At 36.7% G+C, this 144,179-nt stretch overlaps 1 protein-coding gene across 1 annotated transcript; it reads left to right on the top strand.

Annotated features, from left to right (window-relative positions):
- The first annotated feature begins 48,804 nt into the window (after window positions 1-48,804).
- On the top strand, window positions 48,805-138,562 carry LOC122435621 (sodium/hydrogen exchanger 2-like). Its single transcript, XM_043459790.1, has 11 exons — window positions 48,805-49,060; window positions 52,189-52,652; window positions 53,179-53,429; window positions 73,180-73,397; window positions 78,016-78,212; window positions 88,927-89,016; window positions 95,646-95,716; window positions 107,792-107,903; window positions 116,334-116,468; window positions 136,903-136,976; window positions 138,256-138,562. The coding sequence occupies exons 1-11, from the start codon at window positions 48,805-48,807 to the stop codon at window positions 138,560-138,562; spliced, it is 2,175 nt and encodes a 724-aa protein (XP_043315725.1).
- Window positions 138,563-144,179: the final 5,617 nt, after the last annotated feature.

Below are 144,179 nucleotides of genomic sequence, written 5' to 3'. Positions count from 1 at the left end.
TGAGAGGATCCCATGTAGTAATATTAAGAGTAGACTGAACTTTCTTTCTTCTAAAATAAATTTCCTAAGAGGTTTCCAATCAGAATCTTGGAGGGGAGAAATCCATCAAGCAAACCCCAAAGTACCAGACACAGATAATTGGCTGCAAACCCAACAATTGGGTTGATTTTTAAAATAGGAATAGAATCATACCCATGATAGGAAACACTTGATTCATATACAAAGTTCCAAGATATCAAGAAAGCATTATAAATTATCATATGAGTTAGGTCCAGGATCTTGGGCTAGCTGTCTACTTCTGATTGTCTTCTCATTCAGGTGTAAATGAAGAGTCTTCTATTTGAACATTGTTTCAAGGTGAGTTTGAGGTCAGCAGTCCTCTCTATAGACCAGTCTGGTTCAGGGGCTCTTTTTAATTGAGAAATATGAATATTAGGTCAGTTACCTTTAGTTTTGCTGCATATTAGCTAGTTAAGAGTAACTTCTGAGAGCCTTCCCATCTGAGTTGTCCTTTAAATGATGTCTTTTCCAATATGTATAATCCCCTGGTGGCAGGTAGTAATCTTCATCCAAAAATTACTGAGATAAGATTCAGAAACAAACTTAGAGTGTCCTTTTAATAATTCAATTAAAGTTTACATTCATATAGTGTAACAGCAAAGAACTATCCAGGAAGTGAGTCTTAGTCAATACAGAACTCCATGAAAAAAACTTGGATTTAACATTCATTAAAACATCTTTTTTCTCTCTCTAAAATGACCCTTATTTCTACCATATATATCAAAATTGACAATAATCGGTTTGCAAAATAAGTAAAAAAAGTTGGCCTGATAATTTATATAACTCTAATTGAACATATATTCTTCTTGCTTTGGTGAAACATTTATAAGGAGTCTCAGACTGAACCTCTGAGGGTTAGTAAGATCAAGTCAAGGGTTTATCCAGATTTTTCTCAATAGATCTAGGTGAATTCCTCCCTTTTCAAGGCCCCCAAAAATACCTTGCAATTTCTATATCTGTTAGTAAGGTAGCCCTCCTAATTTATGTGATAAAACTGCTGAGAACCTAAGAGTTTACAACCTCTGAAGGGAGCAGATAGAGAAAAAAGATAAGTGTTTCATTTCTACTTATAAAGGTATAATAAACTGAATTACTATGAGTCATAATTAGTTTGAGGGAAAGATTTCCTTATACCTTGAAAATACAGATTTAAATCAGTAATTTCTCAGATAGAAACCATAAAATTTATAATCATATTTACCAGTTTACTCAGTCTTAGGCAATGAATCCTTTTGTTAACAGTTTTATGGAACCATCAGGTTTCCCAGTAGAATTATTTAATTCCTTTCCCAGTTCAGCATTACAGTCTGAAGATCAGAAACTGGTATTTATTCAAAGGTACTTTCCATAAATCTTCTTGACAAAGAAGCAGAGTCATCGGAATAAAACCATAACTGTCTAGAGCTACAAAAGACCTAAGAAGACATGTTTAAAACCTGATTATAATGCAATTGACAAAGAAAGTTGGTTACTGCTGTTACATACAACACTTTAAGATAATGACTAGTATTATGACTGATAATGTCATACCAGGACATACCAGATTTTAAGGAATTTGATATAATTTCTAGGATATCTATGCTAATACTATTTATTATACAATATAACTTAAGAAAATTTATTAATTTCACAATGACAATGCTTTCTGTGTAATTTAATATAGCAATGAGACTAACTAAGTTAGTATCTCTCTTTTAGATGTTTCAAGGCCTCTTTGAAGCATCCCAAAGTTAGCTAGCAGTCAAAGGACTTCATTAAATTTTGATTTTGTAAGTTTTGTAAATAAATATCAAAAGAATTTAGAACACTTAGTCAGATAGGATCATAGATCACTGTGAAACAATAGTTAATCACTTAGTTAAAGTAACAATAAAAGATTTCAAAAGCAAATACAGAACACTTAAAAGGTAACAAACTTAAAATCTGTTATCAAAGGTAGCTCAACATCTTAAGAAAATGTGTCCTCTTAGAGAGAAAAGCCATATTCAAGTTTTGTACCAGTTTACTTTTAAAATTAATTTACTCAATTAAATTTATTTTAAACTTAGTCAAACTTTACTGAGCACAAAACTCTCTTCTTGAGAAGTGGTCCCAAGATGGTGGAGGAATAGGATAGGGAGACCATTTTTTCCCCCACAAATTCATCAAAAGATCATTTGAATGTTGAGCAACTTCCACAGAACAACTTCTGAACACTGGCAGAGGACACCAGGCACACAGAAAGCAGTCCAATCTCTTCAAAAGGAAGTAGGACAAAATATAAAAGATGGAAACAGAGAAAAAGATTAAGGGATGGAGACCCATCCTGGGAAGGGAGTCCTGAAGGAGGAAAAGTTTCCATACAATAGGAAGACCTCTCACAGGTGTGTCTGTGGGGAGTTTAGGAATCTCAGAGGGCAGCATAAGCAGGGGAAAAAAACAATAACAACAACAAACCACAGAATATATGCCTAACTACAACTGCCAGTGGAGAAGTGGCCCAGACCTTTGCGTCCATCATCAGTGAATGGGAGCTGGGCGGGGAGGCATGGGCTGGATCATCAGTCCTTAGGGTAAGGACCAGGCCTGAATGCCCTGAGGACAATCTGAGGGCACTACTTTGAGATAGCAACCCAAACAGTGGGATCACCAGAGAGACAAAAAAAAAAAAAAAAAAAAAAAGACCTTTCCCATGAAATGCTCTAACTCTGCATGGTGACCCCTTGTGCACTCACAGATCAAAGGATTGAGGGAATGTCAAAGGAGAGCAAGACGGCTGCTATACACGGCCCTCCCTCCCTGGAGGCAGAGAGACAGGCCTGCAACAGCCAGAGCTAGAAGGCAAGGGACTGCTGCAGCCTTGGCCCCAGAGACCACATCTTCCACCAAACTGTGAGCAGGCTCCCAGTTGCTAACCACGTCTTCCTGGAACCCTGGATAGTTGACATCTGCCAGGAGTGTTACATTCTGAGATCAGCTCCCCAGAGGAGACACACAGCATACCTGGGACTATGCTATAGTGTCACACCAGGGAAACTGAGCAGCTGAGATTGAGGAGGTAAGGAAGACACATAGCGCACCTGGGGCAGTGCGTTTGCCAAGCACCCAGTTGCCTGAGATGTTCTGGACCTGGGAAGGGCACAGAAAACACAGCCCATCTGGGTCTGTGCCCCTGCGGAGCACCTGAGAACCTGAATGGCTTAGTCCCAGGAATTTCACAAAATGCAGGGCCCGCCTGGGACAGTGCCCCTGCAGAGCACCCTGAAGCCTGAGCAGTGTGGACCAGGGAAGTACATGCTGCCTTGGGTTGTGGCAAACCCAGTGTGGTCCACCCATTGCGAGCAATCCCCACACACGCCAGTGGTATTTGTTTGCATTGTCACTCCCTCCCCAGAATGCAACTGAACAGGTGAGCATAAATAAGTGGACATCTTTGCTCCCTTGTATCAGGGTGGAAATTAGGCACTGAAGAGACTTGCAGACAGAGAAAGCAAAAATAAACAAAGAAGGGGGATCCCCAATGGAAGTGACAGGTGCAACAGATTAAAACCCATTTAATACTGGGTTTTAATACTAAGCATTTAATACTGAGACTGTGCATTTGAAGGACACCTATAGAACTTGAGAAAAAGTACAAGCTGGAGCAAGGGACTATCTGACACTGAACTGACCCCACATTGCTCACAACAGCTCCAGAGAAATTCCCAGATGTACTTTTACTATTATAATTTTTTAATTATAAAAAATCAGTTCTTTATTATTCTCTTAACTTTCATTTTTATAGTCTTTCAAAAGAAATCCTATTTTCTAAAAAATTCCATGTATATTTAAAAAAATTTTGTGATTGATTTTGTTTGTATTTTTTACACTGTATTTTGAGAGTCTAGCCTCTATTCTAAGTTATTAATCTTTGCTTTTTGATATTTGCTACCAATTTTGTACCTTTAAGGATATAATCTTGAGTATCCATTTTCACTTGGGGATTTGATTACTGGTTTCATTGCTCTCTCCCCTTTTGATTCTCTCCTTTCTCCTCCAAGTCACCTCTATCTAAGTTGTGGCACATATACACAATGGAGTATTACTCAGCTATAAAATGGAACACATTTGAGTCAGTTCTAATGAGGTAGATGAAACTGGAGCCTATTATAGAGAGTGAAATAAGTCAGAAAGAAAAACACCAATACAGTATATTAATGCATATATATGGAATGTAGAAAGATGGTAATGACGACTCTATGTGCAAGACAGCAAAAGAGACACAGATGTCAAGAACAAATATTTGGACTATGTCAGAGAAGGAGAGGATAGGACAATTTGACAGGATAGCATTGAAACATGTATATTACCATATGTAAAAGAGACGACCAGTGCAAGTTCCATGAATGAAGCAGGACGCTCAAAGCTGGTGCTCTGTGACAAACCAGAGGGATGGGGTGGGGAGGGAGGTGGGATGAGAGTGGGGTTCAAGATGAGGGGGACACATGTACACCCATGGCTGATTCATGTTGATGTATGACAAAACCCACTACACTACTGTAAAGAAATTAGCCTTCTATCAATGTCAATAAATTAAATTAAAAAAAAAAAAAGCAACCTTCTTCTTGGGGTCCAGTTTCCAGAAAACTTTCACCACTTTCTATAGCATCATTTTATTTTTTCTATTCAGAAACAGCCAGTTGTGAGTCAAAACTATTTCTTTTTCCTTGATAAAATGCAATTCCATTTCTCATACCTTCTTTACTGATAACATACATACTCCTTTCCTTAAGTAACCATGAACTACCCTTTAAATCAACAATATGTAGATTGGTGAACATAAATCTTAACAATAATTTCTTTAAGAAGGTGCTTTTTTATAGAAAATATTTCAGTGTGTCACCAATCGTATCCATTAATAGTCCAATATGTCTTTGGTTTTTCTGCAAGAGGAAGCCAGTGTTCAGTAATTCGTGTTTAAATTTATTTGGGAATGACCAATAAACTTCCATCATTTAATTCAACATAACTCAAGAATTTCAGGTTACCAAAACCTTGAGACACTACTTTAGATAAACATTGCTAAAGCATAAATATTCTTTTAAAAAAATGATTTGTTTATTTTAATTGGAGGCAAAATACTTTACAATATTGTAGTGTTTTTTTTTCCATACATTGACATGAATCAGCCATGAGTGTACATGTGTCCACCATCTTGAACCCCTCTCCCACCTCCCTCCCCATCCCACCCTTCAGGGTCATCCCAGTGCACCAGTCCTGAGCACCCTGTCTCATGCATCAAATCTAGACTGGTGATCTATTTCACATATGGTAATATACATGTTTCAATGCTATTCTCTCAAATCATCCCACGCTCAGCTTCTCCCATAGAGTCCAAAAGTCTGTTCTTTATATCTCTATCTCTTTTGATATCTCACATATAAGGTCATTGCTACCATCTTTCTAAATTCCATGTATATGCGTTAATATACTGTATTTTTTTTTCTGATTTACTTCACTCTGTATAATAGGTTCCAGTTTCATTCACCTCATTAGAACCGATGCAAATGCATTCTTTTAATATTTGAGTAATACTGCATTGTATGTACCAAAACTTTCTTATCCATTTGCCTGCTGATGGACATCTAGGTTGCTTCCATGTCCTAGCTATTGTAAACAGTACTATGATGAACATTGGGGCACATGTGTATCTTTTAATTCTGGTTTCCTCAGGGTGTATGCCCAGCAGTGGGATTGCTGGGTCGTATGGCAGTTCTATTTCCAGTTTTTTTTTTTTTTTTTAAGGAATCTCCACACTGTTCTCCCTAATAGTTGTACTAGTTTGCATTCTCACCAACAGTGTAAGAGAATTCCTTTTTCTCCACAACCTCTCCAGCATTTATTGTTTGTAGACTTTGATAGCAGCAATTCTGACCAGTTGAGCTATTTCAAATCCTGAAAGATGATGCTGTGAAAGTGCTTCAGTCAAAATACCAGCAAATTTGGAAAATTCAGCAGTGGCCACAGGACTGGAAAAAGTCAGTTTTCATTCCAATCCCAAAGAAAGGCAATGCCAAAGAATGCTCAAAGTACTGCACAGTTGCACTCATCTCACACGCTAGTAAAGTAATGCTTAAAATTCTCCAAGCCAAGCTTCAGCAATACATGAATCATGAACTTCCAGATAGATATACAAGCTGGTTTTAGAAAAGGCAGAGGAACCAGAGATCAAATTGCCAACATCCGCTGGATCATTGAAAAAGCAAGAGAGTTCCAGAAAAACATCTATTTCTGCTTTACTGACTATGCCAAAGCCTTTGACTGTGTGGATCACAATAAACTGTGGAAAATTCTGGAAGAGATGGGAATATCAGACTACCTGACCTGCCTCTTGAGAAACCTATATGCAGGTCAGGAAGCAACAGTTAGAACTGGACATGGAACAACAGACTGGTTCCAAATAGGAAAAGGAGTACATCAAGACTGTCTATTGTCACCCTGCTTATTTAACTTATATGCAGAGTACACCATGAAAAACGCTGGGCTGGAGGAAACACAGGCTGGAATCAAGATTGCCAGGAAAAACATCAATAACCTCAGATATGCAGATGACACCACCCTTATGTCAGAAAGTGAAGAGGAACTAAAGATCCTCTTGATGAAAGTGAAAGAGGAGAGTGAAAATGTTGACTTAAAGCTCAACATTCAGAAAACTAAGATCATGGCATCTGGTCCCATCACTTCATGGCAAATAGATAGGGAAACAGTGGCTGACTTTATTTGTCTGGACTCCAATATCACTGCAGATGGTGATTGCAGCCATGAAATTAAAAGACGGTTACTCCTTGGAAGGAAAGTTATGACCAACTTAGACAGAATATTAAAAAGCAGAGACATTACTTTGGCATAAAAGGTCCGTCTAGTCAAGGCTATGGTTTTCTCAGTGGTCATGTATGGATGTGAGAGTTGAACTATAAATAAAGCTGAGCCCTGAAGAATTGATGCTTTTGAGCTGTGGTGTTGGAGGTGACTCTTGAGAGTCCCTTGGACTGCAAGGAGATCCAACCATTCCATCCTAAAGCAGATTAGTCCTGGGTGTTCTTTGGAAGGACTGATGTTGAAGCTGGAACTCCAATACTTTGGCCACCTGATGAAAAGAACTGATTTATTTGAAAAGACCCTGATGCTGGAAAAGATTGAGGGCAGGAGGAGAAGGGGACGACAGAGGTTGGATGGCATCACCGATTCAATGGACATAGGTTTGGGTGGACTCCGCAAGTTGGTGATGGACAGGGAGGCCTGGCATGCTGTGGTTCATGGAGTCACAAAGAGTCAGACACGACTGAGCGACTGAACTGAACTGATTCTGACCAGTGTGAGATGGTACCTAATTGTGGCTTTGATTTGAATTTCTCTGACAATGAGTGATGTTGAGCATCTTTTCATGTGTTTGCTAGACATCTGTATATCTTCTTTGCAGAAATTTCTGTTTAGTTCTTTGTCCCATTTTTGATTGGGTCGTTTATTTTTCTGGAATTGAGCTTCATGAGCTGCTTGTATATTTTTGAGATTAATTCTTTGCCAGCTGCTTCATTCGCTATTATTTTCTCCCATTCTGAAGGCTGTCTTTTCAACTTGTTTACAGTTTCTTTCATTGTGGAAAAGATTTTATGTTTTATTAGCTCCCATTTGTTTAGTTTTGCTTTTATTTCCATTACTCTGGGAGATGGGTCATAGAGGTTCCTGCTGTGATTTATGTCGGAGAGTGTTTTGCCTATGTTTTCCTCTAGGAGTTTTATAGTTTCTGGTCTTACATTTAGATCTTTAGTCCACTTTGAGTTTGTGTGTATGGTGTTAGAAAGTGTTCTAGTGTTATTCTTTCACAAGTGGTTGACCAGTTTTCCCAGCACAAGTTGTTAAAGATGTTATATTTTCTTCATTGTATATTTTTGCCTCCTTTGTTAAAGATAAATTGTCCATAGGTGTTGATTTATCTCTGGGCTTTGTATTTTGTTCCATTGGTCTATATTTCTGTCTTTTTGCAAGTATCATACTGTCTTGATGACTGTAGCTTTGTAATATTGTCTGAAGTCAGGCACTTTGATTCCTCCAGTTCCATTCTTCTTTCTCAAAAATGCTTTGATTATTCAAGGTTTTTTGTTGTTGTTGTTTGTATTTCCATAAAATTGTGAAATTGTTAGTTCTATTTCTCTGAAAAATACCTTTGGTAGCTTGATAGGGATTACATTGAATCTACAGATTTCTTTGGGTAGTATACTCATTTCACTATATTGAGTGTTCTGCTCCATGAATATGGTATATTTCTCCATCTATTTGTGTCATCTTTGATTTCTTTCATCAGTGTTTTATAGTTTTCTATATATACGTCTTTTGTTTCTTTAGGTAGATTTATTGCTAACTATTTTATTATTTTCAGTGCAATGGTGAATGGAATTGTTCCTTAGTGACTCTATTTGTTTACTCACTGTTAGTATATAGGAATGCAAGGGATTTATGTGTGATAATTTTATATCCTGCAACTTTAGTATATTCATTGTTTAGCTCTAGTAATTTTCCGGTGGTGTGTTTAGCGTTTTCTGTGTAGAGGATCATGGCATCTGCAAACAGTGAGAGTTTTACTTCTTCTTTTCCAATCTGGATTCTTTTTATTTCTTTTTCTTCTCTGATTGCTGTGCCTAAAACTTCCAAAACTATGTTGAAAAGTAGTGATGAGAGTGGGCACCCTTTGCTTGATCCCGACTTTGGAGGAAATGCTTTCAGTTTTTCACCTTTGAGGATAATGTTTGCTGTGGGCTTACCATATATGGCTTTTATTATGTTGAGGTATGTTCCTTCTATGGCTGCTTTCTAGAAGCTTTTTATCATAAATGGATGTTGACATTTGTCAAAGGCTTTCTCTACATCTATTGAGAAAATGATGTGGTTTTTATGTTTCAATTTGTTAATATGTTGTATCCCGTTGATTGATATGCAATTATTGAAGAATCTGGGTTAAGGCCCACTACGTCATGGTGTATGATCTTTTTAATATGTTTTCAGATTCTCTTTGTTAGTATTTTGTTCAGGATCTTTACATCTATGGTCAGCAGTGATATTGGTCTGTAGTTTTCTTTCTTTGTGGCATTTTTGTCTGGTTTTGGTATTAAAGTGATGGTGGCCTCATAGAATGAGTTTGAAAGTTAAACGTCCTCTGCCTTTTTCTGGAAGAGTTTGAGTAGGATAGGTGTCATTTCTTCCCTAATTTTTGGTAGACTTCACCTGTGTAGGCAAATGACCCTGGGCTTTTGTTCGTTGGACGATTTTTAATTACAGTTTTAAGTTCTATGCTTCTGATGGGTATATTTCCTCCTGGTTCAGTTTTGAAAGGTTATACTTTTCTAAGAATTCATTCATTTCTTCCAAGTGGTCCATTTTATTGTCATATAGTTGCTGATTGTAGTCTCTTATAATCCTTTGTATTTCTGTGTTTTCTGTTGTGATGTCTCCATTTTCATTTCTAATACTGTTTATTTGATTCTTCTCCCTTTTTTCTTGATGAGTTTGGCTAATGGTTTGTCTATTTTATTGATCTTCTAATAGAACCAGCTTTTAGTTTTGTTGATTTTTGTTGTAGTCTCTTTTGTTTCTTTTTCATTTATTTCTGCCCTAATTTTTATGATTTCTTTCCTTCTACTAAACCTGGGGCTCTTCATTTTTTCTTTTTCTAGTGCTTTAGGTGTGAAGTTAGATGATTTATTTGATTTTTCTCTTGTTCCTTGAGGTAAGCTTGTACTGCTATGAAATATCCCCTTAGCACTGCTTTTGCTGAATCCCATAGATTTTGGCTTGTCGTGTTTTTATTTTCATTTGTTTCTACACATATTTGGAATTCCTTTTTGATTTATTCTGTGATTTGTTGGTTATTCAGAAGCATGTTGTGTAACCTTCATATGTTTGTAATTTTAGTAGTTTTTTTTTCCTGTAGTTGACATCTCATCTTACCACATTGTGATTAGAAATGATGCTTGAGATGATTTTTTTTTTTTTAATTTACCAAGCCTAGATTCATGGTCCAGAATGTGATCTATCCTGGAGAATGTTCCGTGTGCATTTGAGAAAAAGGTGAAATTCGACATTTTGGGGTGAAATGTTCTATAGATATCTATTCGGCCTAACTGGTCCACTGCATCATTTAAAGTTTTTGTTTCCTAGATAATTTTCTGTTCAGTTGATCTATCCATAGGCGTGAGTGTGGTATTAAAGTCTCCCACTAATACTGTGTTACTGTTAATTTCCCTTTTCATACTTGCTAGCATTTGCCATACATATTGTGGTGCTCCTATGTTGGGTTCATATATATTTAAAATTGTTACATCTTCTTCTTGAATTAATCATTTAATCATTATGTAGTGTCCTTCTTTTTCTCTTTTCATGGTTTTTATTTCAAAGTTTATTTTATCTGATATGGATATTGCTACTCCTTCTTTGCTTTTTTCTCCACTTGCATGAAATATCTTTTTCCAGCCCTTCACTTTCAGTCTGTATGTGTCCCTTGATTTGAGGTGGGTCTCTTGTATACAGAATATATAGAGGTTTTGTTTTCATATCCATTCAGACAGTCTTTATCTTTTGGTTGGGGCATTCAACCCATTTACATTTAAGGTAATTATTGATAAGTATAATCTTATTGCCATTTACTTTGTTGTTTTGGGTTCAAGTTTATAAAACTTTTCTGTTTCCTGTCTAGACAAGATCCTTTAGCATTTGTTGAAGAGATAGTTTGGTGGGACTGAATTCTCAGCTTTTTCTTGTCTGTAAAGCTTTTGATTTGTCCTTCATATTTGAATGAGATTCTTTCTGGGTATAGTAATCTGGATTATAGGTTTTTCTCTTTCATCACTTTAGGTATGTCCTGCCATTCCCTTCTGGCCTGAAGAGTTTCTATTGAAAGATCAGCTATTATTCTTATGAGAATCCCCTTGTGTGTTATTTGTTGCTTTTCCCTTGCTGCTTTTAATATTTGCTTTTTGTGTTTGATCCTCATTAATTTAATATGTGTCTTGTGGTGTTTCACCCTAGGTTTATCTTATTTGGGACTCTGGGTTTCTTGGCCTTGGGTGGCTATTTCCTTCTCCCTTTTAGGGAAGTTTTGAACTATTATCTCCTCAAATATGTTCCCATGCCCTTCCATTTTGTCTTATTCTTCTGGGACTCCTATGATTTGTATGTTGGAGCATTTCACATTTTCCCAGATGTCTCTGAGATTGTCCTCATTTCTTTTAATTCTTTTTTCTTTTTTCCTCTCTGCTCATTTATTTCCATCAGCCTATCTTTCACCTCACTTATCCTATCTTCTGCCTCAGTTATTCTACTTTTTGTTACCTCCAGAGTGCTTTTGATTTCAATTACTGCATTATTCATTATTAACTGACTCTTTTTTTACTTTTTCTAGGACCTTGTTAAAGATTTCTTGCATCTTCTCAATTCTTGTCTCTAGTCTATTTATCTTTTAGTCCTTTTTGTTTTCAAGATTTTAGATCATCTTTACTATCATTATTGTGAATTATTTTTCAGGTAGACTCCCTATCTCCTCCTCTTTTGTTTGGTTTAGTGGGCATTTATCATGTTCCTTTACTTGCTGAATATTTCTCTGCCTTTTCATTGCTGTGTTTGGGGTGGTCTTCCTTTATTCTTGCAGTTTGTGGTTCCTCTTTACTGTGGAGGTTTCTCCCTGTGGGTGGGGTTTGGACTAATGGCTGTCAAGATTTCCTAGTTAGGGAAGCTTGTGTCTGTGTTCTGGTGGGTGGAGCTGGATCTCTTCTCTCTGGAGTGCAATTAAGTGTCCAGTAGTGAGTTTTGGGGTGTCTATGGGTTTGCTGTGACTTAAAGAAGCCTATATTTTAATGCTCAGGGTTATGTTCCTGCGATGCTGGAGAGTTAGCATGGTATGTCTTGTTACGGAACTTGTTGGCTCTCTTGTGGAGCTTGGTTTCAGTGTAGGTTTGGGTGCTTTTGGATGACCTCTTGTCGATTAATGTTCCCTGGAATCAGGAGTTTTCTGGTGTTCTGAAGTTTTGGATTTAAGCCTCCTGCCTCTGGCTTTTGGTCTTATTCTTACAGTAGCCTCAAGATTTCTCCATCCACACAGTACTGATGATAAAACATCTAGGTTAATGGTGAAAAGATTCTCCACAGTGAGGGATACCTAGAGAGGTTCCCAGAGTTGCATGGTGTAGAGAAGAGGAAGGAGGGTGATAGAGGTGAACAGGAGGAGAAGAGGGGGTGTCAAAAGGGGAAAGACCAATCTAGCCAGTGATCAGTTCCCTGAGTGTTCTCCACAGCCCAGAACACCCAGAGAAATTCACAAAGTTAAGTAGAGAAGAGAAGGGTTATGGAGGAAATAGAGGTGACCTGGTGGAGAAAAGGAAGAGTCAAAAGGTGAGAAGAACTGGAACCAGTAATCAGGCCCCTAAGTAAAAACAGGTACTGAAGATTAGATTCTTAAAGGTGAAAAACTGATAACAAATACCAAAAAGCAAAGAGTAGATGTTAGACTGTCAAAAATATAATATTAAAAATACAAAACAAAATAAATCACAAAAAGCATAATATATATATATATATATATATATATATATATATATATATATATATATATATACACATATGAAATTTGCTTTAAAAATAGGATCTCTCTTTTTTTTTTTGCAAGGTAATCGTGGGTTATAAAAATGAAAATTAAAGGAGTAATAAAGAACTCAAAATAAATAACAATTAAGAAATATTTTAAAATGTTAATAGTAACAATATATCTAGTAATTTCTCTGGAGCTGTTGAGGGCAGTGTGGGGTCAGTTCAGTTTCAGATAGTTACTTGTTCCAGCTTATATTTCTTCCCCAGGTCTATAAGCCCCTTCCAATCCTTAGTCAATGCAAACTACAGGGTTTCAATCTGTTTCACCTATCAATTCCAGAGCAGTTCCCACTTCTTTGTTCATTTTGGCTTCCTCTGTTTGAAAGTCTCTTCAGGGTCTAATTTCCCCCCTGACACAAGGGGACGAAGGTGGTCATTTATTTAGGCTCACTTGTTCAGTTGTGCCATGGAGAAGGAGGAACACTGCAATCAAATATCACTGGCATGTGTGGGGATTGCTTGCAATGTATGGACCACACTGGGTTTGACTCAGCTCAAGGTGGCGTGTGATTTCCCAGCTACACTGCTCAGGCTCCAGGGTGTTCTGCAGTGCACTGTCCAAAGTGGACCCTGCCTTTTGTGCACTTCTAGGGTCTAAGCTGCTCAGGTTCAGGTTCTTGTGTACTCCACAAAGGCACAGACTCGGTCAGGCGTGCATTTTGTGCCCTTCCCAAGTCTGAGCAGCTCAGGTGACCAGGCGCTTATTGAGCGCACTGTCCCAGGTAAGCCATGCATATTAATCACCTCCCCACTCCTGACTGCTTGGTTTCCTGGGTGTGCCACAAGAGCACCCTCTCAGGTGTGCCAGATGTCTCCTCTGGGGAGCTGATATTAGGCTGTGATCCTCCTGTCAGATGTCAACTGTCCAGGTTCCCAGGAAGACGTGGTAATCAAAAGGGAGCCTGCTCACAGTTTGGTGGAGGATGCCATCTCTGGGGCTGAGATTGCCCCTTGCCTTCCGGCCTTTGCTGTCGCACACCTGCCTCTCTCCCTCCGGTGGGTGGAGGGGCTGACCTACAGCTGGCTAGCTCTCCTTTGGTTTTCTCTCAATCCTTTGTTCTATGAGCAGGCCAGGCTGTGCCTTAGGTTAGAGCTTTTCAGGGGAAAGTTCTCTCTCTCTCTCTCTCTTGCTATCCCACAGTTTGGGTTGCTACCTCATGTTAGCTCACTCATATTGTCCTCATGGCATTGAGGCCAGGTCCTTATCCTAAGCAGGCAACCTGTGCCTCCCTGTGCAGTTCCCATTCACTGGTGGCAGATGTGAGCATCTGGGCTACTTCTCCACTGGGAGTTGTGGTTAGGTGCATATTCTTTGTGTGTGTGTGTGTGTGTGTGTGTGTGTGTTTTCCTCTCGGTTATGCTGCCCTCTGAGATTCTAAAACTCCCCACAAACCCACCAGTAAGAGGATTTCCTGCTATTTGGAAACTTCTACTCCTTCACTACTCCCTCCCTAACTCTTTTGTCTCACTTTTTTGTCTTTAATATTTTGTTCTACCTCCTTTCGAAGAGAATGGACTGCCTTTCTGGATGCCTGCTATCCTCTCCCAGTGTTCAAAAGTTGTTCTCTGAAAGTTGCTCAGCACTCAGATGATCTTTTGATGAATTTGTAGGGGATAAAGTGATCTCCCCATCCTATTCCTCTGCCATGTTAGGACCACCCCCCCATAACTATTCTTAATAAATTTTATTTATAAGTTATATTTACATTTTCTCTCCTTAAATGTTTCTTCACATCAAGTTACTTTCCTTGCTGACAAATTTGCTGTACATATAACAAGATTTAGCTTATATTAAATCTAGGTGTAATAAAAATATTATACTTACTGTTGATGACTCTTAAGATGTCTATATTAATTAGATCAACAATCTCAAACATTAATGTCACATATTAATTTTTGAATATTTCCCAGTTCACATGAACCTGAAATTAATTCTAGCCAGTTATCTTCTATATTTTTTGATAGTTAATATAAGTTCTTAATTTCCTTTAATCTGATTAAGTAGATTTCATTTGCAAATTAATTTCTGATAGTATCATTCAAAGGTAAAATAGAGATTATGCATACATAAACACATAGACACAATGAGAGATCTTATAGTTTCATTTTCTAAATTTAGTAATGAATCAGATATCACAATCTAAAACCCGTTTGTTTTAAATGACTGTTGGAATAAGAAAAACTGTTAAAAGCCTTTATCCACTATTTTTTTCTTAGTTTCAGAAATTAGAGATGGTCTAGATAAGATAATTGATCTTGGGCACTCGGGTCTGAAGGCACAGTGAGAGAAAATCAGGTTCTCTTGAAAGTGAAAGTCTCTTGGTCCTGTCTGACTCTTTGTGATTCCATGGACTATACAGTCCATGGAATTCTCCAGGCCAAAATAATGGAATGGGTAGTCTTTCCCATCTCCAGGGACTCTTCCCAACCCAGATATCAAACACATTCTCCTGTATTGCAGGTAGATCCTTTACCAGCTGAGCCACAAGGGAAGCCCAAGAATACTCGAGTTGGTAGCCTATCCCTTCTCCAGCAGATCTTCCTAACCCAGGAAATGCACCGGCTCTCCTGTATTACAGGCAGATTCTTTGTTAATTTAGGATTTATTCCCTCAGTGTCAGAATTCTGAAGAGACATACATATTATTTTTTCAAGCTAGCTTTCTTTAATGTTTAGGAATTAAACAGGGGTCAGTTAACCTTCAAATTGCCAACATACATTGGATCATAGAAAAAGCAAGAGAATTTCAGAAAAACAACTACTTCTGCTTCACTGACTACACTAAAGCCTTTAACTGTGTGGATCACAACAAATTGTGGAAATTTCTTCAAGGTATGGGGATTCTAGACTACCTTACCTACCTCCTGAGAAACCAGTATGCAGGTCAAGAAGTAATTGTTAGGAATGGACATGGAACAACAGACTGGTTCCAGTGTGGGAGACCTGGGTTCAGTTCTTGGGTTGGGAAGATCCCTAGGAGAAGGGAATGGCTACCCATGGCAGTATTCTGGCCTGGAGAATTTCAAAGGGTCACAAAGAGTCAGACACTACTAATCAACTTTCACTTTCACTTTCTAAATTGGGAAAGGAGTAAGTCAAGGCTGTATAGAGTCACCCTGCTTATTTAACTTATATGCAGAGTACATCATGTGAAATGCCAAGCTGGATGAACCACAAGCAGGAATTAAGTTCTCCAGGAGAAATATCAATAACCTCAGATGGACAGATGACACCACCCTTATGGCAGAAAGCTAAGAGGAACTAAAAAACCTCTTGATGAAGGTGAAAGGAGAGAGTGAAAAAGCTTACTTAAAACTCCACAGTAAAAAAAAAAAAAAAAAAAAACAAAGATCATGGCATCCGGTCCCAACACTTCATGGCAAATAGATGGGGAAATAATGGAAAACGTGACAGACTTAATTTTCCTGGGCTCCAAAATCACTGCAGATGATGACCACAGCCATGAAATTATAAGATTCTTGCTCCTTGGAAGAAAAGCTATGACAAAACTAGGCTGTGTATTAAAAAGCAGATATATTACTTTGCCAACAAAGGTCTGTATAGTCAAGCTATGGTTTTTCCAGTAGTCATGTATGGGTGTGAGAGTTGGACCATAAAGAAGACTGAGCACTGAAGAATTGATGCATTTGAACTGTGGTGTTGGAGAAGACTCTTGAGAGTCATCTGGATAGCAGGAGATCAAACCACTCAATTCTAAAGGGAAACAATCTCGACTATTCATTAGAAGGACGGATGCTGAAGCTGCAGTTACAATACTTTGACCATCTGATAGGAAGAGCTGACTCATTAGAAAAGACCCTGATGCTGGGAAAGATTGAAGGCAGGAGAAGGGGACGACAGAGGATGAGATGCTTGGATGGCATCATTGTCTCAATGGACATGAGTTTGACCAACCTCTGGGAGATGGTGAAGGACAAGGAAGACTGACGTGGGTCTTCAAAGAGTAGGACATAGCTGAGCCACTGAACAACAGTTAGACTTCAGCTTGCATTGTGCACTTAATTGGCACAATTGAAAGTTCATTATTGTCATATATATCCCCTTTTTCTTCCTTTTTATTTAATTAGTTAATTTCAACTGGAGGCTAATTACTTTACAATATTTTGGTGGGTTTTGCCATACATTGACATGAATCAGCCACGGGTGTACATGTGTCTCCCATCCCAAATGCCCATCCCACCTCCCTCCCTATCCCATCCCTCTGGATTGTCCTAGTGAACTGGATTTGAGTGCCCTTTTCCATGTATCGAACTTGGACTGGTCATCTATTTCACATGTGGTAATATACATGTTTCAATGCTGTTCTCTCAAATCATACCACCCTTGCCTTCTCCCAGAGAGTTCAAAAGTCTGCTTTTATCTCTGTGTCTCTTTTGATGTCTCACATATAGGGTCATTGTTACCATATTTCTAAATTCTGTATATATGCATTACTACACTATATTGGTGTTTTTCTGACTTACTTCACTCTGTATCATAGGCTCCATTTCATACGCCTCATTAGAACTGATTCAAACCCATTCATTTCATAGCTGAGTAATATTCCATTCTACATATGTACCACAACTTTCTTATCCACTCATCTGCTGATGGACATCTAGGTTGCTTCCATGTCCTAGCTGTTGTAAACAGTGCTGTGATGAACACTGGGGTACACGTGTCTCTTTCAATTCTTGTTTCCTAGGCGTCAATGCCCAGAAGTGGGATTGGTGGGTCAAATGGCAGCTCTATTTCCAGTTTTTTTAAGAAGTCCCCACACTGTTCTCCATGGTGGGTGTACTAGTTTGCATTGCCAGCAACAGTTGTAAGAGGGTCCCCCTTTCTCCACATGTTCTCAAGCATTTATTGTTTGTAAGCTTTTTGATATCAGTCATTCTGACCAGGGTGAGATGGTACCTCACTGTGGTTTTGATTTGCACTTCTCTGATAATGAGTTATTTTGAGCATCTTCTCGTGTGTTTGTTAGTCATCTGTATGTCTTCCTTGGACAAATGTCTGTTTAGTTCTTTGGTCCATTTTTTGATTGGATCGTTTATTTTTCTGGTATTGAGCTGCATGAGCTGCTTGTATATTTTTGAGATTAATTCTTTGACAGCTGATTCATTTGCTATTATTTTCTCCAGTTTTGAAGGTTGTCTTTTCACCTTGCTTATAGTTTCTTTCTCTGTGAAAAAGTTTTTAAGCTTAAGTATGTCCTATTTGAGTAATTTTGCTTTTATTTCCATTATTCTTGGAGGTGGGTCATAGAAGATCTTGCTGTGATTTATGTCATAAAATTTTTTGCCTATGCTTTCCCTTAGGAGTTTTAAAGTTTCTGTTCTTAAATTTAGATCTTTAATCCATTTTGAGTTTATTTTTGTGCATGGTGTTAGAAAGAGATCTAGTTTCATTATTTTACATGTGATTGACCAGTTTTCCCAGCACCACTTGTTAAAGAGATTGTCTTTCCTTCATTGTACTTTTTTTCCTCCTTTGTCAAAGATAAGGTGTGTGGATTTGTCTCTGGACTTTCTATTTTGTTCCATTGATCTATATTTCTATTTTTGTGCAAGTACTATAATGTCTCGATAACTGGAGCTTTGTAGTATAGTCTGAAGTCAGGCAGGTTGATTTCTCCAGTCCCATTCTTCGTAAAGATTGATTTGGCTCTTTGAGGCCTTTTGTATTTCCATACAAACTGTGAAATTATTTGTTCTACTTCTGTGAAATATACCGTTGGTAGCTTGATAAGGATTGCATTGAACCTGTAGATTTCTTTGGGTAGTATACACATTTTCACTATATTGATTCTTCTGCTCCGTGAACATGGTATATTTTCCCATCTATTTGTATCATCTTTGATTTGTTTCATCAGTGTTTTATAGTTTTCTATATGCAGGTGTTTTGTTTCTTTAGGTATATTTATTCCAAACTATTTTATTCTTTTCATTGCAATGATGAATAGGATTATTTCCTTAATTTCTCTTTCTGTCTTCCCATTGTTATTGTATAGGAATGCAAGGGACTATGTGTATTAATTTTCTAACCTACAACATTAGTATAATCATTGATTAGCTCTAGTAATTTTCTGGTGGTGTCTTAAGGGTTTTCTATGTTGAGGATTATGTCATCTGCAAACAGTGAGAGCTTTACTTCTTTTCCATTTTGGATTCCTTTTATTTCTTTTCCAATCTTTATTCTTTTTATTTCTTTTTCTGCTCTGATTGTTGTGGCTAAAACTTTCAAAACTATGTTGAATATATTTGTGAGAGAGGACACCCTTGTTAGTGAGTTTAGGGGAAAAGTTTTCAGTTTTTCACTATTGAGGATAAAGTTTTCTGTGGGTTTTTCGTATATGACTTTTATTATTTTGAGGTATGTTCCTTCTATGACTGCTTTCTGGAGAGTTTTTATTATAAATCCTTGTTGAATTTTGTCAAGGGCTTTCTCTGCATCTATTGAGATAATCATATGGTTTTTATCTTTCAATTTGTTAATTTAGTGTATCCCATTGATTGATTTGTGCATATGGAATCATCCTTGCATCCCTGGGATAAAGACCACTTGCTCATGATGTATGATACTTTAAATATGTTGTCGGATTCTATTTGCTAGGATTTTGTTGAGGATTTTTGCATCTGTGTTCATCAGTGATATTGGCCTGTAGTTTTCTTTTTTTGTGTCATCTTTGTCTGGTTTTGGTATTAGGGTGATGGTGGCCTCATAGAATGAATTTGTCATTTTACCTTCCTCTGCAATTTTCTGGAAGAGTTTGAGTAGGATAGGTGTTAGCTCTTCTCTAAATTCTTGGTAGAATTCCCCTGTGAAGCTTTCTGGTCCTGGGCTTTTGTTTGTTGGATGATTTTTTATTACAGTTTCGATTTCCATGCTTCTGATGGGTCTGTTAAGATTTTCTTTTTCTTCCTGGTTCAGTTTTAGAAGGTTGTACTTTCCTAAGAATTCATTCATTTCTTCCAAATTGTCCATTTTATTGTCATATAGTTGCTGATAGTAGTCTCCTATGATCCTTTGCATTTATGTGTTGTCTGTTGTGATTTATCCATTTTCATTTCTAATTTTGTTGAATTGATTCTTCTCCTTTTTTTTTTTTTTCTTGATGGGTCTGACTAATGGTTTGTCTATTTATCATCTAATAGAACCAGCATTTAGTTTTGTTGATTTTTGTTGTAGTCTCTGTTGTTTCTTTTTCATTTATTTCTGCCCTAATATTTATAATTTGTTTCCTTCTACTCACCCTGGGGTTCTTCATTTCTTCTTTTTCTAAATGTTTCAGGTGTAAAGTTAGGTTATTTATTTGATTTTTCTCTTGTTTCTAGAGGTAATCTTGTACTGCTATGAACTTTCCCCTTAGCATTGCTTTTACTGAATCCCATTGGTTTTGGCTTGTCATGTTTTTATTTTCATTTGTTTATATGCATATTTTGATTTCCATTTTGATTTCTTCTGTGATTTGTTGGTTATTCAGTAGCATGTTGTTTAGACTCCATATGTTTGTATTATTAATAGTTGTTTTTTCTTCCTGTAGTTGACATTTAATCTTACCACATTTGATATGGAAAGATGCTTGAAATGATTTCAATATTTTTTTAATTTACCAAGGCCAGGTTTATGGCCCAGGGTGTCATCAATCCTGGAGAACGTTTCATGTGCACTTGAGAAAAAGTTGAAATTCATCATTTTGGGATGAAATGTCCTATAGGTATCAATTAAGTGTAACTATATAGAGCTTCTCATATATGCCTGCAAAGAATATAATCAATCTGATTTCAGTGTTGACCATCTGGTGATATGCATGTGTAGAGTCTTCTCTTGTGTTGTTGGAAGAGGGTGATTTCTATGACCAGTGCCTTCTCTTGGCAAAATGCTATTAGCCTTTGCCCTGCTTCATTCTGTAACGGGAGGCCATATTTGCCTGTTACTCCAGGTGTTTCTTGACTTCCTACTTTTGCATTCCAGTCCCCTATAATGAAAAGTACATCCTTTTTGGGTGTTAGTTCTAAAAGGTCTCATAGGTCTTCATAGAACCATTCAACTTCAGCCTCTTCAGCATTACTGGTTGGGGCATAGGCTTGGATTACCGTGATATTGAATGGTTTGCCTTGGAAACGAACAGAGATCATTCTGTCATTTTTGACATTGCATCCAAGTACTGCATTTTGGACTCTTGTTGACCATGATGGCTACTCCATTTCTTCTAAGGGATTCCTGCCCACAGTAGTAGTTACAATGGTCATCTGAGTTAAATTCACCCATTCCAGTCCATTTTAGCTAGCTTATTCCTAGAATGTCAACATTCATTCTCTTGCCATCTCCTGTTTGACCACTTCCAATGTGCCTTGATTCATGGACTTAACATTCCAGGTTCCCATGCAATATTGCTCTTTACAGCATCGGACCTTGCTTCTATCACCAGTCACATCCATAACTGGGTATTGCTTTTGCTTTGGCTCCATCCCTTCATTCTTTCTGGAGTTATTTCTCCACTGATCTCCAGTAGCATATTGGGCACCTATCGACCTGGTGAGTTCCTCTTTCAGTATCCTATAATTTTGCCTTCTCATACTGTTCATGGGGTTCTCAAGGCAAGAATACTGAAGTGGCTTGCCGTTCCCTTCTCCAGTGGACCACATTCTGTCAGATCTCTCCACCATGACCCATCCGTCTTGGGTGGCCCCACAGGGCATGGCTTAGTTTCAGTGAGTTAGACAAGGCTGTGGTCCATGTGATCAGATTGGCTAGTTTTCTGTGATTAAGGTTTCAGTGTGTCTGCCCTCTGATGCCCTCTTGCATCAGATTTCTACCCTCTTACTTGGATTTCTCTTACCTTGGATGCGGGGTATCTCTTCACAGCTGCTCCAGCAAAGAGCAGCCACTGCCCCTTACCTTGGACGAGGGGTATGTCCTCACAGCCACTCCTTCTGATGTTGAGTATGGAGTAGCTCCTTTCGGCACTCCTGCAACCACGCATCCGCTGCTCTTTGGATGGTGCAGTTGCTCCTCTTGGCCACCACCCCAGACCTCAAGAAATGTACAAAGAAATATCTTCATGACTCAGATAATCATGATGGTATGATCACTCACCTAGAGCCAGACATCCTGGAATGTGAAGTCAAGTGGGCCTTAGAAAGCATCACTACGAACAAAGCTAGTGGAGGTGATGGAATTCCAGTTGAGCTAATTCAAATCCTGAAAGATGATGCTGTGAAAGTGCTGCACTCAATATGTTAGCAAATTTGGAAAACTCAGCAGTGTCCACAGGACTGGAAAAGGTCAGTTTTCATTTCAAGCCCTAAGAAAGGCAATCCCAAAGAATGCTCAAACTACTGCACAATTGAACTCATCTCACACACTTGTAAAGTAATGCTCAAAATTCTCCAAGCCAGGCTTCAGCAATATGTAAACCGTGAACTTCCAGGTGTTCAAGCTGGTTTTAGAAAAGGCAGAGGAACCAGAGATCATATTGCCAACATCTGTTGGATCATCAAAAAAGCAAGAGAGTTTCAGAAACAAACAAACAAACAAATACACATCTATTTCTGCTTTATTGATGATGCCAAAGCCTTTGACTGTGTGGATTACAATAAACTGTGGAAAATTCTGAAAGAGATGGGAATACCAGACCACCTGATCTGCCTCTTGAGAAACCTATATGCAGTTCAGGAAGCAACAGTTAGAATGAGACATGGAACAACAGACTGGTTCCAAATTGGAAAAAGAGTACATCAAGACTGTATATTGTCACCCTGCTTACTTAAATTATATGTAGAGCACATCATGAGAAATGCTGGGCTGGAGGAAGCACAAGCTGGAATCAGGATTGCCAGGAGAAATATCAGTAACCTCAGATATGCAGATGACACCACCCTTATGGCATAAAGTGAAGACGAATTAAAAAGCCTCTTGATGAAAGTAAAAGAGGGGAGTGAAAAAGTTGGCTTAAAGCTCAACATTCAGAAAACTAAGATCATGGCATCTGGTCCCATCACTTAATGCGGAATAGATGGGGAAACAGTGGAAACAGTGTCAGACTTTATTTTGGGGGGCTCCAAAATCACTGCAGATGGTGATTGCAGCCATGAAATTAAAAGACGGTTACTCTTTGGAAGGAAAGTTATGACCAGCCTAGGTAGCATATTAAAAGGCAGAGACATTGCTTTGCCAACAAAGGTCCATCTAGTCAAGGCTATGGTTTTTCCAGTGGTCATGTATGGATGTGAGAGTTGGACTGTGAAGAAAGCTGAGCGCTGAAAAATTGATGCTTTTGAACTGTGGTGTTGGAGAAGACTCTTGAGAGTCCCTTGGACTGCAAGGAGATCCAACCAGTCCATCCTAAAGGAGATCAGTCCTGGGTGTTCATTGGAAGGACTGATGCTGAAACTCTAGTACTTTGGCCACTTCATGCGAAGAGTTGACTCATTGGAAAAGACCCTGATGCTGGGAGGGATTGGTGGCAGGAGGAGAAGGGGACGGCAGAAGATGAGATGGCTGGATGGCATTACCGACTCAATGGGCATTAGTTTGAGTAAATTCTGGGAGTTGGTAATGGACAGGGAGGCCTGGCGTGCTGCAATTCACGGGGTCGCAAAGAGTCGGACACGACTGAGCAATTGAACTGAATTGAATTGTGACCGGGATGAGGTGATACCTCATTGTAGTTTTGTTTTGTGTCTCTCTGATAATTAGAGATGTATTATTGAAAAGAGGTTGAGTATGTTTTCATGTTCCTCTTGGCCATCTGTATGCCTTATTTGGAGAAATATCTATTTAGGTATTCCTCTCATTTTTTGATTGGGTTGTTTCTTTTATTGATATTGAGCTGAATAAACTGTAGATTTTGCAGATTAATCACTTTTTGATCACATCATTTGCAAATATTTTCTCCCATTCTGAGGGTTGTCTTTTTATATTGTTTATGGTTTCCTTTGCTGTTTAAAAGCTTTTACTTACAGGTCCCATTTGCTTATGTTTGCTTTTATTTTCATCTCTCTAGGAAGTGGTTCAAAAAAGATATTGCTGCAGTTTATGTCAAAGAGTGTTTTGCCTATGTTTTCTTCTATGAGTTTTATAGAGTCTGGCCTTATATTTATATTTATAATCCATTTTGAGTTCATTTTTGTCTATGATGTTCTAGAGTGCTAATTTTTTTTTTTCTTTTACAAGCAGCTATCCAGTTCTCCAAGCACCACCTATTGAAGAGAAATTTTGCTCTTCATTGTATAGTATTGCCTCTTTCATCATAGTTTAAATGATCATTGGTGTGCATATTTGTCTCTGGACTTTCTGTCCTGTTCCACTGATCTATTTTTTCTGTATTTGTACCAGTACCATACTGTCTTAATTACTTTAGCTTTGCAGCATGGTCAGAAGTCTGGGAGTCTGATTCATCCAGTTCCATTTTTCTTTTTCAAGATTGCTTTGGCTATTCAGGGTCTTTTGTGTTTTCATACAAGTTGTAAAATATTTTGTTCTAATTTTGTGACAAATTATATTGGTAATTTGATAGGGGTTGCATTGTATCTGTAGATTCAGCTCAGTTCAGTTGCTCAGTCGTGTCCGACTCTTTGTGACCCCATGGACTGCAGTATGCCAGGTTTCCCTGTCCATCACCAACTCCCAGAGCCTACTCAAACTCATGTCCATCACATCGGTGATGCCATCCAGCCATCTTGCCCTCTGTCGTCCCCTTCTCCTCCTGCCTTCAATCTTTCCCAGCATCAGGGTCTTTCCCAATGAGTCAGTTCTTTGCATGAGGTGGCCAAAGTATTAGAGTTTCAGCTTCAGCATCAGTCTTTCTTATGAATATTAGTATAGTAATATACTACAGTATAATCATTTTCACATGACTATGTAGTATAGTCATTTTTCACAATATTGTTTCTTCCAATAAAAGAACCTTGTATGTTTTTCCATCTGTTTGTATCATCATTGATTTCTTTCATCAGTATCTTATAGTTTTCTGAGTACAAGTCCTTTATCTCCTTGAAAGTGAAAGTGAGTGTAGGTCTTTTGTATCCTTTGGTAAGTTTATTCCCAGCTATTTTATTATTATTATTATTTTTTTAAATTTTATTATTATTGTTGCAATAGTAAATGGGATTGTTTTCTTAATTACTTTTTCTGATTTTTCATTGTTAGTGTATAGGAATACAAGAGATTTCTGTGTACTAATCATGTATCCTAAAACTTTACCAAATTCATTGATCACCTTTAGTAGTTTTCTGGTGAATTCTACAATTTTCTATGTATACCGTGTCATCTGTGAACAGTGAGAGTTTTGCTTATTCTTTTCCAGTTTGAGTTCCTTTCATTTCTTTTTCTTCTTAGTCGTACCTAGGATTTCCAAATCCATGCTGAATAATAGTAGCGAGAGTGCACATCTTTATTTTGATCCTTATTTTAAGGGAACTGTTTTCAGTTTTGCACCACTGAGAATGATATTTGCTGTACATTTGTTGTATATGGCCTTTATTATGTTAAGGTAGGTTCCTTCTACGCCCACTTTTTGGAGCTTTTGTCGTAAATGTGTGCTGAATTTTGTCAAAAGATTTCTGTATCTATTAAGATGATCATATGATTTTTATTCTTCAATTTGTCAATGTGGTGTACCACATAGTTTGATTTGTATATATTGAAGAACCCTTGCATCCTTGGGATAAATCCCACTTGATCATGGTGTATAATGGTTTTAATGTGCTGTTAGATTCTGTTTGCCAGTATTTTGTTGAGAATTTTTGCATCTATGTTCATCAGTGATATTGTCCTGTACTTTTCTTTTTTTATGATGTCATTATCTGGTTTTGGTAACAGGGAGATGACGATAGCATGCATTAAGTTTTCCTTCATCTGAAATTTTTGCAGTAGCTTCAGGGTAATACGTGTTAGTTCTCTCTAAATATTTTGCAGAATTCACCTGTTGTTCTTCTTTAAGTGCTTTAGTTGTAAGGTTAGGTTGTGTATTTGAGGTTTTTCTTCCTTGTTGAAGTAAGATTGTATTGCTATAAACTTTCCTCTTAAAACTGCTTTTGCCACATCTTGTGCATTTTGCATCATCTTGTTTTTGTTGTAATTTGTTACTAGGTATTTTTTGCTTCCTCTTTGATTTCTTCAGTGATCCATTGGTTATTTAGTAGGATATTGTTTAACCTCCATGTGTTTGTGCTTTTTACAAATTTTTTTTCCCCTGTGACTGATTTCTAACCTCATAGTGTTGTGTTTGGAAAAGATGCTTAATATAATTTCAATTTTCTAAATTTATTGAGGCTTAATTTATGACTCAGATGTTATCTGTCCTGGAGAATGTTCCATGTGCACTTGAAAAAACATGTATTCAGCTGCTTTCAAATGGAATGTCTTATAAATATATCAATTTCCTATCTGATTTAATGTGTCATTTAAAGCTTGTGTTTCCTTATTAATTTTCTGTCTGGATGATGCATCCATTGGTGAAAGTGAGGTGTTAAAGTCCCCCATTGTCATTGCATTACTATTGATCTCTATGTTTATGGTTGTTAATATTTGCTTTACATATTGATGTGCTCGTATTTTTTAAATTTTTATTATTTATTTTTATTAGTTATTTTTATTGTGTAAAAATGATTTTGTACTTGTAAAAGTATGAATAAAAATAGAAAAAAATGTATTTGTAAAAATGGCTGTGTATTTTTATTAACAATTGTTACTATATCTTGGATTGATACTTCAATAATTATGTAGTGTCTTTCCTAGTCTCTCACGAAAGTGTTTAATGTTTATTTTGTTTAATATGAATATTGCTACTCCAACTTTCTTTTTATTTCAATTTGCATGGTATGTTTTTCTTCTCCTCTCTTTTTGTCTGTATGTATCCCTAGGTCTGAAGTGGTTCTCTTGTAGACAGCATATATATGGGTTTGCTTTTGTATCCATTCAAGCAGTCTGTGTTTTTCCATTGGAGCATTTAGTCCATTTAAGGAGCATTTATTACCATTTAAGGTAATAATTGATATGTACATTCCTATTGTCATTTTCTTAATTTGTTTTTACAGATGTTTTTTCTTCCCTTCCTCTTGTTTTCTCCTCTACTATTTATCACCTGGAAAAGTTCCTCTAGCAATTGTCCCATGTGAGTTTGAGATGAATGTTTATTCTGCTGTTGTTGGGTGTAACAGTCTATAGATGCTACTTATATTCTGTTGATTTATGGTGCTGTGGAATTCAACTATGTCCCTACTGATTTTCAGCTTTCTGGATCAGCTCATTTCTGTTAGAGGAGCGTTGAAGTCTTTAACTACAACAGTGAATTTTTCTACTTCTCCTTGAAGTTTTATCAGCTTTTTTTCTTGCATATTTTGATGCTCTGTTTTTAGCTGCATATATTTGGGTCTTCTTTGTAGCCCACTCTCTCAGTCTATCATTTAATTAGTGTGTTAGACCCTTAACATTAAAATGATTATTGATATGTCTTTATCAATATTTACCATGTTTAATATTGTTTTCTATTTTTTCCCTTTTTTCTTTATTTTTATTTTTCACACTTTCTCTGCCTTTTGTGAGTTTTAATTGAAAATTTTGTATAATTCCATTTACTTTCTTTTCTTAACATATCAGTTCTACTTTTTTTCACTTAAAAAATATTCCTATTTCTGCCTTCCCATTTTCTGCATCATTGTTATTATTCATTTATTTATGCATAAACATATATAAGTATATAAATATACATAAACATAGAAAGCTGAATATTTTGTCATTATTATTATTTTGCACAAGGTATTATCCATTAGACCAATTAAGAATAAGAAAAAAGGTTTTCTTCTATTCCTTCTCCAATTCCCTTTCTTTCTTTATATAAATCTGAGTTTCTGACATATATCATTTTATTCTCTCTGAAGTAGTTAGCCTCCAATTAAAATACATAAATTTATATTATAAAAAAAGATAAAAAAAGATTTCTTGCAAAACATGTGTACTGGCAATAGATTCTCTCAATTTTTATTTGTGAAAGAAATTATTTCTTCTTCACTTTTCAAGAATAATGTTGCAAAATACAGAATTTTAGTTTCGTGTGTATGTTTCCTCTCAACACTTTAGGTATTTTGCTCTACTCTCTTTTTTTTTTTTTTTTAATTTGCTCCTATATAGGTAAGATACTTTTTTCCTATGACTTCTTTCTAAATCTTTCTTTATCTTTGACTTTCTACAGTTTGAATAGGCTATGCCTGGTTGTAGGATTTTTAGCATGTATCCTCCTTGGTATTCTCTGGGCTCCATGGATTTTTGAATTAATGTATGACATTAATACTCATTCACTATTCTTATTTATTCATTCTTCATTATTGTTTTTAAAAATCTGTTATTTTCTATATTATCCTTCTTTTATTCCTGTTATATATGTGATACATTTTATTGTGTCTGTCTTACATTTCCTGGACACTCTGTTCCATTTTATTCAGTCTTTGTGCTTTTGCTTTTTAGTTTTGGAAGTTTCTGCTGCAAAAATGTCTGCCAAATTCAGAGACTTTTTTTCCTCAACTGTGCCCTTTATTAATTAGCCCACTAAAGGCATATTTCATTTCTATTTTTTGCCTCTATAATTTTGACTGTTTCTTTGAATTTTGATCCTTCTGCTTATATTGTCTATCTATATTTTCATGTTGTCTACTGTTTTTCTTTAGCCTCCTTATCAAAATAGTAGTAGTAGTTTTCAGGTCTCAGTCTGATAATTCCAACATCCTTGCCACATCTGAGCTTGGTTCTGATGCTTGTTCTCTCTTTTCAAACTGCATTTGTGGCCTTTTAGTATGTCTTTTAATTTTTTGAAAGCCAGATATGATATACTAGGGTTAAGACATGGTGGCAAATGTGTTTTTGGTGGTAGAGTGGTAAGGTATAGGACGGGAGAAGCAGTCTTTAACTCTATGATTAGGTCTTTCAGTGAACGTGTGTCTCTGGTCTATGCATCTCAAAAATATTTATCAGTTTCTTCACCTTCTTAGGTGGGGCAGGATAACTAGCATGGACAGAAATTGAAGGCTTTGCGTGTGTTTGTGTGTGTAAGGCTAGAGAGGACTTGAGCTTCCCCCCAGGTCAGTTGGGCTCCTAATAGCTTAGGCTTTGGTAAAATAGTTTATCCTGAGGGCAGATTTTGTTTAAAAGAACAAAATGCTGTGGTGTATTTCAAAATGACTATTTTTCCCTTCCCCACTTTAAGAAACACAATAGGAATTTCTCTCTTCTTCTATATTCACTGTGAGAACATGGTAGACCTTCTAGAATTAAAGCATGGGAACCCTTTGTAACTGCCCTTCCAGAGTTTTAAAATTTTAGACATGCCCACACTGATCCTCTAGGAATTTGTCAATTGAAGTTTAAGATTTTGTACCCTGGTACTTGCCTCAGGAAAGTTTTCTGCTTGTGAGTTTTTGCTCCAGAAGCTTGTGATACTCTATATTCCAAGTCTACAAAAAGAGAAAGTAGTTAATGAAGAGTAGAATATAGTGCATATTGAAGGTGATGGTAGAGTGTATGTCTGGAGTAGGGAGTCATTTAACTATTTAGTTCAATAAATATTGATAAAAATTGCTATTTTCCAGCCACAATGCTAAGAACAAAGGATCTATAAAATAAGAAGGTATTCCCCTGAAGGGGCTCATAGTATAGTATGGAAAATAGTAAAGACTAAAAATTATTTCAATATAGCAAATAAATACAGTGATAGATGCATGGTGTAATATGGGACATTGAGGAGGGCTATTTAGTACAATTTAATTTCCTGGAGAAAATGACATCTGAATTGCAACTTGAACGATGAATAAAAGTTATCTAGGTTGCTTCCATGTCCTGGCTATTATAAACAGTGCTGCGATGGACATTGGGGTACACGTGTCTCTTTCAGTTCTGTTTTCCTTGGTGTGTATGCCCAGGAGTGCACTGGGATGACCCAGAGGGATGGGATGGGGAGGGAGGTGGGTGGGGGGTTCAGGATGGGAAACACATGTAAATCTATAGTTGATTCATGTCAAAGTATGGCAAAAACCACTACAATATTGTAAAGTAATTAGCCTCCAACTAATAAAAATAAATGAAAAAAAAAAAGGCATCAAGCAAAAAAAAAAATTGTCTAGAGCAGAAATGTAGGTATGGCTTTCTGGAAACAACTAGAGCTATGATCATAGCATAGAGGTGAGGAATATCATGTTTTATGAGAGCAATCATAAATATTTTTGTGTTATTAAAGTATGATATTAGAGGAAGAAAGTGGAAAAGAGAGTGGATAGGTACATATGATTGAAATAATGATCAGCATTTTTCATGTTTGAATTTTATTCTCTTTGTAGTTGAGAGCCAATGTGTTTTATACATGGATTGACCTTATCTAGTTGATAATTCAGAAAGATAACATTGGCAAGCATTATGTTGAATGGTTTGGATGATGATGAGAACAGATATAGGAAGAACTGTTAGGAGGTGATTACACAGGTTCCAGGGAGAGATGCTGAGGCCACAAACTGATACAGTGTAAACAGAGAAGAGAAACATATGAGAAAAGGATAGGAAATGAAATTATTTGGATTTGGTAATATGTTTGATATATAATGTAAGGGAGAAATGTCAGGAATAACTCCCAGGTTTCTAGCATGTGTGAAATGGTGGTACTGTTAGAAAATCAGGATTAGAGTAGAAAATAAGAGTAATATATACAATTCTGAACAAGTTGAGTAGGAGAATGGAGTTTATAAACATTGTATATGTTTTAAGAAATGAATATATTTTTAATGATATAGCTCTCTGACTATAAATGCTTCCATTTTAGTCTTGATACTTTTTAAGGGGAACATTTGAGTGCATTTAGACCCTTGTGGCTCAGAGGTAAAGAATCCACCTGCAATGCAGGACACCTGGGTTCGACCCTTGGGTTGGGAAGACCCCTGGGGGGGTGGCAACCCACGCCAGTATTCTTGCCTGGAGAATCTCCATGGATAGAGGAGCCTGACAGGCTATAGTCCATAGGGTTGCAAAGAGTTGGACACAGTTGAGCGACTAAGCATAACACAATATAGGCTTCTTTTTGGTCCAGATGGCAGATTGGGATAGTGTGTGTGTGTGTGTGTGTGTGTGTGTGTGTGTGTGTGTGTGTGTGTGTACAGAAGCATGTTCACATGCTTGCAGAACCAGCATATGTTAAAAAAAGGCCTAAGCCCTGCATTGATCTAGGAGAGGTATATAGTGGTGTGAAATTGCAAATACAGTCTTGGACATGCCATAAATATCATATTACTTACTTTAAAACATCAAATTAAAGTTAATTTTGAGGTCCCATAGTAATCAACTGGTATTTCAATCTCAGTCACTGTATTTTGCATGAATACATCTGTGTGTGTGTGTGTGTATGTGTGTGTATTTCCTTTCTTTAGAATCTCACAGAAATCTGGAGGTTATACATGATTTCTAGAGATCTTGTCTTTTCTGCAACATCAATGTTATTGACTTGTTCATTGTCTGAATCTACATGATACCTTAAAGGCCCATTTTACTTGTGTCAAGGTTTGGCATGATATTTGTCAAGTTTGGAAGCTGTCCTGTCTATGGTCCAGCTTCCCTGGATTGCTATATCACAACTCCACTCTCAGAAGGTCGTGGCATCTTTCTAAGGCATCCAATTTAGAGCATAGGTTGTCTGTTGTTTGTGGAACTCCAAGCCATAATCCTTTTCCTGGTCTTGGGGAATTTTATTCTATTTCATTGCTTATGCTTCTCTCTCCTCAAATTTATATATTTTATTATTTGTTTCCAAACCTATTGACCTCAGGTTACTTAGGATCCTGGAAAACAAAAAGTAGGAATATTATATTTTCTGAAAACAACTTCAGCATTTAACACTAAGGGCAGTTTCAACCCTCCCCTAAGATGAGAAACACAAAGGAAGGGAAAAATACAGCAAGAGTGAAATATATATGTCTTCTCCTGGATTATCTTCAAAGCTGAGACTGATTCAAAAGCTTTTTCATGCATATAGTTTATTTGGGAATTGATCTTAGACAATGGGGATGAGGAACCAGAGAGAGTCAAACAGGGAAGGAGAAAAATCAAATTATGTGTAATTAAGTTGGCTACTGCTGTAGATAGTTGATATCACTCTAGATAGACCATTCTGAGGAGATATATAGGTTGCACCTCAGAATGACCACTGATTTAACAGGTGTTGTCTTTCCATTGACTCCTGGCCATAATTTAGTTGAGGATTATTTTATTGAGATGAGGTACTGTCAGCATGAACTGGGATTAAAGCTTGCAGACCACTTTTTGTCATTATATGGCTGAAATCAAACCTGAGGGTGAGATGCTGTAAGATGTGTCCTATAAAGTCCACCCTTTGCATTTACTGTTTCTCATTCTCTCCATTAAGTATTTTTCCATTAAGCTGAGATCAACTGCTTTCTCTAAAACTGACAATACACGGGGGAGATTAATGGGACATGCTACTATTGTTCCTACCATTTCAACTGGTCTCAAGTTTGTGTTTAAAATCCCTTATGATTATACAGTGGAAGTGACAAATAGATTCAAGGGATTAGAACTGATAGAGTGCCTGAAGAACTATGAGTGGAGGTTCATGACATTGCACAGGAGGCAGTAGATCAAGAAAAATAAATGCAAAAAGGCAAAAGTCTGAGGAGGCCCTACAAAGAGCTGAGAAAAGAAAAGACACAAAGGGCAAAGGAGAGAAGGAATTATATACTCATTTGAATGCAGAGTTCCAAAGAATGGCAAGGAGGGATGAGAAAGCCTCCCTCAGTGATCAATGCAAAGAAATAGAGAAAAAGGATAGAATGGGAAAGACTACAGATCTTTTGAAGAAAAATAGAGATACCAAGGAAATATTTCAAGCAAAGATGGGCACAATAAAGGACAGAAATGGTATGGATCTAACAGAAACAGAATATATTAAGAAGAGGTGACAAGAATACGCAGAAGAAGTATACAAAAAAAGATCTTCATGACCCAGATAATCACGATGGTATGATCACTAACCTAGAGCCAGACATACCAGAATGGGAAGGCAAGTGGCCTTTAGGAAGCACCACTATGAACAAAGCTAGTGGAGGTGATGGAATTCCAGTTGAGTTATTTCAAATCCTGAAAGATGATGCTGTGAAAGTGTTGTACTCAGTATGCCAACAAATTTGGAAAACTCAGCAGTGGCCACAGGACTGGAAAATGTCAGTTTTCATTCCAATCCCCAAAAAAAGGCAATGCCAAAGAACGCTCAAACTACCACACAATTGCACTCGTCTCACATGCTAGCAAAGTAATGCTCAAAATTCTCCAAGCCAGGCTTCAACAGTATGTGAACTGTGAGCTTCCAGATGTTCAAGCTGGTTTTAGAAAAGGCAGAGGAACCAAAGATCAAATTGCCATCATCCTCTGGATCATTGACAAAGCAAGAGAGCTACAGACAAAATATCTATTTCTGTTTTATTGATTATGCCAAAGCTTTTGACTCTGTGGATCACAACAAACTGTCGAAAATTCTTAAAGTGATGGGAATAGCAGACCACCTTACCTCCCTCCTGAGAAATCTGTATGCAGATCAAGAAGCAACAATTAGAACTGGACATGGAATAACAGACTGGCTTCAAATCAGGAAAGCAATACATCAAAGCTATATATTGTCACTCTGCTTATTTAACTTACATGCAGAGTACATCATGAGAAATGCTGGGCTGGATGAAGCACAAGCTGGAATCAAGATTGCCCGGAGAAATATCAATAACCTCAGATATGCAGATGACACCACCCTTATGTCAAAAAGCGATGAACAAAGTCTCTTGAAGAAAGTGAAAGAGGAGAGTTGGCTTAAAGCTCAACATTTAGAAAACTAAGATCATGGCATCCAGTCCCATCACGTCATGGCAAATAGATGGGGAAACAATGGAAACAGTGATAGACTTTATCTTTTGGGGCACCAATATCACTACAGATGGTGACTGCAGCTATGAATGTAAAAGATGTTTGCTTCCTTGAAGAAAAGTTACGACCAACCTATATAGCATATTAAAAAGCAGAGACATTACTTTGCCAACAAAGATCCATCTAGTCAAAGCTATGGTTTTTCCATTAGTCATGTATGAATATGGGAGTTGGACTGTAAAGAAGGCTGAGTGCTGAAGAATTGATGTTTTTGAACTGTGGTGTTGGAGAAGACTCTTGAGAGTCCATTAGATTGCAAAGAGATCAAACCAGGTGATCGTAAAGGAAATCAGCCCTGAATATTCATTGGAAGGGCTGATGCTGAAGCTAAAACTCCAATACTTTGGCCATCTGATGCAAAGAACTGACTTATTTGAAAAGACCCTGATGTTGGTTAAGATTGAAGGTGGGAGAAGAAAGGGACAACAGAGGATGAGATGGTTGGATGGCATCGCCAACTCTATGGACATGAATTTGAGTATCCGGGAGTAGGTGATGGACAGTGAAGCCTGGCATGATGCAGTCCATGGAGTTGCAAAGAGTCGGACATGACTGAGCAACTGAACTGAACTGATCAGCTATATGTGCAATGATTGTGCTTTATAATAGAAAGATTGTGCCTCAACCCTGTAGGGGGTAGTCACAAATGGAACATTCACTCAACATCTGCTAGGTGATTCCATTTGACTGATCTCAGATGATGTGATATATAGTAGAACTAGTGGATCTCAGATAGAAGAGGAATTATGTCATTTACCAGCCACAAAAGCTGGCTGTTTTGTTTGAAGGATCATATTATATTGAGCCCTCAATACCAGTCTCTGATGCTGGTAGATTGGGCATTCAGCCGTAAAGTAATTATTTCAGCCTAGGTTAGAGAAAGCCTTTGTCTAGCTCTCAGTGCTGTCATTGTAGCCACTTTATTCATAGTTCCATTAAAAAAGCACTGGGATATCCTAGGAAAGAGGTTGACTGAATCTATAAAGTGAATTACCCTATTCACTTAAATGTTGAGAACTTCCTCAACATTAATATGTGTTACAAATTTTGTCATGTTTTCCCCATTCCTATGTGTCATTCACATGCCTTTACCGTAGACTTCTTTGTCTCCAGTATTTTAATATTTTTATTTACAGGCCTCTTATCAGCCAGCCAAGCCATTTATCATTACCCAAAAGTCTATGGATATACATACTTCCAGCCATTTCTCCTACATTTTATCAGTTAGCTATTGCTGCATAATAAATCACTCCAAAATTAAGCTGTTTAAAACAGTAAATACATATTTTCACTCATGAGATTTTGGTCAGCTGGATGACTCTGTTTTTCTAGACCATGCTTGGTTGATCTCAGTTGGTCTTATTCATGCATCTGTGGCCAACTAGTGCATCAGCTGAGAGACAGATTGGTCTAGGGGGACTTTTCTCACATGTATGGTATTGCCTAGCATAAGTTGGGGCAAGGGTACATGCATCTCATCACCCAGCAAACTATCCTGAACTTATTCATATGATCATCTCAGAGTTCTGAGAGAGAGAGGAAAAACATAGAAAACCTCTTGAGTACTAGGCCATGAACTGATACTTAATGCTATATCCAATGGACCAAACAAATCATGAGGCCAGCCCAGGGATTAAAGGGGTAGAGAAATAGACTCTATCTCTTAATGGGAGGATTTGAGAAATTAGAAAGAACAGGTTGAGGAATTGTGGTCATTTTTCTAATTAATTTATTATATACAACAAATTGATAACCAGGTGTACTATGTAAAACTTTGCCAAGTGGTAAGATTTTCACTTATTTCTGTCCTTTAGGGACATCTATATATATGGCTGGTAGAAGCATTTACAACAGCATATTGAACCTACTATATGTGAACAAGGACCTCTCTCTCTTTTTACAGTTGATCATATGGTACACTAGGAGAGGGAGAGGCATCAATGCAACAGAGGTAAATGACATGAGATCTAGGCTTTCTGTTTGTGTAACTTACTTGAGACTTTAGGACCAGTCTATTGTATGATGGATTGCTATTGACATGGTGCATCTGATAATAACCAGCTTATGATGGTCAACTCTATTAGTAGTCACTGATGTCCCTTAGTCATGTGTTTAGTCTCTACTAGGGTCTAGTGTTAGTTGCTCAGTCATGTACAACTCTGCAACACCAGGCACTGTAGCCCACCAGGTTCCCCTGCCCATGGGATTCTCAAGTCAAAAATATTGGAGTGGGTAGCCATTCCCTTCTCCAGGGTATCTTACTGACCCAAGGATTGAACCCAGGTCTCCCACATCACCGGCAGATTCTTTACCATTTGAGCCACTGGGGAATCCCTTACTAGGGTCTAGTAGTGCATTTAGGTCTTCTTTTCAAACATCAAGTAGTTATCTGCTGCAGAAAGCATGGACTTGTCCCACTACCCTTTGAGTCTGTGTTATAACTCTAATTGGGGTCATAGAATCCATACAACATCCCCATCCACTATACCTTTAATACCATCAAATCTGCCTGATCATATGACCTAAAAACAGGCAGTTTTCACCTTCATCTTTTCCAGAGCTTCTGTGATAGGTCTAAAATTAAGGTCAAATATTATATGTTCTCTTGATATCTGAAACCAGAAATGCCCCAAGTGGCTTAAAGCAAAGTTCCCCTTTGTGGATAATGTCTCCTAGTCAGACCACCCTCCCTATCAAGGGTGCCAGGCACAGTTCCTGCTTATCCCTGGATAGTGGGTTTCAGTTCTCTGCCAGCCATAATTTTTATTTATTTATTTTTAATATAAATTTATTTATTTTAATTGGAGGCTAATTTCTTTACAATATTGCAGTGGTTTTGCCATACATTGACATGAATCCACCATAGGTGTATATGTGTTCCTCATCCTGAACATCCCTCCCACCTCCCTCCCCATCCCATCCCTCTGGGTCATCCCAGTGCACCAGCACCAAGCACCCTGTCTCATGCATCGAACCTGGACTGTCTGCCAGCCATAATTATCCAAACAAACCAATTTCATGTTCTGACAAAAACTAGGCAACACCCTACTCTCTTGACACTATAAAGCCTGCCTTCTGCAGCCCTTTCTTGTTAACTCAAGTTGCAACACACAGGTAGTATTATGTGACATATGATGTCCTCCTTCTTTGGACTGTGAGTATATATGACTCTTAAACTGCTGTTAATTTCCTCTGTCCAGTTGTTGTGTGTTTGACCAATGCCAGAATTCTAGGGTGTTTCTCACCAATGGGGATGAATGGGAAGCAATTAAAACAACCTTTCTTGCTGCTCCTAGCCTTACTCAAAACTGTGCCTTTTAAATGTCTTGATAAATGGGTAAGAACAGTATTTCCAAGTGCAATATACTACTACATCGAAAGTTCAGTGATGACTGCCAATCACTGGGTTGCTTTTATATTGGAAGGGGATCCAATATAATATTTCTGCCAGATATTGAATATACTCCAAACCAGTTATTACCCATGGACTGCAGAAATAACAATGACATGGGTCCATAGAATCTCTGGCTCCACTGTCAGATTGATTTAGGTCAGAATTCCATGTATCATCCCAGCCTCCTTAAGCTCCCATCTTATCGAATATGTCAGGTCCTTTAAAATCAGTGTCATCTCCAAATTTACATCAAAGAGGTTTTTCCTTGAATCTCTTTTGCCAGATATTAATATTGTTATATTCCTTTTCATTTTTAAAATTTTTATTTTATTCTTTGCATTTTCAGAACTTGTTTTCATATCTGTGGACACAGTGGTCTTGGTCAACGACTCACCCATATTTTCTGCATCTACATGAAGTACTTTTGCTAAAGTTCTTAATAATGCCTTTGTGGCCCTATGGCACATAGAATGGTGATGATTTGCATTTCTCTGATAATAAGTGATGTTGAATATCTTTTCATGTGTTTGTTAGCCATCTGTATGTCTTCTTTGGAGAAATGTCTGTTTAGTTCTTTGGCCCATTTTTTGATTGGGTCATTTATTTTTCTGGAATTGAGCTGCAGGAGTTGCTTGTATACTTTTGAGATTAATCCTTTGTCTGTTGCTTCGTTCACTATTATTTATAAAACACTGATGAAAGAAATCAAAGAGGACACAAACAGATGGAGAAATATACCGTGTTCATGGATTGGAAGAATCGATATTGTCAAAATGGCTATACTACCCAAAGCAATCTCTAGATTCAATGCAATCCCTATCAAGCTACCAATGGTATTTTTCACAGAACTAGAACAAATAATTTCACAATTTGTATGGAAATACAAAAAACCTCGAATAGCCAAAGTGATCTTGAGAAAGAAAAATGGAACTGGAGGTATCAACCTGCCTGACTTCAGACTATACTACAAAGCCATAGTCATCAAGACAGTATGGTACTGGCACAAAGACAGAAATATAGATCAGTGGAACAGAATAGAAAGCCCAGAGATAAATCCACGAACCTATGGACACCTTATCTTCAACAAAGGAGGCAAGGGTATACAATGGAAAAAAGACAACCTCTTTAACAAGTGGTGCTGGGGAAACTGGTCAACCTTTTGTAAAAGAATGAAGCTAGAACACTTTTGGACACCATACACAACAATAAACTCAAAATGGATTAAAGATCTAGATGTGCTGTTTTTTGAAACATCCCACCCTCACCTTCTCCCACAGAGTTCAAAAGTCTGTTCTGTATTTCTGTGTCTCTTTTTCTGTTTTGCATATAGGGTCATCGTTACCATCTTTCTAGATTCCATATATATGTGTTAGTATGCTGTAATGTTCTTTATCTTTCTGGCTTACTTGACTCTGTATAATGGGCATGTATACTATCTATGGTGAAACAGATCACCAGCCCAGGTGGGATGCATGAGACAAGTGCTCGGGCCTGGTGCACTGGGAAGACCCAGAGGGATCGGGTGGAGAGGGAGGTGGGAGGGGGGATCGGGATGGGGAATACGTGTAAATCTATGGCTGGATTCATATCAATGTATGACAAAACCCACTGAAATGTTGTGAAGTAATTAGCCTCCAACTAATTAAAAAAAAAAGTGTAAAAAAAAAAAAAAAAAAAAAAAGATCTAGATGTAAGACTAGAAACTATAAAACTCCTAGAGGAGAACATAGGCAAAACACTCTCCAACATAAATCACAGCATGATCATCTATGACCCACCTCCCAGAATATTGGAAATATAAGCAAAAATAAAGAAATGGGTCCTAATGAAACTTAAAAGCTTTTGCACAACAAAGGAAACTATAAGCAAGGTGAAAAGACTGCCCTCATATATTTGTATTTTGAATAGTTTTTTTTTTTTTTTTCCTGTAATTGACATCTAATCTTACCATACTGTGATCAGAAAAGATGCTTGGAATGATTTCATTTTTTTGGAATTTAACAATTTTAGATTTATAACCCAGGATATGATCTACCCTGGAGAATGTTCTCTGTGCACTTTAGGAGAAGGTGAAATTCATTTTTGGGGGGTGAAATGTCCTATAGATATCAATTAGGCCTGACTGGCCCATTGTATCTTTTAAAGTTTGTGTTTCCTTGCTAATTTTCTGTTTGGTTGACCTATCCATAGGTGTGGTGAAGTGTGAGTCTCCCACTATTGTTGTGTTACTGATAATTTCCCCTTTCATAGCTGTTAGCATTTGCCTTACATATTGTGGTGCTTCTATGTTTGGTGCAAATATATTTATAATTATTATATCTTCCTCTTGGATTGATCCTTTGATCATTATGTAGTGTCCTTCTTTGTCTCTTTTCATAGCCTTTATTTCAAAGTTTATTTTCTCTGATATGAGTATTTGCTTCTCCTGCTTTCTTTTGGTTTCCTTTTTCATGAAATACCTTTTCCAGCCTTTCACTTTCAGTCTGTATGTGTCCCTGTTTTGAGGTGGGTCTCTTGTAGATAGCACACATAGGAATCTTGTTTTTGTATCCATTCAGTCAGGCTTTGTCTTTTGGTTGGGGCATTCAAACCATTTACATTTAAGGTAATTATTGATAAATATGATCTTGCTGTCATTTACTTTGTTGTTTTGGGTTCAAATTTATAAACCTTTTCTGTGTTTCCTGTCTAGAGAAGATTCTTTAAGATTTGTTGAAGAGCTGGTTTGGTGGTGCTGAATTCTCTAAGCTTTTGCTTGTCTGTAAAGGTTTTCATTTCTCCTTCATATTTGAATGAGATCCTTGCTGGGTATAGTAATCTGGGTTGCAGGTTTTTTGCTTTTTTTTTTTCTCTCATCACTTTGCATATGGCCAGCCACTCCCTTTTAGTCTGAAGAACTTCTATTGGAAGATCAGCTGTTATTCTTAAGGGAATCCCCTCGTGTGTTATTTGTTGCTTTTCTCTTCGTGCTTTTAATATTTGCTCTTTGTGTTTGATCTTAGTGAATTTGATTAATATGTGTCTTGGGGTGTTTTGCCTTGGGTTTATCCTGTTTGGGACTCTGCGTTTCTTGAACTTGGGTGGGTATTTCCTTCCCCATTTTAGGGAATTTTCCAACTATTGTCTCCTCAAATATTTTCCCATGCCCTTTCTTTTTTCTTCTTATTCTGGGACTCTCCTATGATTCAAATGTTGGGATGTTTAGCATTGTCCCAGAAGTCTCTGAGGTTGTCCTAATTTCTTTTAATTATTTTCCCTTTTTTTCCTCTCTGCTTCATTTGTTTCCACAATTCATCTTCCTCCAAACGTATTCTATCTACTGCCTCAGTTATTCTACCCTTGGTTACCTGCAGAATGCTTTTGACCTCAGTTATTACATTATTAATTACTGCTTGACTCTTTTTTATTTCTTCTAGGCCCTTGTTAAACATTTCTTTCATCTTCTCAATCCTTGTTTCTAGTCTCTTTATCTGTCACTCCATTTTGTTTTCAAGATTTTTGATCATCTTTACTATCGTTATTCTGAATTGTTTTCCAGATAGACTCCCTATTTTCTCATTTTTGTTTGGGTTGGAGGGCATTTATCATATTCCTTCCAGTTCAGTTCAGTTCAGTTCAGCTGCTCATTCAAGTCCAACTCTTTGTGACCCCATGTCCCACAGCACGCCAGGCCTCCATGTCCAACTCCAACTTCCAGAGTTTACCCATTAAGCCAGTGATGCCATTTAACCATCTCATCCTCTTTAGTCCCCTTCTCTGCTGCCTTCAATCTTTTCCAGCATCAGGGTCTTTTCAAATGAGTCAGCTCTTCACATCAGGTGGCCAAAATATTGGAGTTTCAGCTTCAACATCAGTCCTTCCAATGAACACTCAGGACTGATCTCCTTTAGGATCTACTGGCTGTTTCCCCTTGCAGTCCAAGGCACTCTCAAGAGTCTTCTCCAACACCACAGTTCAAAAGCATCAATTCTTTGGCACTAAGCTTTCCTTATAGTACAACTCTTATATCCATACATAATTATGGGAAAAAAAAACATCGCCTTGACTAGATGGACCTTTGTTGCCAAAGTAATGTCTCTGTTTTTTAATACGCTGTCAAGGTTGGTCATAACTTTCATTCCAAGGGGTGAGTGTCTTTTGATTTCATGGCTGCAGTTACCGTCTGCAGTGATTTTGGAACCCCGCAAAATGAAGTCAGCCACTGTTTCCAGTGTTTCCCCATCTACTTGCTATGAAGTGATGGGACTGGATGCCATGATCATAGTTTTCTGAATGTTGAATTAAGCCAACTTTTTCACTCTCCTCTTTCACTTTCATCAAGAGGCTCTTTAGTTCGTCTTCACTTTCTGCCATAAGGGTGGTGTTATCTGCATATCTGAGATTATTGATATTTCTCCTGGCAATCTTGATTATAGCTTCTGCTTCAACCAGTCCAGCATTTCTCATGATATACTCTGCATATAAGTTAAATAAGCAGGGTGACAATATACAGTCTTGATGTACTCCTTTTCCTATTTGGAACCAGTCTATTGTTCCATTTCCGTGTTCTAACTGTTGCTTCCTGACCTGCATACAGATTTCTCAATGGGTAGGTTAGGTGGTCTGGTATTCCTATGTCTTAAAGAATTTTACACAATTTATTGTAATCCACACAAAGGCTTTGGCATCGTCAATAAAGCAGATATAGATGTTGTTCTGGAACTCTCTTGCTTTTTGATGATCCAGCAGATGTTGGCAATTTGATCTCTGGTTTCTCTGCCTTTTCTAAAATCAGCTTGAACATCTGGAAGTTCATGGTTCACGTATTGCTGAAGCCTGGCTTGGAGAATTTTGAGCATTATTTTACTAGCGTTTGAAATGAGTGCAATTGTGCGGTGGTTTGAGCATTCTTTAGCATTGCCTTACTTTGGGATTGGAATGAAAACTGAACTTTTCCAGTTCTGTGGCCAAGGCTGTGTTTTCCAAATTTGATGGCATATTGAGTTCAGCACTTTCACAGCATCATCTTTTAGGATTTGAAATAGTTCAACTGGATTTCCATCACCTCCACTAGCTTTGCTCGTAGTAATGCTTCCTAAGGCCCACTTCACATTCCAGGCTATTTCTCTTTAGGTGAGTGATCTCACCATCGTGATAATCTGGATTATGAAATTCTTTTTTGTGCAATTCTTCTGTGTATTCTTGCCACCTCTTCTTAATATCTTTTGCTTCTGTTAGGTCCATACCATTTCTGTCCTTTATTGAGCCCATCTTTGCATGAAATGTAAAAAAGCTGAGTTCTCCAACTCTCTGAGTGTGGTACTTGGTTTCTCGAGTACTGGTTTCTGCAACAAGTGAACATGACTGCTAATGTTTTAGCTTCTGCCAGATCATTCTGGCCACACTGATAAGTTTCCATCTTCTCTCTTCAGCCTAGGGGTAGTAGTAGCTTCTTGTTGTTGTTAATCTTTCTAATCTGTCAACTTTATGTTTTCCTTGTCATGTCTATTTCAAGTTGTTGCCATTTCTCAATAGGTCTCAATGTCTTTATTCATGTGGTGTGCTAAGTCGCTTCAGTCATGTCCGACTCTAAGAGAACCCATGGCACACCAGGCTCTTCTGTACATGGAATTTTCCAGGCAAGAATACTCAAGTGGGTTGCCATGCCCTTCTGCAGTCTTTATTCATACTGTCGACTAAAAAATTATAGTCACAACCTGAAAGTAAAGAGTTATTTTATTTGATGGGAATGCTTAGGACTCTGAGCCTGAAGACAGCATCTCAGTAGCTCTGAGAAAACTGCTCCAAGGAGGTAGGAGGGGAAGTCAGACTATAAACAAGTTTCCAACAAAGGGAGTAGGTAGCCTGAGCATCAAGATCAGGTATCAAGTTAAGGAATTTAGCATGCTATGTATGGGGAAATGTAAGCCTCTGGGCTCATCAAAATTCATTCCTTTCATATGCACTTCAGCTACCTGGGGCCAGTCCTGTTTCCTTGTTCACCTCTTGCATTGCCCCAGCTCCTGAGCAATCATTGTCAGGGGGTGGCATCATCCCCTGGATAGCAGTTTGGGGAGCCTCATTCACATTTGGAGGCTGGAAATTGCTGATGGCTGTGACATTTCTTATTTATTAATAGGGCAGGAGATATTTTCATTCCACAGTACCTCTTACTTAAGATGCATTCACCTTTTTTTTTTTTTCCATTCCCAGAATTTGCCATGATCTTTCTCTGGTTGCTTATGTCTCTATTTTGTTTTGGCAGTGAATCTTATCCTTTTTCTTTTTCTTTTTTTTTAGCTATCTCCAACTTTTCCTCCTTTGAGTCTCAGTTAAGATTTTTTTCCCAGGACATTTTTTCAGCCTTTCTTTCTTTAGTCTGGATTAAGAACCTTGACCCTGTGCTCTCATGTGTTTTGTACTCCCCCAGGATCTAATTGTATTGCATTAGGATTGGATTTTTAATTTGTGTCTCTCATTAGTCTGTACCACAAAGGCCAAACCTATATTGAAAGTATTTAGCATCATGTGCCCAGTACCTAGCAGCAAATGCATAATGAACACTCGATAGACAGCTATTGGTTGTATATGTATTGTTGAATGAACCTCACTTATTATATTCTAATGACCTTAGCTGTTTATGTGCCTATTTTCCTCTCTAAATCATAAGTTTCTTGATTGCAGGGTATTAGTATTATCCCTCATGTCTACAGCATGGAGTTCTATACCCACATAGTATAAAAAGTACATACAAGACACAAATGATTTTGAACTCTAAACATTATTTTTGAAAAGGAGTAAATAGAAGTTCACAAAGGTTAAGTAAACTGACTAAGGGCATCAAACTAGGACCTAATGGTGAGACGAGACTCCAGTCTCCTAATTCATAGTTTGTTGATCTTTTATATTTACCAAATCCTCTGAGTTCAATAATTTATCCAATACCATGAATTTAAGTTAACAATTACCTTCTTTACAGATTTACACTGCTGCTGCTACTGCTAAGTCACTTCAGTCGTGTCCGACTCTGTGCGACCCCATAGACGGCAGCCCACCAGGATCCCCCATCCCTGGGATTCTCCAGGTAAAATTACTGGAGTGGGTTGCCATTTCCTTCTCCAAAGCATGAAAGTGAAAAATGAAAGTGAAGTCGCTCAGTCGTGTCCGACTCAGGGAACCCATGGAGTGCAGCCTACCAGGCTCCTCCATCCATGGGATTTTCCAGGCAAGAGTACTGGAGTGGGGTGCCATTGCCTTCTCCGACAGATTTACACTATATAAGTCTTAATAACAATGGGCTACAGAATTAAATATTTGTCTTGTATTTTTAAAAGGAAGGAAATATCTATCAATTACATGCATAGACAATTATCCCCTCAAAATGAAAAAAAAGAAAAAAAGACATGCATCAACCAAAACTTGTTCACCAATATTCATAGCAACCTTTTCCACAATAACCAAAACTAGTAACAACCCAAATGTCCATCAACATAAGAATAGATAAATTGTGATATATTTTACAGTGAAACACCACTTGGCATTAAAAAGTACTAAACTAGTGATGTGCATAACAACGTGACTAATTACCATGCTGATTGAAAGAAGCCAGACACAAGACAGTACATACTGTTTGATTTAATTCATATACAGTTCAAGAATAGACAAAAACTAATCTATATTGAGAAAAGAATGGTGCTTGTTTGTGTGTTAAGGTGAGGATAAGCTGAGAAGTAGCATGAGACAAAGGTTCAATATCTTCTTTGGGTGGTAGTTATAAAGGTATATGTAAATTGCCAAAGCATGAAGCTGAACATTTAAAAACTGTGCATTTTATTAAATATAAATTTTGTCAAAACATCAAGTTGAACATTTAAAAACTGTACATTTTATTAAATATAAATTATACTTCAATAAAAAGAGAAAAGAATGGAGAGGTGCTTTTCTGGGAATAAACTTCCATAGATCTTAAAACCACATTATGTGTCTCTTCTATAAAAGGCTAGACTTGATAATTTCGACAGCAATATTGAGTTGTTATTGTTGTTCAGTAGCTCAGTCATGTCCAACTCTTTACGACCCCGTGGACTGCAGCACACCAGGCTTCTCTGTCCTTCACCATCTCCTGGGGCTTGCTCAAACTCATGTCCATAAGATTACTCCAGAACTTGGTCTAGTGGAAACCTGGAAAATAATTACTAAGAATAGTGTGTGAATGTGTGCTCAGTCATATCTGATTATTTGTGATCCCACGGACTATAGTCTGCCAGACTCCTCTGTCCACGGAATTCTCCAGGAAAGAATACTGCAGCAGGTTGTCATTTCTTACTTCAGGAGATCTTCCTGACCCAGGGATCAAACCCATGTTTCCTGCTTCTCATGCATTGACAAGTAGATTCTTTACCACTGAGACACCTATAATGGTTAGTGTCAAATTTGCAATCTTTGATCTGAAAATAAAGTAAATAGCTAAATGCTGTGTATAGGATGATGATAAATAAAATTGCAGTTGGAGAAATTTACAGGGAAATTAAATTTTCAAGATTTTTAATTTATGCCCCACTTAAAAAAATAGATTTATTTTCAAGAATACTGCTCGTTGACATATTAAAATCATATATATTGGTGAGTTTGTGTCTTCAAATTATTCCTTTTTTGTTGAAAAATGGGTCATTGATTTATCATTAGTTGTTAGCTTAAATGGTGTTAGGCAACTAAGGAAAAATGGGTCATTGATTTATCTAATAGCCTCGGGCTCCCATACTTTAATTACCTGTGTTCTCCATGAATAGTTAACTATGGTAGTAGCCCCACATCCTGTCCTGTGAAATATTTACTTATCTCAGCCTTCATTTCTTCTTTCCTCCTTCCCTTCCTTCCTTCCTCTTTTTCTATGTGTGCCTATGTATATGTAATTTTTGCTTTCTATCAGAAAGGCAAGTGTGACTATTATTAAAACAAGAATTTACCAGGAAATCATTTACCCACTTTTACTGTATTATTTTGCTGTATTCTGAGCACACAAAAAACAAAAAAAATACTTTTCTTTGGTATCATAAATATCTATATTTTCCATAATGCTCAAAGTGTACATCACTCTAAAATAGGCTCATTAACATCCTCCATGATTTTTTAAATTGCATACTTATTGCAAACATTGCTATGTAAACATATGTCTTTCTATTAGCAATATGTACAAAGCAATGTTTTTACCCTGAGAAAATAGTGATCTATTCGGGTCTATTTAATTTCAGAGGGCGAAAATACAAAATATTTATAGGAAAGAGATAATACTTATAAATGATTTTATGATATTATGGGACAAATACAAAGATGTAGTTCAAAAATACGATAGTAATCAGAGAAAATTCATCATTTTTGTCAACATGCCACAGGATTCATATGTATATTATTCATAGTAACTGTTAACTATATGGACACTGTGCTGTGGATGCTTAGCACTGAAAACTCAGGGAAAGAACTCAAACAGGTATCGCATAAACCCTTTCCTTCCGTTGTTCATGTGTGCATGCTCAGTTGCTTCAGTAGTGTCTGACTCTTTGTGACTCTATGGACTGTAGCCCACCAGGCTCCTCTGTTTGTAGGATTCTCCAGGCAAGAATGCTGGAGTGGGTTGCCACGCCCCCCTCTAGGGGGTCTTTCCCACCCAGGGATGGAACCCGCATCTTCTGTGGCTCCTGAATTGCAGGCAGATTCTTTACCACTGAGCCACTGGTGAAGCCCTTTCCTTTTTTTAGACTGGCTCTATTCTTTCTCTGAAACTAATAACACAATACATTTGTTGATGAAAATAATCAACAAGCAATCCATAACAGAAATAGAAAATAATTTTAGTTGAGCCAAACTGAGAACTCTAGCTCAGAAGATAGCCTCTCAGATAACTCTGGGGAAATGCTCTGGAGAAGCATGGTTTTCAGTACAATCTTATATATCTTCAGAACAAAGAACGTTAAACATGCCAGGAATGCATTCCTTTAAGGTTTCAAAAAACACAGATTAATACATACACAGTGAGTCACTATGGCTTTGGCACCTGGGAAGGGAATCTTATCATCAAAGAAATACCAGCATTGATGTCCAGGAACAGGAGGCATTTAATCTTTACTTTTAACATGGCCATTATTTACTTCTGGTCAATCTGCATGTTTCTTTATTATTTATTTATTTATTTTAGTTTTCGCATCTTGTTAAAAAACTTTCAAGAAACAATACAAACCATGGATAGCAAAATACACAGCCTCATTATAGGAATAAATTCTGTTAGAAGAACAAACGAACAAATGTAGGATGGGTGGGGTGAGCAACAGGATGATTGAAGAGATGTCAAGCCCAGGTTAGAGTAGTAACCTCTTCCACCCTTAGTGCCTCAGAAGAGGGGAGAAGAAGCCCTGCTTGCTAACACAGCATTGGAAGGGATCTCCCAATCCAGAACCCTCATTTCTATCTACTAGGAGGTGGGGGAGTAGCTAGAATGAATACTTGGGGGTCAGAATTCAACAGTCAGGAAGATCCAGTTCCTGAGTAAAGGGGAAATCAGGAAGGGTTCTGAATGTTAGGAAGAAGGCTGTCCTCTGTAGAAGATACCCTCTGTATTCAATGGCCATGTGTTCAATAGTCCACAAATGAGCTGTTCAGTTAGCATAAAAATCATGTTTACTTATGTAAGACAGAAAATGACTTTCTCATACTTTAATAAGGGAAAACTTGCATCACTTTCCACTTTTAATTGCATATTTTCTCAGTTGCCACAGGCAAACATGTAGTCAGCATTAAACTTGTGATGCCATTTCATTTGGTAATCTATATACCACATCTATGTAAAGAGTTTGACAAAGGAAAACAACAGAAAGGAAGACATCAGGTTTAAAATCATGCTAAATTGGAGGATAATAAAAATGAAAAGGGCACAATGATACAAAGAGAAATGTAACTATTTGGTAAGTCAGTCTCTCTGGTGAAATCTCACTGATGTTATAAGGAACCAGTACATGTTTTTCATGGTGAAACCTGAGAAAATTGATTAAAAAGTAAAATAGGCATAATTTACATGGAGTAGAAGTGGGAGCAGAAAGTTCTTGTCCTTCTTCTAGAAGTTATATTGAAAGATATCCCATTGAAGATAGGAATTATGGTTAAAAAAATAGTACTTGTATCCTGCTCTTAAGTACTAGGGCTCTTACTCACACTAAAGAAAAGTTTTTCTCCTGGAATTTTTAGGAGCAGATGATTTAAGTTTGTCAACCCCTTCACCTCTCTCTGTGGAAACAAGGAGCTCTAAGTTTAGAATTTTGCCCAAGAGGCAGCTTGAATTTGGCATCCTAGTTAAGGTTCTCTTATGCACAGTCCTTGATAGTCTTTGGAGATTTAGGAATTCTTCTTGAACAGTTTTCCATATCCTTTATGAATTGGAGTTATCTTATAGTAAGAAAATAGATTCCTAAGTGGCCAGAATCCAGTTCCAGTAGTTTTCTTCCCCTGGAAGTTAGGACTTTTCTATGTCAATCAATGAATTTGTTCCAGTTTCCTCCCTTTGCTGGCTCAGACTCTAATTTCATTCCAGGGCATCACAGCCCAGCATTTCTCTTCTGGGACTCCAGGGAGCTGCTGAAATTTTCACTGATCATTAAATACTAGCCAGGGAGACTAAGGGTCAAGGACAGCAAACCACATTTGTGAGCAGCTGCAGTTGGAGAGGAGATCAAATACTTAAGCAAGCACAGCTGGAAGAGCTGGTGATGGCTCACAGGCTGGGGCTCCTGTTGCCTCTGCTGCTGGGTCAGCTCTGTTCCCAGCTTCTGGGAACCTCTGGGAATAGCATGCTGCATTATTGGAACCTGAGGGCAGAAAATGGCAGCTGGGGATCCAAAAGAATTCAGGATAATGCTTCAGTGGTGTCTGCTCACACACTCCTCTTCTCTCTGGATTACCAGCATGTGCAGACTCCTTTTGAGATCACACTCTGGATTATGTTAGCCTCTCTGGCAAAGATAGGTAAGTGAGGAATTTCCTGAGGCTTTCCCAGGGAGTTGCCTAATAGGGACAGTGGGGCAGGGAGTGGGCGGGGGGATCTCAGGGCTTTTCCAGATGTTAAGAAAGGGACCCTTTTCCTAATAGACCAGAGAAAGGCAAACTGGAATATCTGCCTCCTGTGTTCTGCCAAAGTGATCTTTATCTTCATATCTCAAACCTTCTTGCAGTGATCATGTTCAAATGTTGGTGGTCTCCCAGTGGGAGGAGGCAGGAATAGGCCCAGCAAAGGGACTTAGACTGAAAAGGGTCCCAGTTGTTCAAGGGTTGAGCAGACAAAGCATAATTTTAAAAGGGTGAACAGAGTATAGAATGATTCTAACTGATCTGAGTCTTTAGACAGCCTTTTTTCCTCACAGGATGCTTGCTATCATTGTCAGGTAGTAACAAAGTGGGACAAGTCCGTTTTCTATTTTTTAAAAGATAAGCCTTTATGTCATTACTCAGAATTTAAGAGAAAACACAAACTAAGACCAAATCCAGCAAGAAAAGAACTGTTGTTTTAACTACTTCAACTTTATGAACACCCTGAATTTCTAGCGTTATGATTCTCTTAAAGGGGTTTATTTCATTTTTCCTTTTATGTTCTTTAATAATTTATCAGACCTTTGCCTTGATGGTGTTAAAAGTATTTATGATCAAGTTATCATTTTCATAGGTTCAGAACATAAGCAATGTGGGCAAAACATCAAAGTATATAGAATTTTATTTTAAAATGAATTTCTTCTAAAATAAATCATGTTCAGCATTTCAAAGTTTTATTTAAGTGACTTTATATGCTAAAGCTTTACCACTCATGAAATATATTATTTAATGATGACACACAAAATCCATGATTCATAGCATGATAGGTTGTCAGAGCTGGAAAAAACCTTAGAAATCATTCTTATCCAACTCCTTTATTTTGTAGATAGGAAATCTGAGGCCCAGGAAGAGAAGATGCTTTGTGAAGTTCAACAAACCGAAACTAGAATGCTCATTTCATGCCTCCTTGATTAGAAGTACATACTGTCTTGGATGATAATAAAGAGCAATTGTGTATTCTTTTAAATTATTAAGGTTAATAATTAAAGTTAGTAGGGTGCAGATTCTTTTAAATTATTTTTATATTATTAGATATGTTGATTGTATTAATAGTCTAATTAAATGCTAATTTCAAGATTGTAGGGCAAAGGAACTTCCCAGTAGTCTTCCATTCCCATTTGTTAAAGTAGGAACTTATTGAACTATCACTGACAGATAATTTTTTTCTGTGACCTTGTAAGAGAATGTAAATTTAAAAAGCTAACCAAAAATAAAAAAAAATATATAAAATAAAATAAAAATTTAAAAAGTCTTACTTGTTAGCAATCATTCAACACATTTTTTTAACACATTTTATGTGTGAAGAATTATACTGGGGCCAGGGGCTACAGTGATGAATAAGGCCCCATCCTTCCCAATGAGAAGTTTTCAAATTATTTCAATAACTAGAGAAAATAAGTGATTCTGTAGAGGATAAAGAAGGACACATCATGGTTTAGTGGAAAGATAAGATTACTATGAACTATTTAATATTTGCTCAAATTAGGAGCCAGTGCCTGGCACATAGACAATCAATATATATGTGTTAGATAAGTAAAGTACTTCTTTGTTTCATATTTATCATTTCTAATATGAAAATAACAGCATTTACATTGCTATGCTGGTATGATGGGCTTCCCTGGTGGCTCAGATGATAAAGAGTCTGCCTGCAATGCAGGAGATCTGGGTTAGATCCCTGGGTCAGAAAGATCCCCTGGAGAAGGGAATGGCAATCCACTCCAATATCCTTGCCTGGAGAATTCCATGGAGAGAGGAGCCTGATGGGCTACAGTCCATGAGGTCTAAAAGAGTTGGACACGACTGAGTGACTAACACTTTGCTGTTGCTTTGATGAGAGAATCAAATAGAAGCATTTATGTGAAAACACTTTTGAAAAAGACTTTGAAAAGTCTGGCATAGGAACCAACTGGCTTTCTTTTCTAAAATGTGTTTATTATTTATTTGATAAGTATCTGTTGAGCTATTTCTATGTGCTAGCAATGTGCTAGGGGATTATTGTAAAAACTACCCTCAATCCTTGAGAAAATTGTAGTCAAATTAACTAACAAATATATTAGAAAGGGATCTCAGCAGTGTATTGGTGAGGACTGGATTAGACAGGAAGGAATGGATTAGCTCAGATGATCATTAAGATCCTTTCTATAATAGAGAGGATTGATGATAGAGTCATTTTCTGTAGGCTTCATGTAAGCTAGAGCATGATGATGTGGAATATAATGTGGGCAGAGGAAAAAGAATACAGGATAAAACAGAGAACTGCTGCCATGTAGGTGGCTAGAGATGGCTGTATTTCCCTCATGGGAAGAAAGAGTCCTATCATTCTATGAAGAACAAACTTTATAATTGGGGTTGTATTTTGATAATTCAGTAGTATGCATTAATGTAAGCCCATATCTGTCAATCATACTAAGTGAAAGTTTGGGATAATTAAATGAACATTGAGCTAAAAGTCAAGATACCTGTCTGGGTTGTCATCCCAGCTCCACCACATACTTACTGTTCAGCCATGAAAAGTAGCTTCACTTCTTTGGCCTCAGTTTCCTTATAAATAATTATGATTCCTTATCAATGAATAATCAGTTATGATTACTAAAGCCCTTTTCAACTCTTATTATTCAAAGCAGGCATTTGAATTATGGTTGTCTTTTCTATATTTTTAAGTTTCTGATGTCTTTTACTATGATCATGAGAAGAGCAGAAGAACATTGCAAGCTGATAAATGTGTTGTTTCTATTTTAAAATACATACTCATATTTGAAAATGATTCAGTGGGCATATGAATAAACTTGCTGTTAATTGTGAATATTTTAATTCTATTAGTAAATATTTTCCATTGTAAAGGAAAGTGTCTCCACTAGTGCCTCTGCATCTTTATTAAGTCATTATTGAAATGTAAAATGACTGAGAAACTATCTTCCTGACATCATGAGACTTGACAAGAAGGCTGACATAAAGAGATGATTGATAATAAAGACATTTATTAGTCTATCTTTTTTTCTTTTTTCTAGGATTTCACCTCTATAATAAGATACCCTCAGTTGTACCTGAAAGCTGCCTTTTGATATTTGTAGGTCTCATCATGGGAGGACTAATTTACAGTTTAAATGACAAATCCCCACCAGTCATGAACAGTGATATATTTTTCTTGTATTTACTTCCACCAATAGTCCTTGATGCAGGATATTTTATGCCCAGTCGGCCATTTTTTGAAAACATAGGAACCATTCTGTTGTATGCTGTAGTTGGAACGATTTGGAATGCATTTGGAATAGGCCTTTCCCTCTATGGCATATGTCAGGTGAAGCTCTTCAACCTTGAAGATGTGTCATTGCTCCATAACCTTTGGTTTGGTAGTTTGATTGCTGCTGTAGATCCTGTGGCTGTACTCTCTGTATTTGAAGAAATTCATGTGAATGAAAAGCTTCACATTTTGGTGTTTGGAGAATCCCTCCTTAATGATGCTGTTACTGTTGTAAGTATCCCAGGAATGACTTTTCATGGTAATTAACTGGGTTCCCTTATGCTCACCCTTGAAATTTAAATAGTAATTTAATTCTGGCTTAGACCATGATTGAACAATTTAGTCCAAGGAATAAGGTTATGAATTTAGAGAATATGATTTACTCACCATTTAATATATTTTCAAAAATAAAAATGCTAACCTTTATCAGTTTGTTAAGAGAAAATTAGGGTATGCCTTCTAGAGGTCACAGTCTTCCTAGTCATGTTACAAGAATATTTTAGCCATGACGGATATATTCACAGCCCATCAGACAATTTTCAAACAGAATCATGCATAATTTAATACTGACCTGCAGAAATATCTTTTGATATAAGGAAGCTTTCTAGGAACTCATATTGGGAAGGAAATGGGGAGTTGAAGAACTTCAAAGTTGAGAAACTTCAATTTAGAAGGATATATAGGGCATAAGTTTAGACTTTCCTGATTGGTAAATTCACTCTAATCTTTTTTTTTTTTTTTCCTTTTTTTAATACAGGTGCTCTATAAGCTGTTCAAATCTTTCTCTGAAATGCCATCTATCAAACCATTGGACATTTTGGCTGGGATAGGAAAGTTTTTTTTGGTTGGAATAGGAGGCATTTTCATTGGGCTCTTGTTTGGCATGATTGCTGCCTTTACCACACGCTTTACCAAGACCATCCGGGTCATCGAACCTCTCTTTGTCTTCTTATACAGTTATCTCTCCTACCTGACAGCTGAAATGTTCCATCTCTCAGGTATTGTGGCGTAAGTATCTGGACACATCTTTGATCTATTGAATTTCTCTTAGGAATTGATTCTTATTTTCCACTAGAAATCTAGGAAGTTGCATTTCCTAAATATGGAAGGTGATCCTCCATGTATGTTCTTAAAGGTTTTCCTGTTACCTCTAATAGTCACTTAGTCATAGGACTGCAAGTGTTATCGTTGTCAAGCTCATGGACTCCCTGTAGAGATTAAATGGCTACATCTCAACTACCTTGTTTGTGTTGGGATTGGGGGTCAGTATGACTCTCATTGCATAACAAAAATTGCTGAGAATTTGGCATGAGGCTGCCTAGAGCACTCCTCTTTTTACAGGGGAGAATCATTCTCCTAATGGATTAATGTATCTGGACCCAGTAACATTCCAGTGGTAAGTAATTAGATAGCACACTATATAAATAAGCTTGGCATTAGCTCTTATATAGATGGATTTTCTGCCATAACAAACAACTTTATGGCTTGTTTGTAAACCATATGGCATATGCTATATTTTTCTCTCTATCACTGACATTTAACCAACGATGACAGTACTTCATATCTAGCTTATAAGGCTAAATGCCCAAATGGTAAGTATTAACACCTAAATGCTTTTGTGCTAGGGTTTAGATAGACCACTCCATTCTATGTTTTTACAATAAATAGAATGAATTAATTTTTTCAAATGACACATGTTTTCTGAAAGCTCAAAGAGAAAAAAAAAGAAAAGATTTATTTTTAAACACAGATTATTTATTTATTTTAATTGGAGGCTAATTACTTTACAATATTGTGATGGTTTTTAAAATTAAGTTCTTTAGAACTAATGCCATTTGACTTTAGGTTACTCTTGGTTCTCAAAGGACTTACTGTACATAAGAAATGTCATAAAATGGTGATTGAAGTTAGTCTGTTTTAAATAAAATGTTCTAGGTTGAAAGCAAGGATTCTATCTAGCATCTGTCTGGGTGATTGCATTTTAATTTGTTGAGAGATGTAGTTTGTTTTAAATTGTCTTTGCTTTTTTTGTAGTTTGTGTTTTAAATTGTCTTTGTTTGTATTACTATTAATGAAAGACATGTAGAAAAAAGTCAAAAAAGGAATTGGATGGGGCAATTTAGCAATTTAAATTCTTTTAATCTAAGGCATTTTACAAAGTTTTAATATAGTATCATTTAAGTGACTTCCTTCTTTTGAGCACCCTGCACTTTTAAAGAACTTGACAATGTGGTGAGTATTGCCATAACTGTGTTGAGTACTGAAAGAAAGAAACAGGGAAAACAGTGTTGTCAGTATTACTTGTTTCCTCTGAAACTCTCCTGATTCTTAACTTTCTTATAACACTAATATAGTTTATTTTGGATTAAGAATATGAGAATCAAAAAAAAAAAAAAAGAATATGAGAATCTTTCAGGGTTATATCTGAAAATCTTGTTTCTTTTGACTGCTAAGGGTATTGGATAAAAGACCTTCCTTTATTTTTACAGAGGTAGTTTAACAAAATAATTAAATGATTAATTCAGACCATCTTAGGCTAACACTTTATATGCATTTTTGTTATTTTAAAAGGTACTTGTGTAAATATCCTTTAAATATATATATCTTTATAAACTTTGTGTTATATGCAAAACCTTGTCTTACTTAAAGTGAAATTGTTTTGAATGTAGTTGGAAAAGAAGAGCACAAGTATGATTTAAAGTATTTGAGAAAATGTTTTCCTAAGATATTGTATTAATTGGAAAATTAATTAGGCTGAAAACACTGGATTAAGAAATAGAACTCCAAAATTTAGGTCACATAAGTGACCAAATAATGATGATATTTGAACTTGCAATAAAATGAACAAACTGATAATTCAACTGTCAAATCATAGATTTTAAATATTAAATACATTTGAAAAATTATTTTTGTGATGGAAGTAGAAAACCTCCTCCAAAACCTTCTGAGTTTCAGTTTCTTTATCTGTTAAAAGTAGATGATAATATCTACATTACAGAATGATTGTAATAAAATGAAATAGCATATTAACTGAATGACTATTTAAATATATAAAAAACAAATTTTAGACATTATGTAGTTATTTATTGATTGAATCACTGTGTTAAGCATGAAACAAAAGTATAATCATAGTCACAATGTCACTTTGGGAAGATTTTCCCTTCCTTTTATTTTGTGGCATTATCCAATATGAAAATGTAGCACAAAACACTTAACACTCAGTCAATCATTAGTCATTTTACTTTCATAAATGAGCTGTGTTCTGTCTGAAGGATTACTGATTCTTAGAATGGTCAATATCATCGATTTTTTTTTTGTTGTTGAAATGGAAATGAGGAAGCAATTTTACTGTGAGAAAAGTAATTAAAATCTATTAGAATTGTGAGGTTGAAGACTATTCTTAGCCTTAAAGCATAAAGCATCCAGTCTTAATGATGGGTGCTTTTAACAGTGGTATATTGCATCCATTATAGGACTCATTTTTGTTCCTTTTCAATAATTCATTGTTTTTGAAGTCAATAAGTACACATTTACTGGTATCTTAAAATAGGTTTTGTTATATTATGTGGCCTCTTACTTTAGAATTTTTTCATAAAAGAAAATCTGCTCAACAGAAGTACCAATTGCTATATAAATTTATTTTCTAAATTACCAAATTTATTTATTTATTTATAAAAGTGCCAATTTATTTATAAAATATTAAACTTTATTATATCTGTATATATAAATTTATAGAAAATTAAATATAATTTAATTTTATTAAATATAGAAAATTAAATATATGTATATATATTTGTATTATAAGTTAATAGTTGTTAGTGATTCTTTGAGATGAATATTCAAGTCTAGATTTGTATTAGACACTTGATAATATGATTTTTTATCACCATTGTATTTTGTTACATTTTTTAAAAACTTGACAAATGTGAGTTTGCTTCTCTGAGCTTCAAATTGTTCTGTATTTCATTCAAAAATTGTTTGCTATTGTTGCCTATCAGCATAGGTGGAGAACAGTGTTTTTTAATTAACTTTGGTTGAGTCAGAGAGCTATGACTGCCTAATATTGTTTTTGAGAATCTCAGAAAATAGTAGGCATTGTTAGTTTTAAATTAATCTCCAAACTATATTGGCATTGTTTTAGATGTCAGATTGACATCACTGTTTGGCAGAGGAGACAAATAATTTCTATATACAATTAACAAAGTGCACCATTTGTTGGCCCTGTATATAGTATTGCTTTCCTGGTGGTTCAGATGGCAAAGAATCCACCTGCAATGTGGGAGACCTAGGTTCAATCCCTAGGTTAGGAAGATCCCCTGGAGAAGAGAATGGCTACCCACTCCAATGTTCTGGCCTGGATAATTCTATGGATTTTATAGTCCATAGGGTCACAAATAGTAGACAGTATTATAACAAGGTTATAGTGTAGAAAACAGCAGACCGATTAATTTCTCATCTTTCACCCTTATATTGTATAGCTTCCCTGGTGGCCCAGATGGTAAAGCATATTCAAATATAGATTTATGTTCTCTACACAAAATTATTTGTGCAATTAGCTTGTTTGTGATTTCTATTCAGTAGCTTCTACAAAGTTATTTTACATTCTAATAAAAATTAATAGTTGTAGCTAAAATACTCAAAGGGCGTTCTTTTTTTTGGGGGGGGGGTGTTCTTTTTATATACTGTTTTCTTCACCCTGTCATGAAAAAAACAACTTTCTAAATTTTGTAGAAAGAGACACTATAGAACATGAAGATTTAGAAATAAGTTTTTACATAATGACAAATACTATTTTTATGATAATAAAAATACATTAAAGTTATTTTCATGCATTTGATATGAACTATAAAGCTAAGGTGATAGAACTTAGGAATGTTCTAGCTTAAGGCTCCAGTTCTATAGAGTTTGAGCTGTGCCAGTTGGTAATTCCATAACTTATTGTTTTCACAATATAATAATGCTCTATCAAACAAAGTGTAATCAATTCCACACAAAAATGCCCTATATAATGAAGCTTATATATTGTATTATAACTTCCCTTCACTTTCAAAACTGTTGGAATCTAATAGAAATTTCTTTTTGTTTGCTCAAATGCTAAAACTCTATGCCTGTGGAGCATAGTTCTCTTTCACTTTTGGAAAGAGTTTTTTTTTTTTTTTTTTTTTTCCCTAACTAACTGACACAACTGATGGATTTTTTCAACTGTGGTCTTCATTATCTATAGATTCCAGATAAGTACCTTCTAATTACTTTCTAGCCTAGTTGGACACTTTAAATACTAAACCTAGATTTAAAGTGAAGTCCTAGCTCAAAATATGTACATAAATAAAATAAAATATTATAGCTACAGTCCATGTTATATTTTTGTGGTTGATACTATTAGTCTGAGAATATTCTTTAAAGATATAAAATATTAATAGAACCATAGAATTTCTTTAAAATGTCATTTTCTTTCTATTTCTTTTGAAATGTATCAAGCCTATACACCTTTGTCACTTGGAGTAACAGAGAGGATACTTGTACATTTAACCACTGATATTAGAGCAAACAATTGAATTGGGAATCATGAAAATGTTTCTGCTTACCAGTTCCACTGTTTTAATTCAAAATTTCCAAGACTGAAATGGAATAGGTTCTGTTAGCTGTCTTTAGTAAAACTTCTCTGGCCTATCCAGCTTACTCAGTTTTGAAATTTCAATGCCAACAATGTTCTCAGGAAAGAACCAGTGCTTTTGTGCTGAGAATGATATAAGAAGCAAGATCTGTAGAGAGACTTGCACACAGTAGGGACTCAATTGTTTATTTTTGAATGAATACACACATGAATGCATAAATGACTAGGGAAATTTTAGATGAGACATCATGAGACCACTTCTGTAAAAGAAAGTACTTGTATTGATCATGTTTTTATGACTCATAAACAACCTCGCCTATAGAGAAATGGATCAAGGAAGTGAGAAAATGGCTTTGAGTATCTCATACTTGAGGAAGAAGGTAAAATTAATTCCCTAAAGATCTGTAATGAGTCTATGACAGACATGACCTTTTATTCTAGAATTTACCTACTAAGAAACTCTTTTATTCATAAGGCAATCAATAGTCAAACCTTTAAAATTCAGAGTTTAGTCTTAAAGACTGAGAAATTTTATTGAGTTCATCAACAAGGCTAATTCTATTAAGAGAGAAAAGACTTGGAAATAATCTATGATTTTTATTTTTACATCTTATTTAGGTTTTAGATTTTTGCCTGTGTATGACTGCAAGAGTTTATGCATTGAGGTGTTAGATTTTTGCCTGTGTATGACTGCAAGAGTTTATGCATTGTTGTGACTTCTGCACAAAGGGGCTAAAATAGCCTAAAAGAATGTGTTTTGACATTGTGAAATGCTTCACAGTGATATGAAGTGAAGAGAGAGTGTTAGTCACTTATTCATGTTCGATTTTTGTGACCACCCAGAGACTGGAGGAAGTAACCATTCCTTTCTTCCCTTGAATGGAAGTAGCATTCAACCCAGGGGGATTTTTAGGGACCTTCCCAAGCCAGGGGTTGAAACTACGTCTCTTATGTCTCCTGCTTTGGTAGGAAGATTCTTTACCTTCTGAGCAACCAATATAGGCCTAAAATATTCAAAGTGTGGTTCATGAATTCTTGTGTGCTGTGCTGTGTTAAGTTGTTTTAGTTGTTCCCAACTCTGTGACTCTGGGCTTCCCTGATAGCTCAGTTGGTAAAGAATCCACCTGCAATGCAGAAGACCCTGGTTCAATTCCTGGGTTGGAAGATCCCCTGGAAAAGTGATAGGCTACCCACTCCAGTTTTCTTGGCCTTCACTTGTTGCTCAGCTGGTAAAGAACCTGCCTGCAATGCAGGAGACCTGAGTTCGATCCCTGGGTTGGGAAGATCCCCTGATGAAAGGAAAGGCTACCCACTCCAGTATTCTGGCCTGGAGAATTCCACAGACTGTATAGCCCATGGGGTCACAAAGAGTCAGACATGACTGAGCGACTTTCACTTTCCCTTTTCTTTGTGACCCTATGGACTGTATGTGACCTTATGGACTGTAACCTGCCAGATTCCTCTGTCCATGGGCTTCTCCTGACAAAGTCAGCAAAGAACTATATCTCCTCTAGATGTATCACTTTTTCTCTTTAAATCAAACAAATCTAAGTTGAATTGAGAAAAGTAAGATGTCAATTAAATGTTTTCCCTTTGATTACATTTTAATAATGATTCTTTAGCCTTAAAGATACACGTGATTAGTCTAATAGATTTGCTTTTAAAGAATTATAACCCTGCATAGCAATCCAGACAGTCAAAGCAATTAAAAATAATTATTTTGAAAAATCAAATTTATTATTCTCTGTGACATTTCAGCAATAAATCTCTAAAAAACTAAAGCGCCAACCACGTAAGTCAAGATAAATGAAAGTTACAAAACTGCAAACTCTTTTTGAGTGACACTTTTTATGGAAAATATTTTTTCAGAAAATAAGTACTCATAAACTAATGAGTTCCTCTAGGGAAAAATAACCAAAAAAATGTTTTGTACAATCAAGTAAATGTTCCTACTCAATGTATCCCCCTCCAACAAATCTCAAGTTGCTCAAATTATACTAATTCCTCAAAGACCTGAATCACTTCTTCATGAAGACTGTATCACTCATAGAAATTTATTTGCAACTTTGTCTTAACTCTAGTCACATCTGCCTTGTGTCATGGCTACTCATTTATTAGATGTTTCTCCCTCACAAATATTAGCTAATATTCATTGAGCACATCCAGTATATCAGACATTATACTGACTGCTTTACATACATACATTATGCTTATTGCTTTTCTTGTTTAATTCTCATGGCAATTGGATCAGTTAGGCATTTATTTTGCCCATTTTGCAGATCAGAAAACTCAAGTTTAGAAGGATTAAATAATTTGCCTAGGGTTATGCCCCCTGGCAACTATAAGAGCAGGGATTCACTTACACATCTGTCTTACCGCAGACCCCAATGTCTTAAAAAGTGAAAGTGTTAGTTGCTCAGTCATGTCCGACTCTGCGACCTCATGGACTGTAGCCTCAAAATGGATTAAAGATCTAAATGTAAGACCAGAAACTATAAAACTCCCAGAGGAAAACATAGGCAAAACACTCTCTGACATAAATCACAGTAGGATCCTCTATGACCCACCTCCCAGAGTAATGGAAATAAAAGCAAAAATAAAGAAATGGACATAATTAAACTTAAAAGCTTTTGCACAGTAAAGGAAACTGTAAACATGGTGAAAAGACAGCATTCAGAATGGGAGAAAATAATAGCAAATGAAGCTACTGGCAAGGAATTAATCTCAAAAATATACAAGCAGCTCATGCAGTTCAATACCAGAAAAATAAACAACCCAATAAAAAAATGGGCCAAAGAACTAAATAGGCATTTCTCCAAAGAAGACATACAAATGGCTAACAAACATGAAATGATGTTTAACATCACTCATTATCAGAGAAATGAAAATCAAAACCACAATGAGGTACCATCTCATGCTGGTTAGAATGGCTGCTATCAAAAAGTCTACAAGCAATAAACGCTGGAGAGGGTGTGGAGAAAAGGGAACATTTTTACACTGTTAGTGGGAATGCAAACTAGTACAGCCACTATGGAGAACAGTGTGGAGATACCTTAAAAAACTTGGAACAGAACTGACATATGACCCAACAATCCCACTGCTGGGCATACACACTGAGGAAACCAGGATTGAAAGAGACAAATGTATCCCAATGTTCATCACAGCACTGTTTACGATAGCTAGGACATGGAAGCAACCTAGATGTTCATTGGCAGGTGAATGGATAAGAAAGTTGTGGCACATACACACAATGGAATATTACTCAGCTATTAAAAAAACAGATTTGAATCAGTTCTAATGACGTGGATGACACTGGGGCCTATTATACAGAGTAAGGTATGTCAGAAAGAAAAAACATCAATACAATATATTAATACATATATATGGGATTTAGAAAGATGGTAATGGTGACCCTAAATGTGAGACAGCAAAAGAGACACATATAAAGAACAGACTTTGGAACTCTGTGGGAGAAGGCAAGAGTGGGATGATTTGAGAGAATAGCATTGAAACGTGTATATTACCATATGTGGAACAGATGACCAGTCCAAGTTTGATGCATGAAACAGGGCACTCAAATCCAGTGCAATGGGACAACCCATAGGAATGTGATGCGGAGGGAGGTGGGAGGGGTTTCAGGATGGGGGACACATGTATACCCATGGCTGATACATGTCGTTGTATGGCAAAAGCCACTAAAATATTGTAAAATAATTAGCCTCCAATTAAAACAAATAAATTAATAATTTAAAAAATTGTTCTATCCAATAAAACCAAAGGAAAAACTTATACCCCCAGCACTACAGGACCTCCAGTTCACAGGATGTGTAAGTCAGTTTGCTACCACTTATTATTAATAGCTATGTTCTGGATTAAATAGATTTTATGTGATGGTCTGTGAATACAACTGTAATTCATAACATTGATGCTTTCAAATTCTAAATATAGACTTTTGAAATGCATTTCATTCATAAATGAATGTTTGTAGACAGTTTGTATCCTGCTCATATCTAATTCCTTGGAAATGCAAAGTACAACAGAGACCTGTGCATGGTTTTGTGTGACAGATAATCATTATTTACTATTTGTGTTTCTATTCTTTTAGTTAGTGTTTTATTTGTTTTTTTTGCTTTTTTTTTTATTCTTGAGATCAAGTCCCAGAAACAGCAACTATTATTTGATACATAAATTCTGGAGATTTTGGAATGAAGGGATTCCAGAATATATTCAATACATGAAATAGTTATTGTAGAACTAACACATTCATGTTTTTGTGTTTGAAAATATAGCTCACTATTCATTATAATTAAATTACTTTTAGTATGATGAGGGTCATTTGTTTTTTAAACTGAGGTAAATTTGGAGGACAGTACGTAGCATAGGATAGTGATTAAGACCATAGGGTTTGAAATTAAACAGATCTGGGTGAAGTCTCAGCTCTACTATTAATACTTAATAGCTTCGTGAGTGTGTTTTATTAAAAACTAGATGTAAAGGGCTTAACACAGTACCTGGCCTATGACAAGAACTCAGTAAATGGTATATTATATGGTTGTATTCTATTTTCTCTTCATCCTTGAGAATATGTGAGCCTTATACTGTATTAACTGTAATAAGAAGAAATCTTACTCATTTCTGCCTACCGGATTTTCTCTTTATGCCGGGCACACATGGAACTGGTAACTTATAGTGCTGCTGCTAGCTGTGTATGAGTCACACTATGTAACTTTGGAAAGTGGTTTCATTTTTTCTTATAAATTATTCATATTCATTGCAAAATATTCACAAAATTGGCAGAATTAAAAAAAAATCTAACCAAATATGTAAAGATAACCATAAGCAATATTCTGGTGGACATTTTCCAGTTTTTTTTTTTTCTTCTATGTATTATGGCATTTAAAAAGCATAGTAAGAAATCCACTATAAAGAAGGGAAAGGGTTAGTTTTAATTATGGAACAGGCTGGTTCTATTTCTTTCAGGGCAATGGGGCCACGACTGTATTCAGGTTGAGTACAATATAATGGTGGTCTTTCACCAGTATAGAGTGGCTTCTCTCTGCAAAGACATATAAAGGTCATTTCTTTCTAAGCCATGGCAGCTTTCTTTTCTCCATATACTGAAAAACACTGGACTTATTATAACTTGTTATACTAGGCAAATTTTATACTTCACTAGTACTTTTTTTTATTTTACTTAAATTGAATTATTTATGAATTATCTAAGAATTACAAGCCAATGCAACTGCTGACATTTGCAGGGGGCATGGTGAAGCAATGGGCTTAAACCCATTGTTATAATATTTTTTTCTCTTCTCAAGTTAAGACGTAACAGCAACCTGATTAAAATTAGATTTGAACAGGACAAAATAATATACATTTTACATTGATCCAAAGTCTAAATCCATTCAAAGATTAAAACTTCACTCGTATAAAAGCACAAAAATTCTCATTTCCTCACTCTTCTCAAACTTAATGAAATTATTTACATGTAAATCATTAATTGCTACATTTATTGCTTTAATGTATCAGTATAGCAACAATACATTCAGAGATTTATCTGATTTTAGTTATCCACTGATAATACTTGATGCTTGTTTTGTCTACTTTTCAGAGTGAAATGCACTTCTTATTTATTCTTCTTCAAAATTAAAAAAAAGAAGTATAACATTAAAACAAACTTTACAGCTAGAAGGAAACTTAAAGATAATTTTATATAACCCCCTCCTTTTTCAGCTGAGGAAACTGATGTCCAGAAAGACACGAGATGTGCGTATGATTACATATTTGAATTTTTCACACAGGAGTATAACTAAGTTATCACAACAAATCAGAATCTCGTCTACTTTTAAAGAGTTCCTAGAGAAAATGATTCTACACAAAGTTCGGCCAATTTAAAAAAGTTAATTGTGGCAAAAATTACATAATATAAAATTTACCATCTTAACTATTTTAAGTGTACAGTTCAGCAATATTAAATATATTCACATTCAGCCAGTTTTTCTTTTCTCTTTCTTTCTTTCTTTCTTTTTTTTTTTTTTGCTTAAACTTATTTTGTAATCACCTCGAGACCAAAAGCCATACTATTCTATTAAAAGGTTCAGTTGTCATTTTTGTACTCTTGGAGTGACAACTCTAAGATGTGAAACAATAAATAGTGGATGAAGGCTGGTAATTTTGTAACTGTTACCTAAATATCAAACCATATCAAATACCATATGAAATTAGTTAAAAGGCAAAAGAGAGATTGTTGTAGGAATAATAGCCAGATCGTTAAAAATCATTATTTCTTTTGCTTTTTATATACTGGGATGAGACTAAAGAGAAACATAATTTTCACAAGCCATTTGAATTATTTTGTTTTGTGATAAAGTACAATTTTTGCATTTCATCCTTTCAAAGGAAGATTTAACTTCTAGATATTTTATAAATTTTAACATTATTATGAAACCATCATGAAGATATTCCCCCAAACGTTTTATTATAGAAGCTTATGGAAACAAAGAATTCTTGGTTTTGATTGGTTCTTGATACATGGAGATGCTTTTAGATATAGTTGAATCAATTAGTATCTCAAACACTTTTCATAAAGGCATACTATAATTTTCTCACTTAGCTTCATTACTGACTACTGCATTGGGACTGGAGTGGAAACAGTCACATCGAGTGAGGGCTCTCTCAGGTTAAAATGAATTCCAGTCAAACTTTTTTCATTGTCCCTGAGATACACTTAAAAAAAAAAAAAAAAAAAGACTAGTACTTATGAGCTCCTATATTCTCAGTGCTGGAGGGTAGAAAAGGTAGAAGAGGAGGTTGGCTTCATTACTTTATCAGCACTGAAGACCTAGAGCCTGTAGCATTCCCTGCCAGCTTCCTTGTTTTGTTTCCCATAATAATTTCTTTTAATCTTTAATGCCATTAGATATTGCAGTTTCTTTTTTTTAACCTTTGTATTGTGGTATAACCAATTAGCAATGTTGTGATAGTTTTAGGTGAACAGTGAAGGGACCTAGCCATGCATCCACATGTATATATTCTCCCCCAAACTCCCCTCCCATCCAAGCTGCCACATAACACTGAGCAGAGTTCCATGTAGATATTGCATAGTTTCTGATTCATATTAACTACTTAAATAGTGAAGACAAATTTTAACCAGCTACTCATTAAATCTTTTGTTACCAAACTGAGGTTCAGCTGCTTGCATCTTGAAAGCCAGTACTGGGGACAAAAGTGTTGGTTGGAAAAGGAAAGTTCACCCTATTCAGGAGGCTGACAACCTGGGGAGAAGGCAGACTTTTGTCCCAGAACCAATTCCAAAGATTCTGCTCTAGTCATGAAAGTTTTTAAAGGGGAAGCTAATCACAGTTAATCATTTCAGGATGGGATGAGAACCTTCATCATCTTTCACTGTGTGCAGACTTGCTGACTCTGTGTGATCTTTCTTTAGATGCTATCTCATTCATACAGTAACTGGGGAAAAGATCTACTAATCAGTCAATTATTCTTCATTTTATTTTTCCAGTCTAAGAAAAGAATCAACAAATAAGTCAAGGCATTATGTGATCAAAAGATTTGAGAGATATGCTTGGGCCAGAGATTAATGAAGTAGGGGGGCACCTGGTATAAAAGCTAAGTTAAAATATAGCTGCTAAAGTGGTGAAACAAAGGAACTCTTAAAAGGAGCTACTCCCTGCAAAAACCTGTTTTTTGCAAAGAGCAGCTTACAATTTGACAGTTAAATTAAGTGCATAATAACCCAAGTTACAGTGCTAGGTGCTACATACAAAATTTGTGTACAGAGATAAAACTCCCTTTTAATTATTAGAGCTTGCCGATACTTCAATACTGTATATTGTAAGGGTGAAAGCAGATAAGTGATTGAAATTAATAGTTTAATAAGTGATCTAAAAATAAAACTGTTCTTTCTTTAAAATCCTTGTCATAGTATTTTCTTGAAGAAAAAACTATTGTTAGAAATTTATAAATAAGTGGCTGTACTTCAAAAAATGCTATTCCTCTCTCTTTTTAAAATATTTTGCTGAAAGAAAATTTTGAAGTTTTAAAATGAAAATAGAAAGAAGTGAAGAGTAAAAAGGGCTGACCAAAAGTCTGTTGGGTGACAGCTGATAGTGAAGGGAAAATAAATCAAAGAAATAGGGATAGGGAACCTTATAAAGTAGATGCAAATTATTGCCAAATTAGCTTTTGAGGAGTACCAAACTACAAGAACACAAATGTAGTTTATGTAGGCAGGCTTCATTTGTTTTGCGTGGAGAACTATAGGAACCATATCTGATTATTACCGGTAAAGATTTGACATGGTTCTTTTCTTTTCTTTTTATTTTTTCCCAATTATTTTTATTAGTTGGAGGCTAATTACTTTACAATAATGTAGTGGTTTTTGCCATACATTGACATGAATCAGCCATGGATTTGCATGGTTCTTTTCAGATACAAGTTTTAGATTGTAGATTCTAGTCCTAGCCATTACATAGAGAGGTGAATAGTTATAACAATCTTATAGCAATTTACTATTGCCCCATATAGAGTTGGTTATGTAAAGGGAAATCATAAGGTATGCAGAGTGTAGGAAGTAAAACATACCTGAAATTGTTTGAGTCTAGTGAAGGCATATCTCATTTTATTGTGCTTCACTGTATTGCAGTTTGCAGTTATTGCATATTTTACAAATTGAAGGTTTGTGACAATCCTGCATTGGGCAAGTCTATCGGCACCATTGATCTAATAGCATTTGCTCACTTCATGTCTCTGTGTCACATTTTGGTAATTCTTGCAATATTTTGAACTTTCCACTAACAGAAAGATTACAACTCATTGAAGGCTCAGTTGATGGCTAGTATTTTTAGCAATAACAACTTTTAAAATTAAGACATGTACAACTGATTTTCAGAAATAATACTGTTGCATATGTAATATATTATAGTACAAAGTAAACATAACTTTTTTTGTGCACTGGCAAACTACAGTCTGTTGGGTTGCAAAGAGTCGGACATGACTGAGCAACTAACACTTGACTATATGGACCTTTGTAGGCAAAGTGATGTCTCTTTTTTAATACACTGTCTAGGTGTGCATAGCTTTCTTCCCAAGCAATAAGTGACTTTTAATTTCATGGCTTCAACCACTATCCACAGTGATTTTGGAGCCCAAGAAAATAAAGTATGCCACTGTTTCCATTGTTTCCTCGTCTATTTGTTATGAAGTGATGGGACTGGATGCCAGGATCTTTGGTTTTTGAATGTTGAATTTTAAGCCAACTTTTTCACTCTTTACTATTCTTCAACAGGCTTTTTAATTCCTCTCCATTTTCTGCCATTAGGAAGGTGTCATCTGCATATCTGAGGTTATTTATATTTCTCCTGTAAATCTTGATTCCAGCTTGTGTTTCATCCACCTTGGTATTTCTCATGATGTACTCTGCGTGTAAGTTAAACAAGCAGGGTGATAATATACGGTCTTGATGTACTCTTTTCACAATTTGGAACCAGTCTGACATTTGATATCTTATTCTCACTTTTGCTTCTTGACCTGCATACAGGTTTTGAAGGAGGCAGGTAAGGTGGTCTTGTATTCCCATCTCTTTAAGAATTTCCCACAGTTTGTTGTGATCCACAGAGTCAAAGGCTTTAGTGTACTCAATGAAGCAGAAGTAGATGTTTTTTCTGGAATTCTCTTGCTTTTTCTATGATCCAATGAATGTTGGCAATTTGATCTCTGGTTCCTCTGTCTTTTCTAAATCCAGCTTGTATATCTGTACATTCTTGGTCCATGTGCTATTGAAGCTTAGCTTGAAGTATTTTGAGCATGGCCTTGCTAGCATATGAAATGAGAGAAATTGTGCAGTAATTTGAATATTCTTTGGCATTGGTCTTCTTTGGGATTGACTATTCCCAATCCTGTGGCTTCTGCTGAGTTTTCCAAATTTTCTGGCATATTGAGTGAAAGACTTTCACAGCATCATCTTTTAGGATTTGAAATAGCCCAGCTGAAATTCCATCACTTTCACGTTTTGCTTGTAGTGATGCTTCCTAAGGCCCACCTGACTTTATACTCCAAGATGTCTGGCACTAGGTGAGTGATCACACCATTGTGGGTTTTTTGAGTCATTAAGATATTTTTTGAGAAATTTTCCGTGTATTCTTGCCCACTCTTCTTAATATCTTCTGCTTCTGTTATGTCCTTACTGTTTCTGTCCTTTATGGTGCCCATTTTTGCATGAAATGTTCCCTTGGTACCTCCAATTTTCTTGAAGAGATCTCTATTTTTTCCTCCTCTATTTATTTGCATTGTTCAGTTAAAAAGGCTTTCTTGTCTCTCTTTGCTTTCCTTTGGAAATCTGCATTCAGATGAGTATGTCTTTCCTTTTCTCCTTTGCCTTTCACTTCTCTTCTTTACTCAGCTCTTTGTAAGGCCTCCTCAGACAACCATTTTGCCTTTTTGCATTTATTTTTTTGGGGTATGGTCTTGATCACCACATCCTGTACAATGTCATGGACCTCTGTCCATAGTTCTTCAGGCACTCTGTCTATCAGATCTAATCCCTTGAATCTGTTTGTCACTTCCACTGTACAACCAGAAGGAGTTTGATTTAGTTCATACCTAAATGGCCTAGTCATTTTCCGTACTTTCTTCAATTTTCGTCTGAATTTTGCAATAAGGAGTTCATGCTTTGAGCCGTAGTGAGCTCCCTGTCTTTTTTGGCTGACAGTGTAGAGCTTCTCCATTTTCGGCTGCAAAGAATATAAACAGTCTGATTTCAGTATTGACTTTCTGCTGATGTCCATGTGTAGAGTCTTCTCTTGTGTTGTTGGAAGAGAGTGTTTGCTATGACCAGTTCACTCTCTTGTCAAAACTCTGTTAGCCTTTGCCCTGCTTTACTTTGTACTCCAAGGCCAAACTTGCCTGCTACTCCAGGTACCTCTTGACATCCTACTGCTACCTTCCAGTCCCCTCTGAAGAAAAGGACATCTCTTTGTTGTTGTTAGTTCTAGAAAGTCTCCTAGATTTTCATAGAACCATTCAACTTCAGCTTCTTTGGCATTAGTGGTTGGGACATAGACTTGGATTACTGTGATACTGAATGGTTTGCCTTTGAAGCAAACAGATATCATTCTGTCATTTTTGAGATTGGACCCAAGTACTGCATTTCTGACTCTTTTGTTGACTATGAGGGATACTCCATTTCTTCTAAGGGATTCCTGCCCACAGTTATAGATATAATGTCATCAGACAAATTCACCCATTCTGGTTCATTTTAATTCACTGAATCCTAAAACGTTGATGTTCACTTTTGCCATCTCCTGTTTGACCACTTCCAATTTACTGTACTTCAGGCACCTAAGATCCCAGGTTCCTACGCAATATTGTTCTTTATAGAATTGGACTTTATTTCTATCATCAGTCACATCCACAACTGGGCGTGGTTTTTGCTTTGCCTCCATCCCTTCATTCTTTCTGGAGTCATTTTTCCACTCTGCTCCGGTAGCATATTGGGCACCTACTGACCTAGGGAGTTCATCTCTCAGTGTCATATCTTTTTGCCTTTTCATCCTGTTCACGGGGTCCTCAAGGCAAGAATACTGAAGTTGTTTGCCATTCCCTTCTCCAGGCCATGTTTTGTAAGAACTCTCCACCATGACCTGCCTATCTTGGGTGGGCCTACATGGCATTGCTCATAGTTTCATTGAGTTAGACAAAGCTATAATCAAAGCAATAAGTTTAGTTAGTTTTCTTTGATTATTTCCATTTTGTCTGCTTCTGATGGATAAGGATAAAAGGCTTGTGGAAGCTTCCTGATGGCAGGGACTAGCTGTGGGGGAATCTGTGTCTGGCTCTGATGGGCAGGGCTGTGATTAGTAAATCTTTAATCCAATTTTCTGTTGATGGGTGGGGCTGTGTTCCCTTCCTGTAGTTTGGTCTGAGGCCAAACTATGGTAGGGACAATGGCAGTAATGGTGACATCATTCAAAAGGTATTATGACAGGACTGTTGTATTCAGTGCCCCTGACCCCACGGCAGGCCTCTGTCGACCCATGCCACTGCTAGAGATTCCTGGACACTCATAGACAAGCCAAGCTCAGTCTCTTGTGGGGTCACTGCTCCTTTCTCCTGGGTACTGGTGTGTACATGGTTTTGTTTGTGCCTTCAAAGGGTCTGTTTCCCCAGTCCTCTGGAAGTTTTATAATCAAATCCCACTGGCCTTCAAAGTCAAATTCCCTGGAGCTTCTCAGTCCCTTTGCCAGATACCCAGGTTGTGAAATCTGTTGTGGGCCCTAGAAATTTCACAACAGAACTTAACTGGTATGATTGTTTTCCAGTTTGTGGGTTGTCTGCTTGGGGGCTCTATGGTGGGGCTCACATACCATGCCTTTCAGGTCTGCTGCAGCCAGTGCCCCTGTCCCTGTGGCAGGCTACTCCTGACCCATGCCTCTGCAAGAGACACTTAAACACTCAAGGGCATGTCTGGATCAGTCTCTTGTGGGGTCCCTGCATCCTGGTATCCATAAGGTTTTATTTGAGCCTTCTGATCATCTCTGGTGGGTATGGAGTTTGATTATAAATGCTATGTCACCCCTCTTACCATCTTGTTGGTGCTTCTCCTTTGCCCTTGGACGTGGAGTATCTTTTTTCTTTTTTTTGGTGGGACCCAACATTTTGTAAATGGTTGTTCAGCAGTGAGTTGCAATTTTGGAGTCCTCAATGGAGAAGATTAGCACAAATCCTTCTACTCTGCTATTTTGTTTAGCATATTAGAAAGCAAAGGCATTGCTTTGCTGACAAAGGTCCATATAGTCAAACTTATGACTTGTCCAGTAGTCAAGTACGAATGTGAGAGTTGGACCATAAAGAAGGTTGAGCACCAAAGAATTGATGCTTTTGAACTGTGGCATTGGAGAAGACTCTTGAGAGTCCCTTGGACAGCAAGGGGATCAAACCAATCAATCCTAAAGAAAATAAACCCTAACTATTTATTGGAGGTATTGATGCTGAATCTGAAGCTCCATGACTTTAGCCACCTGATGCAAATAACTGACTCATTGGAAAATACCCTGATGCTGGGAAAGATTAAAGGAAGGAGGATAGGGGATGACAGAGGCCGAGATGGTTGGATGGCATCACTAACTCAATGGGCATGAGCTTGAGCAAACTCCAGGAGATGATGAAGGACAGGGAAGGCTGTTGTGCTGTGGCCCATGGGGTCGCAAAGTCGGACACGAGAGTGACTGAACAACAACATGGTAGAAAACAGACTAGAAAGAAAAATACAATTTATCTTTGAAAATAGTTTATATGCAAATTGTATTTCTAACTTAATATATGTACTGTCAGAGTGACATTTTGTTTCTTAAGATCATAAAGTGATTTAGACTAAGGACTTGTCTGAGGGGGGAAATCGCACAGTTCACCATACCTTTCAGTAAATATTAAGCATTTTGAAAAAAAAATATTAAGCATTTTATCAACTGTGAATTGCTTTAGATATGGTCATAGTGCATGCAAGTTGGCAATAATATATTCTGGGTAATATTTTAATTAGTTACCAACCCTAAGATACTCAAAGATGCAAATGAAGAACTCTCTTGTACTGAAAGACACCAGACAGCATGTAGTATTTCAGAAATTTCAGCTCATCCTCTATGTAAATCTTACTCTTTGAGGTTTTCATTATTTCATTTCTCTCAAAGAATCACAAATTGACCCACAAGAATGGACATTTGTGGCTACTGAGCTGTTTTCTTTTCTTTTCTTTTTTCTTTTTTAACAGAATAGGATATGAGAATAAAACTTGCATGTAACAAGTTGGAAAACAAGAAATTTATGATACTTATAAAGTAACCAAATGCTATTTTTAGAAAAAAAATTATTAAACATAGTGAAAGTATTAAGGGAATACATTCTCTTGAGATTAATTAGCACTTGACAGTTCACTTAAAGCTTTTGATTCCCAATTATTTTAGATATTTCAAATATTATCCAGGAATTGTTTTAAAATATAAAAAAATAATTTTTCACTAACCAAATAAAACTGGTCACTCATGAGACACCTACACTTATACAGGAACTCAGTTTTTGCCTTCAAAATTTGCACAAAGAAATATAACTGAAAGCAAAATTCTACAAAAGATTGACAGCATATAGTTGTCTATTACATTTTAAAAGGCTGGTAATTTACTAGTTAACCAAGCCTATCTACCTAAAGTAGTTGAGAGTAGAATGAAAATAGAGCAATTAAAAACATATACAATGTTTTTCCCCCTTCCCTGCTCCCCAGTTGTTAAGAAAATATCTAAATATCTGACCCTTAAATGAATAAGAGTGAGAAGGCAGTCTTGCAGGCAATAAATCATTTTGGAGGATTGAAAGGTGCAATGAAATACTCTAGAGTAAGGCTTGGAAAAGATTATTCAACAGGAATATAACAACATAATCTTGAAAGCATAGTGAATAGAATAAAACAGTAAAACACTCCCTGACTATCAAAAATTGCTTTATTTATAACAGTAAAGCTTTAGAGGCTACAAGTATGTATTATTTCTCATATTAGCCCTTGCCTCTTAGCGTATTTACTGCCAACTAATTATTAGAACCTGTCAGTGCAACCCTATTTAAAGAGGACTGATTAGGCAATGGGCTTCCCTGGTGGCTCAGACTGTTAAGAATTTGCCTGCAATGAGGGAAGCCTGGGTCTGAGCCCTGGGTCAGGAAGATCCCCTGGAGAAGGGAATGGTTACCCACTCCAGTATTCCTGCCTGGAGAATCCCACGGACAGAGGAGCCTTGCAGGCTAGGGTCCATGGCGTTGCAAAGAGTCAGACAAAACTGAGTGACTAAACACTGAATGACTGACTGATTAGACAATGTTAAAGATGATAAAGCAGACACATTATTCTCAGCACACAAAAGGACACAGAAGCTGTCATTTATTTTGAAAATTAAGCATTTGATTGTCTTATAAATGTTATTGTATAAATTCTGGGGAAATGGCATGTTTTTTATGTTCTGGAATGAAGTAAGGCATCTAGAGTAACAGAGATCCTAATTTAGTCTTCAACAACATTTGTGTGATCACTTTCCCTTAAAGTTAAATGCAAATATTTACTCTTACACATCTTTTCCTCTTCTTTAGAGTTATTGCCTGTGCTATGAGCATGAAACGTTATGTGGAAACTAACATTTCTCAGAAATCCCATACAACTATCAAGTACTTCATGAAGATGTGGAGCAGTGTTAGTGATACTCTTATTTTCATCTTCCTTGGTGTTTCTACCATTGGAAATAACCACGAATGGAATTGGCCTTACATTTGTTTCACTGTCATTTTCTGTCTTATTTGGAGAGCATTAGGTATGGTGAATATTGATTTTTTATGTAAAATGTGTCAGCTTGTTTTGAGATTGCATTAGAAACAAGAAATTTAAAATTCCAATGTGCTTTATTTGCTTTAATTCTCATAAGTAGACTGTTTTCTATTCCTCACTTATGCAGGGGTTCCATAATAGCAAGGTTAATAAATTGGCTCTAAAATCAGATTGAGTTCAAATTCTAGCTTCACTACATAGCCTTTTGACTTTGAAAAAAATCATATAACCATGCTAGGAGTAAGAGTCCTTAACTGTAAAATGAGAATGGTTAACACTATAAACTTTTGCCAACTATTGTGAGAATTAAATGATATAATGTAATCAAAGAGTTTATCATACAGCCTGGTACATCATAAATTCTCAGTAAACATTAGCCTTTAGTACTACTATTATTGGGCTTCCCAGGTGGCACCAGTGGTAAAGGATCTGCGTCCAATGCAGGAGATGCAAAAGACCTGGGTTTGATCCTTAGGTAGGGAAGATTCCTGGAGTAGGAAATGGCAACCCACTCCAGTGTTCCTGTCTGGAAAATTCCATGGATGGAGGAGCCTGGCTGCCTGTAGTCCATGGGGTCACAAGGAGTTGGAAGTGACTGAGTACCCACACAGGCATAAAAACCCTCTTCTAATCCAGTGTTTACATTTAAAAATATATATACTCCACTGGTACTGAAGTGAAATACACATGTAAGCATATTTTTCATCCTGAAAACATCACAGCTTCATTGTTACTTAAACTAAGCTGTCTCTTTAATCTTACACGTTGTAGTGTACATAAGAACAGTTTACAGTTTATCATATTTTTTGACATTTCTATCTCTATTTTCCACCTCCTCAACATATGAACAGAATCATTGTAGACTTTTCTTTGGAGACTATGAAAATTACCCTAGCAATACTTAGGGACACATTAGGGAATTTGTTTATAATTTTAAGAATGAATAATGAGACTGACCAGGGTATGCTTTATTATCTGCTGAAATATATTTAGGTTGCATGAACAGTGAAACTATAAGCTAAATGTCATGCAAGTTCACAGAAGGCAATTTCTAATTTATTCTGATCCCACTGGAAAATCTCACTAGAGTTATAAAATATTTTTTAAGCTAAGTGTCTTTTTAAATAAAATTGAACAAAACATCTACTTTGTGCTCATGTGCTATAAAAAACAGCTGATGGAAACAAAAATTCCAAGAATAACTGAAAATATTTTCCTATAAACTGTTAAGACCTACAGTCTCCCAAAGCAATAGAAATAAAAGCAGAAATAAATGAATGGGACTGAATCAAATTTAGAGGCTTTTGCACAGCAAAAGAAACCATGAACAAAAAGACAATCTATGGAATGGGAGAAAATGTTTGCATACAGTGTGACTGACAAGGGATTAATTTCCAAAATATGCAAATGACTTATATAACTCAATGACAAAAAACAACTCAATCAAAAATGGACAGAAAACCTAAATAGACATTTCTCCAAAGAAGATATACAGATGGACAATAGGCACATGAAAAGATGCTCAACATTGCTAATTATTGTTGTTCAGTCGCTGAGTTGTGTCCAACTCTTTGCCACCACATGGACTGCAGCACACCAGGTTCCTCTGTTCTCCACTATCTCCCCGAGTTTGCTCAAATTCATGTCTATTGAGTCAGTGGATGCTAATTATTAGAGAAATACAAATTAAAACTACAATGAGATAGCATTTCACGTTGGTCAAAATGACCATCATTAAAAATCTACAGATAACAAATACTGGAAAGGGGATTGAGAAAAGGGAGCTCTCAATCACTGTTGGTGAGAATGTAAGTTGGTACAGCTACAATGGAGAATTATATGGAGTTTCCTCAGAAATCTAAAAACAGAGCTATCATATGATCCAGCAATCCCACTCCTAGGCATGTATCTGGAGAAAACCATAATTCAAAAAGGTACATGCACCCCAATGTTCATTACAGAACTATTTATAATAGCCAAGACATAGAAGCAACATAAATGTCTATTGACAGATGGATGGATAAAGAAGATTTGGTACATGTGTACAATGGAACACTGCTCAGCCATTAAGAAAAAAATGAATACTATTTGCAGCAACATGGATGGACTTAGAGGTTATATACTGTTTAGTATGTTTATATAGTACTAAATTTATATCATATGATATCACTTATATGTAGAATTTAAAATGTGATACAAATGAACTTATTTATGAAACGGACTCACAGACATAAAAAAAAGATCTATGGTTATCAAAGGGGAAAAGGGAGGGAAGAAGAATAAATCATGAGTTTGGGATTAACAGATACAAATTACTAAATATAAAATAGATAAACAACAGCATCCTACTGTATAGTACAGATAATTATATTCATTATCTTATAATAAGCCATAATGGAAAAGGATATGAAAAAGAATATATATAAGTGAATCACTTTACTGTGCACTAGAAAATAACACAACACTATAAATCAACTATATTTAAACTGAAAAAAAGAGTAGTAAAATTTTAAGGCCTAATAAGAGCAAACATTAAAGATGAATACCAGGATTTCTATAGATTTGTATATGTAGCTTTTTTAATTAATTTTTTATTGAAGGATAATTGCTGTAAAGAATTTTGCTGTTTTCTGTCATACCTCAACATGAATCAACAATAGGTATACATATATCCCCTCCCTTTTGAAACTTCATGTGAAAATTCATGAGATGAAACAAATCCTCTGTCCAATAACACTTTATTTATAAATTATAATGTGTAGATAATCACTACATCTGGTATGAGAAGAGAAAAGGAAAAGATCTTTATCATAAATCAATGAAGTATCTGCACTTTTTTAAGCCTGACACCACGCTTTAGGTTAATTTTGTGCCTAAATAGACAGAGGAAAGATGTGCTGAATTCAGGCCATAGGAGGCCATGTTTTTTTTCCCCTTTTGGATTTTAGCTATATTAAATGATGTGTATTTTTCGTAATTCTGTTAAATTAGAAGGTTTCATTAGAATATTCTCATTCCTTTGGTTTGGGAATACACATAGGATAAATAAAATTATATATAAAAAATAAAAATATATTATTACATAGAATAATAAAATTATAAAGTTAGCATTTTGACAATGTCAATATGACTGAAGCAATTCACTTCAGTTGTCCAAAATGCAATTTGACTCAAAATATGCTGGATGAATTTCTATTCAATCAAAATGATAACTTGGCCTCAAATATAATGTCACTAGCCTTGAGTTCTGGTAATTATACAGAGTAAGAGTAATTAGAAATTTTATTGCATATATTTAGGCAGCATTGGAACATCTTAAATGTTCAAGTGTAGATAAAGCAGTTATTATTAGAAAAATAATAATATAAGCAGTCATGTGTGGCTTTGGAAGATTTTATCCAAAGTGTTAGGAATTCTTTTCTCTGGATGGGTGGGAATATAGGTGCTATATGCTTCCTTTGCATATTTGTATTTTTCTCTAAAAGCTACCTTTGCTTTTGTAGTAATATGAAAGAAAATTAAGAGCTAAAGAGACAGTTTTTAAAAGATAATTAAAAGATCTTAAACTTTCAGTGGATTTAGTTCTCATTTATTTTAATTTAATTATGACTGATCTAATAGTTTTACTATGCTTTCATTTTCTGGCACTGTTTAAAATATATGAATTGAATTAAAATGTTTTTAAAAACAGAAAAATGAACCAAGATTCTTAGTCATATGAAGAGGCTGCAAGACTACTCCTATGGCTCTAAAATTGTCAATACCATACTACAGTGAAGAGGATATGATATTTTTTCCAAACAAATTAATTTTGGCTAAATTGTCTGCTGGCCAACTTATTTCAGCTCAAATTTTAGTAAGAATCTCCACTTTCAGCCCTCTTGGCAAGGATTTTTGCCTTTCTGGTCTTGAAGTAAATTATCTGCTAAACCCATTCACAATAAGATACTCAAAACATAATCACTGGGAGTAAGATCTGTGGGATAAAGTTTTAACTGATGCTCTTCAAAATAGTACTGGTACATGAGAAAATATTTCTTTTGTGGTTAAGGCTATTTTTGAGATTACCAACAAATGTGAGAAGTAAAAATCTTTGGTTGAGACTTGAGTCTCAGAACTCTACATTCTGGGTGACAGGGGAAAAAAAAAACAAACTTGTTTTTGAAGCCTTGAGGAATATGGAATCCTGGCTCATTGAAGATTAAAACCAACACAGGTCACATTACTTACCATTTAGTTCACTAGTTGGGTCTGCTCACTAGCATTTATAAGACTGAAGATAAATATTATATTCTGTTTGTAGAGACTACTTTTGCAGAATGCCCCGGATTAGTCCACATAGACCTAAAGAAGAGAAATGCACTGCTTTCATTCTAAAAAACTGAGAAGAATCAAAGGAAAAACCAAAACACAAACAAAATAAAATGCATCTGTTTAAAGAAAGCTCTCTGAGGAAGTAAACCTTTTAATAGTTTGGTTCGTTTAGGCTTTTAAATTATTCATTACAAATCCTTAGAATTTTAATCTAGTTTAACACTACTATATTTGTAGCATTTCCTTCTGTTGATTAATTACTCAAGCATTCTTCTTATTGAAAAATTTAGGAGTTCTTGTGCTGACTTTCTTCGTGAACAAATGTCATGTGAATACAGTCACCAGAAAGGACCAATTTATTATAGCCTATGGAGGACTGAGGGGAGCAATCTGTTTCTCCCTTGTTTTTCTGCTCCCAGAGTTTTCCAGAAAGAAGCTCTTCATTGCAACAACCACAGTTGTTATCCTCTTTACTGTTATTGTTCAGGTAAACAAAACAAAATAGTACAATTTGAAATCTTCCACTTATATGGATATGAATGGGCCAACATTCTCTTTCTAGGTCTTGAACTGAGTTATATTTAGGAGAGACAATTATAGCGTGTGAAATAGTCTTTACCATAACTTAAACAGAACATTTGCCAAAGCTGAGATATTTCTTTTTAAAGCAATAGGAGAATGGATGAAGGTGCCATTTATTTAAGTATCTGACACCAATAGTTTTACAACAAGTACTGCATTTTAGCTACTTAAAAAGATAAGGTTGGGGTTGAGTGCAAAGGAGAAAATAAATGAAATACTTTAAGAATTTAATTCTAAAGAAGCTTTTCTCTTGAATTTTCTCTTTATCTTGTCCATATCATTATTTTTCTTTAATCCCCAATTTACTGCAGTTTGATTTTATACAGCTGGCCAAAAGAATATTGGAAAAAAGTATCTAAAAACCTATTCAGCAACTTAATGAGATAGGATTTCAAATTTTGGCTAAAATGTTTTAACTAGAGTAATGATGGTGTGTGTGTGTGTGTGTGTGTAGTGGGAGAAGACAAGTCAGAAGATGTGAATTTGGCAGGCTTCTCTTTAAAATAATTATTTCTCTAGAATGGGTGAGATAATTCCTTAGGCTTTGAATGTTTTATTTTGTTTGTAAACGACTGACTAAGACTGAACACTTAAATTTTATTTAAAACTTAATGAATTTTATTAAACCTGTCCCAAATCAAATTATACTTTTATCTGATTAACTGATTTTCACTTTAATATGTGTCAGGTAGCACAATGTTACTTCAAAATACAAAGTCATTTTAAAGAATAAACTTACAATTCCTATATGTTTTAGAATTCTTACCTAATATCTCTGATAATTTATCAATAGTAGTCATGAAATGAAATGAAATGTTAGTTATTTTGTCATGTTTGGCTCTTTGCAACATGGCCTGGGGCTCACTGGGCTCCTCTGTCTGCGGAATTCTCCAGGCAAGAATACTGGAGTGGATTTCCATTCCCTTCTCCAGGAGATCTTCCCGACCCAGGGTTTGAACCCGGGTCTCCTGCATTGCAGGCAGACTCTTGACTGTCTGAGTCACCAGGGAAGCTCTCTAATATTCTCCTTTGATTTTACATTTCCTCCAAGTATTCAAATGCATCTTACTCCTAGAGACTTCATCATTTGACATTTACATTTTCCCATCGATTAGTACTATAATCTATTTAAGACCCTAATTGGGGAGTTCAGGTGTTTTGGAGGGATGTTGTTGGATGATTGCAGTTGTAGACAAATTGTACAATGGAGAACTTCTCATGTTATTCTAGTACCATCTAGTGGTGAAAATATTTGCAGAGATTTAATTTTTGTTTGAGAATGAAGACCCATTGGGGAGAAAAGAGCAAAACCACAATATATTTTGCTTCTTAGACATTGATAAAATTGCCATGTTATGCTTCAGGTAAATGTGTGCCTGGCCCACCATCAGTATAACATGTCTTTGTATTTTTTCTTCTGTGATATACTGGAGATATTCTGATTTGGCCATTTTTACCCCATTATTCTTGAGGGGAAAGAAGTACTAAAGTCGAAATCAGAAGACCTGATTGCTAATCACAACTTCATTCCAGATGAGCTTTCTAATCTCAGACATTTGAATGATTACTCAGTGTTTTTTTTTTTTTTGTTTGTTTTTTTTTTTGTAGAAAGAGGATACAGGACTTATCTTTTAGGGTTGTTTTGTTATAAAGATTAAATAATAATATAAGTTTAAAAGACTTTGTATTTATAAGATTATATTGTTATTATCACTATGACTGAACACAGAAGTTATCTTCACATATTGTGTCAGTTTTTCAGTTCCACTTAACTACAATTTGGATTCTGCCCTCACTGTTCCACCAAAATTATTCTTGCCAAAAGGTCTCTGCTGGCTTCCGAAAGGGCTTCCCTGGTAATTCAGATAGTGAAGAATCTGCCTGCAATGCAGGAGACCTCCAAAATCCCAAGTTAGGACAATTCTTTTGTCCTAACATTATAAAACTTGTCAGCAGAGTTTCAAACAGTTTACTACTTCTTTCTTGAAATGCTTTCTTTTTTGCTTTTCTTAGCATCATACCCTCCTAGTGTTTCTGTCTTTCTGGGAATTTGCTGGATGATCCTTTTCTGTTGGGTCTCTAAATATGAGAGTTCTCCAGTATTAGGTCATGGACATTCAATTCTCACAATACTTTTTCATTAGATGTTTATATCCATTTTCATGGCTTCAAGTACAATATAAACTCTGATGACTTCTAAATGTTTGCCTCCAGCTCAGCTATCTACTCTGAGGTCTAGATATTTATATTCAACTATTACATCATACTTCCACTTGGATGTCTCACAAGAAGATCACAGTTGTGAACTGTGGGAAAAAAAAAGCCTAAAAATTGTGAGTTATGTTTTATTCAGAGAGCTCACTGAGGACTATAGCCTGGGAAACAGCCTCTCAGTTACCTATGAGAAAGTGTTAAAAAATGGTAAGAGAGGAGCCAGGATATATAGGAGTTTTTGTAGGGGAAGAAAAAAAAAGCATGTTGTCAAACATCAAAACATTGCTAATTACAAAAACCAAACATCTCAAGTTAATGATTTCAGTGTTTTTCTACATATGGGAAGATGCAAGAGAATGAGTGCATTGAAATTATTCCTTAGATATGCATCTTAACTTTCCAGGGGCAGTGTCCTGTTTTTCTCCATTCTGAATTCCCCTAAGGGTATAACTTTGAGGATGGCTGCAATGGGTGATGGCAGGAAACATTCACTTTTTATGGGAATGGCAGATAGTATTTATTTTTTGTTCACACAGCCAATATGTCTACAGAGGATAGATCTGATCCTTATCTTTTTTTCTTCTATCTTAGTAAATGACACTGACATCTGCCCATTTACAAAGACACTCTACAGAAATGTAGAATACATATTTGATTATTTCCTTTTACTTATCCCTCACATCAAGCCCTGTGGTTTCCAATTCCAAAATATATCTTTAATATATGTACTTGATTTTAAAATGTCTAGATATAGAAAGTTGTATTAATAATATATTTTGATTCATGACACCGACACCAATTTGAATCATTGACCCAATGAAAGAAAGAGAAAGTGTTAGTTGCTCAGTCATATCTGACTCTTTGTGACCCCGTGGACTGTAGCCTGCCAGACTCCTATGTCCATGGAATTCTTCAGGCAAGAATACTGGAGTGGGTTGCCATTTCCTTCTTCAGGGGAACTTCCCAACCCACGGATTGAATCAGGGTCTCCTGCATTGCAGGTGGATTCTTTATGGTCTGAGCCACCTGGGAAGCCTATTGAAAGAAAGTGAAAGTGTTAGTCACTCAGTTGTGTCCAACTCTTAGCATTCATTTATTCATTCATTCAATCACTCAATACTTCTAACAGCTGTGAGCCCAACACTAAACCTGATAAAGTTAATAATAATCCATGCAATGCACTATCCTATTTTCTTTCATCTCTCTCTCTCTCTTTACAGGTGGCTGATATCCTGAATAAATAATTTATTATTCTCCTGTTTTTTAAAAAAATGCTTTTTGAAATCACATATTATACACATAGGCACACACACAAATAATATAGTTATCAGTTTAAATTATTTTTTAACTTTATAAAAAGTCTCTATATGGGGGTGTGTATATGTATGTTTTGCATGTTCAGTTCAGTTCAGCTCAGTCATGTCTGACTCTTTGAAACCCCACGGACTGTGGCATGCCAGGCTTCCCTGTCCATCACCAGCTCCCGGAGCCTATTCAAGCTCATGCCCATCATGTTGGTGATGCCATCCAATCATCTCATATTCTCTCCATCTCATCCAACCATGTTATGCATATAGCCTTCTAGAATTTTTTTGTCTATTAACATTTTATTACTAATATTTATTTATATAGTTGTAAGTAGCTGTAGCTCATTAATTTTCAGTGCTCTACAATACTACATTTTATGAATATATACAAATTTATTTATTAATTTTCCTTTCAGTTGATAAAGGTTTTCTTTTTTAATTTTAAAAATGGTATTTTCATGAGTATTCTCATATCTATCTTCTTGTGGAATCTCTGTGCTATTCTCTATTACCATTGCCATCATCTTAGTCCAAGTTGCCATCACGTTTCCAGAACTGCCTTAAAATTTTCCATTTTCCTTTCCTCTTTCAATCTATTATCCCCACAGAATCAAAAGCAATATTTTTAAAACACAAATTATATTACATACCTTCCAAAATTCTTTTATTGGTTCTTTTTTAACTTTTAATAAATTCCAAAACACTTAGCATGACTATAAGTTCTCTCTAACAAATATGGCTCATATCTACCTTTGAAGTCCCATGTTTTGTGGCCATTCTCCATCTTGTTCCCTGTGATTTAAGCCTCCTGAACTGCATCAAACTTGACAAACTTTTTCTCAAGTTGAGCTTTTTCCAACACGTCATTCACTCTCCCTAAAACACTATCTCCTAAGTTCCTTGCATGTCCATCTTCCTTTTATCCTTTAATCTTCAACTATGTACAGCCTCCTCAGAGAAGAATTCCCAGGCCACTCTATGTAAGTGTGTTTGATTTCATTTCTGGGAGAGAAGAAACTAATTAAATTAAGCCTTGGTTTGATGGTGTGGGGCTTAGTATAAATGTCTCCATTTTGGGCTTATAGTTTTGAATACTTTCATAGGATTTCCAAGGTAAGAGAAACCCAAGTAAGATGGTAGGTGTTGTGAGAGGGCATCAAAGGGCAGACACACTAAAACCATAATCCCAGAAAACTAGCCAATCTGATCACACGGACCACAGTCTTGTCTAACTCAGTGAAACTAAGCCATGCCCTGTGGGGCCACCCAAGACGTCATGGTGAAGAGGTCTGAAAGAATGTGGTCATGGTGAAGAGGTCTGAAAGAATGTGGTCCACTGGAGAAGGGAATGGCAAAGCACTTCAGTATTGTTGCCTTGAGAACCCCATGAATAGTAGGAAAAGGCAAAATGATAGGATACTGAAAGAGGAACTCCCCAGGTCAGTAGGTGACAAATATGCTACTGGAGATCAGTGGAGAAATAACTCCAGAAAGAATGAAGGGATGGAGCCAAAGCAAAAGAGTACTCAGTTGTGGATGTGACTGGTGATAGAAGCAAGGTCCAATGCTGTAAAGAGAATATTGCATAGGAACCTAGAATGTCAGGTCCATGAATCAAGGCAAATTGGAAATGGTCAAACAGGAGATGGCAAGAGTGAATGTCAATATTCCAGGAATCAGCGAACTAAAATGGACTGGAATGGGTGAATTTAACTCAGATGACCATTATATCTACTATCGTGGGCAGGAATTCCTTAGAAGAAGTGGAGTAGCCATCTTGGTCAACAAAAGAGTCCGAAATGCAGTACTTGGTTGCAATCTCAAATATGACAGAATGATCTCTGTTCATTTCCAAGGCAAACCATTCAATATCACGGTAACCCAAGCCTATGCCCCAACCAGTAATGCTGAAGAAGCTGAAGTTGAATGGTTCTATGAAGACCTCCAAGACCTTTTAGAACTAACACCCCAAAAAGATGTCCTTTTCATTACAGGGGACTGGAATGCAAAAATAGGAAGTCAAAACACCTGAAGTAACAGGCACATTTGGCCTTGGAGTATGGAATGAAGCAGGGCAAAGGTTAATAGAGTTTTGCCAAGAGAATGAACTGGTCATAGCAAACACCCTCTTACAACAACACAAGAGAAGACTCTACACATGGACATCACCAAATGGTTAACACCGAAATCAGATTGATTATATTCTTTGCAGCCAAAGATGGAGAAGCTCTATAGAGTCAGCAAAAACAAGACTGTGGCTCTAATCATGAACTCCTTATTGCCAAATTCAGACTGAAATTGAAGAAAGTAGGGAAAACTACTAGACCATTTAGGTATGACTTAAATCAAATCCCTTATAACTACACATGGAAGTGAGAAATATATTTAAGGGACTAGATTTGACAGAGTGTCTGATGAACTATGGATGGAGGTTCGTGACATTGTACAGGAGACAGGGATCAAGACCATCCCCATGGAAAATAAATGCAAAAAGGCAAAATGGTTGTCTGAGGAGGCCTTACAAATAGCTGTGAAAAGAAGAGAAATGAAAAGAAAAGGAGAAAGGGAAAGATATTCTCATTTGAATGCAGAGTTCCAAAGAATAGCCAGGAGAGATAAGAAAGCCTTCCTCAGTGATCAATGCAAAGAAATAGCGGAAAACAAGAGAATGGAAAGACTAGAGATCTCTTCAAGAAAATTAGAGATACCAAGGGAACATTTCATGTAAATATGGGTTCAATAAAGGACAAAAAAGTTATGGACCTAACAGAAGCAGAAGATTTTAAGAAGAGGTGGCAAGATAACACAGATGAACTATACAAAAAATATCTTCATGACCCAGATAATCACAATAGTGTGATCACTCACCTAGAGCCAGACATCCTGGAATGTGAAATCAAGTGGGCTTTAGGAAGCATCACTACAAACAAAGCTAGTGGATATGATGGAATTCCAGTTGAGCTATTTCAAATCCTGAAAGATGATGCTGTGAAAGTGCTGTACTCAATATGCCAGCAAATTTGGAAAACTCAGCAGTGGCCACAGGACTGGAAAAGGTCAGTTTTCATTCCGACCCCAAAGAAAGACAATGCCAACTAATGCTCAAACAACCGCACAATTGCACTCATCTCACACACCAGTAAAGTAATGCTCAAAATTCCCCATGCCAGGCTTCAGCAATACGTGAACTTTGAACATCCAGATGTTGAAACTGGTTTTAGAAAAGGCGGAGGAACCAGAGATCAAATTGCCAACATCCACTGGATCATCGAAAAAGCAAGAGAGTTCCAGAAATACATCTATTTCTGCTTTATTGACTATGCCAAAGCCTTTGACTGTGTGGATCACAATAAACTGTGGAAAATTCTTAAAGAGATGGGCATACCAGACCACCTGACCTGCCTATTGAGAAACCTATATGCAGGTAAAGAAGGAAGAGTTAAAACTGGACATGGAACAAAACACTGGTTCCAAATAGGAAAAGGAGTACGTCAAGGCTGTATATTGTCACCCTGATTGTTTAACTTATATGCAGAGTACATCATGAGAAACACTGGGATGTAAGAAGCATAAGCTGGAATCAAGATTCCCGGGAGAAATATCAATAACCTCATATATGCAGATGACATCATGCTTATGGCAGAAAGTGAAGAGGAACTAAAAAGCCTCTTGATGATAGTGAAGGAGGAGAGTGAAAAAGTTGGCTTAAAGCTCAACATTCAGAAAACTAAGCTCATTGAATCTGGTCCCATCACTTCATGGGAAATAGATGAGGAAACAGTGAAAACAGTGTCAGACTTCATTTTTTTTGGGCTCCAAAATCACTGCAGATGGTGATTGTAGCCATGAAATTAAAAGACGGTTACTCCTTGGGAGGAAAGTTATGACTAACTTAGATAGCATATTAAAAAAGCAGAGACATTACTTTGCTAACAAAGATCCATCTAGTCAAGGGTATGGTTTTTCCAGTGGTCATGTATAGATGTGAGAGTTGGACTGTGAAGAAAGCTGAGTGCTTAGAAATTGATTCTTTTGAACTGTGGTGTTGGAGAAGACTCTTGAGAGTCCCTTGGACTGCAATTGATCCTTTTGAACTGTGGTGTTAGAGAAGACTCTTGAGAGTCCCTTGGACTGCAAGGAGATCCAACCAGTCCATCATGAAGGAGATCAGTCCTGGGTGTTCATTGGAAGGACTGATGTTGAAGCTGAAACTCCAATACTTTGGCCACCTCCTGAGAAGAGTTGACTCATTGGAAAAGACCCTGATGCTGGGAGGGATTGGGGGCAGGAGGAGAAGGGTATGACAGACGATGAGATGACTAGATGGCATCACTGACTCGATGGACATGAGTTTGAGTAAACTCCAGGAGTTTGTGATGGACAGGGAGGCCTGGCGTGCTGCGATTCATGGGGTCACAAAGAGTTGGACACAACTGAGCGACTGAGCTGAACTGAACTGATAATACATATCAGTATTTCTATCTTCTATTTTTATTTTTTTTTTTGTCACTAAGTTGTGTTCAACTCTTTCCACTCCATGGACTGTAGCTTGCCAGGCTCCTCTGTCAATGGAATTTCCCAGGCAAGAATACTGGAGTGGATTGCCATTTCCTTCTCCAACGGGCTCAGTGGTAAAGAATCCATCTGCCAATGAAGGAGATGTGAGTTTGATTTCTGGGTTGGGAAGATCCTCTGGGGAAGGAAATGGCAAGCCATTCAGCAGTCTTGCCTGCGAAATCCAATGGGCAGAGGAATTTGGTTGGATACTGTCTATGGGGTCGCAAAAGAGTTGGACACAACTTAGCAACCAAAATACAACAATGATAATCTATCTTTTATTCATTCTCTTCTCCACTTGGGTGATGTCTGTCTCCTTGCTAAAGTGAATTCCATGAATGCAGGAAATAAATATGAATTATTCACCCCTATATACTCAGTCTACTAGTGTGGCTCCAATGAAATGAGCAATAAATATCTGAAGTGAGGAAATAAATGAATAAATAGTAAATAAAAGTTAATTTGACATATGAATATACATTATGAACATTTGTAGCAGAGGTTTGAAATCAAGACCATTTTTTAAACCATGATTTTTATTGAGTTACTCAAGCTTCATTTAACCATATATTATTTACTACAGAGATTTAAACATAAAGAACAAAATTTTGTCTCTCAACTATTCTACATCTTTAAAAGACCAGAGTATAATAGTACAAAATACGTAAAATGGCTTATAAGAGGAGATGTCACTGAGTCAGGTTGGTTTGACACGTTTATTTTAAAAGCATTAATATTGACCTATCCATGGTAGACTGAATAGAATGAAATAAGTTAAATGAAGATAGAGAGTCATGTAAAAGGGTTTAAAAATGCAAACATGGAGTCAACCTTTCAAAGACAGGTCGTGAGACAGATCATGGTAGGAGGCTTTTTGTCTGTGATAAATAGTGTTAACGGATGTAGTTATATCCCATGAAAGCACTGTATGGTGATTTTTTAAATGTCAGAATGAATTTAGTGGAATTGCATAACTGAAATATCATCTAAAAAGCAGGAATTACATACAATTATTTATGAAAACCATGTGAATAAGATGATCACCTGACTTTGGGCAATTCAGATGCATTTACAAAAAATTGCATAGCTCCAAATTGGAGAGGAAGCTTTTGGGGTGGCATGTTCATTTGGTGTGTTAAAGCAGTCAGGGCCACGGTAAGGCATTTTTGTCATTCAGAAGTGCTGACGAGTTGATGAAAAACTAGGACACCCCTGAGATTCTTTTAAGTTTCAACCTTAACAGTAATGAAAATTATTACCTGCTTCTTTCCACATTTTTGAAATAAAGTAAAAATAGAAACCTCATGGGAATGCTTTTACAAAGTATTTTGAAAATGACTAGGTAGTGTGGAAGTTCATTTGAAAGCAGTAGATTTTGTTGTTTATTTCAAGCCGGGTTTTTCCATATTCCACTTCATATTTCTTACTTCAGTTCATAACTCTTTCTTAAAGTCCTTGTTTCCAAATGTAGATGCCAGGGCAAATCTCATCTTCTTCTCTTACTTTGCATTCAACCATACTTGGTTTAAAAAGACAAAGCAAAACTAAGTAAAGAGAACTCTGAACAGAGCAACTTGGCTTATAGTAGTCATCCACAGAAGCGCCCTTAACTTCCCAACATAACTGTATCTGTTCCTAACCTCTTCTTTCTTTTTCTTATAACAGAGCTGGGGGTCTCCTATCTCAAGCTATCCCCTGTAATCTATTCCTTTTTTGCCTTGTGTTTTCAATCATTTATTTTCTCTGATGTATATTTACACTGTTCTCAACTAGATTCTTCCCATCAACTTTAAACAGGCTCAAGCAATTCCTATTTAAAACACACTACAGCTACACTAAAGTAATGTTCTCTCTTGACCACATAAAACTTTGTTTCTCCCATCTTTTTTATTAAGGTTACTAATAGTCATTTGTCATTCTCATTTCACTTGAGCTTCCCCAGGGAATCCACGAGTCAAACTCCCACATTCTTGAAATATTCTTTTTTGTGTTTTGTGACAACTGACTTTCTGATTCTCCTCTTACTTCTCTGGTTTCTCTTTCTCTGTCTCTTTTGCAAGCTTATTCTCATTGTGTGTTTATTTACTCAGTTATGTCTGACTTTTTGTGACTCCATGACCCACTGAGCTCCTTTGCCATTCTCTTATCCAGGGATGATGAATAATAAAGACAGAAGTATATATCTGAGGTATTTGTCAATAATTGAAATGAAAATCTCTTGCAGCATTTTGGCTCTGTGATTTAAGTACTTTCTGATTTTGAAATATAGTGGTAGATTTTTTTTTTTTAATGACCCACATTTTTGTCCACAATATATATTCCTGATTGATCTTTATGAGGGAAAATCACAGCACTTCCCTCTAGTGTTAGACCAATGATCCATCTGAATTTTAAGAAAATGTTCTAAATTTTTATCATGGGCAGATTAAGACACATGTGCATATGCACCCACACATAGACACACACAGAGACACACCAGGGAAACATTCAAGCACTAATTTCATATGAAAGAAATTCAGTTTTTTGTTTTTCATTTTGTAGGGAATGACTATTCGTCCTCTTGTTGACTTATTAGATGTGACAAAAAGAGGAGAGACCTCTCCAACTGTGAGTGAACAAATTCTCATTCGGGTAAGATGTCTATATATCATGTATGCCATCTTGTTGATTGGAACTAACCCTTGCATATTAGATCTTTACGTGTTAGATCTTCTTATACTTGAATTTCTCTAATAGAAGGAGTTGTGATTTTCTGAATAGGTATTTGTTATATTGGGCTTCCTAGGTGGCTCAATGGGTAAAGAATCTGCCTGCAATGCAGGAGATGCAGAAGATGTGTGTTCAATCCCTGGGTTGGGAAATTCCCCTGGAGGAGGGCATGACAACCTACTCCAGTATTCTTGCCTGGAGAATTCCATGGACTGAGAAGCCTGGTGGGCTGCAGTCCATAGGGTTGCAAGGAGTCAGACACGACTGAGGCGACTGAGCACACATGCATGTACTCATTTGCTATATTGTAACAATCTGTAATTTGAAAATCAATCAATCAGTTCTTTTAGTAAGTGATAAGATCAATTAAAGTCTGAATGTTAGCATTTGCTCTTGAGAGGGTAACAGGTAGGAAAGCTAGAGATCCCCAAGTAGCAGGAGGAAATAAACTGCAAGTGAAAGTGAAAGTCGCTCAGTCATGTCCAACTCTTTGTGACCCCATAACCTATACAGTTCATGGAATTCTCCAGCCCAGAACACTGGAGTGGGTAGCCTGTTCCCTTCTCCAGGAGATCCTCCCAACCAAGGTTTCCCGCATTGCAGGCGGGATTCTTTACCAGCTGAGCCACCAGGGAAGCCCAGTGGCAGACATTTTTTTTTTCCTTCTATACACAAAATTAAAAGATGCTTCTTTTAATTCTGTGTTGAAGACACCCGGTTCTGCCTTGAGCTAACCAATGTATTTTTCTTATGGAAATGTTTTTCTTAAGCTATGTTAATGAAACTAAGCATCAGCTTTGGAATCTGCCTTTCTTCAAAATGGTTCCGCCTAAGACCTTTTCTTTTCTCAAACCTTGGGCTGATAATGGCTCAACAAACCAGTATTCATGTCACTTGTTTTATGGCCACGGGATGACATGGTACCATCCTATCTCAAAAATGCATATTGTGGGAAAGGGACCTGGTGAAACTCCCTCAGCCTTGAGGCATCTCTCTTATCTGATTAATAGCTTTCTAACAGCCATAAAACACCTTGCTAAAAACTAGCAATGGGGCACTCTTTCTGTTCCTTTCTGATCTCTATGTCAAAATCTTTCCCTATCTCTGTTATGCTTTAATAAAACTTTGCTGCACGAATAGCTCCAAGTAGTCAAGCCTCATCTCTGACCCCCAATAGAAATCCTCTCCTCTGGAGATCATGAATCCTGATGTAACACAAGGCTTGCAGCAGCAACCTTTCACTCTGTTACTATCTGGCTTCCCACATTATCTTAGGAAAGTCTTTTAACATTTTTGTGCACTTGGTTTCCTAATCAGTAAATTTGAATGGCTGTTTACATGATCTCTGAAGGCCCATCCAGGTTGAATAACCTATGAATTAAGATTTTTTTACTGTAAATTATGATTATAAGTGTTTTGGGTTTAACATATTAATTCTTAATACTAGACTAAATTATCCAGTAGCTGAATTGATTTTTTGTTTGGTATTGTAAAGCAATTGCTTACAAACTGACCTTGTAATCTTTATGTAGTTGGGAAATTTTTCTTGGGATATTTTAGCCTTTGGTGGAGTTTTTAATATACAACCAAGGATTGAGAAAGTTAAAAATTTCCATATGCAAATTGCAAAATATACTCTTTGACACAGAGTTTCAAAATTACCCAGAGTTTAGACAAAAATGCCTTATTTCTACATTAGAAGTAAGGAGAAGATCAGAGAAATTTAAAGATGTGAACTCTGTCACTTGGTTTTGTCTTCCTATAGAAATAGAATTGTTATTTGCTTATCTTTGGTGGGCTTTTATAGAATGTAGCAATAGGAATATAGAAATATAGAGAATGTTAAGAATGCTATCAAGATATTCTTATTTTTATTAATGTGGAAACATTTTGGGAATTTTAGTCAAAGGGAAGGGCTGGTTTGTCCACCTTACCTCTAACTTCAATATGGAACAGACCATAATTTTCTGGGATACATTTTCTGCACATATAATGACTTTCATATGTAAAATACTTATTTTATTAATAATTATGTGCCTAAGAGGGCTTCCCAGTGGCCCTAGTGGTAAAGAACCCACTTGCCAGTGCAGAAGACATAAGAGACATGGGTTCAATCCCTGGGGTGGGAAGATTCCCTGGAGAAGGGAATGACAAGCCACTACAGTATTCTTGCTGGGAGAATCCAATGGACAGAGGAGCCTGATGGGCTATGGTCTATAGGGTTGCAAAGAGTTGGACAAGACTAAAGCGACTTAGCAAGCGTGCATGTGCCTAAGAATGTGTACAGATAAACATGATTAGCTCAACTGATTACATTCTTCTTTCAAATTTTATTAGCTAATTGCCCAAGTTGTAAAATAAGCATATGTTGATAATTTTATTATAGGGAAAATCATATTTTTCCTGTGTTATTCCTACCATATGGATGAGTTTTAATGATTGCATAATATATATTATATTGATAAAACATAATATAGCCAATTTATAGGACCAAGTCAAATTCTATTTCCTTTTCCAACTTTTTATTTTAAAGATGTCAAGTGTACAGATTTCAAACATAATTCAATGAATACATATATACCCTTTACCTTGACTCTCTGTTACATTTGCCACATTAGTTTTACCACTCTATATTGGTATATATTATTACTGTTATTTGCTGAATGATTTGAAACTAGGTTGCAGACATCCTGACTATTCACTTCTTAATGCTTCAGCATGCATTATATTTTTAAGTAAAAGGACATTCTAGTACAAAATCACAACTGTTAATCAAATTCAGAAAGGTTAACAATAGTGTTATCTAATTTAATTATGTATTCAAATTTTTTCCAAATGTCCCAATATTTTGGGACAATAGTATTTTTCTCCTCATCTAGGATCACAAGTTGCATTTATTTAATTATTATTATTTTTTCATTTATTTTTATTAGTTGGAGGATAATTGTTTTACAATATTGTAGTGGGTTTTGTCATACATTGACATGAATCAGCCATGGAGTTACATGTATTCCCCATCCTGATCCCCCCTCCCACCTCCCTCTCCACCCGATCCCTCTGGGTCTTCCCAGTGCACCAGGCCCGAGCACTTGTCTCATGCATCCAACCTGGGCTGGAGATCTGTTTCACCATAGATAATATACATGTTTCAATGCTGTTCTCTCGAAACATCCCACCCTTGCTTTCTCCCACAGAGTCCAAAAGTCTGTTCTGCACATCTGTGTCTCTCTTTCTGTTTTGCATATAGGGTTATCATTACCATTTTTCTAAATTCCATATGTATGTGTTAGTATGCTGTAATGTTCTTTATCTTTCTGGCTTACTTCACTCTGTATAATAGGCTCCAGTTTCATCCATCTCATTAGAACTGATTCAAATGAATTCTTTTTAATGGCTGAGTAATATTCCATGGTGTATATGTACCACCACTTCCTTATCCATTCGTCTGCTAATGGGCATCTAGGTGGCTTCCATGTCCTGGCTATTATAAACAGTGCTGCGATGAACATTGGGGTGCACGTGTCTCTTTCAGATCTGGTTTCCTCAGTGTTAATGCCCAGAAGTGGGATTGCTGGGTCATATGGCAGTTCTATTTCCAGTTTTGTAAGAAATCTCCACACTGTTCTCCATAGCGGCTGTACTAGTTTGCATTCCCACCAACAGTGTAAGAGGGTTCCCTTTTCTCCACACCCTCTCCAGCATTTATTGCTTGTAGACTTTTGGATAGTAGCCATCCTGTCTGTCGTGTAATGGTACCTCATTGTGGTTTTGATTTGCATTTCTCTGATAATGAGTGATGTTGAGCATCTTTTCATGTGTTTGTTAGCCATCTGTATGTCTTCTTTGGAGAAATGTCTGTTTAGTTCTTTGGCCCATTTTTTGATTGGGTCATTTATTTTTCTGAAATTGAGCTTCAGGAGTTGCTTGTATATTTTTGAGATTAATCCTTTGTCTGTTTCTTCATTTGCTATTATTTTCTCCCAATCTGAGGGCTGTCTTTTCACCTTGCTTATAGTTTCCATTGTTGTGCAAAAGAACTTAAGTTTCATTAGGTCCCATTTGTTTATTTTTGCTTTTATTTCCAATATTCTGGGAGGTGGTTCATAGAGGATCTTGCTGTGGTTTATGTCGGAGAGTGTTTTGCCTATGTTCTCCTCTAGGAGTTTTATACTTTCTGGTCTTACATTTAGATCTTTAATCCATTTTGAGTTTATTGTTGTGTATGGTGTCCAAAAGTGTTCTAGTTCCATTATTTTACAAGTGGTTGACCAGTTTTCCCAGCACCACTTGTTAAAGAGGTTGTCTTTTTTCTACTGTATATCCTTGCCTCCTTTGTTGAAGATAAGGTGTCCATTGGTTCATGGATTTATCTCTGGGCTTTCTATTCTGTTCCATTGATCTATATTTCTGTCTTTGTGCCAGGACCATACTGTCTTGATGACTGTGGCTTTGTAGTATAGCCTGAAGTCAGGCAGGTTGATTCCTCCATTTCCATTCTTCTTTCTCAAGATTATTTTGGCTATTCGAGGTTTTTTGTATTTCCATACAAATTGTGAAATTATTTGTTCTAGTTCTGTGAAGAATACCGTTGGTAGCTTGATAGGGATTGCATTGAATCTATAGATTCACATTTTCACAGTATTGATTCTTCCAATCCATGAACACGGCATATTTCTCCATCTATTTGTGTCCTCTTTGATTTCTCTCATCAGTGTTTTATAGTTTTCTATGTATAGGTCTTTTGTTTCTTTAGGTAGATATACTCCTAAGTATTTTATTCTTTTTGTTGCAATGGTGAATGGTATTGTTTCCTTAATTTCTCTCTGTTTTCTCCTTGTTTTCTCCTTGTTAGTGTATAGGAATGCAAGGGATTTCTGTGTGTTAATTTTATATCCTGCAACTTTACTATATTCATTGATTAGTTCTAGTAATTTTCTGGTAGAGTCTTTAGGTTTTTCTATGTAGAGGATCATGTCATCTGCAAACAGTGAGAGTTTCACTTCTTCTTTTCCTATCTGGATTCCTTTTACTTCTTTTTCTGCTCTGATTGCTGTGGCCAACACTTCCAACACTATGTTGAATAGTAGTGGTGAGAGTGGGCACCCTTGTCTTGTTCCTGATTTCAGGGAAATTGCTTTCAATTTTTCACCATTGAGGGTAATGCTTGCTGTGGGTTTGTCATATATAGCTTTTATTATGTTGAGGTATGTTCCTTCTATTCCTGCTTTTTTGGAGAGTTTTAATCATAAATGAGTGTTGAATTTTGTCAAAGGCTTTCTCTGCATCTATTGAGATAATCATATGGTTTTTATCTTTCATTTGTTAATGTGGTGTATTACATTGATTGATTTGCGGATATTAAAGAATCCTTGCATTCCTGGGATAAAGCCCACTTGGTCATGGTGTATGATTGTTTTAATATGTTGTTGGATTCTGTTTGCTAGAATTTTGTTAAGGATTTTTGCATCTATGTTCATCAGTGATATTGGCCTGTAGTTTTCTTTTTTTGTGGCATCTTTGTCTGGTTTTGGAATTAGGGTGATGGTGGCCTCATAGAATGAGTTTGGAAGTTTACCATCTTCTGCAATTTTCTGGAAGAGTTTGAGTAAGATATGTGTTAGCTCTTCTCTAAATTTTTGGTCACACATTGCATTTAGTTGTCATATCCTTTCAGTTACCTTTAATCTAACACTGTTTTTCAACATTTTGTTACTTTTCATGGCACTGCCATTTTTGAAAAGTTCATGAATATATTTTGTATCAATATAATATTACTCAAATTGGGTTTATTATTTCTTTATAAATATATTCAGTTTATTTTTTGTGATGTCATGTCAAATTAAACTTTTAATCTTAGCACTTAAAATCCTTTGTTAACTGCTTTCTTTCCCCACCCTTGATGTGCATCTATCCAACGTTCTTTTTTCATAAATCTCTTATAAAGTTCCTTATTTTCTCCCATGTATGTTACTCATGATGTTCCCATTACAAGAATGATTTATTTTTTCCGTATATAACCCCATTTCTTCTAGGGCAAGCTCACACTGCACAGTTTCATATAAGCCTTCTCTAAATTCACCTTTTTCTATTTCTTTCCTAAATATTCCTTTTCTTGCTGCATTTATACATATACACATGCCAGGTTTAAATTGAATTATCATGTATGTGCTTTGATCTTGCCTCTCCAGTTCGGTTCTACATCTTTCAGAAGCAAGAATTATGCCTTTTACATCTTTTATTTCTTTCACTTTACCAGGCCTAGACTTTGGTAATTGAATGAATTTATCATATGATACTGATTAATATGTGCATTTTCATTTTTAAATGGAGACTGTCTAATGCTTATGCTAGAATTATTGCAAACATTCACATTTATAAATATAGATGTTCTTTTTTATGCTTACCCTGAAAAGAGTTTAGGATTAAAAAAAAACAAGCAACTCAGATGAAATCAACAACTTTGAAGATGGTTTTAGGAGATCCTTAAGCATTAACTAACCAAGTTCCTCATGTATACTATATACTTAGACATATGTTTTGTTTTATTTCAGTTCTTTGATCATTTGCTGGCTGGCATAGAAGATATATCAGGACACTGGGGACAATATTACTGGAAAGACAAGTGAGGATTTGCCAAAAATATGCTTGTGTACATGCATAGAAAAATGGAAATGAGCCTGTGTATCTTTCTGTATGTTTCTGTTAGGAATAGTTGAGATTTACTCATTCACATGTTTAAAAAATGATAACAGCTAAAGAAACAAAGATCTTTCTTTTTCTTATCATGAAGGATATGACCAACCCTAAGTCCGGACCTTAAAACTAAATAGTGTGTCATAAAATTCTCAGACCTTCCTGGGGTGGGGGTGGGGGGTATTATGCACAGTTCCAGGGAAAGTGATTTTACTTCAAATCATGTTACTATCCTAAATGAAGTCTCTAATATTTTGTCACTTAAAACGTATCCAAACTTTTTTATACGTCAGTTTACAATTCTAACTACTGTTAGCTTCCTTCCACATCTCTTTCTGTTCTCTCTGCCATATACCATACTGTAGTCATGTCTTTACTAACACAGTAAGTTCAGCACATTGTTACCTTAAAGCCTTTGTGTAATGTTCCTGTTGCCTGAAATTCTCTTTTACTTGATTTTTGCATGCCTAGTACCTTCATGTCATTTAAGCCTTGGCTAAAATTTCATTTCCTCAAAGAGTTATTCCCTTAATATTCATTCTGTATTATATCAATGTACTGTAATTATCTGATATTTTAATGTTTTTTATTTATTAAATGATATTTTATTTTAATTTAAAAAATATAATTCATATAAAATATATCATTCTTATAAGTTTCTCTCCAACTAAAATATAAGTGGCAAAAGGACAGAGACCTTGTTTGCATTGTTAAGTTATGTAACTGTAGCACTTAGAAAAGTTCCTTCTACATAATAGGTGTGCATGTGTGCATGCTAAGTCACTTCATTCCTATCCAACTCTTTGCGACCCTATAGACTGTAGCCCGCCAGGCTCCTCTGTCCATGAGATTCTTCAGGAAAGAATACTGGAGTGGGCTGCTGTGCCCTCCTCCAGGGTATCTTACTGACCCACAGGTCGAGCCCATGTCTCTTATGTCTCCTTCATTAGCAGGCAGGTTTTTTACTTCTAGCGCCACCTGGGAAACCCTACATAATAGGTACCTGATAAATATTTTTAAATAAAGAAGTGAATGACTGAGTGAATTATAAAAGGAATACTTTTAATGCTGATATTAAATGTAGTCTGAGATTTTAAATCCAAATATTTAAACTATTCTAAATTAAGACCTATTCATAAGTACCCTGGTAGCAACACATATTAAAATTTGCTGCTTCAGCCTAGATTCCTTGCAGGAGCTGTGTAAAAAAACAAATACGGCTTTAGCAGCAAACACTTGGCACAAGCAGTAGGGTCGATACTTTGTCAATATCCTTTTATGCCACATTACAGGAGAGATGGCTTCCATGGTGAAGTTAAGATCAGAGAACCAAGAGAAATTTTACTAGTGTTCATCCTCAAAGAAAGTTAAATTTAAACTCTGATAAGGAAATATTCATTTACCCGTCTTGTAAATGCAAAGGATCTAACAAAAATCATTTTTTTTTCCATGTTTGATTTGGATGCATGCTTTTGATCATAGAGAAGGGATGTAGACCATGATAAACCATGATTGGGACATGTTTGTGTGTGTTAGTCCCTCAGTCATGTCTGACTCCTTGTGACCCAATAGACTGTAGCCCACCAAGCTCCTCTGTTCATGGGAATTCTCCAGGCAAGAATACTGGAGTGGATTGCCATTCCCTTTTCCAGGGTATCTTCCTGACCCAGGGATCAAATATGGATCTCCTGCACTGGAAGTAGATTCTTTACCATATGAGCCACTAGGGAAGCCCCTACACTTACTGTCTTGCCCTTTCTAATAATGCAAACAGCCTAGCACTTTTTTTTTTTTTTTACAATAAACAATTTGAGCTAATTACCTGGATCTCTGCTTAAGTATGTTCCATGTGGTTTTATGCAGTGACTTTTGTTGGTAGAAGAGCTACACACACACTTCGAAGACTTTATACTTACACAGATTTGGGTCATCTCCTTTCCTTCTCCCTTTGCTCTCACCTGTTGTATACAAATATCCTCTTCCTCTAAAGTAGAATCTCTACCATGCCCCATAAATTTCTGGGTCCAATTTTTTCATTGGCAAAAATTGCTATTTAACTTTGTAAAGTTTTGTTTTTCTGATATTGACTCTCTTCCTGAGCAAATTTCATGTTGACGGCTTGAGCCTAGAGTCAAGGTGGCTTTAAACTCCTGGAGCATCAGAAAGTGACTTTAAAGTATGTAAACATTTAAAAAAGAAATAGACCTCAGGGAACTATTCAAGATTGTGGTGAATTTTTTTTTAATGTGAACTTATTGCCTATAAATCTATATTTAGCTGGTATTTTCACTCAAGTGTTGTGAAACTGTAGTTTCACATGGTTTATTTTTCATTTTGTGAGTTTACTGTGTGAGTTTAAAATCAGGTTCCTTAAGCAAATAGTTAACACTGGTGTTCCAGTCCTTTTCTCATTCATTGAAATAAACTATATTTCAGTGGCCTTCTCTGAAATATAGACCCTATATAGCCAGTACTTCTGTCTTTGGTGTAAATATTTTTTCTTCGTAAGTCTGTATTTCCCTTGGCTTGATTGATGATAGTGGGATAATCCTAAAGCTGCAATTTCCTAATAAAGACATTTGAAATTAAAATTTCTTATGTTTTTTTTTCTTCTCTTTACACCTTAGAGTAAATTTTCCATTTAAACAAGTTACATATGAAATAGGCAGTGGGTGAACCAGTTCTGGGACCTTCTAACTATAGCATAAAAATTCCTGAAATAAATGGCACTAATTTCCTGGAATTTTTATTTTATTTACTTCTTGAACAGATTGGAGTATTTGAACAGCAAGTATCTGCAGAAGATTTTGCTCAGAGAATATGATCAGTCCAGATCAAGCATTGTGCTTCTTTATGAAAAGCTTGAAAGAAAACATGCTATTGAGCTAGCAGAAGCAGGCCAGTTAGTGCACACACCATCTAGTACATCTTTGCTGTAAGTGCGTGCATGTGTGTGTTTATGCATGTGTGCAGTGCATGCATGTATTTATGCATGTGTGTGTCTATGTTTTCATTGGTTTAGTGAAATATCACACAAAAATTGCAGAATTATTTAAAGTTCTATCCCTTAAAAGTGCAATCATCTTTCCTTGAATCACTTCCTGGGAAAATATGAAGAACTCAGTAAATTGAGGATGTTTGAGTAGCACAGGCTGCATTGTTTAGCAAACAGTGGTGAACAAATCTTAATGGAATACATTGTCTATGAAACTTCAGCTTCTAAGAGTTTAGAAATGTTGTCTCTTTTAAGAAATATATGTTTGCATTTTTATTTCATTTAAAGACTCATGTTGGATTTGCATATAGGGTTATCATTACCATCTTTCTAAATTCCATATATATGTGTTAGTATACTGTAATGGTCTTTATCTTTCTGGCTTACTTCACTCTGTATAATGGGCTCCAGTTTCATCCATCTCATTCACCAGCCCAGGTTGGGTGCATGAGACAAGTGCTCAGGTCTGGTGCACTGGGAAGACCCAGAGGGATCAGGTAGAGAGGGAGATGGGAGGGGGGATTGGGATGGGGAATACATGTAAATCCATGGCTGATTCATGTCAATGTATTACAAAAACCACTACAATATTGTTAAGTAATTAACCTCCAACTAATAAAAATAAATGAAAAAAAAATAAAGACTCATGTTGGGTAAAATAATTTACCATTAGCTTTTGTTGACTAAGAACTGAACTGAGTGTTAAAAGGTATTTAGTTTTTCTTTTTTATTTTGCTGAAGAGAACAAATGGAGAGAAATATAATTTAGAGATTTCTTTGCTGTAGGTCTTTAGGTAATTGTTTGGAGAGAATAGATAGATCTTGAAAAGGGAAAATAAAACAAAGGGAAAGAAATAAGGAAAGAAAATTATGTTACTATGAATAATTATTAACTGTATTTGGTGCTGAGTAGGAATTGATGCTTTCCTGCATCACAAAATTTTGAGGAGGGGGGAGGTTCTTTTATTAATTCTTTATAGATTGTTAAGATCCTTCAAGAATAATTTGTTTTAACAGGTATGAGGCAACTGTAGTTGCATATTTAGTCTAGGACAAAATAATTAACTACCTTACCCTAAGGCCCATCATTCTTAATCAGCAAGTGCAGATTTGACAGGAATGCATTTCACCAGTGGATAGGTCATTTCTCTATTTTACATTCAGAAGTTGAGGCCTCGCTGTTTAGCCATTGTTTAATAGTAATTGGCTAGAACATTATTATAGCCCTTAGATATAAATGGTGTGTACTGACATGGAACTATATCCAGGACATAATATTGATTAGAATCAGAATACTGAAAAATGAAAGTGTAGCATGATCACTTTTATAGAAAATATAATTTATTTACCTGTATCTGTATGTGTGCATAAAAATTCTGAAAATGTGTACACCAAGAGTTAACTGTCATTTTTCTCTAGGTAATGAGATTGCTTGATTTTTGTGTTATTCTTTATATTGTTGTATATTTTTGGTTATGTATACATTAATTTTAGGGAAAAACCTTAAATCCATTGAGGAAAGGAAATCGTCAAAATCCAAAGCAAAACAGAACTTAAGGAAAAAAAAAAAGATCCCAAACTCCACAGTGTAAGAATGGGAGTCCTCTGGGTTCCAAACAGTTGACCAAAGTTAAGTGATGTTTTTCTCAACAATAAGTTAGGAAATAAACACTAGAATACTATATTTTGATATAGTACAAAATAATTTTTGTTTTCAGAGATTATTATTTAGAATACAACATTTTTTTTCATTGTTGAGTTTATGACTTGCCTTTTTAAAGTGAACTGCACCAGATGACCTACTGAAGTATTTTCTGCTATAACGTATTGCCGCTATTGTCTCAGTTGAATCTTCTGTATTAAGTAGAGGTGGCTGGCTATGGGGAGGGGAAGTTAGATGGGTAACAATTTTTACGCCATAGACTCTTGAATAGATCAGGCTTTGGACATATTTAGGAATATTAATATTTTTCTTTTAAGCCAGGTACAAATAACCAAAACACAGTTAAGAGCTAAATAAATTTGATGTATTTGAATAGTATACATAGCAATTCTGATTTATTCAGGACTCTAAGTGTAAATTCTATTTTATGTAAATCACACAAATAGGCTCACATCATTGTCTGAAATGACCTCAGAAATATTGACATTTCCCTTTGAAATAGTAATATAAATCTGGCATTAATATTAGGATAAGAAGTATGCAAACCTTTTAGTAATTTATAAGCCTTTACTAAAGATAATATATTTCTGAATTTGAATGGAGACAAAAGCTTCAATTGCACAATTGTTATAAAAATATTGTAAGTTTGTTTATATAGGAGAAGGCAATTCTCGTTAGATGGTTCAGTTCAGTCGCTCAGTCATGTCCGACTCTTTGCGACCTCATGAATCACAGCACGTCAAGCCTCCCTGTCAATCACCAACTCCCGGAGTTTACTCAAACTCAAGTTCATCGAGTCGGTGATGCCATCCAGACATCTCATCCTCTGTCGTCCCTTTCTCCTCCTGCCTCCAATCCCTCCCAGCATCAGGGTCTTTTCCAATGAGTCAACTCTTCGCAGGAGGTGGCCAAAGTATTGGCGTTTCAGTTTCAGCATCAGTCCTTCCAATGAACACCCAGGACTGATCTCCTTTAGGATGGACTGGTTGGATCTCCTTGCAGTCCAAGGGACTCTCAAGAGTCTTCTCCAACACCACAGTTCAAAAGCATCAATTTTTCAGCACTCAGCTTTCTTCACAGTCCAACTCTCACATCCATACATGACCACTGGAAAAACCATAGCCTTGACTAGATGGACCTTTGTTGGCAAAGCAATGTCTCTGCTTTTTAATATACTATCTAGGTTGGTCATAACTTTCCTTCCAAGGAGTAAGCATCTTTTAATTTCATGGTTGCAATCACCATCTGCAGTGATTTTGGAGCCCAAAAAAATAAAGTTTGGTAGCATACTTTAAAATCTCAAGACACTTCATACCCATTAGAATGGCTGTTAAAAAAAAAAAAAAACAAAATAGAAAATACCAAGTATTGGACAGAAAATAACATGTGTTGGCCAGACTGTGTTGGGATTGGCACCCTGTTGGGGATGTAAACAGGTGCAGCCTCTGTGGAAGATGATACAGTGATTCTTCAAGAAATTTAAACATAAAATTACCATATGATCTAGCAATTCCACTTCTGGGTATTTACCCAAAAGTAGTGAAAGCAGAGACTTGAACAGATATTTGTATGTCTTTGTTCGTAGCAGCATTACTTACAATAGGCAGAATGTGGAGGTGACCTAAGTGGCCGTTGATGAATGAATACACAAATTGTGGTAAATACATTATATATATACACATCTTTTAGAATTTGAACTAGCTCAACTATAATTCCATCACCTTCACTAGCTTTATTCACAGTGATGCGTCCTAAGGGCCATTTGACTTTGCACTCCGGGATGTCTGACTCTAGGTGAGTGATCACACCATCATGATTATCTGTGTCATTAAGATCTTTTTTGTATAGTTCTTCTGTGTATTGTCACCATCTCTTCTTAATATCTTCTGCTTCTGTTAGGTCCATATCGTTTCTGTCCTTTATTGTGCACATCTTTGCATGAAATATTCCCTTGGTATCTCTAATTTTCTTAAGAAGAACTTTGTTTTTCCCATTCTATTGTTTTCCTCTATTGCTTTACATTGATCAATTAAGGAAGGCTTTCTTATCTCTCCTTGCTATTCTTTGGAACTCTACATTCAGATGGGTATATCTTTCCTTTTCTCCTTTGCCTTTAGCTTCTCTTCTTTTCTCAGCTATTTGTAAGGCCTCCTCAGACAACCATTTTTCCTTTTCACATTTCTTTTTCTTGGGGAAGGTTTTGATCACTGCCTCCTGTACATTGTCATTAACCTCTGTCCATAGTTCTTCAGGCACTCTGTCTATCAGATCTAATCCCTTGAATCTATTTGTCACTTCCACTGTGTAATTGTAAGGGATTTGATTTAGGTCCTACCTGAATGATCTAGTGTTTTTTCCTACTTCTTTAAATGTAACTCTGAATTTAGCAATAGGGAGTTCATGATCTGAGCCACAGTAAGCTCCCAGTCTTGTTTTGTTGATATGAAGAGCTTCTCCATTTTCAGCTCAGTTCAGTTGAGTTCAGTCACTCATTTGTGTCCTACTCTGTGACCCCATGGACTGCAGCATGCCAGGCTTCCCTGTCCATCATCAATTCCCAGAGCTTACTCAAACTCATGTGCATTGAGTCAGTGATGACATCCAACCATCTCATCCTCTGTCAACCCCTTCTCCTCCTGCCCTCAGTCTTTCCCTGCTTCCGAGTCTTTTCCAATGAGTCAGTTCTTCCCATCAGGTGGCCAAAGTATTGGAGCTTTAGCTTCAGCATGAGTCCTTCCAATGAATATTCAGGACTGATTTCCTTTAAGATTGGCAGGTTTGATCTCCTTGCAGTCCAAGGGACTCTCAAGAGACTTCTCCAACACCACAGTTCAAAAGCATCAATTCTTCAGTGCTCAGCTTTCTATATGGTCCAACTCTCACATCCATACATGACTACTGGAAAAACAACAGCTTTGACTAGACAAACCTCTGTCAGCAAAGTAACATCTCTGACATTTAATACACTAAGTTTGTCATAGATTTTCTTCCAAGGAACAATCTTCTTTTAATTTCATGACTGCAGTCACAATGTGCAGTAATTATGGAGCCCAAGAAAATAAAGTCTGTCACTGTTTCCATTGTTTGCCCATCTATTTGCCAGGAAGTGATGGGACTAATTGCCATGATTTTAGTTTTTTGAATGTTGAGTTTTACACCAGCATTTTAACTCTCCTCTTTCACCTTCATCAAGAGTCTCTTAAGTTCCTCTTCACTTTCTGGCTTAAGAATGGTGTCATCTGCATATCTGAGGCTATTTATATTACTCCCAGTGATCTTGATTCCAGCTTGTGCTTCATCCAAGCCTGGCATTTCACATGATATATTCTTCATGTAAGTTAAATAAGCAAGGTGGCAATAGACACCTTGGTGTACTCCTTTACCAATTTGGAACCAGTCTGGTGTCCCATGTCCGGTTCTAACCATTGATCCTTGACCTCCATATAGATTTCCCATGAGGAAAGTGGTCTACTATTCCCATCTCTTTAAGAATTTCCCACAGTTTGTGTCAATCCATACAATGAAAGGATTTGGTATAGTCAATAAAGCAGAAATATATGTTTTTCTGGATTTCTCTTGCTTTTTCTATGATTCATTGGATGTTGGCACTTTGATCTCTGATTCCTCTGCCTTTCCTAAATCCAGCTTGAACATCTGGAAGTTTTTGATTCATGTACTGTTGAAGACTAGCTTGGAGAATTTTGAGTATTGTTTTGCTAACTTGTGAGATGAGCACAATTGTGTGGTACCTTGAACAATCTTTGCCATTGCCTTTCTTTGGGATTGGAATGAAAACTGACATTTCCAGTCCTGTGGCCACTGCTGTGTTTTCCAAATGTGCTGGCATATTGAGTGCAGCAGTTTAACGGCATCATCTTTTAGTATTTGAAATAGCTCAACTGGAATTCCATCACCTCCACTAGTTTTGTTCATAGTGATGCTTCCTGAGGCCCACTTGACTTCACACTCCAGGATGCCTGGCTCTAGGTGAGTGATTGCACCATTGTGGTTATCTATGTCTTTAAGAACTTTTTTGTATCATTTTTTTCTGTGTATTCTTGCCATCTGTTCTTAATATCTCTTCATTTCTGCCATAAGGTTGGTGTCATCTGCATATCTGAGGTTAGAATATAATCAATAAGAATTCGGTATTAGCCATCTGGTGATGTCTAGGTCTTCTCGTGTGTTGTTGGAAGAGAGTATTTGCTATGACCAGTGTGTTCTCTTGGCAAAACCCTGTTAGCCTTTGACCTGCTTCACTTTGTATTCCAGGCCAAACTTTCCTGTTACTCCAGGTATCTCTTGACATCCTACTTTTGCATTCCAGTCCACTATGATGAAAAGGACACTTTTTTTTTTTTTGATGTTAATTCTAGAAGGTCTTGTAGGTCATCATAGGACTGTTCAGTTTTATTGGCATTAGTGGTTGGGGCATAGTCTTGAGTTATGGTGATATTGAATGGTTTGCCTGGAAATTAACAGAGATCATTCTGTCCTTCTTCTTCTTCTTCTTTTTTTTTTTAAACTTTACAACATGGTATTGGTTTTGCCATACTTTGACTTGAGATTGCACCCAAGTACTGCATCTCAGAATCCTTTGTTGACTATGAAGGCTACTCCATTTACTCTAAGGGATTCTTGCCCACAGTAGTAGGTATAATGGTCATCTGAATTAAATTTGCCCATTCTGGATCATTTTAGTTCATTGATTCCTAAAATATCAATGTTCACTCTTGCCATCTCTTGTTTGACCACTTCCAATTTATCTTTATTCATGAGCTAACATTCCAGGTTCCTATGCAATATTGTTCTTTAAACATAGAACTTTACTTCCATCACCAGTCACCTCCACAACTGGGATGGCTTTTGTTTTGGCTCCATCTTTTCATTCTTTCTGGAGTTATTTCTCCACTCTTCAGTTCAGTTCAGTCACTCAGTCGTGTCTGACTCTTTGCAACCCCAAGGACGGCAACATGCCAGGCTTTCTTGTCGATTACCAACTCCCAGAGCTTGCTCAAACTCATGTCCATTGAGTCGGTGATACCATCCAACCATTTCATCCTCTGTTGTCCCCTTCACCCCACCTTCAATCTTTCCCAGCATCAGGGTCTTTTCCAATGAGTCAGTTCTTCACATCAGGTGGCCAAAGTACTGAAGTTTCAGCTTCAGCATCAGTCCTTCCAATGAGTATTCAGGATTGATTTCTTTTAAGATTGATTGGTTTGATCTCCTTGTAGTCCAAGGGACTCTCAAGAGTCTTCTCCAACACCACAGTTCAAAAGCATCAATTTTTCATTGTTTAGCTTTCTTTATAGTCCTGCTCTCATTTCCATACATGCCTACTTGAAAAACCGTAGCTTTCCAGTAGTAAATCGGCCACCTACCCACTAGTGCCATATCTTTTTGGCTTTTCATACTGTTCATGGGGTTCCCAAGGCAAGAATATTGAAGTGGTTTGCCATTACCTTCTCCAGTGGACCACATTTTGTCAGAATTATCCACCATGACCTGTCCGTCTTGGGTGGCTCTACACGACATGGCTCATATTTCATTGAGTTAGACAAGGCTGTGATCCATATGATCAGTTTGGTTATTTTTCTGTGATTGTGATTTTCATTCTATCTGCCCTCTGATGGATAAAGATAAGAGGCTTGTAGAAGCTTTCTGATGGGATGGACTGATGTGGGGAAATCTGGGTCTTGTTCTGATGGGTGAGGCCATGCTCAGTAAATCTTTAATCCAATTTTCTGTTGATGGACAGGTCTGTGTTCCCTCTTATTCTTTGGCCTGAGGCCAAACTATGGTAGGGGTAATAGTGACCTCCTTCAAAGAACTTATGCCAGCACTGTTGTATTCAGTGCCCCTGACCCCACAGCAGGCCTCTGTTGACCCATGCCACTGCTGGAGACTCCTGCACACTCACAGGCAAGCCATGCTCAGTCTCTGAGGTCACTGCTCCTTTCTCCTGGGCCCTGGTGTAAGCAAGGTTTTGTTTGTGTCCTCCAAGAGTCTGTTTTCCCAGTCCTGTAGAAGTTCTGTAATCAAATTCTACTGGCCTCCAAAGACAAATTCCCTGGGGCTTCTCGCCCCTTTGTCAGATCCCCAGGTTGGGAAATCTGTCATGGGTCCTGGTACTTTTATAACAGTGAGAGAATTTCTTTGGTATAATTGTTTCAAGTTTGTGGACCATCTGCTCAATGGCTGTATGGTGAGGCTAATGGCGACCTCGTCCAGAGGACTTATGCTATATGCCATGCCTCCCAGGCCTGATGCAGCCAGAGACCCTGTCCCTGTGACAGGCCACTGCTGACCCGTGCCCCTGCAGGAGACACTGAAACACTCAAAGGCAGGTCTGGCTCAGTCTCTGTGGGCTCTCTAGTTCCTGGTGTGCACAAGGTTTTGTTTGTGCCCTCCAAGTGTTTCTGGCAAATATGGGGTTCTATTCTAAATGCAATTCTGCCCCTTCTACAGTCTTGTTAGGGCTTCTCCTTTGCTCTTGGACATGAGGTACCTTTTTTTGGTGTGGTCCAACAATCTCCTGTCCATAATTGTTCAGCAGCGATTCTGGAGTTCTCACAGGAGAAGATGAGTGCATGTCCCTCTACACCATCATGGGTACCTGAAATAGGCAAATTCATAAACAGAAAGTATAATGGTGGGTTCCAGAGCTAGAGAAAGGTGAGAATCAGGAGTTATTGTTTAGTGGGTACAGACTGTCAGCTGGGAAAGATGAAAAAGTTCTACTGATAAATGGTGGTGATTGTTGTAAGAGCTGTAAATATATATATTGCTACTGAACTACTTAAAATGGAAATAAAAGAAAAACCTCAAAAGCCATTTGAAATGCTACTATGAAACAGCATAATTCTGATAGCTAGCCTCAGTTATCACAATTAAATAGATCTGCAGTTTTCCTTGAATAATGAGTGAATAAGTACTTTAACTTAAAGTTCAGCAGATATTCAATCTATATCTTTATTAAAGCCATTTTGAAGAAACATTGTCAATGATTTATACAAACTTGTTTGGTTGTGTATAGAGTGAACACGGGTACAGATTATAAAAAATTTAGTACTCACAAACAGAACTGTCCTTTGAAATATTTTTAGCCTGATATTAAGATAAACTGACTTAGAAGTATAAAGTCCCTGAATGTCTGAATTAGCTACCCTTAAGGTTCATTTTTCTTTTTTTCATTGAGTCTCCCTCTCCATCTCAGCCTCATTAGTCTTTCAAACAATCTTTGTAATACATATATTGATATTTTAGCTTTGATGAATGCATTTATGAAAATAGTATATTTATGTGGTGAATGCCTATAATGAATCCAGGTACCTTTTTTTCAGCCGCCATCATGGAACAGCCAAGTCCGTCCCATTCCCAGCACATCAGGATCAAGACACTATGGATAATATTCAAGACCTACTGGCTACAAACCTTTATAGGATCAGGAGAGTGGTAAGATTATTATTCAGTACATACTACTTTATTCATCAAACAAATGGAATAAATCTATATACACTTATTTTTATAATTCCAAATGAACTTTCTCCCCATATATGTCACAGAAATATTAGTAGGGTAAATAAAATGACAAATCAGTGTTTAAGTCACTCAAACTTGTTACTCATAGGAAAGTCCTATAACATTTTCTATTTAATTGTCAGTTTTTTTTTAAGGAAACTCCATACTGCTTCCATAGTGGCTGGATCAACTTACAGTCCCATCAGCAGTGCAAGAGGGTTCCTTTTCTCCACACCGACTCCAGCACTTGTTGTTTGTGGATTTTTTTGAGGATGGCCATTCAGACCAGTGTGAAGTGATACTTCATTGTAATTTTGATTTGTACTTCTCTAATAATGAGTGATACTGAGCATCTCTTCATGTGTTTGTTAGCCATCTGTATGTCTTCTTTAGAGAAATCTGTTTAGGACTTTTGCCCACTTTTTAATTGAGTTGTTTGTTTTTCTGGTATTCAGTTGTATGAGCTGCTCGTATATTTTGTAAACTAATCTTTCATCAGTTGTTTCATTTGCTATTATTTTCTCCCATTCTGAGGGTTGTCATTTCACCTTGTTTATAGTTTCCTTTACTGTGCAAAAGCTTTTAAATTTAATTAGGCCCCACTTGTTTATTTTTGTTATTATTTCCATTTCTATAGGAGGTGGGTCATAAAAGATCTTGCTATGATTTATGTCATACAGTATTCTGCCTATATTTTCTTTTAAGAGTTTTATCATTTCTGGTCTTATATTTAGGTATTTAATTCACTTTGAGTTTATCCTTAAGTATGGTGTAAGAAAGTGTTCTAATTTCATTCTTTTACACATAGTTATCCAGTTCTCCCAGCACCACTTATTGAAAGTAAAGAAGTGTTAGTTGCTCATTTGTGTCTGACTCTTTGTGATCCCATGAACTGTAGTCCACCAGGTTCCTCTATCCATGGAATTCTCTAGGCAAGAATACTGCAGTGGTTTGCCATAACTTACCTGATTTCAGACAACACTACAGTGGTACAGTCATCAAGACACTGGCACAAATACAGAACTATAGACCAATGGAACAAGATGGAAAACCCAGAGACAAACCAGACACCTATGGGCACATTATCTTTGTATATTCTTGCATCCTTTGTCAAAGATAAAGTTCCCATAGGTGTGTGGGTTTATCTCTGGGTTTTCTACCTTGTTCCATGGGTCTATACTTATGTTTTTGTGCCAGTACCATACTGTCTTGATGACTGTTGCTTTGTAGTATAGTCTGGAATCAACTAAGTTGATTCCTCCAGCTCCATTCTTCTTTCTCAAGGTATTCGGGGTCTTTTGTGTTTCCATTCAAACTGTGAATTTTTTGTTGTTGTTGTTCTAGTTCTGTGAAAAATGCCATTGGTAATTTGATAGGGTTTGCATTGAATCTGTAGATTGTATTTGGTAATATAGTCATTTTCACATCCATTTCTCAGTCATTTCACATAATACAGTCATTTCACAGTCATCCACATTTCACATGGATCCTTCCAACCCAGGAGCATGGAATATCCCTCCATCTGTTTATGTTGTCTTTGATTTCTTTGATCAGTATCTTATAGTTTTCTGTATGCAACTCTTTTGTCTCCTTAGGTGGGTTTATTCCTAGGTATTATTTTATTCTTTTTTGTTGCAATGGTATATTTATACCTTAATATCCTTTCATTTTGCTGAAATATGAAAAATTCTGCCAGTGTCCACACCTGATCAGGCAACTCATCCAGCTAACTCACTCAGTGCTGAAGTCCTGCCTTCACTCCCTGACTGACAGCAGAATCCTGCCATCAACTCTGACATACCATGGGACACTACTAGGAGTCAATATTTGACCACAGATGTTCATTTCATTTTGAAGTACTCATTTCAATTTGAAGAACTATTCATTTCCATTTGAATAACTCCCTTTTGCACTTCTTGTAGAGCAGGTCTGATGGTGACAAACTCCAATTTGTGTTTATTTTAGAAAGATATTTATCTCTCCTATTTTTGAAGAACAGTTTTGTCATTTACAGTATACTTATTTTGTGGTTATTTTTCTTTCAATACTTTGATTGATTATTCCACTTTCTCCTGGTCTGCAAGATTTTTGCAGAGAAAAATGTATATATTCTATTAGTGGCTTTCCTAAATTTGTGAGTCATTTTTCTCATGTTACTTTCTCATGTTACTTTAAAAATTCTCTTTGTCTCTGACTTTTGACAATTTAGTAATAATGTATCTTATATAGACCTCTTCAGGTTTAACATATTTGGGGGTTAATCTGAATATGATGTCCATTTTTCTCTCAATATTTATATATTTCAGTCATAATTTTATCTTACAATAGCTTATTTTAATAAGCTTTTATACTCTTTCTTATTTACTTCTGGTACTCCTATTGTGCATATATTGATTTACTTGATGGTTTCTGAAAGTCTCATAGGCTTTCTTCATTCTTTTTCCTCTTGTTCCTCTGATTATGTAATCTGAAATGAATTGGCTTCAAGTTCAAGAATTGTTTTTTTGCTTGAATGAAATTTATATATGAACCATGGTACTGAAATTTTCTATTCAGTAATTATTCAGCTCTTGGATTTCTGTATCCACCTCCCCCCAGCCATGGTTTCTTTTCTTTACATAAAATTTAATTTTGAACTGTTCATGCATTGTTTTTCCTGTGTTCTTTTAGTTCACTGAACTTTTTAAAGATTATTATTTTGAATTATTTGTCAGGTAGTTCTTTGACCTCAATTTCTGTAGGATTATTTGTTGGAGACTTATTAGCTTCCTTTGATAATATCATGCTTCCCTAATTCTTTGTGATCCTTGAGTTTCCTTTTGCACATTTGAAGATATGATCACCTCTTCTAGCCTTACAGGCTGACTTCAGGAGAACAAGACAGTCATTAATCAGCAGAGACTTGTATTCTGGGAATGTAAACTGACTATGACCATAAACAGGCAGTGACTTATTCCAGGGTCTGCTAGTAGCAGAGAATTGCTGTCAGTTTCTGTGGATCTGATGGGCCTGTTGCTAGAATCTATGCTCAGATGTTGACTCCAAACAGTGGTATGTCAGAGTTGTTGGCAGGATTCTACCATCAGTCAGGGGCTGAAGGCAGGACTTCAAGGAATGGGTAGGCATTGTGGATAGGCAGAGCCTGCTGGTTTGGCTCTGTACCCAAGAGGGGCTAGTTGGGCTCTAGAGTTGCATTGGGTCAACTGGCAGGCTCTGGGCTTTGCTGATGCCACATTTAGGGCTCCATGGTCAGTCAGGGGTGGTTGGCTTAGTTCCAAATTTGGGTGTAGCAGACTGGATTGACTGCAGTTTCATGGGTCAGCCTATAGGGACCTCTGTTGGATAAGGCTGCAGGTGGTACTCTAGGGTTGGGCTAAGCTACTGGAAACCTCCTCTTTTGGGTAGGTACAGGTGGCACTGTTCTGTGGTTAGATGAGGTTGCTGTTAGGGGCTGTCATCTTGCCATACAGCTGTCAGAGACTGCAGAATGACTTTTCAGATCTGTGTATGTTTCCTGCTGAGATTCCCCTGCACCTTTTACTTTTTTTCTAGGTGTCTGTAAGTAGTCTACCTGTACTAATTCCTCCAGTGTTCTGCATGAACAGAAATGGGCCTCTGAGGCATTTCTCTCAAAGTTAGCAAAGTTCAAAGTCCACTTCAGTTTCTCTTTCCCTTACTGGAAAAATTACAAACATTATATATCCTTAGAAATGTGCTATGCTGATTTTGGGGAACAGCAATATGAAAAAAAGTAAAACACCTAAAAAAGTAAACCTTTTTTCCTTACTCTCTTTGGATGCATTTTTCTCATTTTTTGGTGTTCTATTATAGTGCTGTAACCTCTCCCCTGGAATTTGGAATTCTCTCAAAGGTATTCTCCTCTGTGGATAACTAACAATTACTGTTTCTGTAGAGGTCAAGGACTAGGGATGTCCTTTTCTGCCATATTTGCTGGCATCACTCCAGGATGGAATGTTTTATCATTGTGAAATGACCCACCTTATTGCAGGCTTCCTCTCCCTGAATCAGGGCATGAGAGCTCTCCCAAGGCAATTAGCTGAGGCAATTTCAAGCATTATCTCCTTAGTTGCCCATTTTCCTGGCTTCGCTCTCTTCCATAGCTTGATTTAGTGTTTTGCTCATCTTTTTTTTTTTTTTTTTTTTCCTATTTGTTGATTTTCAATCTCTAAGTCATGACCAACTCTTTGGAAACCCCTGAACTGCAGCACACCAGACTTCTCAGTACTTCACTGTCTTCAAGAGTTTGTCAAACTCATGTCCATTGAGTCAATGATGCTATCGAACCATCTCACCCTCTGCCACCCCCTTCTCCTTTTACCTTCAATGTTTCTCAGCACCAGGGTCTTTTCCATTGAGTCAGCTCTTCCAGTCAGGTAGTCAAAGATTTGGAGCTTCAACTTCAGCATCAGTCCTTCCAATGAATATTCAGGGTTGGTTTCCTTTAGGATTGACTGGTTTGATCTTGCAGTTCAAGGGACTCTCAAGAGTTTTCTCCAGCACCATAATTCAAAAGCATCTATTCTTCAACAATCACCCTTCATTATTATTTAGTCACCCTAAATCTCGCATCTGTACATGACAGCTTAAAAACCATAGCTTTTGGAGAAGGAAATGGCAACCCACTCCAGTAATCTTGCCCAGAGAATCCCATGGACAGAGGAACCTGGCGGGCTACAGTCCATGAGATTGTGAAGAGTCAGGCACGATTGAGCAACACACACACACACGCACACATGCACACACACACACACACACTGTTCCCAGAGATTCCATGAGATTGCGAAGAGTCAGGCACGATTGAGCAACACACACACACACACACACACACACACACACACACACACACACACACACACACACTGTTCCCAGAGATTCCAGCTTGGCCTGAGGACGAGCCGTCCTGTGCAAAACAGAACCAGGCACCCCTCACCCCCATCCAGAGGATCCTTAAGCAGCCAAGGTCAACCTAAGCGTTTCACTTTGCTTTCAAGCTTACAATAGCCTCTGGATCCTGGAGCAAACCATTTCACCAGTTCAACCTCAGCACCAAATCAGGTACAATGGACTTGATGCAGTGTTTTTCTCATATCAAGTTCAAACCTCTGGAAATAGAGTTTGGTTGCTAAAAGATAATCACAATTACACCATTGTCATTAATTTGAGAAAAGATGAAATTATTTATATGTATTTAGTCTTAATAAAAAGATAAAAGAGGGTAAAGAATCAATTATGTATTTGAAAAATAAAATACTTTTTCTAGTAAAAAAACAAAAAACAAACAAACAAAAAAAACATAGCTTTAACTATAGGAACCTTTGTCGGGAAAATGATATCTCTGTTTTTAATATGCTGTCTAGTTTGTCATAGCTTTACTTCTTTTAATTTCATGGCTGCAGTCACCATTTGCAGTGATTTTAGAGCCAAAGAAAATAAAATCTGTCACTGCTTCCACTTTTTCTCCTTTTATTTTTCAGGAAGTGATGGGACCAGATGGTGTGATCTTAGTTTTTTGAATGTTGAGTTTTAAGCCAGGTTTTTCACTCTTCTCTTTCACCCTCATTAAGAGGCTCTTTAGTTTCCTCTTCATTTTTTGCCATAAGGGTGGTGTCATCTGTGTATCTGAGGTTGTTGATGTTTTTCCCACTTATCTTGATTCCAAATTGTGATTCATTCAGCCCAGCATTTCACATGACATAATCTGCATGAAAGTGAAAGTTTTAGCCACTCAGTAGTGTCTACCTCCCCAGGGATGGCGGAGCCTGGTGGGCTGCCGTCTATGGGGTCGCATAGAGTCAGACATGACTGAAGCAACTTAGCAGCAGCAACAGCAGTGTCTAACTCTTTGTGACCCCATGGACTATAGCCTGCTAGGGTACTCTGTCCATGAGATTCTCCAGGCAAGAATACTGGAGTGGGTTGCCATTTTCTTCTCCAGGGGATCTTCCTGAACCAGGGATCAAACCAGGGTGTCCTGCATCTCAGGTGGATTCGTTACCCATTGAACCGCCATGGAAACCCTGTCCTTCTGTACTCTGCACAGAGGTTAAATAAGCAGGGTGGCAATATACAGTGTTGTCATACTCCTTTCACAATTTGGAACCAGTCTGTTTTTCCATGTCTGGTTCTCATTTTTGCTTCTTGAACTTCATACAGGTTTCTCAGGAAATAGGTAAAGTGGTCTGGTATTCCCTTCTCTTTACAAATTTTCCACAGTTTTTTTTTTTTTTTTTTCCAATTCACAGAGTCAAAGGCTTTAGCATAGTCCATAAAACAGAAGTAGATACTCTTCTGGAATCCCTTGCTTTCTCTATGATCCAATGGATGTTGGCAATTTGATCTCTGGTTCCTCTGCCTTTTCTAAAGCCAATTTGTACATATTGGTTCTTGGTTCACATACTTCTGAAGCCTAGCTTGAAGGATTTTGAGCATAAACTTACCACCATGTGAAACAAGTGCAGTTGTATGGTAGCCTAAACATTATTTGACCTTACCCTTCTTCGGGATTGGAATGAAAACTGACCTTTTCTGGTCCTGTGGCCACTGATGAGTTTTCCAAATGTTCTGGCATATTGAGTGCAGCACTTTCACAGCATTGTCTTTCAGGATTTGAAATATTTTAGCTGGAATTCCATCACCTCCATTAGCATTGTTTATAGTATTACTTCCTCAGGCCACTTGACTTCACAATCCAGGATGTTTGGTGCTAGGTGAATGACCACACCATAGTGGTTATCTGGGTCATCAACCCCTTGTTTGTATAGTTTTGTGTATTCCTGCCATCTCTTAATCTCTTCTGCTTCTGTTTCTGCTATAGTTTTATCTATTGCTTTACTTCAGGAGACAGGATAAATATGATCTCTGTTACTCTGTCTTGGCTGGAACTCAGTTTTGTTTTCAATTTTTTTTTCCTTTTTATTTTTTTAAAAAATTACGTAAAATATTTTTTAGTTCAACTGTTCCATGTATAGTGCAGGATACATTCAGATAAGTCTAGACTTCATTGCTATTTCCTCCTACACTGTTTTTTCCTTCCATCTAAAAGCAATGGATTTTTAATTAGAGGTAGTTTGTATTCATTTTTTTTCCTTTTGAAAAAGTAATATATATATATATATATATATATATATATATATATATATATATATATATATATATATTTTTTTTTTTTCTAATGGTGATCTAATTCTGTCACCAAAATTGGGATATATACTCAGTTTCAAAAGTATCATCAAAATCTCTAAAATGTGATATGATTATAAAATAAACATTGTTTGTTGTTGCTGTTGTTCAGTTACTCAGTTGTGTCCAACTCTGTGATGCCATGGACTGCAGCACACCAGGCTTCCCTGTCCTCTATTTCCCAGAGTTGGCTCAAAGTCATGTCCATTGAGTCAGCGATGCCATCCAACCATCTCATCCTCTATCAACCCCTTTTCCTACAAACCTGTCTATCCCAGAATCAGGGTCTTTTCCAATGAGTTGGCTCCTCACATCAAGGGGCCAAAGTATTGGAGTTTCAGCTTCAGCATCAGTCTTTCCAATGAATATTCAGGACTGATTTCCTTTAGGATTGACTATTTTGATCTTCTTGCCTGTCCAAGGGACATTCAAGTGTCTTCTCCAGCACCACAGCTTGAAAGTATCAATTCATCAGTCCTTATGCATCTTTATGGTCCAACTCTCACATCCATACCTGACTACTGGAAAAACTATAGCTTTGACTATATAAACTTTTGTTGGCAAAGTGATGTCTCTGCTTTCTAATACACTGTCTAGGTTTATTACAGCTTTCTTCCAAGGAGCAAGTGCTTTTTTTTTTTTTTTTTTTTTTTTTTTTAATCTCATGGCTGCAGTTGTCATCTGCAGTGATTTTGGAGCCAAAGAAAATAAAATCTTTCACTGTTTCTATTGTTTCTCCAACTATTTGCTGTGAAGTGATGGGAATGGATGTCATGATCTTAGTTTTTTGAATGTTGAGTTTTAAGCTAGCTTTTTCACTCTCATCTTTCACCTTCATCAAGAAGTTGATGAACAATTTAAATATAATCTAAATGAGGTTAAATGTAATATTTTGTTCTGTTACATTTTTACAGTCTCTTTAGCTGCAGAAATTTTGAATATGTTTGGATGATAAATATGCCTCAAATTTTTAGCTTAATGCAGGATTATAAAAAAAGATAAAAATAAATTTCATATATTCTTGAACTTCTTTGATAAATTCTAATATATTTTACACAATAACAATTATGTTAATTTTATTAATATATATATTGAGTTTATTCATTAATGTTCATATTCGTGGTGCTTCAATTATGAAACTTCTGTGTTGTGTATTTTGACCAGGCTCCAACATATAACAAGTATGCCCTTCCAGGAGAAAGAGGAACAACAGAACAAGTAAAGGAAATCCTCATTCGCAGACACAAGAGCCTGCAACAAAGTCTTTCTCAAAGTGACTCTGATCAGTCTCAAAAAGAGGTATATTTAATGTTGTTTTCTCTTTGTTCTAGCTCTTCTGTTGTAATTAATTCTTATTTGGAAGATTTTCTTTCCTGTACTAGAATCAGGATTACATGAACTTTTCTTTATTTTTTTAATCAACTTCTTAGTAGGCAGGCCTTAGCAGGGGAAGTGGAAAGTCGAATTTACACTTGTCACAAATTATTATTGATACAGTAGTGGAAGACCTCAGTTTAAAGACTAGATTTATATATGACTATACTGCAGTGCCTTGGGAACTGTGTACCAAATAAACTATTCATTAGTACTTTTGGCTTAGGGCTATATTTTCTATCACCTGCTAGCTACCATACTGATTTAGGGTGGACATGAGGGAGGAATACAGGTAGAAAGGGAGCCCTGAATTCCCTTAGGCAATGTTAGTGGCAAAATATGGAGGTTAAGTCAAAAGTTTGGATTTTCTTTTTTTTGTCTTTTTCTTTTCTTTCTTTCTTTCATTTTTTTTTTTTTATAGGCCCTTTGCAGAGCTGGCCTCCAGCTCACTGTTTCTTTCTTTCTTTTTTTTTTTTTTCGTTTCTTTTTCTTTTTTTCATTTATTTTTATTAGTTGGAGGCTAATTACTTTACAATATTGTAGTGGCTTTTGCCATACAATGACATGAATCAGACATGGATTTACATGTGTTCCCCATCTCGATCCCCCCTCCCACCTTCCTCCCCATCCCATCCCTCTGGGTCTTCCCAGTGCACCAGCCCTGAGCACTTGTCTCATGCATCCAACCTGGGCTGCTGATCTGTTTCACCTTTGATAGTATACTTGCTTCAATACTATTCTTTCAGAACATCCCACACTCGCCTTCCCCACAGAGTCCAAAAGTCTGTTCTGTACATCTGTGTCTCTCTTTCTGTTTTGCATATAGGGTTATCATTACCATCCTTTTAAATTTCATATATATATGTGTGTTAGTATACTGTATTGGTCTTTATCTTTCTGGCTTACTTCACTCTGTTTGATGTGCTCCAGTTTCATCCATCTCATTAGAACTGATTCAAATAAATTCTTTTTAATAGCTGAGTAATATTCCATGGTGTATATGTACCACCACTTCCTTATCCATTCGTCTGCTGATGGGCATCTAGGTTGCTTCCATGTCCTGGCTATTATAAACAGTGCTGCGATGAACATTGCGGTGCACGTGTCTCTTTCAGATCTGGTTTCCTCAGTGTTAATGCCCAGAAGTGGGATTGCTGGGTCATATGGCAGTTCTATTTCCAGTTTTTGAAGGAATCTCCACACTGTTTTCCATAGTGGTTGTACTAGTTTGCATTCCCACCAACAGTGTAAGAGGGTTCCCCCTTCCCCACACCCTCTCCAGCATTTATTGCTTGTAGACTTTTGGATAGCAGCCATCCTGACTGGCGTGTAATGGTACCTCATTGTGGTTTTGATTTGCATTTCTCTGATAATGAGTGATTTGAGCATCTTTTCATGTGTTTGTTAGCCATCTGTATGTCTTCTTTGGAGAAATGTCTGTTTAGTTCTTTGGCCCATTTTTTGATTGGGTCATTTATTTTTCTGGAATTGAGCTGCAGGAGTTGTTTGTATATTTTTGAGATTAATCCTTTGTCTGTTGCTTCGTTTGCTATTATTTTCTCCCAATCTGAGGGCTGTCTTTTCACCTTGCTTATAGTTTCCTTTGTTGTGCAAAAGCTTTTAAGTTTAATTAGGTTCCATTTGTTTATTTTTGCTTTTATTTCCAATATTCTGGGAGGTGGGTCATAGAGGATCCTGCTGTGATTTATGTCAGAGAGTGTTTTGCCTATGTTCTCCTCTAGGAGTTTTATAGTTTCTGGTCTTACAGTTAGATCTTTAATCCATTTTGAGTTTATTTTTGTGTATGGTGTTAGAAGTGTTCTAGTTTCATTCTTTTACAAGTGGTTGACCAGTTTTCCCAGCACCACTTGTTAAAGAGGTTGTCTTTTTTCCATTGTATATCCTTGCCTCCTTTGTCGAAGATAAGGTGTCCATAGGTTTGTGGATTTATCTCTGGGCTTTCTATTCTGTTCCATTGATCTATATTTCTGTCTTTGTGCCAGTACCATACTGTCTTGATGACTGTGGCTTTGTAGTATAGCCTGAAGTCAGGCAGGTTGATTCCTCCAGTTCCATTCTTCTTTCTCGAGATTGCTTTGGCTATTCGAGGTTTTTCTGTATTTACATACAAAATGTGAAATTATTTTTTCTAGTTCTGTGAAGAATACCGTTGGTAGCTTGATAGGGATTGCATTGAATCTATAGATTGCTTTGGGTAGTATACACATTTTCACAGTATTGATTCTTCCAATCCATGAACACGGCATATTTCTCCATCTATTTGTGTCCTCTTTGATTTCTTTCATCATTGTTTTATAGTTTTCTATGTATAGGTCTTTTGTTTCTTTAGGTAGATATACTCCTAAATATCTTATTCTTTTTGTTGCAATGGTAAATGGTATTGTTTCCTGAATTTCTCTTTCTGTTTTCTCATTGTTAGTGTATAGGAATGCAAGGGATTTCTGTGTGTTTATTTTGTATCCTGCAACATTACTGTATTCATTGATTAGCTCTAGTAATTTTCTGGAAGAGTCTTTAGGGTTTTCTATGTAAAGGATCATGTCATCTGCAAACAGTGAGAGTTTCACTTCTTCTTTTCCTATCTGGATTCCTTTTATTGTATTTTTTTTTCTGCTCTGATTGCTGTGGCCAACATTTCCAAAATTATGTTGAATAGTAGTGGTGAGAGTGGACACCGTTGTTTTGTTCCAGACTTTAAGGGAAATGCTTTCAATTTTTCACCATTGAGAATAATGTCTGCTGTGAGTTTGTCATATATAGCTTTTATTATGTTGAGGTATGTTCCTTCTGTTCCTGCTTTCTGGAGAGTTTTTATCATAAATGGATGTTGAATTTTGTCAAAGGCTTTCTCTGCATCTATTGAGATAATCATATGGTTTTTATCTTTCAATTTGTTAATGTGGTGTATCACATTGTTTTATTTGTGAGTATTAAAGAATCCTTGCATTCCTGGGATAAAGCTCACTTGGTCATGATGTATGATCTTTATAATATGTTGTTTGATTCCGTTTGCTAGAATTTTGTTAAAGATTTTTGCATCTATCTTCATCAGTGATATTGGCCTGTAGTTTTCTTTTTTGTGGCATCTTTGTCTGGTTTTGGAATTAAGGTGATGTTGACCTCATAGAATGAGTTTGGAAGTTTGCCTTCTTCTGCAATTTTCTGGAAGAGTTTGAGTAAGATAGGTGTTAGCTCTCCTCTAAATTTTTGGTAGAATTCAGGTGTGAAGCCATCTGGTCCTGGGCTTTTGTTTGCTGGAAGATTTCTGATTAAAGTTTTGATTTCCATGCTTTTGATGGGTCTGTTAAGATCTTCTATTTCTTTCTGGTTCAGTTTTCGAAAGTTACACTTTTCTAAGAATTCGTCCATTTCTTCTAAGCTGTTCATTTTGTTGGTATATAGCTGCTGTTAGTAGTCTCTTATGATCTTTTGTATTTCAGTGTTGTCTGCTGTGTTCTCTCCATTTTCATTTCTAATTTTGTTGATTTGGTCCTTCTCCCTTTATTTCTTGATGAGTCTGGCTAACAGTTTGTCAATTTTAATTATCTTTTCATAAAACTGGCTTTTAGCTTTGTTGATTTTTGCTATGGTCTCTTTAGTATCTTCTACATTTATTTCTGCCCGAATTTTTGAGTTATTTCCTTGTATATTTTTGAGATTAATGCTTTATCTTTTGCTTCATTTGCTATTATTTTCTCCCAAACTGAGAGCTGTCTTCTCACCTTACTTATAGTTTCTTTTGTTGTGCAAAAGCTTTTAAGTTTCAGTAGGTCCCATTTGTTTATTTTTGCTTTTATTTCCAATATTCTGGGAGGTGGGTCATAGAGGATCCTGCTGTGATTTATGTCGGAGAGTGTTTTGCCTATGTTCTCCTCTAGGAGTTTTATAGTTTCTGGTCTTATATTTAGATCTTTAATCCATTTTGAGTTTATTTTTGTCTATGGTGTTAGAAAGTGTTCTAGTTCCATTCTTTTACAAGTGGTTGACCAGTTTTCCCAGCACCACTTGTTAAAGAGGTTGTCTTTTTTCCATTGCATATTCTTGCCTCCTTTGTCGAAGATAAGGTGCCCATAGGTTCGTGGATTTATCTCTGGGCTTTCCATTCTGTTCCATTGATGTATATTTCTGTCTTTGTGCCAGTACCATACTGTCTTGATGACTGTGGCTTTGTAGTATAGCCTGAAGTCAGGCAGGTTGGTTCCTCCAGTTCCATTCTTCTTTCTCAAGATTACTTTGGCTATTCGAGGTTTTTTGTATTTCCATACAAATTGTAAAATTATTTGTTCTAGTTCTGTGAAGAATACCGTTGGTAGCTTGATAGGGATTGCATTGAATCTATAGATTGCTTTGGGTAGAATAGCCATTTTGACAATATTGATTCTTCCAATCCATGAACACGGTATGTTTCTCCATCTGTTTGTGTCCTCTTTGATTTCTTTCATCAGTGTTTTATAGTTTTCTATGTATAGGTCTTTTGTTTCTTTAGGTAGATATACTCCTAAGTATTTTATTCTTTTGTTGCAATGGTGAATGGTATTGTTTCCTTAGTTTCTCTTTCTGTTTTCTCATTGTTAGTGTATAGGAATGCAAGGGATTTCTGTGTGTTAATTTTATATCCTGAAACTTTACTATATTCATTGATTAGCTCTAAAAATTTTCTGGTAGAGTCTTTAGGGTTTTCTATGTAGAGGATCATGTCATCTGCAAACAGTGAGAGTTTCACTTCTTCTTTTCCTATCTGGATTCATTTTATTTCTTTTTCTGCTCTGATTGCTGTGGCCAAAACGTCCAACATGATGTTAAATAGTAGTGGTGAGAGTGGGAACCCTTGTCTTGTTCCTGATTTCAGGGGAAATGCTTTCAATTTTTCACCATTGAGGGTGATACTTGCTGTGGGTTTGTCATATATAGCTTTTATTATGTTGAGGTATCTTCCTTCTATTCCTGCTTTCTGGAGAGTTTTAATCATAAATGGGTGTTGAATTTTGTCAAAGGCTTTCTCTGCATCTATTGAGATAATCATATGGTTTTTATCTTTCAATTTGTTAATGTGGTGTATTTAATTGATTGATTTGTGATAAAGCCCACTTGGTCATGGTGTATGATTTTTTTAATATGTTGTTGAATTCTGTTTGCTAGAATTTTGTTAAGGATTTTTGCATCTATGTTCATCAGTGATATTGGCCTGTAGTTTTCTTTTTTTGTGGCATCTTTGTCAGGTTTTGGAATTAGGGTGATGGTGCCTCATAGAATGAGTTTGGAAGTTTACCTTCTTCTGCAATTTTCTGGAAGAGTTTGAGTAAGATAGGTGTTAGCTCTTCTTTAAATTTTTGGTAGAATTCAGCTGTGAAGCCATCAGGTCCTGGGCTTTTGTTTGCTGGAAGATTTCTGATTACAGTTTCGATTTCCTTGCTTGTGATGGGTCTGTTAAGATCTTCTATTTCTTCCTGGTTCAGTTTTGGAAAGTTATACTTTTCTAAGAATTTGTCCAAAAATATACAAGCAACTCCTGCAGCTCAAGTCCAGAAAAATAAATGACCCAATCGAAAAACGGGCCAAAGAACTAAACAGACATTTCTCCAAAGAAGACATACAGATGGCTAACAAACACATGAAAAGATGCTCAACATCACTCATTATCAGAGAAATGCAAATCAAAACCACAATGAAGTACCATTACACGCCAGTCAGGATGGCTGCTATCCAAAAGTCTACAAGCAATAAATGCTGGAGAGGGTGTGGAGAAAAGGGAACCCTCTTACACTGTTGGTGGGAATGCAAACTAGTACAGCCACTATGGAAAACAGTGTGGAGATTTCTTAAAAAACTGGAAATAGAACTGCCATATGACCCAGCAATCCCACTTCTGGGCATACACACTGAGGAAACCAGATCTGAAAGAGACACGTGCACCGCAATGTTCATCGCAGCACTGTTTATAATAGCCAGGACATGGAAGCAACCTAGATGCCCATCAGCAGATGAATGGATAAGGAAGCTGTGGTATATATACACAATGGAATATTACTCAGCCGTTAAAAAGAATTAATTTGAATCAGTTCTAATGAGATGGATGAAACTGGAGCCCATTATACAGAGTGAAGTAAGCCAGAAAGATAAAGATCATTACAGCATACTAACACATATATATGGAATTTAGAAAGTTGGTAATGATAACCCTATATGCAAAACAGAAAAAGAGACACAGATGTACAGAACAGACTTTTGGACTCTGTGGGTGTAGGCGAAGGTGGGATGTTTCGAGAGAACAGCATGTATATTATCTATAGGGAAACAGATCAGCAGCCCAGGTTGGATGCATGAGACAAGTGCTCAGGACTGGTGCACTGGGAAGACCCAGCAGAATCAGGTGGAGAGGGAGGTGGGAGGGGGGATCAGAATGGGCAACACATGTAACTCCATGGCTGATTCATGTCAATGTATGACAAACCCCACTGCAAAGTTGTGAAGTAATTAGCCTCCAACTAATAAAAATAAATGAAAAGAAAAAAAAAAGAAAAAAAAAAGTTATTTCCTTCTACTAACCCTGGGGTTCTTAATTTATTCCTTCTCCAGTTGCTTTAGGTTTAGAGTTAGGTTATTTCTTTGATTTTTATCTTGTTTCTTGAGGTAAGCCTGTATTGCTATGATCCTTCCCTTTAGCACTGATTTTACAGTGTCCCATAGGTTTGGGTTGTTTTCTTTCATTTCTATGCATATTTTTATTTCTTTTTAAATTTCTTCTATGATTTGTTGGTTATTCAGAAGCATGTTATTTAGCCTCCATATGTTGGAATTTTTAATAGTTTGTTTGTTTGTTTGTTTTGTTTTCCTGTGATTGAGATCTCATCTTACTGCATTGTGGTCAGAAAAGATGATTGGAATGATTTAAAATATTTTGAATTTACCAGGGCTAGACTTATGGCCCAGGATGTGATCTATTCTGGAGAAGGTTCCATGTGCATTTGAGAAAAAGGTGAAGTTGATTGTTTTGTGGTGAAATGTCCAATAGATATCAATTAGGTCTAGCTGGACCATTGTGTCATTTAAACTTTGTGTTTCCTTGTTAATTTTCTGTTTTGTTGATTGATCAATACGTGTCAGTGGGGTATTACAGTCTCCCACTATTATTGTGTTATTGTTAATTTCCCCTTTCATTCGTGTTATCATTTGCCTTACATATTGCGGTGCTCCTATGTTGGATGCATATATATTTATAATTGTTATATCTTCTTCTTGGATTGATCCTTTGATCATTATGTAGTGTCCTTCTTTGTCTCTTTTCACAGACTTTATTTTAAAGCTTATTTTATCTCATATGAGTATTGCGACTCCTGCTTTCTTTTGGTCTCCTTTTGCATGAAATATTTTTTTCCAGCCCTTCACTTTTAGTCTGTATGTGTCCCTTGTTTTGAGGTGGGTCTCTTATAGACAGCATATATAGGGGTCTTGCTTTTGTATTCATTCAGCCAATCTTTGTCTTTTGGTTGGGGCATTCAACCCATTTACATTTAAGGTAATTATTGATAGGTATGGTCCCGTTGCCATTTGCTTTGTTGTTTTGGGTTCACGTTTATACAACCTTTCTGTGTTTCCTGTCTAGAGAAGATCCTTTAGCATTTGTTGGAGAGCTGGTTTGGTGGTGCTGAATTCTCTCAGCTTTTGCTTGTCTGTAAAGCTTTTGAATTCTCCTTCATATCTGAGTGAGATACGTGTTCAGTACAGTAATCTGGTTTGTAGGTCATTCTCTTCCATTACTTTAAGTATGTCCTGCCATTCCCTTCTGGCCTGAAGAGTTTCTATTGAAAGATCAGCTGTTAGCCTTATGAGAATCCCTTTCTGGGTTATTTGTTGTTTCTCCCTTGCTGCCTTTAATATTTGTTCTTTGTGTTTGATCTTTGTTAATTTGATTAATATGTGTCTTGGGGTGTTTTGCCTTGGGTTTATCCTGTTTGGGACTGTCTGGGTTTCTTGGACTTGTGTCACTATTTCCTTCCCATTTGGGGGAAGTTTTCAGCTATTATCTCTTTGAGTATTTTCTCATGGCCTTTCTTTTTGTTTTCTTCTTCTGGGACTCTTATGATTCGAATGTTGGTGCATTTCACATTTTCCCAGAGGTCCCTGAGTTTGTCCTCATTTGTTTTAATTCTTTTTTTTTTTCTTTCTTCCTCTCTGCTTCATTTATTTTCACCATTTTATCTTCTACCTCACTTATCCTATCTTCTGCCTCCGTTTTTCTACTGTTGGTTCCCTCCAGAGTGTTTTTGATCTCATTTATTGCATTATTCTCTTTTTATTATTTTTTTTATATTTTTCATCAGAATGTGATTTTCTTTTTTTTAATTAATTAATTAATTGATTAATTAATTTTCCATTTATTTTTATTAGTTGGAGGCTAATTACTTTACCTGGAAGAAATAAAAAATAGTCAATTGAAAATCAATAAGGCATTATTCATTTTCAATTGACTCTTTTTTATTTCTTCCAGGTCCTTGTTAAACATTTCTTGCATCTTCTCAATCCTTGTCTCCAGGCTATTTATCTGTAACTCTATTTTGTTTTCAAAATTTTAGATCATTTTTTATTATCATTATTCTAAATTCTTTTTTCAGGTAGATTCCCTATCTTCTCCCCTTTTGTTTGGCTTGGTGGGCATTTTTCATGTCCCTTTACCTTCTGGGTATTTCTCTGCCTTTTCATCTTATTTAGATTTCTGTGTTTGGGGTGCCCTTTCTGTATTCTGGTAGTCTGCAGTTCCTTTTCATTGTGGAGGTTTCTCTCAGTGGGTGGACCTGGACGTTTGGCTTTCCAAGGTTTGCTGGTTAGGGACGCTTGTGTTGGTGTTCTGGTGGGTGGAGCTGGATTTCTTCTCTCTGGAGTGCAATGGAGTGTCCTGTAGTGAGTTTTGAGATGGGTCTATGGGATTGGTGTGACTTTGGCCAGCCTGTATATTGATGCTCAGGGCTATGTTCCTGTGTTCCTGGAGAATTTGTGTGGTATATCTTGCTCTGGAACTTATTGGCTCTTGGGTGATGGTTGGTTTCAGTGTAGGTATGGAGGCTTTTGGATGATCTCTTATTAATTAATGTTCCCTGGAGTCAGGAGTTCTCTGGTGTTCTAGGTTTGGGGCTTAAGCCTCTTGCCTCTGGATTTCAGTCTTATTCTTCCAGTAGCCTCAAGACTTCTCCATCCATACAGCACTGATAATAAAACTTCTAGGTTAATGGCGAAAGGATTCTCCACAGTGAGGGACACCCAGAGAGGTTCACAGAGTTACATGAAGGAGAGGAGAGGGAGGAAGGAGATAGAGGTGAGCAGGAGGAGAAAAAGGGGGATTCAAGAGAAGAGATACAAATCTATTCAGTACTCTGTTCCCTAAATGTTCTCCACAGCCCAGAACACCCACAGAGATTCACATAATTGGATTGAGAAGAGAAAGGGGAGGGAGGAAATAGAGGTGATCTGGGGGAGAAAAAGGAGAGTCAAAAGGGGGAGAGAGTGATCACACCAGTAATCACACTCCTGAGTAAAAATCGTTGCTGAAGTTTGGATTCTTAAATGTCCAAAATTGATATCAAATACTGAAAAACAAAGATTAAAAATCTAGAGTAGTGGTTAGACTCTTAAAAATACAATATTAAAAAATACAGAAACACAAAAAATTTAAGAAATATATATGAAGTTCGCTTTAAAATAGGGTCTTTTTTTTTTTTTTGGCCAGGTTATAGTGGGTTTTAAAAATGAAAATTAAGGAGTAATAGAGGAGTAATTGAGGGCTTTAAAAAAAAGAAAGAGAATTTTTTTTAATTAAAAAAATAATAGTAAAAACATATCATATATCTTTGAATTTCTCTGGAGTTCTTTTGGGCAGTGTGGGTTCAGTTCAGTTTAAGATAGCTCCTTGTTCCAGCTTACACTTCTCAATATCTATAGGCCCCTTCCTGTGTAGTCAGTGTTAACTACAGGGATTTTAATCTGTTACACCTGTCACTTCTAAAGTGGTTCCCTTTGTTTATTTGGCTTCTGTTTGCATGTCTCTTCAGTGTCTAATTTCTGCCCTGACACAAGGGGGTGGAGGTGGTCTCTTGTTTAGGTTTGCTTGTTCAGTCCTGCTGTGGGGAGGGAGGGGCACTGCAGACAAGTATCACTGGCGTGTGTGGGGAGGACCCACAGGGTTCCAGCCACAGTGGGTTTGCCCCCACTCACAGCTTGTGTGCTTTCCCCATCTACACTGATCAGGCTCCAGGTTTCTCTACAGGGAGCGGGCCCTGATTTGCGTGCACTTCCCAGGCCTAAGCCGCTCAGGTTCAGGTTTTTGGGTACTCCACAAAGGCACAGACTCAGTTGGGCCTGTGTTTTGTGCCTTCCCCATCTGAGTAGCTCAGGCAACCAGGAACTTGAGGAGCACACAGGAGCTTGATGAGCACACTCTCCCTGGGTGTGGTGTGCCTTATTCCCTCCAAGGTCCCAGCCTCAGTTTCCAGGCATGCAGTTCAGGTGTGCCTTGTGTCTCTTCTGGAGAGCTTATTTCTGGCTGCAACCCTCCCAGTGGATGTCAACCATCCAGAATCTCAGGAAGTCTTTGGTTAGAGACTGGAAGCCTATTTGCAGTTTGGTAGGGGATGCCGTCTCTGGGGCCGAGTTTGCCCCTTTCCCCTCCCCCCTGCCTCCTGCCTCTGGTGGGGGATGGGCCAGTCTGCAGCCGGCTAGCTCTTCTCTGGTATTTGCTCAGTCCTTTGTTCTGGGAATGGGCAGTTAGTGCCTAAGTTTAAGGCTTTTCCCAGGTTAATTCTCTCTCTCTCTTGCTATCCCACAGTTTAAGTTGCTATCTCTTGTTAGCTCCCTCAGATTGCCCTCAGGGATTTCAGGCCCAGTCCTTACCCTAAGCAATGCCACCGCCCACTCCTCTCCGTTCAGCCCCCACTTGCTGGTGGCAGATGCAAGCGTCTGGGGTACTTTTCTGCTGGGAGTTGTTTTTAAGCATGTAATATGTGGGTTTTATTTATTTTTCATCCCAGTTAGGTTGCCCTCTGAGATTCTAAAACTTCCCCCAGACCTGCCAGTGAGAGGGTTTCTTGGTGTTTGGAAACTTCCTCTATTAAGACTCCCTTCCTGGGACGGATCTCTGTCCCTAATTCTATTGTCTCTCTTTTTATCTTTTATATTTTGTCCTACCTCTTTTTGAAGACAATGGGCTGCTTTTCTGGGTGTTTGATGTCCTCTGCTAGCGATCAGAAGTTGTTTTGTGGAGTTTGCTCAGCGTTCAAATGATCCCTTGATGAATTTGTGGGGGAGAAAGTGGTCTCCCCATCCTATTCCTCTGCCATCTTCCAGCTCACCTGGATTTTCTAAGTAGGAATTCCATTAGTAGAAAGTGAGAATTGGGGAAGAAGGCAGTTTGTGTTTGGCTTCAATATATAGTCTTTGTGAGCTAGATTCTAAATTCCTTAAAATAGTGGGCTATTATTGTCTTGTTTACCACTCTGTTTCCAGTACCTGGCAATAGCCTACTGTGTAGTAATGAGTAATAATAGTATTGATATAATAAGTAACATGATGTAATATTTTTAGTATATATTCAGTAACCATTTTAAACATTTTACTTTATCTCATGTAATTCTCACAATCCCTTTGATGCAATTACCATTATGGGCTCCCCTGGTAACTCAGACAGTAAAGGATCTGCTTGCAGTGCAGGAGGCCTGGGTTTGATCCCTGGGTCAGAAAGATCTCCTGGAGAAGGGAATGGCAACCCACTTCAGTATTTTTGCCTGGAGAATTCTATGGACAGAGGAGTCTGGTGGGCTACAGTTTGTGGGGTCACAAACAGTCGGACACAACTAAGTGACTAACACTATGCTTACTATCATTATGCTCCATTTAAAAATGAAGTAATTGATAAATAAGGAAAAGTAGATAACTAATCCAAAGAATCAGAATTCTAATATGTTCAGCGTAGGTCCTCAAAAATTCTATGATAAAAACAAGAATGTTTGAATGAATGAACTGATTTACTAGGTTATTCTCTATACCAAGAGTAATGTGAGCTACTGAGCATGCTGAAGCTGGAGTTGATTTATAAAACTATCTGATATCCCTGAATATATCATGGTATGGACTTGTTAACCTTGGGTCAAAAGTCAGCTGTTTCCTTTGTCATAGAGCTGAAACTTAGGGTGCAAGAAAATATTTTTCCAGTTTCTTCTTTAGTGGAACAGGTGGTATTAGAGCACTTACAAACTAACATAGCCTGTCTCACAGAAAGAGGTATCATCGTTCATGGTCTGTCCACTGAGATTCTCAAACATGAGTGGATATCAATAATGAACACCAAGTTCTATTATAATTTAGTTCCAAAATAGAAGGTCATTAGTGATGCTATTATATGACTGAATAAAAATAATGGTAGCAAATATATATATGTATTTGGGTCTGGCCGTGGAATATATGGAAGAATTAGGCATATTTTGAACCAACTCCTGATCCAAGACTTAACTAAATGGCAGTATAACATAATAGTTCACAATATAGAGCCTAAGGTCATACTGATTAAATTTAAATCCCAGCTCTCTCAGGTACTGGTTTTATGACTTTGGGCAATGTACTTTGTTACTTTAAATCTCAATTGATTTGTCTGAAAAATAATTTTACTTGAACTAATGTTATTGTTGTAAGGATTAAATATGATAGTGTATGTGAGGTGCTTAATGTCTGATACATCAGTATTTAATATATCTTAATATTATTACTATCATTTGTATTAATATTATTATTACTGTGCATTCAAAGTTATAAAATTAACATATTTACTTGATTTTTAGAAACAAATTTCTAAAAGTTTATAAATTTGTTATTTATTTTTTATTTTATTTCTAAAATTTTTATTTTAAATTGGGGTATATATGGTTAACAATGTTGTATTAGATTCAGTGTAAAATATATACATGTATTTATTCTTTTTCAAATTCTTCCCATTTAAGTTATTACAGAATATTGTGCAGATCTCCCTTTCTTATACAGTATGTCCTTCTTGGTTGTCTATTTTAAATATAACAGTGTATACATGTCAATCCTAAACTCCCAATCTATCCCTCCCCACCACAGTTACACCTCTGGTAACTATAAGTTCATCCTCTAAGTCTGTGAATCTCTTTACACTTTGCAAATATATTCATTATGTAACATATTTTTTTAGATTCTGCATATAAGTGATATCATACAGTATTTGATTTCCTCTATCTGACATACTTCACTTAGTATGATAATTTCCAGGTTCATCCATGTGGCTGCAAATGGCATTATTTCATTCTTTTTAATGGCCAAGTAACATTTCATTTTATATATGTACTACATCTTATTTATCTACCCACCTATTGATGGACATTTAAATAGGTTGCTTCCATGTCTTGACAGTTTGACAGTTATTGCACTGAATCTGTAGATTGCCTTGGGTAGTATAGTAATTGTAACAATGTTGATTCTTCCAGTCCAGGAACATAGACTGGAAGAATGGTATATGGTATATCTCTCCATCTGGTTGTGTCATCTTTCATTTCTTTCGTAAAGTGGTTGGTTTTAGGATTATAGGTATTTTTCCTACTTAAGTGGGTTTATTCCTAGACATAATGTTAATATTGATACATTGGTAATTGGGGTTGTTTAATTTTTTTTTCTGACTTTCATTTTTAGTGACTTTCATTCTGACTTTCATTTCCTCTATAGAAATGTGACATATTTCTCTGTATTAATGTTGTATTCTGCAAACTATTAGATGCATTGATGAGTTCAGGTAGCTTTCTGGTAGCATCTTTCAGTTCAGTTCAGTCGCTCAGTCATGTCTGACTCTTTGCAACCCCATGGGCTGCAGCACACCAGGCTTCCCTGTCCATTACCAACTCCCAGAGCTTGCTCAAACTCATGTCCACTGAGTCAGTGATGCCATCCGACCACCAAATCCTCTGCCATCTCCTTTTCCTCCTGCCTTCAATATTTCCCAGCATCGTTTTATTCCAATGAGTCAGTTCTTTGCATCATGTGACCAAAGTATTGGAGCTTCAGCTTCTTTAGGTTTTTTCTATATATAGTATCATGTTATCTGCAAACGGTGACAGTTTTACTTCTTTTCTAATTTAGATTTGTTTTATTTATTTTCTTCTCTGATTACTGTGGCTTTGACTTCCAAAAGTATGTTGAATAAAAGTGGTGAGGGTGAGCATCTTTGTCTTGTTCCAACATTATATGTGGTGTTAGCTGTACATTTGTCATGTATTGTCTTTATTATGCTGAGGTATGTTTCCTCTGTGCCCCTTTTATAGAGAGCATTTTGTCATAAATTGGTGTTGAATTCAGCTTTTTCTGCATTTATTGAGATGATCATAAGGTTTTTATTCTTCAACTTATTGATGTGGTGTATCACACTGTTTGATTTGTGCATTCTATTGCTTTTGGATTAAATGCTCTATAAATATCAGTTAAGTTCATCTGGCCTAATGAATCATTTAAGGCCTGTGTTTCCTTATTGAATTTGTCTGGATGGTATGTCTACTGATGAAAGTGACGTGTTAAAGTCTCCCACTCTTACTGTGTTACTGTTGATTTCTCCTTTTATGGCTGTTAGTATTGCCTTACATATTGAGGTGCTCCTATGTTGGCTGCATGTATATTTACAATTGCTACATACTTCTTGAATGGATTCTTGGTCTTTATGTAGTGTCCTTCTTTGTCTCTTGTAACAGTCTTTTTAAAGTTTAATTTGCCTGATATGGGTGTTGCTATTCTAGCTTTCTTTTGATTTTCATTTACATGGAATATCTTTTTCCATCCCCTCACTTTCAGTCTGTGTGTGTCCCTAGATCTGAAAGAGGTCTCTTGTAGGCGGTATATATATATTTATATCTTGTTTTTAGTTTCATTCAGTTAATCTATGCCTTTTGGTTGCCTTCCATTTTACTAATTGTCTTTTCCACTAAATACTGTTAATCACATCTATTAAAATCCTTAATTTTGGTTCTTCAGGTTTAGTATTGACATTTGATTATTTTTTTTAAACTGATTTTACTTCTTTGCTGCTATCCTATATTTTACCCACTATTTTTTTATGAACATACTATTTATAGTTTTTTTTTCTTTTTGTTTGTTTTGTTTCTTTCTGATAACTCTGATATCTGGAACTCATGTGGATCTGTACCTTTGAGTATTTTTCTCTTGTATTTTGGTCAATTTAAAAATCCATTATATCATACACTTCTTTTTGAATATTGTATATTGTGTATGAAAACTGGTAGATATAATTTGAAGGTATTTATTATATCTTCTTCAGGAAAGATTTACCTTTTTTTTTTTTTCCCTGCTAGGCAGTTAAAGTGGAAGATTGCCATCTTAATCCAATTACTGATTAGCTAAATGAAGTCTGACTTTTATTCTTTTAGAGAGCTTGTTTATTTCTGGGTTTTGCTGTTAATGTTGATTATATTCACATAGAGGATTCAACTCAAACCTTCCACCTTCCTCGGCCTCAAACTACAATTCTTGCTTCAATTCTTTCAGATGTTGGAAATCTCTGCTCAGCCTCTCAACCTCTTGGCCTCACTTATGAACTGAAAATTGAAAAAAAAAATGCCTTGAGATGTGAAACAGTCTGCATGTTCCCTATAGATGTTTATCATATGTTCAGAATCATATTCCTGATAGCTCTTTGATTCCTTCATGTAATTTTTTTTTTTAAGTATTCAGTCCAGTTCAGTCACTCAGTTATATCCGACTCTTTGCGACTCCATGATTTGCAGCATGCCGGGCCTCCCTGTCTAACACCAACTCCTGGATTTAAAATTATTGGTCCTTTCTATTTCTCAGCTGAAGGGTTAGTCTGATAAACACTTGTAGTCCAGAGTTAGAATAGTATTTGGCATGGTCTCTATGTTAATTCTTCTAGAGAGAAACTGTTAAGACTGCATTATGTGTGCAAGAAAGTTATTTTTGAAACATCTATGAATAATGGAGGGAACTTGAGTTGTGATTCAAGATACTTATGATTCAAGTATGAAACCTGTAAAAGAATAGAAGGAAGAAAGAACTGGGCAAAAAGATGCTCAGATCACAGTGAAGTTCTGATAAAGTTTTTCAGGCCTATATGGAATCCCCAAGAGAAGGAATGGTTCAGCACCAGTACCTCCACTGTACTTCCTCAATGACCGGGAGTAGCTCTGGTTAAGAGGGTAGGTCACTGTACGTTGCTTAGAAGTATGGATATCTTCTTAACTTTGGGCCATTTCTACCTTCACATAAATTAGATTACCAGGTACCACTTATTTCTATTAGAGTTTTCTTTCACCTGATGATGATCTTGCTCAGTTTTTCTGTGTATTACAATACTTGCATTTAACAAGCAAAGAGCATAAAATCTTTTGAAAGATACATGGCATATTTATGCCATCTGTCTGAATACTTAGGCCATGTTTCCTCTGGGCCACCCCTAGCCAGTAATAAATAAATTTTAAAAAAAGGTGAGAAATTAATGACAATCCACTTTTGATAAAGGCAGGATCCATCTAAAAGGAAATTCAAGTCAAGGACTCTACCTTGGTCTTGCTGAAACATTCTTGGAATGTTCTGGAGTCTTAGTACCTTCCAATTTGATCCTTTATTGAATATACCTATTCTCACACTCAAATCTTTTATATCTTAATTATTTTTTTACCTGCTCAAGCTATTGGTTTTTGGTAGAGGTACTTTAAAATCTTGCACCATGGTCATAGATGTGTCAACATCAGATTTTCACTGTTTTACTTTTTATATTTTGAGCCTCTATTATCAGTTGTATAAAAGTTATGGGTTGATTGAAATTTTTAGATTTTCTTTTTGTGCACTATCTCTGTAATTATTATTGGTATTTTAATTTAAGTTCTACTTAATTCCATTAGGTTTTAAGATTGTTTCCTAAGTTGTTATATATTTGATACACCTGCAGGTAAATTTATCTTTATTGTGCTTAGTATATAGAACCAATTTTGAGTCTGAGAATTCATGTATCTTCAATTTTCAAAAAATTTAACTCTTACCTCTTCAAATGTCACTTTTATTCGTCTTCTTATTTTATTCTTCTGAAACTATTATAAACTCTTGTTGTTCAAGAGCCATAGTTTTATTTCAATTAGTAAAATTTTCCTTTTTAAAGTTTCTAATGTATTCATATCCATCATATCTTATTTTGATTCTGCCTGCTTTTCTTTTATTTTTCTTATAAATATTATTCATCCATCTCTGTGAATTTACTTATTTTATAGTCTAAGATTACTTATTTTATAGTCTGTTGCTTTTTGACTTGGAGATATTTTCCCTCATTTTCTCTCAAGCTCTCCTTTTCTAGCATTTTTCTCTTACCTTCACCCAGCCCCCTTGTATCTTCACTCCAAAACCAGTGTGTCTAGTTTGGGCTACCATAACTAAGGTAGAGCCCTACTATTGATTCAGAATCTGAAACAATAATTTCAGTTTAACTGTTTATTTTAAAGTTGATACAAGAAATTTCTGTAAATGTAGTGAAGATGAGGTAGAAACAGGAAAGTAGTCAAAAAAGTTTATTATTAAGAAAATTATCACTCTGGACAAATGAAGCTTTATTCTTCTGGAAAATTATGAGATACAGTGTAAATTACCCTCCTCAGACTTATCTTCCTAAAGGAATGAAGGAGCTGGAATATTTATCCACCAATTTTCACAAAGCATTGGTTGAGGGCTACTCTGGGGGACATTAATTCTCTGGCATCTCTGGTTTGTTGTATGGGTGACAAATAGTATTTTAAATGCCAAATAAAATCTGGTAACGAAATACACTGTTTGGCATTATGAAGTCAGATTAGTGTGAAACACTAGTAGTGTCTAGTATGTAGGATATGTTGATGGTTCAGGACTGCTGTCTCACATTTATATTGGACATAGTTTGAATTCAATCATTCAGTCTACAGGAACCTGACTCAGTTTCTGCTCATGATTCTGTGGTCTGTGTTCTTGAGTCTCCCAACATATGCTGCTTCACATAATCTGCCATAAGTTGATTGCTAGCTTTCTTCAAACTTCTTTCATGAGTGGGAGGACTCAGTCCTAGATCTTGGTTTAATCAGCAAGCCTAACTTTAGTTTACAAACTTACCTGAAACACTTTGACCTCTCAGGACTCTTGCAGATTCATTCCTAGATCGATTGCCTGATTTTGGGCCCAGAGAACAGCAGATCATAGCTTTAGCTTTACTCATTGCTATATATATATTTTTTTAAATTTAGGATTCACAGATAATGTTTTATTTGTTGGCCTGATTATGTTGTTAATTTTTTTCTATATTTTACCTAAAATTATTATATGTTTGGTACAGAGTAGTGTCTCAGACAATGAACTTAAAATTCCATGCCAATTGGAAGTCTAAACTCTTTCCCTTGCCTTCACAATCCCATTTCATCAGCTTCTTATTATCTTTAGAAAATTTCCACATTATTTTCTTTTTGTCTATCTCTATCAATTGCTCCTCTCTAACATAATATCTGGATATTTGACCCTTATTTAGCTTTCAATTTTGGCATCTTATATTTATCTCAGTCTCCATCTCTGACTTTAGTTTTGAGATTTTATCATTCTCTTTTAATATCAATCATGTTGTTGTTGCTCCGCTGCCCAGTCATGTCCGACTCTTTGCGACTTCATGGACTGCAGCTGGCCAGGCCTCCCTGTCCCTTACTATCTCCCAGAGTTTGCCCAAGTTCATTGCATTGGTGATGCCATCCAGCCATCTCATGCTCTGATGCCCTCTTCTCCTTCTGCCCTTAATCTTACCATGCATAAGTAAATTTTCCAATTAGTCATCTGTAGGCATCAGATGACCAAAATACTGGAGCTTCAGTTTCAGCGTCAGTCTTTCCAGTGAATATTCAGGGTTTATCTCTCTTAATATTGACTGGTTTGATTTCCTTGCTGTCCAAGGGACTTTCAGGAGTCTTCTCCAGGATCACAGTTCAAAGGCATTGATTCTTTGGCGTCCTGCCTTATTTACAGTCCAGCTCTCGCAACCATATGTGACCACTGGAAACACCATACCCTTGACTATACAGACCTTTGTTGGCAGAGTAATGTCTCTGCTTTTCAACCACACTGTCTAAGTTTGTCATTGCTTTCCTGCCAAGAAGCAATCATCTTCTGATTTTATGACTACAGTCACTATCTGCAGTGTTTTGGAGCCCAAGAAGAGGAAAACGGTCACTACTTCCACCTTTTCCCCTTCTATTTCCCATGCAGTATTGGGGCTGGATGCCATGATCTTAGTTTCTTTTTTTTCTTTTATTTTTTAATATCTAGTCTTAAGCCGGCTCTTTTACTCTCCTCCTTCACCCTCATCAAGAGGCTCTTTAGTTCCTCTTTGCTTTCTGCCATTAGGGTGGTATCATCTGCATATCTGTGGTTGCTGATGTTTCTCCCACCTATCTTGATTCCAGCTTGTAAACCATCCAACCCAGCATTTTTCATGATGTGTTCAGCATATAGGTTAAACAAACAGGTTGCCAGCAGACTGCTCAGTCTTACTTCTTTTTCAAACTTGTACCAATCATTTTTTCCATACAGGGATCTAATGGTTGCTTCTTGACCCGCATACAGGTTTCTCAGGAGACAGGTCTAAGAGCTTTCCACAGTTTGTTGTGATCCACATAGTCAAAGGCTTGAGCGTAGTCAATGAAACAGAGATCAATGTCTTTTTTTTTTTTTAATTCCCTTGCTTTCATTCCTCTTCCTTTTCTAAACCCAACTTGGCCATCTGGAAGTTCTTGATTCACATAATGCTGAAGCTTAGCATGCAAGGTTTTAAGCATGATCTTACTAGCATGGAAGATGAGTGTAACTGTCTGATGGTTAACACATTCTTTGGTATTACCCTTCTTGGGACCTGGGATGAGGATTGCCCTTTTCCAGTCCTGTGGCCACTGCTGGGTCTTCCAGATTTGCAGACATAATGAATGCAAACCTTTGATGGGATCATCATTTAGGGATTTTAATAGTTCTGCTGGAATTTCATCACATCCACTAGCCTTAACAACAGTGCTTTTCAAGGCCTACTTTGACTTTGCACTCCATAATGTCTGGCTCTGGGTAACTACCCACACCATCATAGCGATCTGGTTCATTAAGTTCTTTTTTATACAATTATTCTGTGCATTATTTCCATCTTATATTGAAATATCTACATGTGAAACTTTTTCCTGCCAGACCATAAATTTCTTGAGGGAAGGAAAGTATATTCAAACACTTCTGAAATAGGTAAGTTTCTAAATTTTAATTTTTATACTTGTTTTTATTTCAGAACTTCTACAGGCAAAACAAAGCAAAAATACAACTGCACAGAACCTATACTGATTTTCACCACAAGATGGAACCGTCAGAATTCAAATCACAAAAGATGACAAAAGATTAATAAAGCCAATGCTGTGAGAATTATCATGATTTTTCAGTGTTAATCAAATATTGAATAGGAACTTATACATTGTTTGTGATAGAAGAAAGGGCTCAACCTTTACATACTTTAGGCCTAAGCTCCCTGTCCTAAAATGAGAGCATAAGTGTTTTTCAGAGAATACATTTTTAGAAGACTGCTATGATTTTATATAAAGTATTTAAAGTACATAGTCACTATGTTTTAAAAATTAGAACACACTTATTGCCAGTCTCACAGAAAGAATCATTGTAGGTATTGTTTTTATTTTATATTTTATTATCCTGACCTATACAAACAAAACAAAATTTAAAACTTGCTTGCACTATAGAAGCCTGGGTTATTACACATTTTGTTACCTTAGGAGAATTCAGGAAAGTGAAAAAACTGCCTCTTTCAAGTGATTGTGAATTGAAAAGTCCTTTTATGACTTTAAAGAAGTCACTATTAAATTGAATGGCCTCATAAGGTGATATTAATAGGTTTTTCTTTTAGTTTGCTCATTGAACAAATATTTGTTTTCTATTAATTGAAAGATGCTATTTTAAAAGAGCACAAAGAAATAACTTATCACAGTAAAATATTGACTCCTTGACCTACTACTTCTAGCTTACCATTCCTCAACCTTGTGTAATTCTCACTTTCTTCTTCTATATCTGAGTTCTTCAAAATTAGTAGTAAAAGTCACAAAGATTCCACTTTTGCTGTATTAAAAATGCATGTCATTTGGAGGTGGGATCAAGATGATGGAGTAAAAAGACATGGAACTAACCACCCCCATGAACACATTAAAAATACATTTACATGTGGAGCAATTCTCAATGAAAACTGACTGGACACCTACAGAAAGACTCCTGTACAATCAAAGCTGTAAGAAAAATACAAACTAATCAGATAGGAAGGAAAGAAAAACAATCATATTGGGACAATGCCTCTGGGAAGGGACTCAGGAAAAGGGAGATCACTTGGGTGAACACCTACCCTGGAAAATTAGCAGTTTTAGCCACAGACTAGGTGCCTTAGTCCTGGGATTATATGTAGAGAAGACAAGCCTCTTGACTGGTTGGAGGGCCACTGGGAAAAATAGAAGGGCTGTGGGAAGCCTGGGCTCTGTGCTTGAGGAGCTCATGTGTGCTGGCTAGCTCCCAAGGCAGGGCAAGAGGAGGTCAACCTTAGTAGCTACAGGGTTTCCTGTGACTGCTTTTCCATGTGTCTCATCCCAAGACAAGTGGAGATTCTGGCCCCACTCACTCCAGTTCACAGAGAACACTGGATCTGGTGTGCCCTTGACTGGGGAAAAGACTTGACTGTGGGACACAGAGGTGACCTAGTCTTGCAGTGGAGGCTGGATGGAGCTGTGGTGACAATTGGTGGTGCTTACCCAGGGGACACCTCAGAAGACTCCCAGATCTTTGATGGAAGCTGCTTTGCCACAGCATACTCCCTGATATGTGCTGAGAGTCCAAATGGGCCCTGCCTGCCCTGTGGAGTGATTCTACAAGATAGGAACAATAGAGGCTGGGAACAGTGATCAACTGTGAGGGACAAAGGGTCTTGGCTTGAGTCAGGGCAGAAAGAGATCTGCCCTAGCAGCTTCCAGGTTTCCTGTGACTATCTCACTAAGCTCCCAGCCAAGCTGAGTGAAATCACTGGTCCCATCCACTCTCTGTTGCAGTGCAGCCCTGGAATGCAGAGGCAACCTGGTCCTGGGCTGTAACCTGGGTGAGGTGGCAGTGGCCATTGTTGGAGCTTACTCAAGTAGCATCTCAGGAACTGCCAAAGTCTCTGCCACAGTCACTCCATCGCAACTTGTACTCAGAATTATGCTGAGAGTCCACATGTGTCCTTCCTGCCCTGCTGAGATTCCATAACAGAGAGGAGGTGGTGGAAGCTGGGGGAAGTGATCAGCTCTGAGGGGAGAAGGGTAATTGCACTCAGGACTGCATCTGAGTGGAGCTCAGCACAAAGAGCACATCAGACCATTGTCTGAGTATGGGCCCCATTGCATTAGTACCCTCCCTCTGTCCCCCGCTCCTGGGCAAGAATCCTGGTTCAGGGAGAGGGAAAAGTAAACACTGAAAAGGAGCAGAAGCAGCTCATGCATGAATCTTAGAGCTTCTGCTCCAGCAACTTCAGATCAGACCCCATCACCTATAGGGCAGGTTATTGAGTGTGTGTGTGTGTGTGTGGGGGTCGGATTTAATTCCCTACTCTGTCTCAAGTCTCTCCATTGCAGCCCCACCTCATACCAAGCTGAGAGCCACCAACACACTCTAAAGAAAGATGCAACTTCTGTTTTGCATATAGGGTTATCATTACCATCTTTCTAAATTCCATATATATGTGTTAGTATACTGTATTGGTCTTTATCTTTCTGGTTTACTTCACTCTGTATAATGGGCTCCAGTTTCATCCATCTCATCAGAACTGATTCAAATGAATTCTTTTTAATGGCTGAGTAATATTCCATGATGTATATGTACCACAGCTTCATTATCCATTCTTCTGCTGATGGGCATCTAGGTTGCTTCCATGTCCTGGCTATTATAAACAGTGCTGCGATGAACATTGGGGTGCATGTGTCTCTTTCATATCTGGTTTCCTCGGTGTGTATGCCCAGAAACGGTATTGCTGGGTCATATGGCAGTTCTAATTCCAGTTTTGTAAGAAATCTCCACACTGTTTTCCATAGCGGCTGTACTAGTGTGCATTCCCACCAACAGTGTAAGAGGGTTCCCTTTTCTCCACACCCTCTCCAGCATTTATTGCTTGTAGACTTTTGGATAGCAGCCATCCTGACTGGCATGTAATGGTACCTCATTGTGGTTTTGATTTGCATTTCTCTAATAATGAGTGATGTTGAGCATCTTTTTGTTAGCAACTTCTATTCATGTCAAAACCGGTTCTCCCACCAAAGGCATTGGGCACATGCAATCTGCATAGAGATGCTCCCATACAAGAATACCCTTTCAAGAATGTAATAGGTAACTCTTTCACATAAATTGAGAGGCATAAAAAGTTTAGCAAAATATAAAGGTAGAGGAACTACTTTCAATTGAAAGGTCAAGAGAAATCCTCTGAAAAAATAACTAATGAAACAGAAATAATTTACCAGATAAGGAATTAAAAATAATCGTAATATACATGTTAACTGAATTAGGGGAAAGAATTGATGTAAACAATGAACAAATCACTGAGGATCTCACAACTATAAACAAAACCCTAATCAGAACTAAAGAATTCAGTAGCTAAAATTAAAAAAAAAAAAACATGCTACAAGGAATAACTAGAAGACTATGTGGTACAGAACAATGCATTTGCGATCTGGGAGATAGAGTGGAAATCACCTAATCCAAATAGCAAGTTGAAAAACATTTAAAAATGAAAGCCAACTGAAGAAGTATCTAAGATAATTTTAAGCATGTCAACATTCACATTATAGAGGTCTCAGAAGGAAAAGAGACATGGAAGGGAAGTGAAAATGTATTTGAGGAAATTATAGATGAACGCATCCCAAATCTGAAGAAGGGAACAGATATCTAGGCACAGGAAACACAGTAGGTCCCAAAAAGATGAACTCAAGTAGACACACCCGAACACATAATAAAAATCGCAAAAGTTAAAGCAAAAGAGAGAATAATAAAAGATGCACTAGAAAAATGAAAAGTCATATACAAGGGGATCCTTATAAGGCTATTGGTTGATTTCTCTGCAGAAAATTTGCAAACCAGAAGGGCGTGTCATAACATATTCAAAATGCAGAAAGGGAAAAGCATGCAACCTAGGATATTCAAAATAGCAAGATTATCATTTAGAATAGAAGGAGAGATAAAGGACTTTTCAGTTAAGTAGAAACTCAGAGAGTTCATCAATAAAACCCTACCCTAAAATAATGTTGAAGAATCTTCTCTAAGGGGAAGAGAAGCAAAAATCTGTAGGAAGGGGGAAATCCCAGGAAAGGCAAATATATAGTAAGAACTGAGGATCAACCATTTAAGCAAGCCAGTAAAAAAAAATTAAAAGAGAAAAATTATAAGAGCAATTATTAACTATAATAAACAGTGAAATAATAAACATGAAGATGCAAAATATGATGTTAAAGCACAAGATGGAGAGAGTAAAAAAATGTAGATCTTTTAAAATATGTTTGAAGTTAAATGACTATGAGTTTAAAACAAGTAGATATAGTTATAAGGCAACATATATGAACTCCATGGTAACTGCAAATCAAAAACCTACAGTAGGTATAAAAAAAACCAAAAAGAAAGAAACTACAGAAAAGCACAAACCAAAAGGGAAGGAACAAAAAGAGCAACTACAAAAACAATTGGAAATCAAGTAATAAAGTGGCAGTAAGAATGTATCTATCAATAATTACATGTCAATGGACTAAACGTTCCAAACAAGAGATGTAGGGTGGCTGATTGGATTAAAAAAAAAAAAAAAAAAAAGACTCTTCCATATGCTGCCACAGACTGAAAGTGAGCGGATGGAAAAGATATTTCATGCAAATGGAAACAACAAGAAAACAGGGATAGGAATACCTTGGCATGTCTTATCCTCATATTTCAAAGGTGACTGTGATCACTAATATAGCAATACTTCCTACAAACCATAGGTCATATCACTCAGTAGACACATTCTTAAGGAATATACACAGGTTATAAAAGTCATTCATGTGTGTGAATGTGCTCAGTTGCTCAGTCGTGTCTGACTCTTTCAAACCCCATGGACTATGCCCACCTAGCTCCTCTGTCTATGGAATTTTCCAGGCAAGGAACACTGGAGTGGGTTATCATTTCCTACTCTAGGGAATCTTCCTGACCCAGGGATTGAACTTGTGTCTCTTGTGTCTCCTACATTGGCAGGCAGATTCTTTAACAGTACACCACATAGGAAGCCTGGAATTCATGTTGGGGTCATTTGCGACAAGTTGGCCCAACCAGTTTTGGGAAGTTTTCATTACACTGAAATTTGGATTTACTTTGATAGGTCAGAATTATGATGAAAATGAATAATTTTAAACCCTTGGGATGATATAGATATGGTATGCATTAGACTCTTATTTTTGAAAAGGTTATTGGGGACAGTACAGAAATGAAAGATGAGATATTAGTAGTACCTTGTGAACTCCAGGAACCATTGTGCTCTGATAATTGAGGGCTTCTCAATCCAAGATCATAGACATTTAGTGTCATATTGAAATCTTGTTCAGCTAGGATGTGGTCTAGGAACTCAATTTCAAAACTCTTTAACTTACCTTCATCAAGATTTGTGAAGAGGTGGTATAGTTGTTATCTCTTTAGACTTCCCAAGCCTATGGTTTTGTGAGAATCTATCTTCAGTGAATAAATAGGGATTTATGCAGGCAAATGATTAAAGCACTGTCTTGAAAACTTTTTAAAAATCCTGTTCTTGAGCAGTTAGAAGATAGTGGGAGTATTTCAGGCAACAAATAACATCAATATCTTTTCAATTTCCATGAGGTAAATTTGCAAATGCTTTCATTTGCCCATTTTTATGATTTAGACAAGGAGGTATACATCCCACATGTTCAGTCTTGTTAAAATTGGCTTGTGAAGGTGATGCAAAAATTCAGGTATTAGTAAAAGCTCTGCAACAAGCCATGTATCCATATATCCAGTTATAGCTGTAATAGCAGAACAAAGTCTAATATGTTGCTAAGATTTCCTTTAATCTCTCCTAAGGGGGATTGGGAAAGGTTGGATCAAGTAGCACTATAGAATGTTATCCTAGGTAGTACACATTTCCAGAAGCCTCAATGAGATGTGATCATGATCTCATCTATTATATACCTATGTGGATGATGGGGTATATGGTAGATTCTAGGAAAAGTGCCCAAAGCATCCTTCCCATCTTTTTCAGGAGTCAAGTGCTAGCTTGTGGGTGTGGTTTCACAAAAGCATGGGAGCTGGACTGAGAAGTTATCTGAAGAAATGCAAAGGGGTGAGAAAAATCAAACTGTTTGAGGGCTAAGGTCCAAGGAAACAAGAGAGCCAGAGACAGATATAGAAATTTCTAGCACCTTTCACATTGACTTTCCACTTCAATATTATTCACAAATGTAATCATTGTACTTCTATTCATAACTCACATGTCCCTCTTCACTAGTTTTTTCTTCCTTTGCTCTCTATGTCACAATAGACACAAAATAAATACTTTCTTTAAATACAACTTTTAAAAAGTGATTTTATTTTTTAATTTAATTAATTTATTTTAATAGGATAATTATTTTACAATATTTTGTTGGTTTCTGCCATACATCAACATAAATCATCCATAGGCATACATATGTTTCCTACCTCCCACCTCCCACCCCATCCCACTCATATAGGTTGTCAGAGAACATTGGATTTGAGCTGTGTGTCATGTAGCAAATTCCCACTACCTACCTGTTTTACATATGATAACATGTATGTTTCAATGCTACCCTCTCAATTCGTCCCACCTTCTCTTTCCCCCACTGTTTCCGCAAGTCTTTTCCTTATGTCTGCATCTCCTTTCCTTCTCTACAAATAGGCTCATCAGCGTCATCTTTCTAAATTCCACATATATGTGTTAATATATGATATTTGTTTTTCTCTTTCTGATTTACTTCACTCTGTGTAATAGGCTCTAGGTTCACCCACATCATTAGCACTGACTTAAATACAATCCTTTTTTATAACTGAGCAATATTCCATTGTATATATGTACCACAACTTCTTTAAACACTCATCTGCCAATGGACATCTCAGTGCTTTCAAAATAGAGCTACAACGAACATTAGGGTACATGTGTCTTTTCAATTATGGTTTCCTCAGTGGCTGTATCAACTTGCATTCCCACTGATAGTGCAAGAAGGTTCCTTTTTATCCACACTCTCTCCAGCATTACTGTTTGTAGATTTTTTTGATGACAGTCATTCTGATTGGTTTGAGGTTATACCTCACTGTAGTTTTGATTTGCTCTCTAATAATGAGCAGTGCTGAGCTTTGTCTTTTTTTTTTTTTATGTGTTTATTAACCATCTGTACATCTTCTTTGGAGAAATGATTGCATCTTCTGCCCACTTCTTTTTTGGATTGTTTTTCTGATATTGAGCTGCATAAGCTGTATATTTGGAGATTAATCCTTTGTCAGTTATTT

Source organism: Cervus canadensis, chromosome X (genome assembly GCF_019320065.1).
Source record: "Cervus canadensis isolate Bull #8, Minnesota chromosome X, ASM1932006v1, whole genome shotgun sequence".
Taxonomy (NCBI): Eukaryota; Metazoa; Chordata; class Mammalia; order Artiodactyla; family Cervidae; genus Cervus; species Cervus canadensis.
Note: the sequence above shows the minus strand (reverse complement) of the source record. Positions and strands in the feature narration are given on the sequence as shown.

Excerpts from the sequence above, each read along its gene's own strand:
- LOC122435621 (XM_043459790.1), top strand. The coding sequence starts at position 48,805 with ATGGCTCACAGGCTGGGGCTCCTGTTGCCTCTGCTGCTGGGTCAGCTC. Across the intron at positions 116,469-136,902 it reads CTGATCAGTCTCAAAAAGAG|AACTTCTACAGGCAAAACAA; the intron begins GTATATTTAATG and ends TTTTTATTTCAG. Across the intron at positions 136,977-138,255 it reads TTTCACCACAAGATGGAACC|ACAAGTGGAGATTCTGGCCC; the intron begins GTCAGAATTCAA and ends TCTCATCCCAAG.